General features: G+C 42.9%; 2 protein-coding genes across 5 annotated transcripts; one reads left to right on the top strand and one right to left on the bottom strand.

The window, feature by feature from the left end:
• Nucleotides 1-25,348: 25,348 nt before the first annotated feature.
• Nucleotides 25,349-94,306, top strand: TNPO3 (transportin 3). Of its 2 annotated transcripts, XM_060196538.1 has the most exons (24): nucleotides 25,349-25,833; nucleotides 35,240-35,398; nucleotides 42,011-42,211; nucleotides 43,486-43,559; nucleotides 47,835-47,991; nucleotides 49,625-49,768; nucleotides 51,707-51,882; nucleotides 52,140-52,278; nucleotides 53,943-54,089; nucleotides 55,503-55,610; nucleotides 57,165-57,256; nucleotides 61,303-61,442; nucleotides 62,389-62,580; nucleotides 64,582-64,673; nucleotides 69,218-69,294; nucleotides 70,372-70,432; nucleotides 71,231-71,371; nucleotides 73,176-73,292; nucleotides 74,453-74,547; nucleotides 76,563-76,719; nucleotides 80,682-80,849; nucleotides 82,786-82,898; nucleotides 91,401-91,500; nucleotides 93,115-94,306. In XM_060196538.1, exons 3-23 carry the CDS (start codon nucleotides 42,089-42,091, stop codon nucleotides 91,459-91,461), a joined length of 2,574 nt encoding a protein of 857 aa, XP_060052521.1. In that variant the 5' UTR covers nucleotides 25,349-25,833; nucleotides 35,240-35,398; nucleotides 42,011-42,088; the 3' UTR covers nucleotides 91,462-91,500; nucleotides 93,115-94,306. The 2 variants fall into 2 exon arrangements, with proteins under 2 accessions (XP_060052521.1, XP_007526376.1); XM_007526314.3 differs by lacking the exon at nucleotides 35,240-35,398.
• Nucleotides 94,307-99,647: 5,341 nt separating this feature from the next.
• Nucleotides 99,648-121,020, bottom strand: IRF5 (interferon regulatory factor 5). 3 transcript variants are annotated; one of them, XM_060196541.1, is made up of 9 exons: nucleotides 120,877-121,020; nucleotides 109,049-109,257; nucleotides 107,412-107,601; nucleotides 106,891-106,955; nucleotides 106,257-106,290; nucleotides 105,837-106,088; nucleotides 105,592-105,740; nucleotides 101,800-101,918; nucleotides 99,648-100,262 (listed from the first exon to the last, which is right to left on the bottom strand). In XM_060196541.1, the coding sequence occupies exons 2-9, from the start codon at nucleotides 109,244-109,246 to the stop codon at nucleotides 99,974-99,976; spliced, it is 1,296 nt and encodes a 431-aa protein (XP_060052524.1). In that variant the 5' UTR covers nucleotides 109,247-109,257; nucleotides 120,877-121,020; the 3' UTR covers nucleotides 99,648-99,973. The 3 variants fall into 3 exon arrangements, with proteins under 3 accessions (XP_060052524.1, XP_060052522.1, XP_060052523.1); XM_060196539.1 differs by having other exon boundaries at nucleotides 105,345-105,740; nucleotides 120,877-121,019; XM_060196540.1 differs by lacking the exon at nucleotides 120,877-121,020 and adding an exon at nucleotides 120,588-120,731 and having other exon boundaries at nucleotides 105,345-105,740.
• Between the last annotated feature and the right edge of the window lie 4,101 nt (nucleotides 121,021-125,121).

Below are 125,121 nucleotides of genomic sequence, written 5' to 3'. Positions count from 1 at the left end.
TGAGCTTGGCAGGGCTTGACTTGAGGGGACATCTATCCACTCATCTTATCAGACTTATTATTTACATAATCATTGTTTTGCCTGAAAGACCCCCACCCATTCCATTCCTTTGATCTATCTTCTTTCTATCCTCAAGATCCTCCCTTCCTGCAGGGTATCATTAATTCTACCAGTTAAAACCCTCACAACAGTTGCTAAGGAAGGTCCTACCTTTCCAGCCCCTTTTGCCTTTCTCCACCCCTTTCCAAATCATGTCAAGCCATTTCTGTTTCCGACTTGCCACTTCCAAGTCTGCCCTTTAAAAGTGTTGGCTCTCTGATCAATAAAGAACTGAATTGCCTCACCACCACAAGTCTGTTCATGAGTCATCTTCCTCGTGTTGCTGGGTGAGTAGCAGCCCAGGCTGGCTCCGGTCATGTTCTCTCCTATTCAGAGAGTATGTGCCCTGGAAGAGGCACTCCCACACTAGCCTGGCACAGGAGTAGATAGCATAATGGTTATTCAGAGACTGTCGTGCCTGAGGCTCCAAAGTCCCAGGTTCAGTTCCCTGCACCACCATAAGCCAGAGCTGATCAGTGCTCTGTTTAAAAAAAGAAGAGGTGGTCTGGGAGGTGGCGCAGTGGATAAAGCATTGGATTCTCAAGCATGAGGTCCTGAGTTCAATCCCCAGCAGCAGATGTACCAGAGTGATGCCTGATTCTTTCTCTCTTCTTCTATGTTTCTCATTAATAAATAAATAAAATCTTTAAAAAAAAAAAAAGAAGAAGAGTCGGACGGTAGTGTAGCGTGTTAAGTGCAGGTGGTGCAAAATGCAAAGACAGGTGTAAGGATCCCAGTTTGAACCCCAGCTCCTCACCTGCAGGGGAGACCCTTTACAGGTGGTGAAGCAGGTCTGCAGGTGTCAATCTTTCTCTCTCCCCCCACTCTGTCTTTCCCTACTCTCTCCATTTCTCTCTGTCCTCTCCAGCAATAATGACAACAATAGTAACTACAACAATAAAACAACAAGACCAACAAAAGGGAATAAATAAATAATTAGAAAAGAAGAAGATGCACATATAGCCAATGTCTACTCATCTGCTGTCTGGCAGGCAGGAAATTTCAGCCTTTGAACTAAACAAAAGTGTGCATGATATAACTGTGGACGAGGCAGGAAACCAGCTGCATTTCCGGTCCCGCTGATATCATGAGGTGACTGACAGAGGCTATCTTAGCCTGTTAGCATTGAAGAATGGCCTTTAATTAATGTCCTTTGTGGTTGTGCCTTTTGGCAGACAACCTTCTCAATTTCAGGGTAACTTGCTTTCCATAAGGAATGTGCTACAGAGAGACACTGACTGGGAGGGAAGAATTCTATTCCTGGCAGCTGAGGCCTCCTTTGGTCTCAAGCACCATTTTTCTTCTTTTTAAATTTTTATTTATTTATTTATTTATTTTTGCCTCCAGGGTTATTGATGGGGCTCAGTGCATGCCTTTCTCCACTCCCTTCCTAGCCATTTCCGTTTCCTACTTGCCACTTCTGGGTCTACCATTTAAAAGCGTTGGCTCTCTGATCAATAAAGACATTGCTTTGCCACTTCACATGAGTCATCTCTCCTGCCTCGCTGAGTGAGTAGCAGCCCAGGCTGGCTCCGGTTGAGTTCTATCCAACCCAGAGAGTATGCACCCAGGAAGAGGCAACCCCCACACTAGCCTGGCAAATAATTAAAAAACACTCCAGTTTTCTATGCAATTTAAAAAAAGATTAATATATTAATAAGAAAGAAAGCAGGAGGAAGAACCAGAATACCACTCTGGCACATGTGATGCCAGGGATTGAACTCAGGACCTCAAAGTTGAGAGTCCAGTGCTTTATCTACTTCTCCACCACCCAGGTCGCTACCCTTCTTCTGTGAGTCTGTCTTCAGAGCTGGGTCTCCTCAGTGAGACCAAAGGGGACTCTTGGCCTGATCCTGGAAAGTGATAAAATCTTTCCCAGTTATAGAAAGGTTCCCTCAGATGAACCTCCATCAGCATTCAGCTGGTTTCTACAAAACATTTATTTATTTATTTGCCTCCAGGTTTATCGCTGGTACTTGGTGCCTGCGCTACGAATCCACTGCTCCTGGCAGCCATTTTTTCCCATTGTTATTGTTGCTGCTACTGACGTTGTTGTTGGCTAGGGCAGAGAGAAATTGAGAGAGGAGGAGAAGACAGAGAGGGGGCAAGAAAGATAAATACTTGCAGACCTGCTTCACCGCTTGCGAAGTGACTCCCCTGTATGTGGGGAGCTCAAACCGGGATGTCTTTTTGCTTCGCACTACGTGCTCTTAATCCAGTGCGCTACCACCTGAGCCCCTTCTACAAAACTTCTAATGAAACATTTATTTGTAAAAATGAAAATGGCAGGTGGTGAAATAACTCACTTGGATAGTTACTGCTTCCATGTGCTCCACCCACGTTCGAGACTGGCCTCCACTACATTGAAGGAAGCTTTGGTACTATGGTCTGTTTTTCTCGCTCTCAATTTCTCTCTCTCTCTGTCTCTTTCTCTCTCTGTCTCTCTCTCTGTTTCTCTCTCTGTTTCTCTCTCTCTCTCTTTTAAAAAAGTGAAAATGGGGGGCCAAGAAGTAGCACACCTGGTTAAGCACTCACATTACAATGTGCAAGGACCCAGGTTCAAGTCCCTGTTCCCCACCTGCAGTGGGAGAGTTTCATGAGTGGTGAAGCAGGGCTGCAGGTGTCTCTCTTCCTATCTATCTCCCCATCCTCTCTCAATTTCTCTCTGTCTCTATCCAATAATAAATAATAAATAAATAAATTTAAAAAATAAAAAAGTGAAAATGGCAACATTACAAACCAAACTTTTGAGAATCATGAAGAGACACCTGTTCTAGATTTGGCATCAAGAGATACAGAGTTTATTTCTGTGATGGCCTCCAGCCTTATCTCTCCAAGCCTCAGTTTCCTCATTTGTAAAGTGAAAATGCTAGTAATAACTGTCTTGCTTGTCTCAAAGTTTTGATGTAAGTAGCAGAATTCTTTTTATTTTTTATTTTTTATTTAAGAAAGGATAAATTAACAAAACCATAGGGTAGGAGAGGTACAACTCCATACAATTCCCACCACCCAATCTCCATATCCCACCCCCTCCCCTGATAGCTTTCCCACTCTCTATCCCTCTGGGAGCAGGGACCCAGGGTCATTGTGGATTGTAGAAGGTGGAAGGTCTGGCTTCTGTAATTGCTTCCCCGCTGAACATGGGCATTGACTGGTCGGTCCATACTCCCAGTATGCCTCTCTCTTTCCCTAGTTGGGTGGATCTCTGGGGAAGCGGAGCTCCAGGCCACATTGGTGGGGTCTTCAGTCCAGGGAAGCCTGGCCAGCATCCTGATGACATCTGGAACCTGGTGACTGAAAAGAGAGTTAACATACAAAGCCAAACAAATTGTTGAGCAATCATGGACCCAAAGCTTGGAATAGTGGAGAGGAAGTGTTAGGGAGGTACTCACTGCAAACTCTAGCGTACTTCTGCTTTCAGGTATATATTTTGCAGTAGTTTATGGATACGTGTGAACATATGCTCTCTCTCACAGAAACTGGTGTATATCTAGGTTTTGGGACTTTGTTAGAAAGTGAACCACCTGAGATGGAATTAGAGTATACTATGAAAGGAAAGGTCTCACCCGAGTAATGAAGCTGAAGGGTTGTCATTCCACACGTGAAGTCTCTGGACACAGTCTGAAGTGAAGCACGTTGAGGTGGCCACCGTTGCGTAGTAGCAGAATTCTTTTCTCAGTCAGGCCCTAGTTCTCATGAATACATGTATGTATTCACAGTCGAGTACAATAAAGTGAGATGGCTTCCCATTTTAGTTATAATTCTCGACTAAAATGTTTTATGCAGTAGAGCATCCGTATCTGTTCCATGTTGGGTATTCAGTACGTAAAGGCATACAAAACATGGTTTTCATCCTCTATGAACTTGTGATTCCCCCCCCCAATATATTTTCTCTACAGTAACCTCTTTTCTTAGAGCACTATTCAACTCTGGATTATGTTGGCACTGGGGATTCATCCTGGAACTTAGAGCCTCAGGCAGGGAAGGCTATCTGTTTAACCATGATGCTGTCTCCTCTGCACAAAATAATCCTTAAAAATTATAGCTGTGGGAGCCGGGCAGTGGCGCAGCACATTAAGCACACATGGCAGAAAGCGCACGGATGGTTGGGTATCAGAATCCTGGTTAGAGCCCCCGGCTCCCCACCTGCAGGGGGTTCACATCACAGGCGGTGAAGCAGGTCTACAGGTGTCTGTATTTCTCTCCCCCTCTCTGTATTCCCCTCCTCTCTCCATTTCTCTGTCCTATCCAACACAATGACAGCAATAACAACAACAACAATAATAACAATAAACAAGGGCAACAAAAGGGAAAAAAGTTTAAATAATAATAAAATAAAAAATAAAAATAAAATATTATAGCTGAGTGGTGGCTTGCCTGGTAGATGGTACACTTCACCATGTCTGAGGACCCGTGTTCAAGTCTCCGTCCCCCTCCTGCACAGGGAAGTTTCTCTCTCTCCATCTCTCTCTCTCTGTGTGTCTCATATTCTACGAAAATAAAATAAATAAAAATTTTAAAAATGCAACAGTAATACCTGCTTTCGTAGAAAATACACAGGCCACAGAAAAGTAGAAAAAATAAAGCAACATTTCCCTAGATTCCAATGCTCAGAGGCACTCATTGCGAACACTTTCTTTCTCTTCCTCTAGAGGGCGCGCTGAGCACGTATATGAACTTTATCAGGTGGACCGGGCGAGGATGACGTGGTGAGTCCGGGCAGATAAAGGAGGCAAACACAGGTTCTTCTGTGTGTATGGTTAAATATAGTTTTTATTTTTTAAAGAGTAAAAGGCAATATATATATTAAAATTGTATCTATTTATTATACACAGAGAAATTTCTGGCGGGGGCAGATATAGAGGGAAAGAGACACTCGTGACGCTTTTCCCTTGCAGATAGGGACGAGGGGCTTGGACCTGGGTCCTTGTGCAATGTAATGTGTGTGCTTAACCAGGTGCGCTACCGCCTGACCCTGGGAAAATGTAATGTGAGTGCTTGGCAAGTAAGTCAAAGAATAAGATGTGTAGAATATTATGGATCTGGTAGGTAGCATAATGGTTATGCAAAGAGACTGTCATGCCTGAGGCTCCAAAGTCCCCCCAAAAAATCACAAAACACACACACACACACACACACACACACACACACACTGACTGGCTCTCATTCTTGTTATATCGCACATTTTTTCCCTTGGAGGAAACCACATATTAGCAGCTTGTGTATCTTTCTCAAAACTTACTTTTTTAGTTTAGCACTACATTCATTTGATCAACCTGCATTTTAGAATTTAACATAAAGCAAAGTTGATGTCCCCTTTTTTCAGTTTATTGCTTTAATACACGTCTAGATTCCTGTAACGAACTCCACAGTGAGATAAAACAGTCCTGATTATCCCATATAGCTCTGGCCATGGCTTTCCAGACAAACCTCCACCTCAGATTACTGCAGTTCACTGAGCTGACTGTCAGCTCTCTCTATATATATATTTTTAGAGTGTCACAGATAAAAGAAATCAAGCAATCCATTATATATCCTTGACACTTGCTTCTCACATTCATCACCATGCCTTTGAGAGTCAAATACATCAGTAGAAATAGTTATTGTAGAAAGAGGCAGGGAGGGTTGGGGAGACAGCATAATGTTTATGCAAAAAGACGTGCCTGGGGCTCCAGAGTAGTCAATTCCTAGCACCACCATGAGCCAGAGCCGAGCAGTGCTCTGTCATTCTTCGTATCTTTCATTCTGTATCTCATGAAAATGAATAAATAAAGAAGAAAGAGACAGAGAGACAGAGAGAAAGGGAAAGAAACCACAACACGGAAACATCCTTCAATGCAGTGGGGACCAGGCTTGGACCCCAGTTAAGCACGGGGCAAAGCAGTGCACTCTTGAACTGAAACACCAACTTCCTCCTTCTGAGTCCCTGGGTCTGCTGTGATACACTACAGTCCATTGAAGATTCACCCTGGATTGTTCTTTGCTTTGTTTCTTAAAGCTCATCTATGAGATCATAGGGTGTTTGTCCTTCTCCTTGCGGCTTACTTAGCACCATCCCCTCTAGTCTCAGTCATGTTGTAGCAGAAGAGGAGATTTTACTGTTCCTTCCATAGTGTACATATCCTGCTACCTTAACATTCATCTGTTGTTGGATATAGGTTGTTTCCTAATGTAGGCTATTCACAAATAGCACTGCCAAGAACATAGGCATGCACAGATCTCTTCAGGTAAGCGTTTGTTTGTTTGTTTTTGTTTTTGCTACTAGGGTTATCTCTGGGTCTTCATGCCTGCATGATTACATCTTTCCTGGTGGGAGCTTTTATTTGGGGGTGGGTAGGCAATTTTATTTTAAGATAGAAGGTGAAAGACATGTGGTTGAGCACACATGTTCCAGTGCTCAAGGACCCGAGTTCACTTTGGTCAAAGTGAAAACCCAAAACACATCAAACATTTCCAATTGCCTCGACCTACCTCCTTCTCCCTTTGTGCACCTTCTGCACAGTGAGAGCCTTCTCTCACTCACCCTTCAGCTGCAAGGCTACCAACTGTTCCAAGATTCAAGGGATTTCTGAGACATGGCAATTTCAGTACTAAGAGTGGGAAAGCTCCAGGCAAACTACAATCCTTAATCAATCTAGATTTTTCTACCACCTGCCACCAGGCACACTCGTGTGTGTGTGTGTGTGTGTGTGTGTGTGTGTGTGTGTGTGTGTGAGAGAGAGAGAGAGAGAGAGTGTGTGTGTGTGTGTGTGTGTTTTCTACCTCCTCCTTCCTGGGAACTGGCCCTTCCCAACCCCAGCCATCTTCTGTTCAAGAGTTATGGGGGGTGAGGGGGAGAGAAGGCAGTGGAGAACCTGGTTAAGTGCACACATTACATACAGTACACAAGGACCCAGGTTCAAGTCTCTGGTCCCCACCTGCAGGGGGAAAGCTTCACGAGTGGTGAGGCAGGGCTGAAGGTGTCTCTCTGTCTCCTTTCTTCTATATCTCCCCCCACTCCTTTCAATTTCTGTCTCTGTCCAATGATAAATAAATAAATAAATATTTGAAAAAATTTATTATCTTTATTTATTGATTGGATAGAGGCCATCAGAAATCGAGAGGGAAGGGAGGGACAGAGAGGGTGAAAGACAGAGAGACACCTGCAGCACTGCTTCACAACTTGTGAAGCTTTCCCCCTGCAGGTGGGGACTGGGGGCTTGAACCCAGGTCTTTACGCATTGTAACATGTGCACTCAACCAGGTGCGCCACCACCTGGTGCCTAAAAATATTTTTTAAAAAGTTAAAAAGAGGGGCTGTGTGGTGGCACACCTGGTTGAGCGCACATGCTACAATGCACAAGGATCCAGGTTCAAGTCCCTGGTCTCTGCCTTCAGGGGGAAATCTTTACAAGTGGTGAAACAGGGCTGCAGGTGTCTCTCTGTCTCCCTCTCAATTTCCCTTTCCCTCTCAATTTCTTTTTTTTTTTTTACTTGTACAGCCTCTCAATTTCTAATAAATAAAGATGACGAAAAATTTTTAAAAGTTAAAAAGAATTTTAAAAATTAAAAAGGTAGTGTATATAGCATAATGATTATGCAAAGAGACTCTCAGGCTTGAGGATACAAAGTCCCAGGTTCAATCCCCCACACCACCATAAACCAAAACCAAAGCAGATCTTTGCTTTGTTTAAAGTAAAAAAAAGTTATGCTGGGAACTACCTTGGGATGGCTGCAGATACCAGCAAAGCCACCTGAATTCCATGGAATTTCCTGTTACACTTGGATGATTTGGGTAGGTCAGTGACACACCTGCTGGGTGCATACATTACCATGTTCAAGGACCCAGGTTCAAACCCTCACTCCCCACCTGCTAGGGGGAAGCTGCATGAGTGGTGAAGTAAGATTGCAGGTGTCTCTCCTTTTCTACCCCCCCCCAAATTTTGCTGCCCTATCAAATACAAGGGGGGATAAAAGGCCACAAACAGTGGTGGCTTTGTTGTGCAGGCAATGTGCCCTATTAATAATAATTAAAAAATAGAGAGGATGGGGCCTGGAGGTGGTGTACTGGGTTAAGCACACATAGTACGAAGCACAAAGACCCACACAAGGATTCTTTTTTTTTTTAAATATATTTTTTTATTGGGAATTAATGTTTTACATTCAACAGTAAATACAATAGTTTGTACATGCATAACATTCCCCAGTTTCCCATTTAACAATACAACCCCCACTATGTCATCTATCATCCTTCATGGACCTGTATTCTCCCCACCCACCCACCTCAGAGTCTTTTACTTGGGTGCAATATGCCAATTCCATTTCAGGTTCTACTTGTGTTTTCTTTTCTGATCTTGTTTTTCAAATTCTACCTGAGAGTGAGATCATCCCATTTTCATCCTTTTGTTTCTGACTTATTTCACTCAACATGATTTTTTCAAGGTCCATCCAAGATCGGCTGAAAACAGTGAAGTCACCATTTTTTACAGCTGAGTAGTATTCCATTGTGTATATATACCACAACTTGCTCAGCCACTCATCTGTTGTTGGACACCTGGGTTGCTTCCAGGTTTTGGCTATTACAAATTGTGCTGCTAAGAACGTATGTGTACACAGATCTTTTTGGATGGGTGTGTTGGGTTCCTTAGGATATATCCCTAGGAGAGAAATTGCAGGGTCATAGGGTAGGTCCATTTCTAGCCTTCTGAGAGTTCTCCAGACTGTTCTCCACAGAGGTTGGACCAATTGACATTTCCACCAGCAGTGCAGGAGGGTTCCCACACAAGGATTCTGATTCTAGCTCCCAACTCCTCACCTGCAAGGGGGTTGCTTCACAAGTAGTGAAGTAGGTCCACAGGTGTCTTTCTCTCTCCCTCTATGACACCCCCTATGTTTTCAATTTATTTCTGTCCTATCTAATAATAATAACAATAGCAAAACAATAATAATAATAACAATAACAAAACAAAAAGGCCTCCAGGATCAGTGGATTTGTAGTGCCAGTACCAAGCCCTAGCGATAACCCTGGAGACAAAAATAAAATAAAATAAAATAAAATAAAATAAAATAAAATAAAATAAATGGAGAGGAAGAAAAGAAACTGGATGTTTGATGAAGTCTGGGAAGTGATAAAGCATTGGAATCTCAAGCATAAGGTCCTGAGTTCAAGTTCTAGTGTCTCATGTGCTAGAGAGATGCTCTGGTTCTCTCATTATTAAATAAATAAAGCTTTTTCAAGAAGAAAAAAAGAAATCGATGGTTTTGTTCAAATTTTCCAAAGGATTTAAATTTTAGACTTGTTGGTCATTTTTTTCTTTCCCTTTCTCCCCACTCCTCCTTATTTTATTTTATTTTTTCATCACTGAGGCTTCATTGCTCCATGCCAACTTTTTTAGATAGAAAGATAGAGAACCAAAAACTAAGAAAGGCATGGGCCCTTTGGAATATACCTAAAATAGACCTACTAGCTGTTTCCAAAATGGAGACCCCAAATCTTCATCTGCACTATTCCAGCCTTTAGGTTCATGATTAGTCAACAGTTTGTTTGGCTTTATATGTTAACTCTTTTTTCAGCCACCAGGTTCCAGATGCTACTGTGATGCCAACTGGACTTTCCTGGGCAGATGACCCCACCAGTGTGTCCTGGAGTCCTGCTTCCCCACAGCCCTGCCCCACTAGGGAAAGAGAGAGACAGGCTGAGAGTATGGATCAACCTGCTAATGCCCACGTTCAGCGGGGAAGCAGTTACAGAAGCCAGACCTTCCACCTTCTGCATCCCACAAGGACCCTGGGTTCATACTCCCAGAGGGATAAATAGGAAAGCTATCAGGGGAGGGGATGGGATATGGAGATCTGGTGGTGGGAATTGTACCCATCTTATGGTTTTGTCAGCGTTTCCATTTTATAAGTAAAAAAAAAAAAGAAAGACATGAAAGACAGAGAGTCAGAGAGAAAGACACCATAGCATAAGATCTTCCTTCAGTGTGGCAGGGGCAGGGCTCAAGCCTTGGCTGTGCTCATGACAAAGCAAGCACACTATCCAATGAGCTATCCTGCAGGCCCTGTGGGTCTTTTATCTTCAAAAGGAGCTTAAAAATATCTTATGGTGAGGGGCCAGGCGGTGGTGCACTTGGTTAAGCACTCACATTACACTGCGCAAGGATCCAGTTTCAAGCCCCTGGCCCCCACCTTCAGGGGGAAAGATTCAAGAGTGGTGAAGCAGGGCTGAAGGTGTCTCTCTGTCTCTCTCCTTATCTATCTTCCTCTCGCAATTCTCTCTATCTCTATACAATAGCAAATAAATAAAACATTAAAATTAAAAAAGAAAACATTTAAAAATACCTTAAGGTGATCTACACACACCTTTGTTCATGGCAGTGCAATTTGCAGCATTTGGAAACAACCCAAATGTTCAACAACAAATGAAAGACTAATAAGGTTGTGGCATATATACAGAGCTCTAAGAAACTATTCTACTGTATATTCTCCTTTGCTACGACATGGAAGGAATTAGAGGGAATCTTGGTGAGTAAGATAAGCCAGAATGAGAAGGATGAATACCAGATGATCTCACTCACACATGGGCTCTAAGAAACAAAGCAAAAGGCAATAGAGGCTGAATCCTCAATGGAAGATAGTTATCATAACAGATTTGAGGACTCAGAAAGGAAAGGGAGATTACTGACGGCATATTGGGGACCGAGGTCTCTATGGTGGAATAAAGCACTGGTTCAACTGAAGGTGAACTTTCCAGTGGAAATGCACCCTGTGATAACAAACATCTTACAAATCGACATCTCCTTAATAAAGTGACACTGGAATTGGAAAAAAAAAAATGAGTGTGTGTGTGCCCATGAGCATGTGTAATCTTATGGGGGCTAGGCAGATAGCATTATGGTTATGCAAACAGACTTTCACGCCTGAAGCTCCAAGGTCCTAGGTTTAATATCTGGTAAGACCATAAGCCAGATCAAGGTAGTGCTATCACAGGAAATAGAGAGAGAGGAGAGGAGAGGAGAGAAGAGGAGAGGAGAGGGGAGGGGAGGGGAGGGGAGGGGAGGCGGGAAGGGGAGGGGAGGAGGGAAGGGGAGAGGACAGGAAAGGAGAGGAGGGGAGGAGACTTAGGGATCCTATAATGTATTACAGTACCAGCTATACGATGTATATATATTATATAATGTATTACAGTACCAGCTATACGATGCATATATATTATATAATGTATTACAGTACCAGCTATTCGATGCATACATATTATATAATGTATTACAGTACCAGCTATACGATGCATACATATTATATAATGTATTACAGTACCAGCTATACGATGCATACATATTATATAATGTATTACAGTACCAGCTATACGATGCATACATATTATATAATGTATTACAGTACCAGCTATACGATGCATACATATTATATAATGTATTACAGTACCAGCTATACGATGCATACATATTATATAATATAGTAACAGCTAGACAGTGTGTCTCCTGGATTGGTATTTTCTATGCATTAAGGAAATATATGGGGTCCTTTATTTTTGTTCTGTTTTTCTAGGAACTGGGGGGGTTGAAGACATGAACTAGCTGCTCTTTCTCATGTCTTGATGTTTGATAAATATCATATCTCAGGCCAGCAGATTTACGGTTCAGTTTTATCACAAGCCAGCTATGTTCCTCGCTTGCACATCTCCAATGAGGATGGTGACTTTTAATTCATTTGTTGGTGCATGTCTTGTCTTTTTTTTTTCCATTTGTATTAATATTTGTGATTAATAGTAGGCTACAAGATTGTAAAATTACAGTGTATAGTTTCACAACACACCCACCACCTATGTTCCGTGTTCCTATCCTTCCACCTCCCAAAGATAACCACCAGAGTCCTCACAAGTCTTTGAGACAGTTTGTTTGCTTCTATTTCTCTCTCTCTTGTTCATGTGTATTAGTTCTCTAGGTTCTGCATATGAATGAAGCCATCCTGTAGTTATCCTTAATGTCTTTACTTATTTTGCCAAGTATAATCACTTCCAGTTCCATCCATTTCATCCCAAAGAGCACAATATCACTTTTTTGATTGCAGAGTAGTATTCCACCCTAAGCATAGCACCTCCTGCCAGGATACTGGATTCTTTTTTACATGGGTATAGCTCTAGCATTATAATCATGGCATCTCGAAGCTTGACAATGGCTTCTTCTTAATGGCTCATAAAATTATAATGTACCTTGCAAATTGACCATCACTAAGCCATCACTAAGGCCAGGAAATGACTCAACTGGCAGATCACACACTTTGTTGTGTGTGAGGACCAGGGTTTGGGCTTTCCAGCCACCACAAAGGAGCACTGGCACAGTAAGACTTCACAAGGAAGGAGTGGGAAGTGCTAGGGTGCCTCTCTTTCTCGCTCTTTGGGTCCCTCTCCCTCTCCTTTGTCTCTCACCATCTATCTGTTGGCAACAATGCAATTATGGGATTATGCAGGCACAGAGCCTTAGCTATAACCCTAGTTATAAAAAAAAAAAGACAAATTTTATGATTTATTAAGCATATACATGTTGACATATTTTGGAGTCAGCAGAGCAGGCTCATAATATTGAATGATCTCAATTATACATCAATTATAAGATGCATTTATATTTCAGTGAGCACACACAGGCTAGAAGTTACCAGGGTCACTCCCTTGTTCATTAGTGTTCTAGGTGGCTTGTCCCTAGATTCTCTGCCTACTCCACAAATGAGTTGAAATCTGAAACCAATCCTGTAGATTTCCCTTGGTTTCCAGCCCACCCTTTCTTGGTGTTCTCCAGTTCCCCAGGCTCCTCTGGGCAGGGCCATCAGGCATCCCAGGAGGAGCCATCACCAAACAGAGCAGCCTGGGAAAGCCAGACTGTGGGAAATGTTGGCGAGTGTCGGGGAGGTCACAGGGAAAAGTCATGTGGGTAGGGGAGGTTCACCCCCCACCACCACCACCTCCCATGGTGTCCTGTTTCCTTCAGACTTGTAGAGTCTGACTTGCAGAAAGTTCTGGATGGAAGCCTGGCCTCAGGACAATTCCCTCACTTTTGCTTTATCCCCCCCCCCCCCAAATATCAGCTTTTCCAAAGGTTTTAAGACACCAAGAGGACATGGCGGCTGTGCTCATCTTCTGGTAGAGTGCACACTTTACCATGCACATGACCAAGTCACCAGCTACCACATGGAAGCACCATGCAAAAGGGAAGCTTTCAACTGGGAGACAGCACAATTGTTCTGCAAATGACTTTTCATGCCTGATGCTTTGAGGTCTCAGGTTCAATCCCCAGTGCCATCATAAGCTTGAGTTGAGCAGTGCCCTGGTTAAAAATAAACAAGTAAATTAATTAATTTCTTTAATTAATTAAAAGGGGAAGTTTCAGGAACAGTGAAATTGTACTTTGATGCTGCTCATTTTTTCTATCTATAGAAAAGGGAAAAAAAAAAGTCTATCAAGTGTGTGTTGGAATCTCGATGTGTGAAACTGTGGTGCAAAAGGAAACAACAAGGGGCCAGGTGGTATCATGCCTGGTAGAGCACACATGCTATAATCTGCAAGGACCCAGGTTTAAGCCCCCAGTCCTATGGGGAGCAATGGGGAGAAGCTTCACAAGTGGTGAAGCAGAGCTGCAGGTGTCTATCTCCCTCTCCCCTCTTAATTTCCCTGTTTTTATCCAATCAACTAATCAAATATTTAAAAAAGGAACAAACACACACACAAAAAAGGATATTTGTGGGCTAAGAAAGTAGCTCACGGGGCCAGGTGGTGGTGCACCTGGTTGAGTGCACATGTTACAGTGCACAAGGACCAGGGTTCAAGCCCCCAGTCCCTACCTTCTGGGGGAAAGCTTTGTAAGTGGTAAAGCAGGTCTGCAGGTATCTCTCTGTCTCTCTCCCTCTCTATCAGGACATAAAGAGAGAAAAAATGGTTAATGAACAGGAACCAAAAAGCAGGAAAAGAGCAGATGAGATTAGGGAATCTTAGGGTGGAAGAAAGTTAGGAGGTCCATTTTAGGCATGTTTCTGAGAGCCCACGACTATGGTAGTTTTTGCTTGAGTTTGATAGCTAGGATAACGTTAGACAAAGCTATTTTCTAGGGGGTTGGCCGGTAGTGCAGTGGGTTAAGCGCATGTGATGCAGAGCACAAGGACCGGTGTAAGGATACCGGTTCGAGTCCCAAGCTCCCCACCTGCAGGGGGGTTGCTTCACAAGTGGTGAAGTAGGTCTGCGGGTGTCTTTTTCTCCCCTCTCTGTCTCCCTTCCTCTGTCGATTTCTCGTTGTCCTATCCAACAACAACATTAATAACAATAATGACAACAACAAGGGCAACAAAATGGGGGAAAAAATAGCCTCCAGGAGCAGTGGATTCGTGGTGCAGGCACTGAGTCCCAGCAATAATCCTGAAACAATATATATATATACACACATATATATATTGTTTGAGAAAATGGTGTCAGAGTAGAGAAAAGGGCTAGAAAGTTGGATTAGGGCAGAGAGTAGCTCCCATTCTTGAAAAAATTCTGTGGATGGGGGAGATAGCATAATGGTTATGCAAACAGACTCTCATGCCTGAGGCTCCAAAGTCCCAGGTTCAATCCCCCACACTACCATAAACCAGAGCTGAGCAGTGCTCTGGTGTTTCTTTCTCTCTGTGTCTGTCTCTGTCTGCATCTAAATAAAATAAATAAAATATTAAAGAAAAAAAGAAATTAACTATTGACCTTCACCCACCTGACCCAGGGCCCATATATATCCTCTAGGGTTATTGTTTGGTGCTTGCACTATGAATCCACTGCTCCTATGGCCATTTTTTTCTTTTTTCTTTTTTCTTTTTCTTTCTTCTTCTTCTCCTTTTTTTTTTTTTTTTGGTCTAGGACAGAGATATTGAGAGGGGAGGGGAAGATAGAAAGGGGGAGAGAAAGACCTGCAGACCTCCTTCACTACTTGTGATGTGACCCCCCTGTAGGTGGGTGTCAGTGGTTTGAACAGAGATTCTTGTGCCAGTCCTTGTGCTTCATACTATATGAGTTTAACCCTGTACACCACCACCCAGCACTCTGCTATATATTTATAAATATTTATAAATTTATTTATATTTATATTTTGTTTCAGAGCCTGTGTAACCTCTGAGGCCTTATTGGTCTGAGCTTATAGCTCATGGTCACAGCTGGAAACATCGCAGGCTGGGCTTCATGCCGGATTCTCGTATCACCAAGCTGCACATTAAGCTCACGTGAGGCCGAGGCATGGTGTAGATGGAAAACAGATGATACCGTTTTTGCAGTGCTAGGGATTAGTCGCCATTTTTTACAGTAATCAGATATCAGAGACATAATTAGCTAGCCCCACTCAAAGGAGCTTTGTGAAAAGATGCTCTGATCTCCGGGGGTGGGAAGCACTGAATGGGTTTGAGTTTTCCTGCACAGGAACAAAGTGAGATTCATTTCAGAAAAGGAAATGCAGCACAGAGAACCCAGGGCCTGTGGAGGGAAATCAACAAGAACTCTTCAGTATAGGCCTTTCTCCAAGCCTTCTGCTGGGCTCTTGGGACGCTAACCATAGATTTTTTTTTTTTTCGTGTGTGTATGTGTTTTAAAGGTATTTATTTTTACCTCCAAGGTTATTGCTGGGGCTGAGTGCTGGCACTGCAGATCCAGTGCTCCTTCCCATTTTGTTGCCCTTGTTGTTATTGTTATTGTTGCCATTGCTATTGTTTTTGTTGGCTAGGACAGAGAGAAATGGAGAGAGGAGGGGAAGACAGAGAGGAGGAGAGAAAGATACGACACCTGCAGACCTGTTTCACTGCCCGTGAAGCGATATCCCCTGCATGTGGGGAGCCCAGCCTCAAACCAGATCCTTACACAGGTCCTTATGCTTTGCACCATGTGCACTTAACCTGCTGTACTAATGCCCAGCCCCTTTATTATTATTATTTTTAACAGAGCACTGTTCAATTCTGGTTTATGGTACTGTGGGGGATTGAATCTGGGACATTAGAGAATGAGACATTAGAGTCTCTTTGCATAACCATTTTGCTATCTACCCTGCCCTATTTATTTATTTTAATGAGGAAGATATAGCAAGAAAAAGACAAACTTCCATTAGGAACATCATCACAAGCCCTCTTGTGGGGTTTCCCAGGCGTTACTCATGATCGCACTCTGTCATTTCACGAACATCTCATAAAAACTGCAGCAAAGGTGGGCGCGAGGAATCACATCATTGCAAGACGGGCCAGCTCCTCATGGGGCGCGAGCGCTTCCACACTACGATCATCATCTCTGGCATTATGCTATTCCACTGCAGAATACTGTGCCCCAGGATGGTTCCGTAGCCCCCATGTCCACTTGGTCGATTCCAAATTATATTCCTCCATGAGGATAATTTCTGGAACCATCCGTTCCACCCCGGTTCCATGGCTGCCAGTTCTTAGCAACATCGCCCCACCAGATATTCGTCGGGATGCGGCATCATCTAAGTTCATTTCCCACATCTACGATTGACCGGACCTGCCAATATACGCGGATATCTTCGCCCACCCTGTCCAACGCTTAACGTCTCGTCACCCAATCTGGTCCCCTACGCCTACACTGAACTTCTCTGTTCCAGTCTCTTGGAAACAGAGTTGGCAGTCAGCTGAGGTAAAGAACAAACACCTCATCACAGACCCCTGCAAGCGTCAACCCGGCTTTGACCCAGCACGTTATGATTGGGCCCTCCTCAATCGCTATCGAACAGGCCATGGCCGGTGTGCCGCTATGTTCCATCGCTGGGGAGCCAGAGACGACCCGAACTGCCCCTGCGGCTCCAGACAGACTATGACCCACATAGTCAATGACTGCCACCTCTCCAGATTCAAAGGAGGTCTCGAAACTTTACATCAGGCTCAACCTGATGCTGTTGACTGGCTACTGAGGAAGGGCAAATGCTAGAAGAAGAAGAATTGGGGCTCTTATTAATCCATAGTAATTCAAGACCTCCACAAACTGTTGAAGATGTTGTGAGCCAGACACAATACTCATGGTAACCACAAAACAAAATAAAACAGGTGAATGGGAAGCAGACATGCAGTAGGAGAGACTAGCATAGAAAAGTCTCTAGCCCACCTCACCCACCAGTCTGGAGTTGCTTTGCGAGCGAAATCCGGTGAGCAGCTGGCCCTGGCTGAGGGCCGCTCTGAGCTGCAGGGCGGGACAAACATGTGTGTCCCAAATGTGGGTGTAATTGTGGGAAGAGGGATTTGTTGTGTACGGAGTTCAGGTTGTCTCTGGTCGTGCAGCTCTAAGAACCTGGTCAGGAATTTGTGAGGCACTGAGCAGCCTGGAGATGGCGCATCAGGAGGCACCAGCGCTGGGCAGCCTTTTCTCAAGGAACAGTCCCTATATTGTTTTGCTCTGCCACCCGCCCTCCCCCCCAATACTTCCAAGTTTGTAGTGTCACTGTGGGGGAAAGATAGTTGTGCTGTTTTTTATTTTATTTATTTGACAGAAACAGAGAAATTGGGGGGATGGGAGAAAGAAAGCAGCCCTGTTTTACCACTTATGAAGCTTCTCTCTGGTGGGCTTGAATCTGAGTCCTTGTGCACAATCAGGTGTGCCCACCACACCACCCCTTGTGCTGGGCGTTTTTTTTTTTTTTTCCAATTTGTTGTGTTGTGTTTCCTCCTCCTCCTCCTCCTTCTTCTCCCCTTTCTTCCTTCCTTCCTTCCTTCCTTCCTTCCTTCCTTCCTTCCTTCCTTCCTTCCTTCCTTCCTTTACCAGAGCGCTGCTCAGTTCTGGTTCATGGTGGTGCCCTAGGGACTGAATTTGGGAGCTTTGGTGTTTCAGGCATGAAAATTTGTTTTGCATAGTCATTATGCTATCTTGCCAGCCCAGCTGTGTGTGTGTATGTGTTTTATAAAATATCATCGTAAAATATGGATTTGATGTATTGCACCGAAGTAAAAGACTCTGGGGTGGGTTGGGGGGAGGGTTCAGGTCTGAGAACATGATGGCAGAGTACCTGGTGGGTGTTGTATTGTTATGTGGAAAACTGGGAAATGTTATGTATGTACAAACTACTGTATTTACTGTCCATTGTAAAACATTTATCCCCAATAAAGAAATAAAAATATATATAACTTTGTAAAATGATTATTATAATGAAAAAAATCAAACCAGGGTGGATATGATAGTATAATGGCAATGTAAAAAGTCTTTCCATGTCTGAGGCACCAAAGCTCCCCAGTTCAATTCCCAGCACCACCATAAGCCAGAGCTAAATAGTCCTCTAGGGAAAAGGAAAAAAAAAAAAAAAGCCCCTATCTGCATAAAGCCTATACATTAGTGAGGGAGTGCCCAAAAGATGAAACAAGAAAAGTGTGGTTTATGTCAGGTGCTGGTAAGTGTCCTGAAGAAACACACAGAAAAGAAAGTCTGAGCCACCGAACCCAGGAACGAGCTTTATCAGACTTTTATCAGCATTTTGCTGAAGCTTTTGACCTTCCTATGAGCACAGCTTCATATTAACGGATATCTTCACATGCTGAACCAATCCTCGTCCCCAATAGGTTCAGACTTCTTTTCATGACAATAGATGAAAACTGACTTGATTTCCCCCCAGTTTGATCTTACATTAAAAACAAAACAACAACAACAACAACAACAAAACTCCTGAAAAAACGGGTGGGGTGGGGGAGATAGCATAGTGGCTATGCAAAAAGACTTTCATGCCTGAGGCTGTAAAGTCCTAGGCTCAATCCCCTGCACCACTGTAAACTAGAGCAGTGCTCTGTCCTCTCTCATTAAAAAAAAAACAAAAACAATGGGGGAGGGAGCCTTGGGAGACAGCATAATGGTTTTGCAAAAGACTTTCATGTCTGAAGTTCTACATTCAGTCTCCACCATAAACCACCATAAATCAGAGCTGAACAGTGTCCTGGAGAAACAATAACTGTGACTGGGGAAATAGTTCAACAGATAAAGCATCAGATGTCTCTCACATCTGAGGTTCCTTGTTTGGTCCTCTGTACTGCTTGTACCAGAGTGGTGCTCAGGCTCCTTTCTCTTCTCTTTGCCTCTCTGCCTCTTGTGAAACCCCCTTCCTCATCTACAATAAATACTGATAAATGAATATAGGATGGGAGAGCTAGTGTAATGATTATGCGGAAAGATTTTTTAATGCCAGAGGCTCCAGAGTCCTAGGTTCAATCCGCTCTACCTCCATAAGCCATGCTGAACAGTGCTCTGGTAAGAAAGTATGTATTTTTTCCCTCTTTTTAGAATTCTTTTCCGCCTGATAATACAGAGAGCACAGGGAGAGGTAGAGAGAGACAGCTGTGGCATTGCCTTACGGCTTGTGAAGCTTCCTTCTTGCAGGTGAGCACTGGAGGCTAGAAACTGGGTCCTTACAGATGGTTACATGTGCACTTAACTGGGTATGCCACTGCCCAGCCTCCTTACAGTAAAAAAAAAATCTAAAAATTAAAATGGGTTGTCTGGGGGGAGTCGGGTGGTAGTGCAGCAGGTTAAGTGCACGTGGCGTGCAGCGCAAGCACCGACCTAAGGATTCGGGTTCGAGCCCCGGCTCCCCACCTGCAGGGGAGTCGCTTCACAGGCGGAGAAGCAGGTCTGCAGGTGTCTATCTTTCTCTCCCCCCTGTCTTCTCCTCTCGCCATTTCTCTCTGTCCTATCTAACAACGACGACATTGATAACAACAATAACTACAACAACAATAAAAACAAGCACAACAAAAGGAAAAATAAATAAATTCAAAAATTGGTTGTCTGGGAGGTGGAGCAGTAGATAAAGCATAGACTCTCAAGTATGAGGTCCCCGGCAGCACATGTACCAGAGTGATGTCTGGTTCTTTATCTCTTCCTATCTTTCTCATTAATAAATAAAATCTTTTTTTAAAAAAAGAATTTATTTATTTATGAGAAAGGTAGGAGGAGAGAGAGAAAGAACCAGACATCACTCTGGTACATGTGCTGCTGGGGATTGAACTCAGGACCTCATGCTTGAGAGTCCCATACCTTCTCCACTGTGCCCCCTCCCGGACCACAGTAAATAAAATCATAAAAAGAAATTAAAATTAAAATCCAAAGTTGATAGAATGACATGGAAAGTACATTTATTTATCCCTTATATTGAATAACAGTTAACATTTAGCTTTATTTATGGATGGGGTTTCTGTTAAACTAAATAACAGATTTCATGAGCATCTCACCTGTTGTTTCTACTCTGACTCAGACATAACTATCTGGAGTTGATAGCAGATTCCACAGCTTTAAGGGATGAGCCCTCCATGAGACTACTTTTCTCTGAAAGTCAGAATCCCTTCAAGGGCCCTGCACTCTTGACCAACTGACTACTGTTGCGTCCAGAGGTTCGGGTCCCGATCACACACAAGGAAGTCCAGAGTCACATGCAAGTACAAGAACCTTTATTAGCAAGCTTAAACTTGGGTCCCAAGAGCCTCCATGCAGGGGGAGTCTTGCGATGATGAACATTTTTCATCTCAGCTTCTTATAGTTAGCCCAGGGTGGGTACAGGTGGGGATGTTTAGGTGGAACAAGGAACAGTTGGTTTCAGGTCAACAACTGTTCTCCTTTCTCAATATTTGGGGACTTTCCTGCTTGTCTCTGATTGGTTGGATTCAGGGTGGTCCAGTAACTCAGGGTGGGACTGAGGTCATACCTAACATGGCGGAGGGTGTTCAAAATGGAGTCACTTTTGGTACCCTAGATCTTTTCTCTGACCTCATACAAATTCAGGAGTTCTCACAACCTCCACAGGCTTGCTTGATAGCTTGCTCAAACAACTCAGGAAATCACTTATGATTTACTTAATTTGGTTTTATTTTATTTATTTATTTACCAGAGCACTACTCAGCTCTGGCTTATGGTGGTGCGGGGGATTGAACCTGGAATTTGATGAAGCCTCAGGCATGAGAGTCTGTTTGCATAACCATTATGCTATCTACCCCTGCCCGATTTACTTAATTTGTAATCTGTTGTTTTTTTTTTTTAAGATTTTTAAAAATTTATTTATGAGAAAGATAGGAAAGAGAAAGAGAACTGCTCAGCTCTGGCTTACGGTGGTTCTAGAGTTTGAACCTAGGACCTCAGAGCCTCAGGCTTGAGTCTCTTTGCATAACCAATATGCAGTCTCCTCTGCCCTTTATGATTGGCTCTCTTATACAGGATATATGTTGGAGAGGTGTGGGAGGAAGGCAGAACTCCTGGGCTTCCTCACAATGGATTTCTAGGATTGAGGTCAGAGCACTGCTTAGTTCTTGGGGATCAGATCCAGGACTTCTGGCATATGGGTCCTGAGCTCTACTGCTGAGTAGTGGGGAAAGAGAGGGAGAGGGAGAGAAAGAGAAAGGGGGTAGGGGTAGATAGCATAATAATTATGCAAAGAGACTCACATGCTTGAGGTTCCAAAGCCCCCAGTTCAGTCCCTCATACCACAACAAACCAGAGCTGAGCAGTGCTCTGGTAAATAATACATAAATGAGAGAGAAAGAGACCACAGCATGGAAGCTGCTTTCAATTCAGTGGTTGACAGGCTTGAACCTAGGTTGCTCACATGGCAAAGCAGCACACTAGGCAAGTTTCTTCTTCTAGCGTTTGCCCTTCTTCCGTAGCCAGTCAACAGCGTCAGGTTGAGCCTGATGTAAAGTTTCAAGACCTCCTTTGAATCTGGAGAGGTGGCAGTCATTGACTATGTGGGTCATAGTCTGTCTGGAGCCGCAGGGGCAGTTCGGGTCACCTCTGGCTCCCCAGCGATGGAACATAGCGGCGCACCGGCCATGGCCTGATCGATAGCGATTGAGGAGGGCCCAATCATAACGTGCTAGGTCAAAGCCGGGTTGACGCTTGCAGGGGTCTGTGATGAGGTGTTTGTTCTTGACCTCAGCTGACTGCCAGCTCTGTTTCCGAGAGACTGGAACAGAGAAGTTCAGTGTAGGCGTAGGGGACCAGATTGGGTGACGAGACGTCAAGCGTTGGACAGGGTGGGCGAAGATATCTGCGTATATTGGCAGGTCCGTGATTGATAGTGATTGATAGTTCACTAGGTAAGTGAACTATCTCATCAGCTTTTAAATCCCAGAGATCTTATCAAAGTTGCACTAGTAGGTGTGGTTGAGTGAATCTCCAGTATCTCCCTAGAGGGGAATCTGGTCCAAAGCTGCTGCTTTCTTAGCAAGTTATTGGCATTTCCGGTAACCAACTCCAATCCTGCCTCTCCCATCCTCCCCAACCTTAGTCTCTTCATTATATAAACAAAAACATTCCAGCATTTAGGAAATCCCAAAATCTCAAAAGGGTTTTTGAAGTACCAGACCAGGAATTGGGGAAACAAGTCCAGATACATTCAATGTTATATTTCTCCTAAAGATTTTTTTTATTGTTGTAGTTATTATTGCTGTCGTCGTCATTGTTGTTGGAGAGGACAGAGAGAAATGGAGAGAGGAGGGGAAGACAGAAACGGGGAGAGACAGACACCTGCAGACCTGCTTCACCGCTTGTGAAGCGACTCCCCTGCAGGTGTGGAGCCAGGGGCTTGAACCGGGATCCTTAACGCTGGTCCCTGCACTTTGCTTAACCTGCTGTGCTACCACCTGACCCCCTCTCCTAAAGATTTATTAAAATTGCATCTCCCAATAAAGATTCTTTCTCAACTCTGGCTTCTGCTGGTACTGGGGACTGAACCTGAGACTCTGGTATGAAAGTCTTCTTCACAACCATTATGGTATCTCCATGGCTCATTCTACTTCCAGATGTGTCAGGAACAGGAAAATTTATACAGCCAGGTGCCCCCCCCCCATATAACATTCAATTGCAGTCAAGCTAGAATGACTGAATATTGAAAATGATTAAAATACTTAGCTAAGTAACAAATAATAAAAAGTGTATATGTAAAATAATATTGATATATAAGAAGTGTGAACTTAGGATAATATTTGTATGCCTAGGAGTGAAAAGTGTTTGTAATTAAATATGTGTGGAAAAATATTTAAATATTTGTGAGAAGTTAGTGGTAAATATTTGTCAAAATATTTTCCTCACAAATAGCAACCTGAGATCACATAAGCTTAGTTTGACATGTTAGAGAAGTTAGTGGTAAATATTTGTGTCAAAATATTTTTGAGAAAGAGAAAAATATTTTCTTCACAAACAGCAACCAGAGGCTCAAACCTGAGATAACATATGCGCCTGTTTAGGTCGATAAGTTTAGTTTGACATGTTAGACAAGCCCTGGACATAATTGGCTGGGAGGTGGTGTAACCCCACAGCCCCAGCTGGGGAAGCATAGGATAAAGTCAGTGAAATGGACACTGAACGGATTGACTGAAATGAGTCCCTAACGTCACTCGTCACTCTCCTGTGCCCATCTTTGCACAACCACTTCAGCTCCACCCTTGGGTGGTCATGGTTTACTGATTCCTAAGCTGGACCCAAGGCAGACAGTTCTTCAGGCAGACCACATCGGGACCTGCTCTCCAGGCCAGGATGACCACATCCGGACCTGTTAAGAGACCAAACTGTCTGCTGACCACAGACTGCTGGACCTGTCCTAGGCTGACCATAGACTACTGGACCTGCTATAGGACGACCACCAGCTTCTGGACCTGCCAGAGAGACCAGACAGACCAGCCTGTCTAAGAGGCTATCACTGACAAGACCTTACCTGTGCTGTTATAGTTCATTGGAGAGGTACTGGGGGATTGGGATTGTATATGTATTGAATAAAGTGTTGTGACAGCATCATAAACAGCCCTGGTCTCATTTAAAGAGGGGGGAGGTCCTCTCCCCCTGTCCGCCGACCTAAGTTAACTCTTCTAACCTTTAATGCTCTCATCAAGATGTTTGAAAAACATTTTTTTCTTTAGATATTTAAATTTATTTTACATAAGGGGCAGAGATGGGAACTGTACCATTTGTCATGTTTTGGAAAAAAACAGACTTGGATTCAAATTCTCAACTTATATTTAGAACTGTGTTGCTAGATTAATGGATATACTCGATTCTCAAGTCTTAAACTTCGAAGTCCCAGGTCTTTTTTTTTTTTTTTTTTAAGTTTTATTTACTTCATTTTTGAGAGAGATGCAGAGAAAGAAAGGCCAGAATCACCAAGAGCACTGCACAGCTCTGGCTTACTGTGTACTGGGGATTGAACCTGGGATTTCAGAGCCTCAGGCATGAGAGTCTCTTTGCATAACAATTATGCTATCTACCCTGCTCCCCCCCCCTTTTTTTTTTTTTTTTACACCAAAGCACTGCTTAGCTCTGGTTGATTAAATCTGGGATTTTGGAATCTCAGGCTTGAGTCGCTTTGCATTATGTTATCTCCCCCACCCACCCTCTGAAGTCCCAGGTTTAATCCCTAAGGCTACCATAAACCGAAACTAAGCAGTGCCATATATATGTATGAAAATGTATTACTGTGGGAACGACTTTGGAATTCAGTGTCCTGAGGCACAGAATGAAGATGAATTTAGTTAAGGGCTGGGCAGACAGCCTAATGATTCCAAAAAAACCTCTCATGCCTGAGGCTCTGAAGTTCTAGGTTCAATCTCCAGCACCACCATAAACCAGAGCTGAGCAGTGCTCTGATCTCAAATAAATAATAGTCCGGGAGGTGGCGCAGAAAATAGATAAAGCGTTGTGCTCTCAAGCATGAGATTCCCCAGTTCGATCCCTGGCAGCACACATACCAGAGTGATGCGTGGCTCTTTCTCTCCTCCTACCGCTCTCTCTAATAATGATGATGATCATCATCATCTTTGTGAAAAAGGCGGATTGAAGAGGGATTCGAAGCATTTTGCATTTATCCCACCGTGATAACTCTTCCGGGATGTACACTAGTTATTTGAGTGTCTTGTTCCTCTGGAACAAAGCTTGCACGGAAGAGGCAAACCTTGGGGCTTCCAAGTAGAGTGGACAGTTCACGCATGATGAGACCCATGCGCCCCGCTCAGAGCAAGAAGCGGGGATTCTCCTCACAGACACCAAGTGAGATCGGGGAGGAAAGACCTCAGATCCTGGGCCAAGCAGAGGATGGCGGCTCAGGCGTGGGACCTTAGACTGTCCTACAGCTCCAGCCTAACGCCAAGAGAGAGAGAAAACCTCCTTAGACTCCGACTCCTTCCTGGCTCCTGGGTTGGCAGGGCGACTTCCGGGAGGGGGCGGGGACACAGGAGGAGGCGTGCCGGGAAGGAAGCCGTTTGCTGAGCTCCAGGCGGAAGTGTGCAAAGGTGTGGGTGCCGCCGCTTCCGGTCCGGGTCTACGCGGTTTCATTAGACTGCATGGCTTCTGCGGGTCCGGACAGTTTTGAGAGAGCTCGTCGTTGAGTCAAGACACCAGCGCGGGCATTGGGACTCTGCAGGCTGCGGTTTCGTGGCAGGATCGGAAGAAAGGCCAGGAACTTGAATTCAGGCCTAACCTCGGTTTCCGAGGGGGCCGATTTTTCTGCAGGAACCCATCAGCCCTGGTAACGGCCAAAGAGGAGATGGCGCCAGTCAGGGAGCGGCCGTGGCCGACACAGTGAGGAAGCGCGCGGGCCGAGCGGCCGGAGGATCCTCGGGAGGAGAGCCAGCGCCGTCGCTGCCGCCACCGCCGCCGCCAGCATGGAAGGGGCCAAGCCGACACTGCAGCTGGTGTACCAGGCGGTGCAGGCGCTCTACCACGACCCGGATCCCAGCGGCAAGGAGCGCGCCTCGTTTTGGCTGGGGGAGCTGCAGCGTTCGGTGAGGGGCCGGCAGAGGCTGTTCTGCGTCGCGGGACCGTGGCGGGGAGGGACCCGGGCTCGAGCTGGGGGGCCCGGACCGTGCGGTTGGCCTTGTGGGGTCCTCCCCGGGGAGGAGCTGCGGCCGCGGGGTGGGGCTGCAGGGCTGCGGAGCCTCCTCTCGGCCGCTTGTCGGAGACGAGTCGCCGCCGGCCGGTCGCCAACTGGCCCTCGACGCTTCCCGTAGCGTCAGATGGGAAGCTTCCCATCCTCTCCCCTCCTTCTTTTCCTTCTTCTCTTCTCTCTTCCCTCTCCTCTCCTCTCTCCCCTCTCCCCTCTCCCCTCCTCTCTCCTCCCTTCCCTCCCCTCTTCCTCTCGCCTTCGATCTGTTTCCTCGATGGAGTCAGCCCCCAGCCACTTGCTTCTGAAGGCTTGGCCTTTCCGTTTGGGCTTCTTGCTATCGGATCCGAACTTCTCAAGTCTTTCTCTAAATCTCAGCCCTTCTCCGCCACTTTAGGACGCTCCCGTCAGTTTTTCGCCCGCACTCATCCTGACGTTCACTTTAGTCTCGGTGTGTGGTTCCCGAGACTTCTCAGATTCTCACAGACGTGAGCTTTTTTTTTTCTTCTTTTTTTTCCCTCCTTCGCATTTCAGGGTGCGACACAGTATAGCGGGAAACAGAACAAAACAGTTTGTGTTTCAGGAAAAAGCTTTGCTCATATTTTGCTGCATAGAGGTTCTCTAAGCTAGTTTCTCAGACTTGAAGGCTCATGGTTAGAGTACGGCATCCTCATAGCTGTCTTTTTTTTTTTTTTTTTTTAATATTTTATTAATGAGAGGGATAGGAGGATAGAAAGAGCCAGACATCATTCTGGTATTTGTGCTGCCAGGGATTCAACTTGGGACCTTTCTGTGTCTTGTGATAGGGGGTGATGTTGCTGACTTTGCTTTTCCTATTTTGGCATTTTGCATCCTGTCTCCTTTAAAAAAAGGTTGAGGTATTTAGTGAGTAAGAGAGAAAACCAGAGCATCACTCTGCCATGTGCGGTGCCAGGAATCGAACTCAGGACCTCAGACTTGCAAGTTCAGCATTCTACTATTGCACTGACTCCTCTGTTGCCCCCCCCCTTTTTTTTTTAATTTCTGGAACAAATATATATATAATTTTTGCTTTATCTCTCTTTTTAAAAAGAATTTATTTATTTATTTATTCGTGAGAAAGAGAGAAAGAACCAGACATCACTCTGGTACATGTGCTGCCAGGGATTGAACTCAGGACCTCATGCTTGATAGTCCAATGGTTTATCCACTACGTCACCTCCCGGCCACAAGGCATGCTTTTTTTCCCCTTTTGTTGCCCTTGTTTCATTGTTGTTTTTATTGTTGTTATAGATGTCATTGTTAGGACAGAAATGGAGAGAGGAGGGGAAGACAGAAAGGGGGAGAGAAAGACACCTGCAGACCTGCTTCACTGCCAGTGAAGCATCTCTCCTGCAGGTGGGGAACCGGGATCTCGAACTGGGATCCTTACATGGGTCCTTGAGCTTCGAATCATGTGCTATACCACTGGACCCCCTAAAGTCTTTTTTGTTTGCCTCCTCCCTTTTCATTTCTTGTGTCTTAAACTTGTGCTTAAAGGTCCGCTGTCTTTTAAAGTCTACCAATAGGCTGCAGGCTCTTACCAAATATCAAAAAATTTTGCAGTTTTGGCTTTGAATGTTAACACAAAAAACCTGGGCATCTGGTTAATCCATTGAGAAGATCAGTGTTTAGTTATATGGGGATTTAAGTATCTGATCTTTGTATACTTTTTCAGAGTGTAAACATGCTACTCCAGTCAGTTTACTGCTATTGCTGTATTTTTTTTTAAAGAATTTATTTATTTATTCATGAGAAAGATAGGAGAGAAAGAACCAGCCATCACTCTGGTACATGTGCTTCCAGGGATCGAACTTAAGACCTCATGCTTGAGAGTCTAGTGCCTTAGCAACTGCGCCACCTCCTGGACCACATACTGCTGTATTTTAAAAAAATATTTAATAACATTTATTTTATTTTTCAGAGAGATGCAGAGAGAAACAGAGACATGCCAGAGCACTACTCAGCTCTGGCTTATGGTGGTGTGGGGGACTGAACCTGGAACTTTGGAGCCTCAGGCACTAGAGTCTCTTTGCATAACCACTGTGCTATCTACCCCCACCCTGCTGTGTGTATTTTAAGTCAGTGTTGGGTCTTTTTGCATGTCTATTATGCTTGCTTCCCCTGGGATTTGTCAGTGAGAGAAAGGGAGCCAGAGCATCATTCTAACACAGACCAGGGATTGAACTCAGCACCCAATGCCTAAGCTTTACCTACCTCACCACCTCGCAGACCTCTTTAAAGGATATTTGTGATTACTCAATGACTTCTTTTAAAAATGATAAATGGAGAGGGGCAGAGAAAGAGTGAAAGGGGCCAGGAGTGTGGTCCTCCCAAGTGTGCAAAGAATCTTTCCCCAGAGATGCCCAGATTCCACTGTCCCCAAGCAATGGATGTTGGCATTATCACCAGTACACATACATACAACTTAGCCCACAGAGAGCACAGACCCATGTTGGAATTTTTCTGGACTATTGAGTTGGGAGAACTTTCATTTTATGATATAAATCAGTGGTGCCACTTACATACAATCACTGACACCTTTACAGAAAGACTGATGCCCTATTTCCCTGCTAAACCTTCTTCCTTGCCATTTGTTATGAGAATCATTAAAGATGAATGCTGATGTTTTTGTTAAAAAAAAAAAAAAAAGAAAGGGGCCAGGCTTGGACCTAGGCTGGACACATGGCAGAGCTATCTGAGTGAGATATTTTATTGGCACAATTATATAAGAACTACAAAGAGTTTAGATGGAAGTCTTGGAACATAAATGATACAGAGAGGCACATGCAGACCTGCTTCACTTGTGAAGCTTTCCCCCTGTAGGTGGGGATGTTTTTTTCTTTAATGATTTTAGTCAATGATTTGATTTATCTGAAAATCTGTTACTGCTTATGTTCATCCTCCACTCAAGTAACCCTCACAGTGTAACATGCTTTGGAAAAGATAGTCTTGGGGCCAGGTGGTGGCGTACTGGGTTGAGTTTGCATGTTACAGTGCTCAAGGACCCTGGTTCAACACCCCCCCCCATCCCCACCTGCAGGGGGAAAGCTTTGCAAGTGGTGTAGCAGGGCTGCAGGTGTCTCTGTCTCCCTCTCTGTTACCCCCTTCCTTCTCATTTTCTGTCTATCTAATAAATAAAGATAATAAAAAATTCAAAAAAAAAGTTTAAAAAGAAAAGAAAGCCATCTCTTTTAATTGAATTTGCTAGTTGAGCCAACATAAGGATACTGCATGCTTTGCATTGCTGAGAACTGGGCTATGTAAGGAAATGATAAAAATCCAAGACCTTTGTTTGTATTCCAAGGTCTAACTGACTATTATTATATTATCTACTATATTATCTAACCTGATTGCTGGTGAGGCTTTTGAAATTAAGTCAGAGAAAAAAAATCAGTTCCTTATTTGCACTGCAGCATTCCAAGTCTTGGACAGTGTGGAGACTTTTCATGTTTGTTATTGCTGCATTGAAGTCACTTAGTGAGAATTGATGATGGTGTTTTATTTCTTCTGGCATTCATTTGTATTTGGATTTATTTCTCTCTTTTGGCTGAGACTTAACTGCTGTAGGCAGTATATTTGGAATTTTGTTTTCTTTTTCATTTATTTTTCTTGTCACCTGAATTCACCCACTACTCTGGGTTGATCCCCCCAAAAAAAATAAAAGAAAGTGAGGAAAGACACCAGAGCTTATTTTTTTAAAAAGTTTTTTAAATTTTTTTTTATTTTCCCTTTTGTTGCCCATGTTGTCTTTTTATTGTTGTAGTTATTGTTGTCGTCATTGTTAGTTAGAACAGAGAGAAATGGAGAAAGGAGGGGAAGACAGAGAGGGGGAGAGAAAGATAGACACCTGCAGACCTGCTTCACCGCCTGTGAAGCGACACCCCTGCAGGTGGGGAGCCAGGGGCTCCAACCGGTCCTCGAACATGCGCCTAACCTGCTGCGCTATTGCCGGACTCCCACACAGAAACTTCTTTAAGCTGGGTGAGTACGTAACAAAGTAGGCACCCACCAGGCAATCTATCATACTAACTTTTTTTTTCTTTTAAAGATTATTATTATTATTTAAAAAACTATTTTAAAAATATTTTTCCCATTTGTTGCCCTTGCTATAGTTATTATTACGTTGTTATTGATGTCATTGTTGGATATGACAGAGAAATGGAGAGAGGAGGGAAAAACGGAGAGTGGGAGAGAAAGATACTTGCAGACCTGCTTCACTGCCTGTGAAGCGACTCCCCTGCAGGTGGGGAGCTGAGGGCTGGAACCGGGATCCTCACGCCAGTCCTTGCACTTTGTGCCACGTGCGCTTTAACCCGCTGCGCTACCGCCTGACTCACCTATTATTATTATTTTTTTTACCAGAGCACTGCTCAGGTCTGCTTTGTGGTGCTGGGAAATGAACTTGGGACTTTTTGGTGCCTCAGGCATGAAAGGATTTACTTATTTATTAATGTGAAAGTGAGAGGAGGAAGGGAGAAAGAGAAGATGGACAAGAGAATCACTCTAGCATATGTGATGCTGAGGTTTAAATTTGACTACTCTGGGAGTTTGGCGTAGAGCAGCGGGTTAAGCGTAAGGACTGGCGTAAGGATCCCAGTTCAAGCCCCAGCTCCTCACCTGCAGGGGAGTCGCTTCACAGGCAGTGAAGCAGGTGTCATATCTTTCTCTCCCCTCTCTGTCTTCCCCTCCTCTCTCCATTTCTCTCTGTCCTATCCAACAAGGACGATATCAATAACTACAACAATAAAACAACAAGGGCAACAAAAGGGGATAAATAAGTTTAAAAAAAAAATGACCACTCTAGGAAGCCCTCAGTATTTATCCTTTTGTGATCAACTGATCATTCCTTTTTAGTGCTAAATTATAGATAATAATAATAAATAAAGTTTACAATCTTGTTGTTGAAAAAGTCATGACTTTTTTAAAGGTGGCTAGGAACAAATTATTTCTTTCTCTTTAAGAGTTTATTCATAAGAAAGATAAAGTGGAGAGAGAGAGAACCAGACATCACTCTGGTATATGTGTGGACAGGGTTGAAATTCATAGTTGAGAATCTACTTCTTTATCCACTGTGGCACCTCCCGGACCACTCATGACACCCCTTTCTTCCTTCCTTCCTTCCTTCCTTCCTTCCTTCCTTCCTTCCTTCCTTCCTTCCTTCCTTCCTTCCTTCCTCCAGGGTTATTGCTGGGCCTCAGTGCCTGCACCATGAATCCACTGCTCCTGGAGGCTGTTTTTTCTCCCTTTTGTTGCCCTTGTTGTTGTAGCCTTGTGGTTATTATTGTTATTGATGTTGTTTGTTGTTGGATAGAACAGAGAGAAATGGAGAGAGGAGAGGAAGACAGGGGGAGAGAAAGCTAGGCGCCTGCAGACCTGCTTCACCACCTGTGAAACAACTGCAGGTAGGGAACAGGGTGCTCGAACCGAGGTCCTTAAGCTGGTCCTTGGCGCTTTGGGCCACATGGGCATAACCCGCAGCACTACCGCCTGACCCCCTCATGGCATGTCATTTCTATGCAGAAATGCAACATGGCTTTTCCTACAACCCAATATTTTGTTTATCCATTCATCTGTTGTAATGCTGTCATGACCATGGGTCATAGTAAATGTCTCTTGACAGGGGTCCGAGGTTCCTGTTTTCAATTCTTTTGAGTGTATCTACAGAAGAGGATTTGCTGAGCCATATGGTGATTCTGTCTTTGTTTTTTGAAGAACTTCCAATTTTTTCTCCAGATTTTGTAAAATTTCAAACTCTATTGAAGTGGGGGTGGGGGAAAGCAAATGAAAGAAATGGTCCTAAATTTAATTCGTACAAAGTTGAACTTACTCAGATGACCATTTCTGGGTTTCCTTGGCTTGTCACATGTTTCTGAAATTTCAGACTGTTTTACTGCTCTAGGTGAAACCTCAGAAGCTTCCCCCCCTTCCTTATTGGAAGTTCACAGACCTGCTAAAGAGAATAATTTTATACTGTGCAGCATGCAGAATCCCTTAACAGTACTGACATATTTTTCTGGTGGAGTTCTCAAAATGAAAATATTATGAAACAAGTTTTCCCCTCTTTGCTAAGAAGTTATGTTAATAGAGTTTATATTATAGTTTCTACTTTCCCCCTCCTCAAGCTCATAGCACTTATTTTTTTTTTCCATTCTGTTTTTTTCTATTTGTTTCCTTGTTGTGTCTCGTGTCTCACCTATAATGTTATACTAACAGGCCCAAAGCATGGCTGATTCATATTTACTCCCAGGAAGTCCTCACTAAGTTCTCCATTTGCTTCAAATGAAGTGTCTTCAAGCTTGATGTTTTTTGCTTTAAAAGCAAGACTGGCTGGTATGACTGAAAGTAAAACTCAGAGAAAGGATTATTAAAAGGTATATGTTTCAGTGATTCCCAAGCCAAGCTGATATTTTTGACTTAACTATTCAGTACCATTCTCCAGGTTAATATTGCTATACACAGATGACAGCTTTAAACTTGGAGATAGAGGTGCTATTTATTTTTTTACTAACTTTCTTTAATTTTAATTTAATTTTATATTTATTTTCCCTTTTGTTGCCCTTGTTTTTTATTGTAGTTATTTGTGATGTCATCATTGTTAGATAGGACAGGGAAATGGAGAGAGGAGGGGAAGATGGGGGGTGGGGGGGGCGGGGAAAAGATAGCAGACCTGCTTCACTGCCTGTGAAGTGATTCCCCTGCAGGTGGGGAGCTGGGGGCTCAAAGTGGGATCCTTCTTCGGGTCCTTGTGCTTTCCACCCTGTGTTCTTAACCCACTGTGCTACCACCCAACTCTCTAGGAGGTGCTATTTTTTTCCCCTACCATCTGGGTTATCACAGAGGCTTGGTGCCTGTACTACTTTGCCACTTCTGTTAATTTTTTTTTTTTTTTTTTTTTGATAGTGGGTGAAAGACAGTGAGATAAAAAGAGAGGAGATAGGGGGTTGGGTGGTAGCTAGTGGGTCAACCACACACGGTGCAAAATGCAAGGACCAGAGTAAGGATCCTGGTTCAAGCCCCCTGCTCCCCACCTGCAGGGTGGTTGCTTCACAAGAGGTGATTGAAGCAGGTCTGCAGGTGTGTTTCTCTCCCTTTCTTTGTCTTCCCCTCCTCTCTGTCATATCAAACAACAACAGCAATGACAACAATAACAAGGGTACAAAGTGGGGAAAATAGCCTTAAGTAGCAGTGGATTTGTAGTGCAGGCACCCAGTCCTAGCCATAACCCTGGAGGCAAAAAAAAAAAAGGGGGGATGGATAGATCCATAGCACTACTGCACCCTCATGAGAGCTCCCATCTTGCAGGTGTGGACTGGGGGCTTGTACTGGTGTCCTCACATGAGTGAGCACTCTGCCAGTGAACCACCACCTGGCCCATGAGTTTTTATACTTTTAATATAAAAAAAAAGTTGACACGGTTTCTTAGTACCATACTATTCATGATTGACAACTGCATATTAAGCCAGAAATCATTTGATATAAGTCATTTTGACCAGAGGATTGTTTGAAAATGCTTGTTCCAGAAACAATAGGATTTCGTCAGAAGCTGTCGTTTGGTCCAATGCCTTTCATTGAGATCAAAATAGAACATAACGTAAGGGCACTACAGTCTTCCAAATTTTGACGTCAAGAATGCTTATTTCTGCTGAGATTTGACTACCTCATGATGTTTCAAAGAGTTATGTGTAGTGGCCAGGTGTACGAATCAACAGGTAGAATATATACCTTCTTGGGTTTGGTCCCCTGTATTGCATATGCCAGAGTGGTGCTCTGGTCTTGATCTGTCTGTCTCTGCTATGAAGTAAATAATTTCCTTTTCTTTTTAAAGAGTTACTTTTAACCAGGAATCTCTTCTCTCTCATTAGGCATATCAGGCTTTTCTGTGGGTCTTGGTGCTTGCTTAGAGTTTTATTTATTTGTTTAAAGATTCATTCATCTATTTTGTTGTAGGGCTTTACTGTTCCAAGATGATTTTTCCCCCCTTCCTAGTTAGAGGGACTCACAGAAAAAGATGCCACGGTACTGAGGCTTCCTGTAGTTATGGTGGGGCTAGACTCGGCCCTGACCTGTGCTGTGTGCATGACAAAGCAAGCTCACTATCCAAGTGAGCTATCTTGCCAGCCCTTTGAAGATTTGTTTACTAATGTAGGGCTGGAGTGGGGCAGAGAGAACATGAACCAGAACATCTCTCTGGCACATGTGATGCCAGGGAGAGAATCCTGCACTTAATGCTTTTAAGTCCCAAGACTTAAAAGTTGTGCCACCTCCCAGATTGCTGCTCAGGGTCTTTATGATTATTTTTCTTTTATACTCTGCCTTTGGGAGCTGTTTGCTGTGAAGGTATTAGCGAAGGTGCATTTCATCATGATTTTTGTGTTTCAGGCCCTCTTGCAAAACAAGTTATTTTGAAAAATATTTTAGGTAGTGATGGCTATGAGTCCCATAGGTTATATATTTCTCAATATCCTCTAAACAATTTTCTCCCTGCTGGCGAAGATAACTATCAAAAAAGCAGCTTACTGTGACAGATCTAGCAATTTGTCTCAGATTTGTAAAGTTCTCAGAAAGGATTAAATAATAAAAAAAAGATAGTTGACTAACAAATAATTTTCTCTTTTCAGGTTTTTGTGGGGTGGGGTTTAGAATTTTTCTTTTCTCTAAATGTTGAGTTGTTTGACTAATAGGATTTATTTTAGGAGTTCTATTTATTCTGCTGTCACCTAATTTCCTCCCCAATATTCTCTAGATCTTTGAAAGAAAGTCTTTATTCAACTATATTTGTTACTAGTTGAAATGCTTCCACTTTTATGCTGCTTTTCAAATCCAGAACTTTTTCTAATTGTCTTTTAACTTCAATGAAGTATTTTTAGTAAGAGAGAGAGAGAGAGAATGAGAATGTGGGGTAGGATTAACTAGTAGCCCTAATCTGATTTTAGTTCTAGGCAGTGATTGAATCCATAGACTCATGTCTGGGTGTGCGCTTGCATTTTTGAGGGCCTACTCAGTAATTTCAGTTGATTGACAATTTTAGAATTGTTAGTGTAGAAGTGAGTCTTGGAGCAACTGTGTACTTTTAAGAGGGGAGGTACTTTTGGATCTGCTGTAAAGTATAATGAAAAGACTTAGCATGTTGGTGAAAGGATTGCTGGGTCATAGCCTGCTTCATATTCACCACATAGTCATGGAAATATCTTTTGAAAAGACTTGCTATAAAGGCCTGTTCTGCTACTGCTTTGTGAAATGGACGATTGGAATTAGATGCTGAAATGGAAAATGTTCTCTTGTTGCAGCCTCTTTGAAATGTGCTGCTAGTGGGAGCTGCAGCTTCCTCCTGCTGACTGAGCCCCAGGCTTCGGTTGAGATGGTCCTTTCAGAAATGTGGAGCTTAGTCCAAGCCTGGATTTCAGTGGGTAGCACCTGGCATCTGTGGCTAGGAAGTCCTATCAAGTGTAAGTGCTTTATTCTATCCTTGTAAAGAATTCCCTTTCCTTCTTTTTCATCTTTTCTGCAGCTTAGCAGAGGGGAATAAGAGTGAGCAAGCAATCTATTATAGCCTCCAGGGTACCATCATTTGTTTGCATTTTCCATATGATTTAGTGACTAAAAGAAGATTGTTTTTGAATTTCAATTCTTCTGCCTGCCTGAAAATCAAAATCTAGTGATGTAAATTTTGAATCCTCATCATAGAGTACTGGTAGTATTATCCTGGATAAGTTCTCACTGGCAGTTTACCTAGTTAAGATAATCAAGTCTACCAGGTTTGTTTAGCAGTCACTCTTACCAGGGAGATATGCAGTAGCAGTGCATGGTACTTGAATGGCAGAGGACCCAGGTTCAATCTCCAAAAACACTCTCTGGAGCTTAGTGGTACTCTAGTATAAACATAAAATAAATATCAGCTAGGGAAATGGTTCAACTGGTAGAACTTGGAATTTGCGTGTCTGAGACTCCCTGCACTACAGTGTGGTAGTGCTGTTTTGGTGTCGTCTCTGTCCCATGTAAACCTCTTAATCCCCAGGGGGCAAGATTAAAAACTTTTTTTTTTTTTTGCTTCCAAGGTTATTGCTGGGGCTCGGTGCTGGTAGGAATCCACTGCTCCTGGAGGCCCTTTTTTCCATTTTATTGGACAAGACAGAAATTGAGAGGAAGAAGAGAGACACCTGCAGTTCTGCTTCACCACTTGTGAAGTATTCCCCCTGCAGGTGGGGAGCTGGGGCCTTGAACCCAGATCCTTGTGTAGATCCTTGCGCTTAGAACTATGTGCGCTTAACTAGGTGTGCCACCACCTGGGGCAGCCCTCCCCCCCAAAAAAAAAATTTTTTTTTAAGTTTGATTGAGACAAATTGAGAGGGATAGGGGAGTGGTCTGGGAGGTGGCACAATGCATAAAGCATTGGACCCTTAAACATGAGGTCCTGAGTTCAATCCCTGGCAGCACATGTAACAGACTGATGTCTGGTTCTTTCTCTCTTCCTTTTTCATTAATAAATACAATTTTTTAAAGAGGGGATATATATCAATAATAAAAATAGTTTTAAAAAGTACTTCTCATCACCAAAGGATTTTGACAGATATAGAGATAATTAAGAACCTTTACTTTAGAAGAGCTCACACTCTACTAGAAAAGAGTAACAGAGGCTCCGCTCAAGTAATTATACAGAGTTCTACAGATGAGCTATTAAAAGATTCAAGGATACTGTACTAGTAAGGTAAAAAGGCTGATTTATTCCTTCAGTATTTCCTATCTGAGTTTGAGTATAAAGTGTTTGCTGGGGGGGGAGGCATCTTTTTTTTCTTTCCCATTTTATTCAATAGACTAGAGAAACTGAGACTGCCTGGCTCCTCTAGGCATGCTCTTACCCTGATCTTCCATACTTGTTGGCAGTTTTCCTGTCCAGTGTCATGTTCTTATAGGTGAAGGTTGCTCTGTGATCCTGTCTACTGACATGCTGTTCTTACATCTGGTGAGCCCCGTGGAGGATAAGTTATTTTGCCACTTCCTTGGTGTAATGATACCTCCACTGGTATTGGTTTGGTATCATGGACTCAAGACTTTTATTCTTGTTTCTCTAGGGATCGAGGTTTTTCTTACTGCAACCTCAGTGGGTCTTAACCTGTGTCTTGCGGGTAATGAGATTTGTTGCTATTCCCACATAGCTTAAGGTTTTTGCTCCCTAGGAAAGGTCCCCATGTAGGTTTCTGTCCCCTGTCTGCAGTTGAGACTGTGACTCTCCTTTTAGGACTTCATGACTAAAAAAGGCTTTCAGTGTTTGCTTCCTGTCTCCAACCTGTAAGTATCTGGTGGAGGTCTTTGGAAAAATCTGTAGGCAGTTGTGTACTCTGCTTATAGCTCAGCTCCAAGGGTGATAGATGCTTTTACACTTCCTTTTTGTACTTTCTTATATACACACTCTAATTCTCTCTCACTCTCACTCTCTCACTCACTGCTCAGCTCTGGTTTGTGGTGGTGGTGAACCCAGGAGCTTGTAGCCTCAGGCATAAGAGTCTGTTTGCATAACCATTATGCTATCTACCCCCTTCCCCCCAACTCTCACTCTATCTAACTGTATCTAGATTGACATTTAGATGGCACCAGCTCTTGGCTGTTGTGAATAATGTTGCAGCTAACATAGGTGTGCACATACTGTCAAGATTGTTTTTAAGTATTGTGGGTGTATACTTGATCAGTGAACAAAAGCAGGTATTAAGAGCGCTGATCCTTGTGTAGTCAAAGATTCGTATGTGACTGTATGTACAGTCTGCTCTCCACCCATGTGGGTTCCACAACCACAGAAGTAGCTAACAGACCTCTTCAGTTAGTTTGGCCTGTGGATTTGGAACCCACATAGTTTGAACACATGTTGTTCATGGGTCAGTCTGCATGCCCAGAAGTGGAACTGATTAATACAATGGTGGCTGCATTTTTGATTTTTTGAGGAACCTATACTGTTTCTTAGCAACTATATCACTTTACATTCCTACCCAGTGATTTTTATTTTATTTTATTTTTATTTTTCTCTTTTTTTACCAGAGCACTGCTCAGCTCTGGCTAATGGTGATTCAGGGCTTAAACTTGGGCTTTGGAGCTTCAGGCATGAGAGTGTCTTTTCATAACCTTTATGCCATCTACCCACTACTCTTGTTAATTTAAAAATATTTTTAAATTATCTTTATTTGTTGGAGACAGCCAGAATTTGAAAGGGAAGGGGGTGATTGAGAGACACCTGCAACACTGCTTCACCACTTGCAGAACTTTCCCCCTGCAGGTTAGGGACCTGGGGCTCAAACCCAGGACCTTGTACGTTGTAACATGTGCACTTAGTCAGGTGTACCACTATCCTCCTCCCCCCTCTTTTTTTAATGTCCATGGTGATTCCATATGATGCCAGGGATCCAACCCAGAATATAGCAAAAATGTGTGTTCTATTGACTGCCATTTCCTGCCATCCTTATTTGTTTATTTTGTGTTTTGTGTCCTCTTAGCACCCCCCCCCCCCACGGGGGTTCTGAAAAGGAGCAAAGGGAAAAATAACCCTGATGCACAGTCGCTCCCCCCCGCCCCCGAACTGTTTGCCCACCCCCCCAAATTTGTCCTTGGGGTGTTGAGAGCTGCCCCAGGGATGAACTTACCATGTCCTGTGATGTGTCTGGTGCAGAAGACATCACACGCTATTTGTTGGAGGATAATGGTGTCTTTTCTGTTTCACGAGCCAGGCTCGTAGCATCCCAGAGCAGCTGGGTTGCAGATCTGCTAGCTTACAGCTCTCTCAGCAGAACAATTGGGAGCTTTCCTGTTAGGGCAGCTGCAGCACTTGACTGATGTTTACTTCTGCTGTCGGGAGGTTCCAGTCCATTTCTCAGTATGGAGCTCCAGTGGCAGCAGATTAACCACTTTCCTGTGCAGCTGAATCCGAGGCTCGGAGACTCTCTAATCTAGCTTACATGATATTGTCTTCTGGCCAATGTTTTTTTCCAATAAGGCATCAGACTGAAGTTATAGCCAACACTCCCCTCCACACTCTTTATTTTATAACCAGTATGCTATCTTCTTGATCATATAGCCAACTTTTGACATCACATTTTGAATGTTTCTGGTGATGATCCAGACGTAGGTTCTTCTCTCCAGTTAGAATTTGGAAGGTAGTGATTTTTCAGTTTCATTGAATCCAGGCATGCCAAACACTCCCCCTTTTGGATTGCAAGGAGGATCTTTTCATGGCCTGAGTGACAGGATAATTAAATACCATCAGGAGTTGATGAGTTGTGGCCCAAGTAGAATCCTATCTCTTCTGTCCTTGCAATCCTTTTAATCTGTTAATTTGGTTGCTAGTATTTTGTTGGCTTGATTTTTTTTTTTTAAACCAGTGTTCATAAGAAATAGTGGTCTGTAGTTTTCTTGTAATAGTATCTTTGACTTTAATGTCAAGGTGATGCTGACTTCTTAGAGTGAATGAGGAAATACCTCCCCCTGACTCCCAGAAAATTTTGGAAGAATTTTTGTTTACTCTTGAAATATTTGGTGGATTAAATCCACCTGGCCCTGGACTTCCCTCTTTCTTTCTTTCTTTCTTTCTTTCTTTCTTCCTTCCTTCCTTCCTTCCTTCCTTCCTTCCTTCCTTCCTTCCTTCCTTCCTTCCTTTCTTTCTTTTTTTCCCCCCTCTCTTCTTCCAGAGCATCACTCTGTGGATCAGACACAGGTTTTCAGGTTTGCTAGTCCCACACTTGATCTGTTGCACCACCTGGGTATTCCTTTGTTGGAAGGTTTTTTTTTTTCCTTTTATTTTTAAAAAATATCTATGTGTTTATTCTCTTTTGTTGCCCTTGTTTTATTGTTGTTATTGATGTCGTTGTTGGATAGGACAGAGAGAAATGGAGAGAGGAGGGGAAGACAGAGGGGGGAGAGAAAGATAGACACATTCAGACCTGCTTTACAACCCTTGTGAAGCGACTTCCCTGAAGGTGGGGAGCTTGAACTACGATCCTTATGCCGGTCCTTGCGCTTAGGGCCACCTGCGCTTAACCTGCTGCGCTACCCGACACCCCTCTTTTTTTTTTTTTAAACCAGACCACTGCTCAGCTCTGATTTGGGGTGGTGCAGGGGGATTGAACTGGGACTTTGGAGCCTCAGGCATGAGAGTCTCTTTGTATAACCATTATGCCATCTTCCCTGTCCCCCAGTACCATTTACTTGGTTTGATACTTTTGAGTTATTCATATATGTTCAGATCTATTTCTAAACTAAGTATCTGTTCTGTTAGTCTTATTTCAGAAATATTTTGTATGAAGAAAGTTTTTTAGGAATTTGTCCACTTCATCCAAATTATGCAGTTTAGTCAGTATGCAGTTATTCATCATACTTATAGTCATTTTTATTTCCTAAAGTATAAAGTTAGATGTGTTGGCTGCAACTTATAAATTTAGGTATGTTGCCTATTTTGACCCAGGTGTTTTTTAAAGAGTCCGTTCAATTTTCTAGCTTTTCTTCTGCTAATTTTTAGTTTCATTTTATTCTGATAGGAAAAGATGCTTTCTGGGATTTCTGATATATGAAGACATATTTTATTCAACCATAGCACTGCTCAGCTCTGGCTGGTGGTGGTACAGAAGGTTGAATTTGGGACTTTGGAGCCTCAGGCACGAGAGACTCTTTGCATAACCACTATGCTATTTATCCCCGCTCAAGACATTTTATAGGCTAAAGTCTTGTCTAGCCATAATAGTTTTAGTCTTCACTGGGTCCCAGCTAACAGAAAAGCTGGGTCTTTCTTGCTTGCTGAGCTGAACTTAGTCCTTCCATTCCTGCTCTCTGGAATCGGACCACCACTGATAGCTATCTTGCTATTTTTGATATCTTCAGACATGTTCTCTTTGGTATTTAATTCAGCCTCTTTTTATATTGTAGTTGCTGAAGTTTCACTACTCTGCTGACTTTTTAAGATACAGTCAGAGAGGGAAAGGACACTGCAGCACCTCAGTCATCACTGTGATCATTTCATAGCTGAATTTATTACTGAATTGAGGTTGAAATTATTTTTAGTCTACTTTATTCTCTCATGAAGAGGCATGGAGTTTAGTTTAGAATTAGTGGTTTGTTAGTTACTTGCTATGGATGGCACAGTTTTGTTCCCAAAATTCTCTTTTGAAAATAATGTTCATATCTATAGCTGGCTAGAGGACACATTCTATGCGTTTGTTCTGTTTATTACTTCCATGGGAATATTTATTTGCTACTTTGAAATTTATTTTAGTGGCATGTGTAGTACTTTACAAAATATAAATTTTGATACCGTGGAAAATAATTGAAGTATTCATTTATTGAAATCACTTTTCTATTGTCTTACTCAGGAACTAAAAATTGAAATGTAGGTCTGTTGAGACCAATTTAAAGTATAATCTATTTACAGATGTAGTAAAACAGCTTCTAGAGTCAACAGAACCTACTTTATAAGTGGGAAAGATATGAAACATCTGGTTAAATGGTGACAACTTTAATAGAATATTTTAGGGCATTTTCTTTCATATTCTTCTCCATACAGCTAATTCCTTTTTTCTTTATTTATTTGGGATTAATGACTTACAGTCAACAGTAAAAATACAGTAGTTTGTTCGTGTGTAATATTTCTCAGTTTTCCACATAATAGTTCAGCCCCCCCCCTTTATTGGGGGATTAATGGTTTACAGTCTACAGTAAAATATAATAGTTTGTACATATGTAATGTTTCCCAGTTTTCCACATAACAATTCAACCCCCACTAGGTCCTCCTCTGCCATCATGTTCCAGGACCTGAACCCTCCCCAGAGTCTTTTACTTTGGTGCAATATCCACACAGTTAATTCTAAACAGTAAAATTAGCTCTGCTTAATTGATTGATAAGCTCCATTTTTTTGATAAACAGAGCCTCACAGACACATAATTCAAGGTGTTGACTAAATTTGTCTATAACTTAGCATATCAGATTGTTCTTACATCTGAATATATTTAGTAAGTACTGAGTTTTTGTGACATTAAAATGATTTCAAAATGTAGCCTAGTTTTAAGAAATTTTTCTCATCTGCTTTCAGGTTCATGCATGGGAGATTTCAGATCAGTTGTTACAGATTCGGCAGGATGTGGAGTCCTGCTATTTTGCTGCCCAGACCATGAAAATGAAGATTCAGACCTCATTTTATGAGCTCCCTACAGACTCCCATGCCTCATTACGGGACTCATTACTAACTCACATCCAGAACTTGAAAGACTTGTCACCTGTCATTGTAACGCAGGTAAATTTTGTGCTGTTCAGCATGGAAATGTTAAGACTAGTTCTTGAATTTATCAAGTTTAATTTTGATTGACATTGCTAGGCCACTTGAGATATTGTTACCCTTCTGCAGACTCATTCCATTATTCTGTGTATTACAGACTCATTCCTATGTGGCTAGAAAGTGAAATTTTATATCATTTGCATTGATCATTGTTGATCATGAACTATCAGTAACTTAAATACAGAAGTAGAGATGGTGAGTGTAGGTTATCACAGGTAGACAGATGTGTGCCCCCTTCTGTTAAAATTGTAGTTGACATTGCGTTATTTTGGCTCAAGAGGTCTACTTAATTAGCTGTTTTTTTCTTTTTCTTTTTTATTTATTATTGGATAGAGATAGATTGAGAGAGGAGGGGGAGAGAGAGAATGAGAGAAGCAGAGAGACACCTGCAGCCCTGCTTCACCACTTGTGAAGCTTTCCCCCTGCAGGTGGGGACCAGGGACTTGAACCCAGGTCCTTGCACACTGTAATGTGTGCGCTTAACCAGGTGCACCACTGTGTGGCCCCACTAGATGCCATTTTATAGACTAAATGGTTAGTAAAAGCCTTCACAATGAAACAGTGAACTAGAGCATCTGGCCTTTCCCTCTTAGAGAAATACAATAGGAAGGAAAACTGGAAGCGTCAGTGAATACATTCTCACATGTGTTCTCTGCTTGGCATAGAAGTGCCATTGAAGAGGAAGGAGGCTTTTGCATAAGGCTTCAAGATGAGAAATGGAAAGAGAAGGGAAATGGCAATCCATTTCTTAAGGAGTGAGTCCAAGGTCTGACTTTGTTAGTAGCTTTAATGTTTGGCAAAGTATAATGTTTTTGTCTGTAAAGTTCTATCATACTGCCAAATGAAAGTAACTGATAAATTCTCTCTGACTTATGTTGCTTTTGTTTTGTTTTTCATTTTTCGAGGTTAACTTAACTCTTAAAAATGTTTTTAACTTAGCTCGGGGTTACTGTGGGGCAGGTGATTTTAATTCTTATGGGACTTTAATCCTCGGGCTATATCCCTGCCCTAGCGTTTTAACTTTTAAATCTCAGTAACTTGTAGCTAGCTCAGACTAATTATATGATACATTTACTTATATATGTCTAATGTTGTGGGGGTGAAAAGAATAGATAAGGTCAGTTATGCTATTTGGAAGACATTTAATTTCTGTGCTTTCCTGTTAATGTTGATTGTAAGCCTGTTTCTTTTCATCAATTCTATTCACTTATTTAACCTCCCTTCTTATTCAGCTGGCTTTAGCAATAGCAGACCTTGCTCTACAGATGCCTTCATGGAAGGGTTGTGTACAAACATTGGTGGAAAAGTAAGTAACCCCTGTTGATTGCATATTAGCATTTGGAATTGCCATTAAGTCTATTTTCCTACAGTATTTGGTAAATAGTAGCTAAATTTTTGAACTGTTGGGTTGTTTGAAGTCATAATGCATTTTTGCATAGAAAAGCATGGGGAAAAATACTTAATGACTTTTCCGACAACCTGGTGTTTTAAAATGAAATACTATAGAGAAAGAGGTATATAAAGACTTTTTAAAAAAATTATCTTTATTTATTGGATAGAGACAGTCAGAAATATAGAGGGAAGGGGGAGGAAGAGAGAGAAGGAGACACCTGCAGCCCTGCTTCACCACTACTAAAGCTTTCCATCTGCAGATGGGGACCAGTGGCTTGAACTTGGGTCCTTGTGCATTGTAACATGTGCACTCAATCAGGTGCACTACCACCCGGCCCCTTCAAAAGAACTTCTTAATCAGGAGCCAGGCAGTAGCACAGCGGGTTAAGCACAGGTGGCACAAAGCTCAAGAACCGGGGTAAGGATCCTAGTTTGAGCCCCCGGCTACCCACACCCACCTGCAAGGGAGTTGCTTCACAAGCGGTGAAGCAGGTCTGCAAGTGTCTTTCTCTCGCCCTCTCTGTCTTCCCCTCCTCTCTCCATTTCTCTCTGTCCTATCCAACAATGACGATATCAATAACAACAATAGTAGCAACAATAAAAAAAACAAGGGTAGCAAAAGGAAATAAATAAATATTTAAAAAATAAAAAAAGAAAAACTCTTAATCTACATATGCACATGACTTGAATTAACTGCAGCAAAATCACACTGGTGATTCTGTAAAAACATTGTCAGAATGTCGAAGTTATATTAAATGGAAATTTGTTATTTTCTTACTATTTGGTTTGCTTGGTTTCTACCAAAGAACACTATTTTTAGATACACGAACCCTGCTATCTTGATTATTTCCTCAGGCATCTTGGCAAGATGATCTTGATATTTGCTTGCATTTTGCCTTTAGGTGTGAAAGCTATAACAACTGGCATGTTCATTTTGCCACAAATGTTACTAAGTTTTATTTTAGAAAGAACTTTGTCAGAATTAACCCACAGTTGAAGAAATTTTTTGTTTGTTTGTTTTTATTGCCACCAGGGTTATTGCTGGGATCTGTTGATGGCAAAATGTATCCACCACTCCTGGTGGCTGTACCCTCCCCTCCCTGCCTCCTCCTCCCCTCACCTTCCTTTCCTTCCTTTTATATTTTCATTTGACAGAATAGCAAGAAATTGAGAGGGAAGAGGGAGATAGAAAGATACGACAAATGGTCCGGGAGGTGGTGCAGTGACAAAACTTTGAACTCTCAAGCATAATGTCCTAAGTTCAATCCCTGGCAGCACATGTGCCAGAGTGATGTCTGGTTCTTTCTCTCTCCTCCTGTCTTTCTCGTAAATAAATAAAATCTTAAAATAAAAAGAAAGAGAGGTAAGACACCTGCAGGCCTGCTTCACTGCTCATGAAGCATCCTCCATGCAGGTGGGGAGCAGGGTCTTGGGTCCTCATCCTTGTGCGTGGTGATATGTATGCTTAACTGAGTTCTCCACTGCTTGACACCCCACACAGTTGAAGAACTTAAAGTGTGGAAGTAAAAAGTGACTTCTTTTCTCCCTGTTCCTGTTTCAGAAGTGACCAGTATTCATAATTGATGTTTCCTCTAGTATACATTAAGATAACAATGCATATATATTTGAATGAGTACACATCTGTTTATCCCCCCCACCCCACACACAGTTTAGTGGGGGTTAGTGGTGTATAGTACAGTTGTTGGCACATAGGGGTAACCTCGCAACTCCTTATATTAGCTATCTGCAAGACACACTCCCTCAACCTGTGTCCCCATCTGCCATCATACACCAGGACCCCAGTGACCCTCTATTCCATCTCTTTCCCTCACCACAGAGTCCTTTGCTTGGTGCAATACACTATGCCAGTCCAAGTTTCACTATATATGTTCCTTTACTGTCTTTGATTCTTAAGTTCTCTCTATGAGTGAGATAATTTGGTATTCATTCTTCTCTTTCTGGCTTTTCTCAGTCAATTATATATTTCTTTATTCATGTAGTTTGCTTCAAAGACTTTTTTCTGCTTTACCACTCTGGACTTTTTCAGACAGAAGAAGTGAGACCAAGAGCAAGTAAATAAGCATATGCTTATTTCACTGTAGTAGGAAGTCAGATTCAAACCTAGATCACATATAGCTAGCTGTACATTGTCCAAATGAGCTGTTTGCCAGAGCTGCTTAATATACTCATACATATATTTGATAGAGAGAGAGAGAGAGAAAAACTGAGATAGAAGGGAGAGGGAGAGATCAACACTTCCATTACCATTTGTGAAGCTTTTCTTCTTCAGGTGGGGATTCAGAGCTTGAACCCACATACTTGCTTATGGTAATGTGTGTACTGAAGTGGATGTGCTACTCAATATATTGTGGACATCTTCCAAATTATTTCATAGACAATTCCATGTGGTACACTGTGTCACGGTTTGTAACTTTTAAAATCTTGATTATAAAAGAACCCATATATTATTTTCCCAACATTTTGCTATTAGAAACAAGTACTAAAGTCTGCATTTCCTTTGCATGCCAGTGTGAAAATTTTCTGAGCAATAAATACTTGAAAATGAAATGACTATTAAAAATTATCCAGGTTAAAACTGATTCCCAAACTTTTATCTGGAAAAGTGTGTGTGTGTGTGTATGTGTGTGTGTGTGTGTGTGTGTAGCAGTAATGGGGATTCTGCTTTTATTGTCATGGGTAATTTTGCTAGCTGTTGTTAACACATTTTATTGTTTTCTAACTTTTTAAGAAATATTTATTCTATTTACTCCTTTTTTTGCCCTTGTTTTATTGTTGTTGTAGTTATTAATGTCATTGTTGCTGGATAGGACAGAGAGAAATGGAGAGAGGAGGGGAAGACAGAGAGGGGGAGAGAAAGATAGACACCTGCTGACCTGCTTCACCGCTCTCGGGAAGCGACTTCCCTGCAGGTTGGGAGCCAGGGGCTCGAACTGGGGTCCTTATGCAAGTTCTTGTGCTTTGCACCACATTCATTTAGCCTGCTGTGCTACTGCCCAACTCTCTTTAATTTTTTTTTTTTAATAATTTATTTCTTTATTGGGGAATTAATGCTTTTAACTCTCTTTAATTTTTTTATAAAAAGGAAGCATTGACAAAACCATAGGATAAGAGGGGTACAACTTCACACAATTCCCACCACCAGATCTCCGTATCCCATCTCCCCCCCCCACCCCCCCTTGGCTTTCCTATTCTTTATCCCTCTGGGAGTATGGACCCAAGGTTCTTGTGGGATGCAGAAGGTGGAAGGTCTGGCTTCTGTAATTGCTTCCCTGCTGAACATGGGCGTTGACAGGTCGATCCATACTCCCAGCCTGTCTCTCTCTCTCCCTAGTGAAGAGGGGCTCTGGGGAAGTGGAGCTCTGAGGCACATTGGTGGGGTTGTCTGTACAGGGAAGTTTGGTCGGCATCATGCTGGCATCTGGAACCTGGTGGTTGAAAAGAGAGTTATCATACAAAGCCAAACAAATTGTTGACCAATCACGAACCTAAAGGCTGGAATAGTGCATGTGAAGAGTTGGGGGGGGGGTGTCTCTGTTTTGTAGATAGCTAGTAGGCATATTTTAGTTATATTCCAAAGGGCCTGTTGCTATAATAGTGGATTTATTATTATTAGTATTATTTTTCCTGAGCCTGAAATCTGATATGCAGGTGGATCCTAAATATTGTCTGGGGAGATGATGTCATGGCTGGGAAAAGGACCAGAAAGCTGGACCAGGGAAGAGAGCAGCACTCAAATATGGGAAAGGTGTATAAATATTACTGTAAACCCCATCGATTTGATGTGATCTGGTACCCAAATTCTGCTTAGGGGCCTGTGTGACCTCTACATCCCTGTAGATCTGAGCTCACATTCTGTGGTCATGAGTAGGAACATTCCATGCTGCCCCAGTATCGACCCATCTTCCTCAGGTGTAGCATAGAGTATGTTGTCCATCCTCCCTTGGAGGATGGAACATTCTCTCCCATTGTTGATCCAAGTTGAGGGCAAGGTCCTATAGGGGCCCACAAAGGGTTCTATTGTGTTGTTCCTGACAGAAATGACCAGTAACAATGGAGAGAGGGATTCTAGGCCCATCAAGTCTGTTTGGGAATCTCAGGACTCCCTAGGGCCCAGCTGGTGGCCTTTTTAGCTCTTAAGTACCTTATATCTCCCTCTTTTCTTTTCCAGATATAGCAATGATGTAACTTCTTTGCCTTTTCTACTGGAGATCCTCACAGTGTTACCTGAAGAAGTACATAGTCGCTCATTACGAATTGGAGCTAACCGACGTACAGAAATTATAGAAGATTTGGCCTTCTACTCTAGTACAGTGGTGTCTCTACTGGTAAGTAGATTTGAAATAGTAAATCACTGATGAGAAACAATAAGCTGTGGCTTTTTGGGTTTAAATTCACTTATAACTGCAGATTGAGTTTTTTTTTTTTTTTTTCAACTATCTGTTCTCAAGGAACACTTTTGCCCAGTAACAAAAGGTAATGAAACTTCAGAAGCACAGGCCGTGGGCATAGATTTGGACTGTAAATCAGTGTAGTAGGCATTAGTGTCAATGGAATCTGAGTCACTTTCTCATGTAGCTTTTTTGAGCCTTCCTGCCTGGCCTTTCTCAACTCAGACTCTCACTTCTTTCCATGTAGCTTGTTACAGAAGTCAGATGAAGAAATGAGCCCAAATTTGCTAAGAAAACTGAATATTTGACTATAAAACCAACTTACCAAAGACCTTTTAAAACCTTTTTTAAAAAATTTCTTTATTGGGGAATTAATAGTTTATAGTCGACAGTAAAATACAATAGTTTGTACATGCTTAGCAATTCCACGTAAAAATACAACCCCCACTAGGTCCTCCTCTGTTATCATGTTCCAGGACCTGAACACTCCCCCTGACCCCAGAGTCTTTTACTTCGGTTCAGTACACCAATTAAAACCTTTTCCGTTCATAATCTTTGTAATTCTGCTTCATTCTATTTTCTTGCTAATGTTACATTTTTGTGTACTGACTCCTCTAAACATGGTTTTTAAGTTTTTGAATTTTATACTTTTTTTTTTTTAAAGATTTTATTTATTCATGAGAAAGATAGGAGGAGAGAAAGAACCCAGACATCACTCTGGTGCATGTGCTGCTGGGGATTGAACTCTGGACATCATGGTGGAGAATCCAGTGTTTTATCCACTGCACCACCTCCCGGACAACTATACTTGTTCTTAATAGCTGAATTGAGTACAATCTCTAGTCTTTTTCTCCTTTCATTTGCTCTCCATTTTGTTGTTCTAAGATCAACTTTAGTTATGTCTACTGGTGAGCTTTTCTATCTTCTGGCAATTATCCTGTCGCCTTGAAGACTTGCGTTAAGCAATAGGTAAGGGTGTGTGTGTGTGTGTGTGTGTGTGTGTGTGTGTGTGTGGTGCGTGTGTGTGAGGAGGAGGAGGAGATAACACAGCATCGAGCTTCTCCAGTGTCATAGTATTATCATGGGATAATGGAGCTTGACTGGGACTTCATGCACAGTAGTTCACTTGCCCTTCTTAGTGAGCTATCACTCTGGTCCCAGTAGGATTGCTTTTACAATAAAGCACCCCCATCACCACCAACACTGCTAAGAAGCTTTTGCTGTGAGGAATACGTTAAAATACTCCGTTAGCCTTTTTGTGTCATACACATGAAATAAAGCTTTAGAAAGTACAAAGAGAACAGTGTTTATTACAAAGCACTCATAATTGCTAGCTTTTATTATTGTCATTCTTATACAATATGTTGATAGAAATTGCTCGTAATAATGGCTTTCTTGTATATATATATTTTTTAACCAGAGTACTGCTTAGCTCTGGCTTATGGTGGTGTGGGGGATTGAACCTCAGACCTAGGAGCTTCAGGCATGAGAGTCTCTTTGCATACCCATTATGCTATCTATCCCAGTGATGGTATTTTCTTGTAACATGTTTTTATCCCTGTCTTTTCAGATGACTTGTGTAGAAAAAGCAGGAACAGATGAGAAAATGCTTATGAAGGTCTTCCGATGTTTGGGAAGTTGGTTTAACTTAGGAGTTTTGGATAGTAACTTTATGGCTAATAATAAGTTACTAGCACTCCTTTTTGAAGTTTTGGTAAGTAACTTGGTAGTTTATCAAAGTAATTCTATTGCATAATCTCAGAGTTATTAGCCCGGGACTAAAGAGTGTCACTACATTTCGCATTGTAACTAGATAGTAGATAGCAACAAAGCAGCAGTCTCCTTCCTTTTGCCAAATAGCCAGTTCAGGTCCGAGTTTTAATACTCATAATACGATGTAGTTGGTTAGATGAGCCTTAGACCCGAAAATGCAAGTAGCAAAATAATATCGGTCTCCTTTTCCTTGTTTTAACATTAAACATTTGGGTTTCTAATAACATCACTGGATCCATCAGATAATTACAAACTAGAGCATCATATTTGTAGTTGAAATAGCATGTTTAAATATCAGTGTATGTTCAAAATAGATTTGGGGCATTTGAAAATTTTTTGAGGTGTTAATGACTTATAAGACTGGGGCTCGGTGCCTGCACTGTAAATCCACTGCTCCTGGAAGCTATTCCCCCCCCTTTGTTGCCCTTGTTGTTGTTGTTATTATTACTATTGCATGTGGTGCAAAGCGTAAGGACCAGAGTAAGGATCCCAGTTCGAGCCCCTGGCTCCCCACCTGCAGGGGAGTCACTTCACAGGCGGTGAAGCAGGTCTGCTGGTGTCTGTCTTTCTCTCCCCCTCTGTCTTCCCCATCTTTCCATTTCTCTCTGTCCTATCTAACAACGACGACATCAACAACAACTACAACAACAATGAAAAATAATAAGGGCGACAAAAAGGGAAAGTAAATAAATAAGAATTCTGTCCCCTTGTTTCTATTTCTGGTATTATGATGTGAATGTTGTTCTTGGTGTTGAGTGATTCTTAGAGAAAAAAAAAAAAGCTTACTGGTTCAACATTTTACCTGCTTTTCTTTTCTTTTTATTTTATTTTATTTTATTTTTTTTTTGTGGAAAGAAGAGAACTTTATTCTTTATAATGGCAATTTATTTAGCAGTTGTGCCAATATTACAAATATGAAAACACCAGCATAAATACAATTGGAAATTATATCTGAAAGAATTCAAAAATTTAATTCTTTTTTTTTTATTTAAGAAAGGATTAATTAACAAAACCATAGGGTAGGAGGGGTACAACTCCACACAATTCCCACCGCCCAATCTCCATATCCCACCCCCTCCCTCGATAGCTTTCCCATTCTCTATCCCTCTGGGAGCATGGACCCAGGGTCATTGAGGGTTGCAGAAGGTAGAAGGTCTGGCTTCTGTAATTGCTTCCTCGCTGAACATGGGCATGTTTACCTGCTTTTCTGCTGGTGAGCCCTCTACTATATATTTAGTTCAGGAACTATGTACTTTGGTTATATGAATTCTGGTTGGTTGTATGAGAACTTTTCTTTCTCTGTCTTTGAGTTCTCCTCTTCCCTCCCCTCTCCTCTTCATGTCTTAGTGTCACTGAAAAGATTTCTGTAGATTAGAATACATCACAGTCTATCTGGAGGAATTAGTATAAAGAAATATGAAGTTTAGAAGTCATAACCATGATCGAGGTGCAGAAACACTGACTTTCTTGGTGTCAGTAGAAATAGCTGGCACAGTAGAGCACCTGGGAGAGTGCCTGCTTTATCAGGTGTTGGACCCAGGTGGGAGTTTGGCCCTGATAGTGCAGCGGAAGCTGTTATCTTTTCTTTTCCTTTCTCCCTCTGTCTTTTGTTTCTCTGTCTGAAAAAGTTGGCATAGAGTTTTGAAACAAACATGAAGCTCCCCCAACACGCTCACACTCAGAAAAACGGTGATTTGATGAATGGTGTCTTGTTGAAGCAATGACTAGAAGACTTACTTTTCCGTTAGATTCAATAGCAAGCTGTAACTCTTAGAATTATTCAACATGTTATATATAACATTCCATAAATAGAAGTGTTACAGTTTTTAATCATTGTTAATGATCAATCTTTTTCTTCCCTTATTCTGCTCTCTCCTAGCAACAGGATAAGACCTCTTCCAACCTACACGAGGCTGCTTCAGATTGTGTGTGCTCTGCTCTCTATGCCATAGAGAATGTGGAGACAAACTTGCCACTAGCCATGCAACTTTTTCAGGGAGTCCTGACATTAGAGACTGCCTATCACATGGCTGTGGCCCGTGAAGATTTAGACAAGTAGGTATTTAAGGTAGTAACCCTCAATCTAGTGTTCTTTCAAATCACTTTCATTAATTTATCCTTTTGTCACTCTGTGAATCTATACTGTATGCTAAAAAATGTCTTGGATTTGTATCTGAATCTAGAGAGGCAGCTCATATACAGGAGGGAGGCTGTGTGGGTCTGGTTATAGAAGAAATGGTTTTTAATTTATTTGGTTACCTTTGTTGTATATGCATATAACATCCATATTTCTTTTATTTTTTTTCCCTCAGAGTTTTAAATTACTGCCGAATTTTCACTGAACTATGTGAAACTTTCCTTGAGAAAATAGTTTGTACTCCAGGCCAAGGTCTTGGGGACCTAAGAACTCTAGAACTGCTTCTGATCTGTGCAGGACATCCTCAGTATGAGGTAGAGTTAACACCAGCTAAAGCCATTATTCTCCACATGATGTGTTGTATGTTATATAAAAGTTACTGCTTTTGATTTGTGGGAAAGTACAGTCTTTAATATAGTGTAGGGTTTTTTTTCTGTACTAGGGTATTACACACACACCCTAGGGAAAATGGTAAAATTCTGGAATGCTATCCAAACTTTTCTCGTTTTTTTCTTTCTCAGATGAAACTTGGTAAGTAATTAGCCTCTTAAGAAAAACCTTAATTTTTTTTTCCTTTCAAATTAGACATCAAAATGAGAAAGAGACTGATTAGATTTGCAGTCTCTTTTCCTCCAAAATCCTCTAGCAGATGTTGTCACTTGGGCTGCTAGATATTCTTTTTCTTTCTTTTTTAAACAATACTTAAGGTCTGCAGGTGTCTTTCTATCTTCTCCTCCCCTCTCAATTTCAGTCATCCTATTCAGTAAAATAGGGAAAAAGCAAAACAAAAAACCCTCATTTAAAAAATTTGAGAAAGAACCCTCAAGTTGGGGGATTGATTTAAATAGCTCTGCTCTGGATCTTGGTACCATGGGAAAAGGACAGTAGAAAACACAGTTGGTCTCTCACAGGGCAAAGTAGTTCTGAGTTAGTTTTCTGGAGCGCTGTTTCATCCTAAAGGGCTTGAATACTGCTCCTCCTGTGTTGCTGAGCTGCTTATATAGCCTCATTTTTGTGATAATTAGGTCAGTGTTTGTCTTCATAATTTCATGAGGTTATTTAGTTTTAGATCACACTTCCAAGTATTTTGTGGAGGAAGTAGGACATTATCAATCACTTCTTTAGACAGTACCATAGGTAGATCCTCATTTAACAATACAGTTGAATAAAAGTAGCACACCCCCAGAACAGAACATCCTTGTGTTGTTTTGTCTGTCTGGTGAAAAGTATTCTAGACTGAAACAAAATTTAGCGATTTTAGAGCCTGGGAAAATACTTTTTTTTGTTTTTGTTTTGTTTTTACCAGAGCACTGTTCAGCTCTGGCTTATGTTGTGGCGAGGATTGAACCTGGGACTTTGGAGCCTCAGGCATGAGAGTCTCTTTGCATAACCATTATGCTATCTACCCTCCGCCCTGGGAAAATACTTTTAAAAAGAGATTCACATGTCTGTTTCTTTACTTCATAACCCTGTATACTATTGGAGAAATGATTCCTGGTTTAATCAGGGAATGTAAAGCCAATCACCCCAAAAAGTTTTTAACCTTATGTTAGAAGATAATTCAGAGTGGGGGTAGTATTAAATATTTTAAAGTGGGGAGTCGGGTGGTAGCGCAGCAGGTTAAGCACCACGTTGTGCAAAGCGCAAGGACCGGCGCAAGGATCCAGGTTCGAGCCCCCGGCTCCCCACCTGCAGGGGAGCCACTTCACAGGCAGTGAAGCAGGTCTGCAGGTGTCTGTCTTTTGCTCTTCTCTCTCTGTCTTCCCCTCCTCTCTCCATTTCTCTTTGTCCTATCCAACAACGATGACAACAATAATAACTGCAACAATAAAACAACAAGGGCAACAAAAGGGAATAAAGAAATATTCAAAAAATATATTTTAAAGTTTTTATTCTTTGCTTTATGATGTCAGTGCTTATAAATCTATATACTTGTTTTCTTACTCAAATTTTTTTTTTTCTTTTCATTCATTAACAGGTAGTAGAAATTTCCTTTAACTTTTGGTACCGACTAGGAGAGCATTTGTATAAAACTAATGATGAGGTCATTCATGGCATCTTCAAAGCTTATATTCAGAGGTTGCTTCATGCCTTAGCACGACACTGCCAGCTGGAACCAGACCATGTAAGACCCCTTCTCTACTTCCTCAGACCTTAATTTCCACCCCTTTTCAGTGCTTGTTTGAAAAGTGATTTAAAAGACAAGAATAAAGTTAATGGAATCTGCAGTTTTCTTTCACCTTAAGCATTCCATTGAAATGTCAGTACCAGTATAGTGAAGGATATTAGGCCTGTGTAAGACAAAAATCACTTGTGCTAAATTAGTCATCTAGGAATTTACCCTGTGTAATTATGCATGGAAAGAAGTAGCTATTTTACATGCAAAGCATCATTTATCAAAGAACTGGGGACCAGATATATAAAAATGTAAAAGGTCTGACATAGACCAGCAAATCGGTGGACCACTGTACAGCAATTGAAAGTAACTATTGAAGTAGCTCTCATTAGTGTGTGAGAAGAGAAAATTGGATTTAAATATTCAGACTCTGGGCTGGCAGATGTGCTGCTTTGCCATGTGTGCTATCCAGGTTTGAGCCCAGCCCTCACGGCATTGCAGGACATTTCAGTGCTGTGGTTTATTTTTTTTTCTTTCTTTTTTGTCTCATTCTTTTCAACTGAAAAAGTCTTCCAAGGGCATTGAAATTCTAGAGATGACCATAAACTATCCTTTTGCTTTAGAAGGGGAGGCACACACACCTCAGCACATGACAAAGCAGCACATTATCCAAGTGAGCCGTTTTGTCAGCCTGCCTCTGCATTTTTAATAATGTACGAAAATGGTTGGATTAAATGCAAGTGAAATATTTGTGTGAAAATGTTGAAAATTAGATACATTTATCCTATTTTTATAATTTGAGAGAAAATTCAGATGACTACTTGCATAAAAGAAAATATAATAGAAATATGTAAGTCTACTTATTAGATAGGGACAAGAGAGAAATTGAGGAAAGGGAGAGAGAGACAGAAAGATACCTTTTGTACTGCTTTACCACCTGTGAAGCTTTCACCCTGCAGATAGGGACTGGGGTCTTAAACTGAGGTCCTTGTGCATTATGTTACATGTGTGCTCAACCAAGTGTGCTACCACCCACCCCCTGAATTTGTTAGATACTAAACTTTGAAACTGCAGAGATTTTTGTACTAAAAAGTTGAACCTCATCAAGATAGATATATAAGCTCTTAAATTGCTACCTCTTCCAGGTCACTTCTCATCCATCTAGATTTTTCCAGTTACAGAACAAATTATAGCTTCAAAATGAAACACAGAAATAAAAAAGACAAAATGACCTTTTCGTAGTAAAGGTTGAAGGTTGTATTGGCTTGATGTTATTTAAAAGTTTTGGAGATCTTCTTTTGTAATTTGGGGGACTTTTTATTCATTAGGACTGGGCTGTTTAATAATATATTCTTTTTCATTGAGTAGATGTCAGTTAAAGTGTCTCTGAGGCTTAAACAATTATTTGATTTGAAATTTTAGGAGGGTGTTCCTGAAGAGACTGATGACTTTGGGGAGTTTCGAATGAGGGTATCTGACCTGGTGAAAGATTTGATATTCTTGATCGGGTCTATGGAGTGTTTTGCTCAGGTAAGCCCTTTGGAGACTCTCACCATTTTTAATGATCCCTTTAGTTGTGTTCACTTCTGTGTCTTCTGTGAATATCCCATCTTTTTCTTAAATCTCAATGGCGATTTAATGAAGGAGACATTTTCATATGCAGATGCCTGGCATATAATAGCTATGCATATTTAGACTCATACAAGCCAGTTACAGTCTGTAAATGGGCTGGGTCAGTAATACTCTTACCTAAGTTGTTCCACTTGTCCAGTAGGAATGGAAAGTAATAGATATGCCTTAAAGGGTACTTAACAGGGAATTTGGAACCTAGCCAAGAAACATAGGCTTGCTTTTCTTCTTCACTAATTATGTCCCAACTCCTAGCAGCTCTCTTAGCTGGTTTTTCCTTTGGCCATGCTTACAATGAAGTTCCTGTGTAATTTTATCACAGATGGGACTATGCTAGAGTAGAAGATGCACAGTCCCGTAATTTTCCTATCGGGTGATGCTTACCTTTGCAACCACCACCTTTCCACATCAGTTAATATTAGCATAGTTTCAGGTAGTTTTTTTTGGTGATACTAGATTATGTTCTGAGGGCTGAAGAACTGAGATTTTTCTGGAAAGCTCTGCTGGTAATTTGTCAGCAATACTGAAATTACCTTTTTGTTGTTGTTGTTGTTGCTATAACCTAATCCTTTTGTGTATTTTGAGGTGGGGGCACAAACTTTAATCAAGAAAGCATTAATAAAATTAATGCATCTCTTTTTTTCTTTATAGTAACCAAGTTTATTGGGTTGGGCATTTTTAGAAAGCAGATTCCTTGAGATCCCCAGCTCACAGATGACCAGAACTCTTCATTCACTGACTATGACTTTGTCACTCATTTTTCTTCAGACCTCAGTTGACAAATCTTCGTAGATTACGTAGATTAGTCAGTGTTGTCTAGAATGTATATTGAAATAATTTTCAGTAATGAAAGAAAAGTAATATTATCAATTAAAATTGTGAATGACTTAAATAGTATGTTAAAATTCTGTGAAGTCCCACGTCAAATTTGTCTGAATAGTGTGCTTTTTGATTGCAGAATTTTAATTTCTTATTTCTAGTCGTAATACATAAATGAATATACCAATGAAAATTTCTAGACTAGAATATCTCTTGACTATTCTGCTTGTTCTCTCCCCCACCCCCCTAACACCCTCTTTTTGACGTGGTATTTTGATAGATGCTTCAGCGGAGCTACCTTTTAGGAATTTAATCTGTACTATAGATTTTATACTATAAAAACAGAGAGATAATGCACAGAAAGATCCACCTTCAGTTATGTGGTATTTATCTGTTTGATCCATTAATAGTAGGATCAGGAAAAGACACTCATGTAGAATGCTTTGTTTTTTTTCATAGTACTCATTTTCTAGGGGCAGATTACAATCTTGAATAATTTAGACCTCAGTAGGTATTTCATTTCAAACATTAAATAGTCCCCTCCCTTTCTCTCTTTCTCTCTCTCTCTCTTTTTGTATTGCTTGTTTAGAATTCGATTCTATTTTCCTTTTAATGGATTCATCTCTTCTTCTCTAGTTATATTCCACTCTGAAAGAAGGCAACCCCCCCTGGGAGGTGACAGAAGCGGTACTCTTTATCATGGCTGCTATAGCAAAGAGTGTTGATCCGTGAGTATCTGTGTCTTGCTGGGGACAAAATATCAAAGGAAGAAAAGTTAACAATTTCTCTTGGATGGTATATGTTTGAAAGCTTTTAGAGAGTAGCATGTATTGCTGATATTCATGTTTTAATCATATTTCTTTGAGTTAAAATTATTTTGTTGTTGATATTAGGGAAAAGAATGTTGATTTATTTTTCAATTCTGGCTCCTTGTAAAAGTTTGTATAATCAAGGCTTTGTTAGGTTGTTTAATTTTGCAGCTGCTTAAAAACAATTGCTTGTCATAGCAGTTTTATTTGTGATCTTTGATAACTGTAAACAAATTTTACTTTGTGCTGTTAGTTTTAAAGCTGACATTAATATCTGTCAGATTTTTCCTACTTAGTGATCAGATACCTGCATTTGAGCCTTCGTTGGAGAGATAGTTAAGGCATAGTTATAAAAAGTATTGTGCGCCCTGCCCCTGCCCCCGCCCCTGCCCCTGCCCCTCTGCTGAGGTGGGCCTGCCAACATGTGAGTAAATGACTCTCCTATGACTCACTTGCTCCTTCTCTTTCCTCTCTCTCTCTCTTTCCCTCTCTCTGTCTCTCCACCCAAGTGTACTCCAGTGTGTCAGTGGTCTTAGTTTACCTGAATAAAGTTTAAAATTCCTGAAAAAAAAAAAAGTACTGTGCTTCTCTCTTAGCTGCCTTCCGGGGCCTAGTCAATGAATCTTATAATATTTTGAGTCCATTAAATACTTACAGATAGAATAGGTTTATCTCTACTACTAAGAAGTTATCCTGAATTACTATTTATTCCTAAACCTGTTTTGGTGGCTTTTTGAACCTAGTAATGACAATCTGAAGACTGTTCAAATTACTATTTTGAATTGATATGTATTTTAAAAAGATTGAATAGGACCGCAGTAATAGCTTATTGGCCCAAGTATATGCAAGACAAATGATAGATACTGTATGTCTACATTTTTTAAAAAATTTCTTTACTGGGGAATTAATGTTTTACATTCAATGTATGTCTACATTTGAAGCCAGTTATAGGATTATGATTCTTTAGGACATAGAAAGAATTTATTAGATCTAGTTAATAGGAACTGCTCTTGATCTAATCCTGGATGTTATTTATATCTTTCATTTCTGAATTAAAATCTTGCACAGTGGAGCATCCTTCATTTTATCTAATACATTAAAGGAATGAGGAAAGGGGGAAGAGAGGGGAGGGGAGGGAGAGAGAGAAAGAGAAAATAAATTCATGGCACTGTGGAAAGCACTTAGCCAGCTTTATATTTCCCTCATGTTCTAAGCCAGGGCTCCTTTTCTTACTCCTGCAGCTTATGTTAGTGCGATTTCTAGTCTCTAACTGTAAGAAGCACATTGAAAAATAGCAACTAGTAGAAAGTGGTCTCCTGGAATCATTCATTCCTTTAGCCTTTCAGCAATTTTTATTGAGTTCTCATTATGTAAGGATTATTCTAGGTATTATAAGTAATGGGAATAGATTCTTTAAGACATCCATAGTAAATACCTACCTCTCCAATTTGAAGAGCCTTATTTAATATTTTCTTTTCTTTTTTAAGTTTTTATGAGAAAGAACCGGATATCACTCTGGTACATGTGCTGCTGGGGATTGAACTCAGGGCTTCATGTTTGAGAGTCCAGTGCCACTGTGCCACTTCCCAGGCCACTTTAGTATTATTTTCCTAATCCCTCCATAATGACTTATAAGTTGTTGTCACATTTATGTCTTTTATTTTCTTCTTTGAGAATTTAAATTACTTTAATACCAAGTATTAAACACCTTTATTTGAATGGTTATTTAGAAAGAAATCCATTATTATTATTATTATTATTATTATTATCATCTTTACCTATTAGATAGAGACAGCCAGAAATTGAGCGGGAAGGGGGAGTTAGAGAGGAAGAGAGACAGAGACACCTGCAACACTGCTTCACCACTTGTAAAGCTTTCCCCCTGCAGGTGGGGACTAGGGGACTTGAACCCAGGTCCTTGCATGTTGTAACATGCGCCACTACCCGGCCCCAAATCTTTTTTTGGGGGATTATTGCTGGGGCTTGCTGCCTGCACTATGAGTCCACTGCTCCTAGAGGCCATTTTTTCCCTTTGTTGCCCTATTTGTCCATTGGTGGTGGTGTTACTATTATTGCTGTTGTTGTTGGATATAACAGAAATCAGGAGAGGAGGGGAAGACAGAAAGGGGGGAGAGAAAGAGACACCTTGAGACCTGCTTCACCACCTGTGAAGCAACTTCCCTGCAGGTGGGGAGCTGGGGCTTCAAACCAGGATCCTTCCGCTGGTCCTTGGCAGTTTACACCACATGCTCAACCTGCTGCACTACTGCCTGGGCCCCCAAAAGAAATCTTCTAGTATTGATCTCTGTCATTAAAACTTGTTAATTGGACAGAACTGAGTAATTTTTTATTATTACTTTATTCATAAAATAAAAAAATATCTACAAGACCATAGGAAAAGTGGGGGACATACAATTCCACACAATTTCCACCGCCAGAGTTCTGTATCCCATTCCCTTCTTCGAAAGCATTCTTATTCTTTATCCCTCTGGGAGCATGGACCTAGAGTCATTATGCGGTGCAGAAGGTGAAAGGTCTGACTTTTATAATTGCTTCTCTGCTAAACATGGATGTTGGCAGGTTGATCCATACTCCCAGCCTGTCCCTATCTTCCCCTAGTGGGGTGGGGCTCTGGAGAGGTGTAGGAATCCAGGGTATATTGGTGAGATCCTCTGTCCTGGGGAGTCAGGTTGGCATCATGGTATCACCTGCAAATTGGTGGCTGAAAAAGCATTAAGATATAAAGCAGAACAAATTGTTTAATAGTCAGGAACCTAAAGGCAAGTCTATAGCAGAATAGTTTTGGGATCTCCATTTTGGAAAAAGCTAGTAGGTTTATTTTAGGTATACTACAAGGGCTCATGACTTAACTAATTCTCCAAACTCAGCATCAAAAAAGCAAATGATCCAATCCAAAATGGGGAGAGGATATGAACAGAATAATCACTACAGAAGAGATTCAAAAGGCCACCGGACGGATGAAGGATTGTTCCAGGTCACTGATTGTCACAGAAATGCAAATAAAGACAACAGTGAGATACCACCTCGCCCCTCTGAGAATGTCATATATCAGAAACAACAGTAGCAACATGCTGGAGAGGCTGTGGGGACAAAGGAACCCCTCCTGCACTGCTGGTGGGAATGTAAATTGGTCCAATCCCTCTGAAGGGCAGTCTAGAGAATTCTCACAAGGCTTGGAATGGACCTTCCATACGACCCAGTAATTCCTCTCCTAGGGATCTATCTTAAGGACATAATCATACCTATTGAAAAAGCTGTATGTATGTTCATAACAGCACAGTTCATATTAAGCCAAAACCTGGAAGCAACCTAGGTGCCCAACAACATATGAATGGCTGAGAAAGTTGTGCTATATATACTCATATATATATATGGAATACTACTCAGCTATTAAGAATAATGAACTCTCCTTCTCTGATCCATCTTGAGTGGAGCTTGAAGGAATCATGTTATGTGAGGTAAATCAGAAAGAGAAAGATGAGTCTGGAATGATCCCACTCATAAACAGAAATTGAGAAAGAAGGACAGGACAAAACAGTAGAATTTGACTGAGTTTGGAGTATTTCAGCAAAGTAAAAAACTCGGTTGGGGGAGAGGGTAGATTTTTAGCTTCACTATTAGGGCTGGGGGTGGGGACACAGACCTTTGGTGGTGGGAACAGTGTTAATTCTCACTCCTATTAACTTATAGTCTTAATAAATCTCTTCTTTAATCAATATGTGAGGGGGAAACCAGATTGAAACCCTCAAGCTTTTTGATGCATAGACCCCAGTTCTGAGTATATATTCCTTTAGTCTTAACACTTAAGGTTTCAAAATCGGTAAACTGACTGAGTTTTAACAGTGGGCTCAAATTTTTAATACATTTCTAATGATGACTGTTTAATTGAAATATTAGAACATAAGCTTTGAAGTCAGTATAACAGTGTCTATATATTTTATCAGGGAGAACAACCCTACTCTTGTGGAGGTTCTAGAAGGTGTTGTCCGTCTTCCAGAGACTGTACATACAGCTGTGCGATACACCAGCATCGAATTGGTCGGAGAGATGAGTGAAGTGGTTGACCGGAATCCTCAATTCCTTGGCATGTGTGAATTTTCTCTCCTGCAGTTGCTGCTTAAGAGTTTTCTAATTTTTTTCCCCCTTGCTTTCTTGTATATTGCTAGAAACTTAGAGTAAATCTTGCAAGTTAATGCTTGTGTGATACATTTTGTAATCTGATCAGATATTTAGAGAAAGAATTTTTAAGATTTTTTTCTCTCTAGGTAGGGAAATTGTTTGCTTCTAGAAATCTGATTCAGCATGAATATTTCTATCATTGTTAGTCTGGCTTGTGCTAATCAGATCATTAGTGTTGAAATATGCTCCATTGAAACTAAATAAGTACAAATTAAAACCATGAATGTTGAATTAATATATATTACCTGACCTTACAGACTAGGACTAGGTATATGGTGCTATTGGTAGCAGCTACTTTTTAAAATATTTTATATATTAAGATTTGATCATATCTGACTTGCTTTAAAACACATTGTATTTCCTTTCATTGAGATACAAAAGGAATGAGAGAGAGACCCCAACCAGAGCACTGCTCAGCTCTAGTTTATGGTGGTGCTGGGATTGAACCTGGAACCTCAGAGTTTCTGGCATGAAAGTATTTTTGAAAACCATTATGCTCTGTTCCCACATTTCACTTTTTAAAAGCCTTCTTTTGCTTACCATATTAAAAAAAAAAGTGGACCTCTATTCTAATGACCTAGAAGTTTTATCTGAATTTTTAAAACATTTTTTTTTTATTGGATCGAGACAGCCAAAAATCTAGAGGAAATGGGTAAGATAGGGATAAAGGGAGAGAGACACCTGCAGTACTGCTTCATCACTTGCAAAGCTTCCCCCTGTAGGTGGGACTGGGGGCTTGAACCAGGGTTTCTTGCACATTATAACACTTATGCTCAATCAGGTTAGCCACTACCTGGCCCCTGTATTTGAATTTCGAATATTTAACCTCTACTTTATGTTTTGTTCTTTAGACCCTGTACTGGGCTATTTGATGAAAGGCCTGTGTGAAAAGCCTCTGGCTTCTGCTGCAGCTAAAGCCATTCATAACATTTGCGCTGTCTGCCGAGATCACATGGCTCAGCACTTTAATGGACTCTTGGAGATTGCACGTTCCCTTGACTCCTTCATGTTGTCTCCAGAAGCTGCTGTGGGCTTGCTAAAAGGTATTTGCTTAAGATACTAACAGGGTACAGTCTCCTTTTAAGTGCTCCTTGGGATTATTTTATAGCAGTTAAATCCCAGTTGTCCAGCACAATTACTAAGTCGTGACAAAGGTGACTTTCTCACCAAGGTAAGGGTGTTGACTTTGCATTCTTCTGCTAGAGTATTTATAGCTGTGCAGCCGATTCAAACTCCTCAAGTATGTGTGACCTGTGTGCAGATTTGGGACTGAGATGACACATTCTAACAAAAAAGGTTCCTTTTGAATTTTAGAACAATAAAAGAAAAAAAAGGGGAGTAGATAAGCATTGTGATTCCAAAAAGGTCAGTGGAAATTAAGATAATGTGCATGGATCAGTCCTAAAAGTAGAAATCAGTGTGTCCTAGAGCTTTGCTTCTCCAGAGCCCTACCCTACTAGGGAAAGAGAGAGGCAGGCTTGGGAGTATGGATCAGCCTGTCAACACCCATGTTCAGTGGGGAAGTAATTACAGAAGCCTGACCTTCCATCTTCTGCAACCCACAGTGACCTATGGTGGGAACTGTGTGGAGTTGTACCCCTCCTATCCTACGGTTTTGTTAATGTCTCCTTTTTAAAATAAATAAATTTAAAAAAACGAGAAATGCAAAAAAAAAAAAAAAGAAATCAGGGGTCTTAGTCTTTTGATCTTTAACTGTTGCTTTCCAGCTATACTGAGCATATATAGAAACATAATGCCAAAGTGCTGATGAAATTTACAGTAGAGAGTAACTAGAAATATGAAGGCTTGCAAAGATTTAGAGATTTTAAGTATGACTGTTTGAGTGTCTGATAACAGGAAGAACAGATTGATTTAATGAATAATCAGTTGACAACTGACTGACTCTTTTAGAAATAAAATGCCCCACCCCCTTTTTTTATTGGTTGTCATTTCTGGCTTCACTGCTCCAGGACAACCTTTTTTGCATGGAAAAATATGTCATGACATCTTTGATAATGCAGGCCACCTTTTCAGATTGTTGTGTGTGTGTGTAAAATATGTCATGACTTCTTTGATAACGCAGGCCAGCCTTTTCAGATTGGTGTGTGTGTGTGTGTGTGTGTGTGTGTGTGTGTGTGTGTGTGTGTGTGTGTGCGTGCGTGTGCGTGTGTGTGTAAAATATGTCATGACTTCTTTGACAACCCAGTATTTCATTAGAATGTCACATTAAGAAAACTAAAGGCAGCCTTTACTTGCTTTTGTACTCACTGCGTAGACAAACTTGAGACCCCATGAAAATAGTCTTACCTACATTCAGAGATTCTGTAATGGTGCAACTAGAGTCAGATGTCTGATTTTGAACCAGTTCCTCCTAACAACATTTGGTCCATATTCCTCAAACTTTTCTTATGACAATGACAATAATGATGCAGGAGACTCAGGGTTCAGCAGAATATCTTTAGTGGAGAATGTGCCCACTTTGCCATGAATGTGACCTAGGTTTGAGATTGGTCCTCACTGCATTGGTAGAAGCTATGATGCTGTGGTATCTCTTTTCTCTCTCACCCTGGAGCTGTGAAACCCTGGTGATGGACCACAAGTGAATGGAAGTAAAGGCTTCCCTTGACCCATTGGATCTGGGAAGTTTGAGAGTCACTATAGTATAACATAAGAAAGTAGCATTGATGCTGCCCTTGTAAAGGAGGGCTGCTTATTATTTTATATTTTTGAGGAATAAAAGGGGACATGCGCTTTTTTGTTATTGATTTAACATTGGCTTGTACAACTATAAGGTATTAGTATGATTTCTCTTGTGTACAGTTCAATATTATCATTTTTAGATAGTGGGTATGGTGGTAGTGTATACTGAAATATGAAGCCAAAAAAATAAAAAAAAGGAAAGAGACAAATATCTTGAAGCCATCAGGCTGTTGAGAAATAATTAACTTATATTTCAGTTATAAATATTTTTAAAGAGCAGTGTTTTGTAGACCAGTTGACTACCTCAGTTCAGTTTTTAAACTCACCATTGCCTTGTCTTTCAGGAACAGCACTTGTACTAGCCAGACTACCTTTGGATAAGATTACTGAATGTCTTAGTGAACTGTGTTCTGTTCAAGTTATGGCATTGAAAAAGGTAAGCACAATTTTAGAAAGGACAAGTGGAAGTTGTTTCCAGATTGAAAAGAAAAAATTATTTTCTTTCCCTTTTTTCCCAGAGCACTGCTCAGATCTGATGTATGGTGTTGCCTCCACCCTATTTTATTTAAGCCAGAAGAATGAACCTGAAGCTATTAAAATTAATAAACTATTAAAATTATTAAAAAGTGGAGGGTAGATCCATAATAGTTAAGCAAATAGACTCACATGTCTGAGGCTCCAAGTCCCATGCTCAGTTCCCCACACCACCATAAACCAGAGCTGAGCAGCGCTCTGGTAAGATAATATCAAGAATAACAACAACATTAACAACAACTCTAATAGACCAGCTGCATGTGCAGAGTAATAATAATTCCAAGACTGATAAGAAGAATGACACTGTAGTAGAGTACATTTGCAAATGTGAACTCTTGATTTCAATAGATGTTTTACTCTATTAGTAACACCAATTATTACATCAGTACGTTTAAAAGATACAATGAAAAGATATTTTTCAAGCTAGCAACCTTGTTTCCTTGAATTATATTATAAAGATACCAGCACTACCCAAACTACTTTTATGGCCAGGGAAATAACACCCTGATTATACAACAGACTTTAAGCCTGAGACCCCAGTTGTACTAGGTTTGATCCCAGTGTGGTCGTAAGCCATAAGTGAGCAGTGCTCTGGTTAGAAAAAAATAAAAGTAGGAAGTCAGGCAGTAGCACAGTGGGTTAAGCGCACATGACATGAAGCACAAGGATCCATGTAGGGATCCCAGTTCGATCCCCCAGTTCCCTACCTGTAGATGGGTTGCCTCACAAGAGGTGAAGCAGGTCCACAGGTGTCTTTCTCTATCCCTCTCTGTCTTCTCTATCCCTCTCCATTTCTCTCTGTCCTATCCAACAATGACAGCAATAAGAACAATAATAATAACAATAACGACAAACAACAAAGGTAACAAAAGGGAAAAAATAGCCTCCACTGGGAGTCGGGCAGTAGCGCACAGCAGGTTAAGCACACATGGTGCAAAGTGCAAGGACCCGGTTCAAGCCCTTGGCTTCCCACCTGAAGAGGGTTGCTTCACAAGTGGTGAAGCAGCACTGTAGGTGTCTGTCTTTCCTCCTCTCTGTCCTCCCCTCCTCTCGCCATTTCTCTCTATCTTATCCAACAACTACGATATCAATAACAACAACAATAATAACTAGCACAATAAAACAACGTGGGCAACAAAAGGCAATAAACAAACAAATATATATGAAAGCCTCCAGGAGCAGTGGATTTGTGATGCAGGCACTGAGCCCCAGCAGTAACCCTGGAGGAAAAAAAAAAGTAATTTTAAAGAAATGCTTCTCGGATCACATTTTATAGTTTAATAGTGAAAATATCAGTGAGATTTTTAAAAATATCTTTATTTATTCCCTTTTGTTGTCCTTGTTTTGCTGTAGTAGTTATTATTGTTATTGATGTCATCATTGTTGGATTGGAGAGAGGAGGGGGAGACAGAGAGAGGGAGATAAAGTTAGAAACCTGCAGACCTGCTTCACCACCTGTGAAGTGACTCCCTTGCAGGCGGGGACCCGGGGGCTCGAACCGAGATCCTTAAACCGGTCCTTGCGCTTTACGCCATATACGCTCAACCTGCTGCACTACTGCCTGACTCTCCAATGAGATTTTTAAGAACTTCACATAATAGTCTCAAGGTTTATATCAAACAACATAGTAGTGGAAATGTCTAGTAAGTTTTGGGGGGAGTTGGGCGGTAGCGCAGCAGGTTAGGCGCACGTGACGCAAAGCATAAGAACAGGCAAGATGGTCGTGGTTCAAGCCCCTGGCCCCCCACCTGCAGGGGGATCGCTTCACAAGCAGTGAAGCAGGTCTGCAGGTGCCTGTCTTTCTCTCCCCCTCTTTGTTTTCCCCGCCTCTCTCCATTTTCTCTGTCCTATCCAACAACGATGACATCAATAACTACAACAATAAAACAAGGGCAACAAAGGGGAATAAATATATATATTTTTTTCCACTTTTTTTCTTTATTGGGGAATTAATGTTTTACATTCAACTGTAAATACAATGGATTGTACATGCATAACATTCCCCAGTTTCCCATTTAACAATACAACCCCCACTAGGTCCTCTGAATCCTTCTTGGACCTGTATTTTCCCCACCCAGCCACCCACCCCAGAGTCTTTTACTTTGGTGCGATACGCCAATTCCATTTCAGGTTCTACTTGTGTTTTCTTTTCTGATCTTGTTTTTCAACTTCTGCCTGAGAGTGAGATCATCCCATATTCATCCTTCTGTTTCTGACTTATTTCACTTAATATGATTTTTTCTTTTTTTTTTTTTTTAAATTTATTTCTTATTGGGGAATTAATGTTTTACATTCAACAGTAAATACAATAGTTTGTACATGCATAACATTCCCCAGATTCCCATTTAACAATACAACCCCCACTATGTCATTCATCATCTTTCATGGACCTGTATTCTCCCCATCCACCCACCCACCCCAGAGTCTTTTACTTTGGTGCAATACTCCAATTCCATTTCAGGTTCAACTTGTGTTTTCTTTTCTAATCTTGTTTTTCAACTTCTGCCTGAGAGTAAGATCATCCCGTATTCATCCTTCAGTTTCTGACTTATTTCACTCAACATGATTTTTTCAAGGTCTCGGGAATAAATATTTTTAAAGAATTTTGGGGATAAATACTAGCAATTACCTTAACTTCTAAAATATATTCTAAGCTTTGATAGTTTTTGACTTTATAAGAAAATAATATACAGTGCATATATCTAATTTACAACCCAAGATCCTCTAGTTCTTATTTACGCAGCTGTTATTTTCCTGCATATTAAACACAAAGCCCTGTGTTAACTACTATGGGGGTTGAAGACAAGATTTAATAGCTGATGGGAGGTAAGGGGTGTGGGAGAGGTGGAAATCTGGTTTATTACCAGGGGTGGGGATCTAGTGCCTTTAAGCCCTGAAGAGTTGGGAAACATTTTTTTCTGCCAAGCACATGTAGATCTATCAACTTAAAATTTTAGCCCTTGGGTGGGAAGATAACTTAGTGGTTATGCAAAAGGGATTTCAGTCCTGAGGCTTCAGGGTTTATGTTTAGTCCTTGTCACCACCATAAATCAGAGATAAGCAGTGCTCTAAGTTAAAAAAAGTTTGGCTTTTTTTTTTAAAGCACTTAATGTTGCTATGAAAAGAGCTCCAGTTGTTTTCTGAAAGACCAAATAATTTTTTTTTTATTATCTTTATTTATTGGATAGAGACAGCCAGAAATCAAGAGGAAGGGAGCGATAGAGAGGGAGAGACACAGAGAGACACTTGCAGCCCTGCTTTACCACTCGTGAAGCTTTTTCTCTGCAGGTGGGGACTAGGGGCTCGAACCCGGATCCTTGCGCATTGTAATACGTGTGCCCAACCAGGTAATACAGTAATGAGAAAATAAGCCAAAATTTCTGGACTCAAAAAAAAAAAAAGTCCTATTTACAGATTCATGGCATCTTAAGAGTTGGAAGGGAAGGGATCTTCTCAATTCCAGTTCAGTCTTTTTAGAATTAGAAAAGAAACAGGCATATTTGGAAAGTTATTGTACCTACTTTTGGGAAAATGTCAGTGAAGCCACTGTGTATAAAAGTGGGGATTTGGGCAGTAGTGCAGCAGGTAAGCGCGTGTGGCGCAAAGCCCAAGGATAGGTGTAAGGATCCCCGTTCAAGCCCCTGGCTCCCCACCTGCAGGGGAGTCGCCTCACAAGCAGTGAAGCAGTGAAGCAGGTCTGCAGGTGTCTGTCCTTCCTCCTCTCTGTCTTCCCCTCCTCTCTCCATTTCTGTCTGTCCTACCCAACAACAACATCAATGGCAACAATAATAATAACTACAACGATAAAAAGGACAACAAAAGGGAATAAATAAATAAATATTTAAAAAAATTATAAAAAAGGTGACCTATCGTTTTTGATGAAAGGTAATATCTAAAATTTGAATTTCTACCAAAATATGCTCTGAAAATAAGATTTGAAATCATACAAATATTGTAAGCATATCTTATGTAAATGTTGGCATATCCTTTGATTAGTACATTTTTATTGTTATTCATAACACTTCAGTGTTAGGAGTATGATTTTGTGCATCCTTTTTTGGTTTTTATCCCCCTCACTTTCCCGTGGTTCAGCTGTTTTATGGTGGTGGAGGATTGAACTTGGGACCTTAAAACCTCAGGCATGATACTTCTTTGCAAAACCATTATGCTGCCTACTATCTTAATTATAATAAAGTAAATGGTATACAAGTTTCAGGTGTACTGTTTTGTATAATGTCTTAACCATAAAGTAAATGGGAAAAGCTACAATGTCATTTTTCTATTCTCCAGTGGTCAAGCAGTAAAATATAATAATGAGACCTGGTCAGGATGCGGAAAGATTAAGGAAAGAAATTTGACAGCACGAATTTAAAAGTCTGTTCCATTTGATTGTTTGAAGTAGGTTTGTGTGTGTACTAAGTAATGTCAATAACCCTCTCTCTTCAGCTGTTGTCTCAGGAGCCTAGCAATGGTATTTCCTCAGATCCCACTGTCTTCTTAGATCGCCTTGCAGTGATATTTAGGTAAGAAAGGAGATTCTGGATGACTATTTGGGTTAAAAACTCAAATGAGACCATTATATGTTGAAGTAAAGACCCTCACCCCCCCAAAACAAAAAACAAAAAACCAAAATCTACTGTAAGCACTTATGCTTAGAAATTAATTAAGCCTCTTACCCAAAGTTGTAAGGCATATTCTAAGGAATTGTTCTGTGTCAAAAGACACTTTAAAATGCAGTTGATTATTTTGATCAGTTCTTCTCAAACCTTTACCATGCATCACAGTCACTTGGATGTCTTACTAGTCACAATTCTAGGTCACCTCCTCAGAGTTTGTAGTTAGATCTCTTTTCTTCTTTTCTGTTGAAACCAGTGCTTCATCACTCCAGGCTAACATTTTCAGATAGAGACAGATCATGGGCGGGTGGTGGAGCACCTGGTTGAGTGCACATAGCACAGTGCACAAAGACCCAGGTTCAAGCCCCCCAGTCCCACCTGCAGGAGGAAAGCTTGGCAAGTGGAAAAGACACTGTGGGTGTCTCTTTGTCTCTTTCCCTCTCTATTACCCCTTTTCCTTCTTGATTTTTGGCTGTCTCTATCTAATAAGTAAAGATAAAGAAAGAGGTAAGACACAGATCTTGGCTTCCACCATTGTGGTGGGGCCCAGTGCACATTTCAGAATTAATAGGTTGCTTTCCTAAAAAGAGGATTGATAGATGTGGGGTTTTATATTTCCATGCTTCCCTTCAAATCAGGGAATTATAGAACCATACAAATAGTTGGACTAAGAGTCATATTGTGTTTATTGATTTCAGATTACAACCATAAGAAACATCTTTGGCTTAGAGTTTCTAAAACATTTTTAGTGCTGGGAATGGAACTGTATTTGGTTTCTTATAATGACATCACACAACCTGAACATCTTTTTAAATAAACTTGAAGAAACTGCATAGTCATGTTTATAAGAGAAAAAAAGGTTGCAGAAGCTGTAGTGTTCCAAAAAGTAGAATTGAGTTTGTATGTTGTATTAGAAGTAATCAGAATTTGGTGTTCTTGATAAAACTCTTCTTTGACCTGTTTTGGGCCATTGTTTTTCCCCAGACACACCAACCCCATTGTGGAAAATGGGCAGACACATCCGTGCCAAAAAGTCATACAGGAAGTAAGTACTGCTGACAGTTTGTGAAACAAGACTTTCTTCTATTTTCCTTACAAGGTTATGTGTAACTAAAATGAGAAAGAACTACCTTCTAGGCTCATACAAATACTCAATTTGATGCGGTTTACATTTCAAGAGGAATAGAATTACCCTTATATTTTTCGTTTTAGATTTGATAGGAAAACAAATGGAGAAATTCACTAAGGCCAGTGAAGTAGAGAGAGATTAGCTGTGTGGCTCTTAGAGTTGCCTGGAGGCCTGGCCAGTACTAGCAACATAGTTTTTATAAAACCAAGTGATCTTTATGGCTTTTGTTTTGCCACTAATATCCATACTTCCTGCTTCCCCCCCCCCGAGAGTGGTAATTTGAATGTTAAAAGTTGTGATATGACAAGAGTTATACCAAATAACCTTAAGTGTCCAACATCAACTCTAGACCTTTTGTTCAAGGTCTGCCAAATTGCTGGAACATTCTTTAGACATAATAGATACTCTTTAATAGATACTAGTTCTTTTCATCCTGAAGATGTCCAAAGTTTAGGAAATGTACAAATATCTATCTTGGTATTTTAGTAAGGTAACATGCTCTTTCTATTCTGAAGAACCTTTGTGCTTTCCTTTAGAAGGGTTGCTTCAATGATGGATAGTGTATTGAAACTTTGTCTCTCTATAGAATTAGCTCTATTTGTATCTTAAGGTGTATTTCAAGTTATTTAGCAGTCAGATTTGTTAGCAGCATGGGAGAATTGTTCAGCTTAATTGCCCTTTCTAACTTTCTTTCCTTTTTTACTTTTGACTCAGATATGGCCAGTTTTATCAGAGACGCTCAACAAGCACCGAGCTGACAATCGGATTGTAGAGCGGTGTTGCAGGTGCCTCCGCTTTGCTGTTCGATGTGTAGGCAAAGGATCTGCGGCCCTTTTGCAGCCACTGGTCACACAGGTAGGTTCTCTTTTAGAGGTGAAAATGCACAGAGCACAGTTTGGTATTGACTTGGGATTTTGATGCTTTTTTATTCCTGCTGATTAAGTGTGGGACCAGTGTAACAGGAGTAGCATAGTGCCTTATATGAAACTGAAGTCAGTATGTGTGGAAAAAATGGAGAATTACTCTTTAAAATCTTGTAAGTCAGGAGCCGGGTGGTAGTGCAGCAGGTTAAGTGCAGGTGGTGCAAAGTGCAAGGACGGGGCGTAAGGATCCCGGTTCGAGCCCCTGGCTCCCCACCTGCAGGGGGGTTGCCTCACAGGCGGTGAAGCAGGTCTGCAGGTGTCTTATTCTTTCTCCCCCACCCCCATCGTCTTCCCCTCCTCTCTCCATTTCTCTCTGTCCTGTCCAACAGTGACATCAATAACAACAAGGGCAACAAAAGGGAATAAATAAATAAATATATAAAACCTCGTAAGTCAGCTGGGGAGTTAACTCATACATCACAGGATTTGCATGCCTGAGGCCCCAGGCTTGGTTCCTGGCCCTGCATATGCTGAGTAGTGCTATGATATCTCCGTCTCCCTACCCCTCTCCTTCTCTCTCCCCCATACCTCTCCCCCTCTCCCAACAAACTTAAAATCCCGTAAATTAGAGATCAGTAAACTATAGTCAATTGGTCTATCACCTTCCTTCCCCTCCCCCCCACTTTCCCTCCCTCCCTCCTTCTCTCTGTCTCCCTTCCTTCCTTCCTTCCTTCCTTCCTTCCTTCCTTCCTTTCTCCTTCCCTCCCTCCCTCTCTTCTTTCTTTCTTTCTCCTTCCCTCCCTCCCTTCCTTTCTTTCTTTCTCCCATCTCTAGGGTTATTGCCGGGGCTCAGTGCCTGCACTACCCACTGCTCCTGGAGGCCATTTTTCCCTGGTGCGCAGGGTATGGAAGTTGTGCAAAGAGACAGCCATTTTTGTAGCGGAGTGATTCTGAATTGACAGAAAATCATAGTATGGGGCAGATAAGGTAGATAGCATAATGGTTATGTGAGAGAATGTTATGTCTGAGGCTCCTAAGTCCCAGGTTCAACCCTCCCATCCCCAACCCTAGCCCCTACACCACCATAAGCCAGAGCTGAGCAGTGCTTTGGTAAAAGAAAAGAAGATCATAGTTAGACAAATCTAAAATTTGTACTGTTTTGACTATTTAAGGTAAAGTTTCCTAGCCCCTCATTCACCTGGTAGAACACAAGTAACACATGCTGATCAGAGTCAGTTACCTTATTCTCTAGTCCCCAACAAGCTCAGAGTCAAGTTTATATAAAATCAGTATGTGTGTGTTATGATGTTAAGTAGCTATATGCATAGATGTTTTAATTTACAGGTGGTAGTCTAAAAATCCTAAATCTGAATATCTGTTAAACTTTTATTTGATGAGATTCAGATATCTTTTGATTTTAAAAGAGTAGTTTAGGAATAACTGAAAAACAAACAGTACTTTCATATTCTTCTCTAAGATGAGTGCACTATATATGTATGTATCCGTATGGCTAAGTATATACTATTTGGAAAAAGAAATCTATATTCAGTGAAATTAGGGCAATATTTAGATAGTGAAATTCACATACACTATGACAAAGATTTGGAAATATAAGAACATTGGGTAATTGTTCCCTAGCGGCCTCTAGCTTTAAGTGTTAGGCAAATCTTATAAAATGCCCTTTGCTTAAGATTATTAAGGAGCCCAGCCCTTTGTTCAAGAAAGTGTTACCACAAAGGAAAGAGACCAATCTGTAAAGGATAAGGAGTTGAACTCACTGGCTTTCTCCTTTCCAGATGGTGAGTGTGTACCACGTACATCAGCATTCCTGTTTCCTGTACCTTGGCAGCATCCTTGTGGATGAGTATGGCATGGAAGAGGGCTGTCGACAGGGACTTCTCGACATGCTCCAGGTTTGTTCTTTTGGGGGACATATAGAAATGTGAAGCTTTCCCCTGCAGGTGGAGACCATGGATTAAAAAAAAAAAAGTTTTAGAAAAGAAACATCCTGCCAATTTTCAAGACAGGTTCTACTTGGAACTATGAGAAGCCGGCCACGTGAACGCAGCGGTCTCTTAGTCTGCCCAGTGTCTCTTCTTTGGATACAAGTAGGGGAGGAGAAGTGGGTGGCCAGCTGATTTTGGGGCCCCAGAGATAGCTTCCCCTCTAGCAGAGCACACACTTTACTGTGCTTTAGGACTCGGGTCTGAGCTCCCAGCTACCACCTTTTGGGAATGATGAGATGGTGCTGTGGTGTCTTTCTAGGTTTATCTCTCTTGGCCTCTCTGAATAAATAAATGCCAAGTGATAGCTCGCTCAGAAGAGTTCACACTTCACTTGTATATGGGGTTCTGTGGTTCAAGCCCTAGCTCTGTGTAAAATGAAAAGGTGCTCTGGCCAGTCTCCATTTCCTCCTTTCCCTCTCAAGTAAAAAAAAAAAAAAAAGTCCTATCTAGTTAAAGTCCCATTACTTTAACTAGTTAACTAGATTGTATCTAGTGGATAAGCAAAGTCTTAACTTTTAGAAACTTCTCATACTTTGGTGTAATACATACCCACTTTCATCAACTAACATATATCCTCACCTTTTCTGAAATTTAGGCTTCGTATGTAAAAATCAACTAAGATTTCTTACTGAGAGAAATTTAGTATTTCTATGTAGAAATGAAAATCGGTCTCAGTATTTGGTGTAGCTAAATTCCAGCAAATACATTTACTACTTGTCAGTGCTTTGTGATATAAATGTAATTTTTCAGTTGTAGGCTGTCACTTTTAAACTGCTCATTTTGTGGTTTATAATAAATGGTGTGAGCAAAATAAATACTTTTAACCAGACCACACTGCTCAGTTCTGATTTAAGGTGGTGCTAAGACTGCATTGGACTATTCATGCCTCAGGCACAAAGACCTTTTTTCCTAACCTTTATGCTGTCTGCCTAGCCATCTTTTCTTGATCTAGTTCTCATACTTTTCCTATACTTCATTTCTTAGTTGTATATATTTGATACTTAGCATATGAATGCCATGGCTTTTGTGCACAAACATTTACCTTAAAAACGACTGTTCCATTTTAGGCACTGTGCATCCCCACCTTTCAGCTCCTGGAGCAGCAGAATGGACTACAGAATCACCCGGACACAGTGGATGACCTGTTCAGGCTGGCCACCAGGTCAGTCCTTCTGAAGAGTGTCTCCTTCCTCTATTGTTTGTCCCATCACTGCTTAGTCGTATCATCTAACACTTGACTCTTTCCTTCTGTAAAATGAGGTAATTGGAGTGGATAGTTTAGTGATTCACAACTCAGTCTTAAATCGTGAACTAAGATGTTCTAAGAGAGGTGAGTGGGAGCTGGGGAAAAGTAACTGAGTTCTTGTCACTAAGGGGAGAGAGAGAACACGGATAAGACCATAAAAGCCAGCTTAGTGAACCAGTTGATTAAATCAGTCTCTTGTCCCTGCCCCTAATTAATCTTTGTAAGTCTCTGTAGTTTTTAACCTTTTTGTACTCCTATGCTGTTACGCTTTCTCCAGCCTTTTCTTTGAGAAACTTTTTTTTCACTGTCTTCTCATATATTCTCTGAGAAACTCAATGTTCTCTAGATAAAATCATATCTCAGAATAAAAAATTCTTAAGGTTGTAATGTGCTTTAGAAATTACCCGGTATACACTTCCCAGATACTACAGTTCCCAGCTCTACCCCTGACACGCTACTTAATGCTTAAATTTATTTTCCCAATAACACAAGCAGTATTATTGCCCATTAAAAGGTTTTTTTTTTTTTTTTTGCCTCCAGGGTTATTGCTGGGGCTCAGTGACTGCACTATGAATCCACTGCTCCTGGAGACTTTTTTCCCCTTTTTGTTGCCTTTGTTGTTTTATTGTTTTTGTGGTTATTGTTGTTGTTGATTAATCATTATTGTTGGCTAGGACAGAGAGAAATGGAGAGAGATGGGGAAGACCGAGGGGGAGAGAGAGATAGTCACCTGCAGACCTGCTTTACTGCTTGTGAAGCAACCCCTTTACAGGTGGGGAGCTGGGGGCTCGAACCAAGATCCTCGTGCCGGTCCTTGCGCTTCATGCCATGTGCGCTACCACCCGACCCTCCCCATTTCAGTTCTTTTTCAGAACTTCTATCAGCTAAGGAAATTAGAACCAAGTCAGTGAACAACAACAACAACAAAAATAATAATTTTTAATGTATTTATTATTCGAATGAGACAGATAGGAATTGACAGGAGAGGGGAAGACAGAGGGAGAGAGACAGGGACACTTGCAGCCCTGTGCCACTGCTTGTGAAGCTTTCCCCCTGCAGGTGGGGACCAGGGGCTTGAACCTGCAACCCTGAGCACTGCAATGTGTGCACTTCACCAAGTATGCCATCGCCTAGCTCCTTGAACAAAGTTCTTTTAAAGCAACAAACATCATAAACTATGTAATAAATAAACATCTGATGATTTTAGTCATTTCATGAAAACTGAATTATTTGTTAGGTTATTACTATTTTTGAAAGCTAAAAAAGTACCCTCCCCATATGACTTTTTTCTTGAGGAATTCCTATTAGCATCCTAGAAACTAGTATTTTACAGACTATAGTTTGGGAAATGCCATTCTTGGATTTTTAGAATTTAGCTTTCTAACCAAATGGAGTTTCTCTATAAACTCTTTGGGTGCTCTTCTTTGACTCTACCTGGTTTGATTTATGAAATTTTTGTTGGACATTTTCTTGTCCTTTTCCTTAAACATGTATTCTTCTGTCCCCTATTTTTTGGTTCCTCATGTTTTCTTTCAAAGAATTTCCTTTTAAATAAGTGAAAGAACAGTTTTATGTTCAAAGTAAAATTGAATCAGAAGCAGTGTGTTCCATCCTACAGTTTCTCCCATTACCAGTATTTTCTACCAGAGTACGGACACATTAGCCTCTTACCACCAAAAGTGCATAGGTTACATCAGCGTTCACTTTTGGTGTTGGACAAGTGTATAATGGATGTGTCTGTCCATCCTTATAGTATCATAGTATAGCATCATATATAGTTTGCCTTAGATAGTCGATGCTTTGCCTATCCACTCCTCTGTCCCTGCTAACTCCTAGCCACCACTCATCTTTGGGCTGTATCAGCTTTTGCTCTTTTACTTTGCTTTTATAATCTAATCCTGCCATTTATGCTGCCTGCTTCTCCATGCCAGGTTTATTCAGCGCAGCCCTGTCACCTTGCTGAGGAGCCAAGTGGTCATTCCTATCTTACAGTGGGCTATTGCTTCCACCACCCTGGATCACCGGGATGCCAACTGTAGTGTTATGAGATTCCTGCGGGACTTGATCCACACAGGAGTAGCCAACGATGTAAGTAAACATCATACCACTTCTATGTTGCAGTTCATCATTTTCCTGTATCTCTTCCTTGTATTTGTTTGCTTTGTTTCTCTTTGCTTATAAATTTATTCATTTAGGAGGGAAAGAAGAGAGAAGGAGAGAGTATCACTCTGGGACTTGTGATGCTAGGAATCAAACTCGAGAATCTCCTGCTTGAGAGTCCAACAACACTGGCTACTGTTGTCCTCCAAGGCCACCAGCCACCTCTTCCTCACTCCTTAGGAAGAAGAAACCAGTATCTCCTTATTTGATCTGTTTTGGAAGGCATCTATACAGGAAACTATTTGCTTGCCAAATAGTACTTACTAGATTTAAGATAATCTGTGCCAAATGCTGTAATATGTATAGAACAGTTTTTTATCTATTTATTTATTCTTTAATTTTTTTTTTATTTATAGAAAGGAAACATTGACTAAACAATAGGATAAGAGGGGTACAACTTCACACAATTCCTACACCAGAACTCTGTATCCCCTCTCCTCCCCTGATAGCTTTCCTATTCTTTATCCCTCTGGGAGTATGGATCCAAGGTCCTTGTGGGATGCAGAAGGTGGAAGGTCTGGCTTCTGTAATTGCTTCCCTGCTGAACATGGGCATTGACAGGTTGATCTATACTCCCAGCCTGTCTCTCTCTCTCCCTAGTGGAGAGGGGCTCTAGGGAAGTGGAGCTCTGAGGCACATTGGTGGGGTTGTCTGTCCAGGGAAGTCTGGTGGTTGAAAAGAGAGTTAACATACAAAGCCAAACAAATTGTTGACCAGTGATCGACCTAAAGGCTGGAATAGTGCAGGTGAAGAGTTGGGGGGTGGAGTTCTGTTTTGTAGATAGCTAGTAGGCATAGTTTAGTTATATTCCAAAGGGCCTGTGACTATAATAGTGGATTTATTATTATTAGTATTATTTTTTTCCTGAGCCTGAAATCTGATATGCAGGTGGATCCTAATTATTGTCTGGGGAGATGATGTCATGGCTGGAAAAGGAACAGAAAGCTGGATCAGGAAAGAGAGTAGCTCCCAAATATGGGAAAGGTGTATAGATATGGTTGACTGTAAACCCCATTGATTTGATTTGATCTGGGACCCATATTCTGCTTAGGGGCCTATGTGACCTCTGCATCCCTGTAGATCTGAGCTCACATTCTGTGGTCATGAGTAGGAACGTTCCAAGCTGCCCCAATATCAGGACCCATCTTCCTCAGGTGTAGCATAGAGTATGTTGTCCAGCCTCCTTTCGGAGGATGGAACATTCTCTCCCATTGTTGATTCAAGTTGAGGGCAAGGTCCTATGGGGGCCCACAAAGGGGTCTATTGTGTTGTTGCTGATAGAGATGACCGGTAACAATGAAGAGGGACTTATTCGAGGTCGAGACCCATCATGTCTGTTTGGGAATCTCAGGACTCCCCGATTAGGGCCCCAGCTGATGGTGTGGCTTGATAGTGACTAAAGAGTCATCATGAAAGTATGCCAGTCTCTTGCCCTTATTCAGCTTTTGCAGTCTTTGCAGTCTTTGCTTTGATGAGGATAGCTTTGGAGTGAGTGAGAGAACTGTAATAGAAAGTAGGTGAGGAGGGTATCTAAGTCTTAAGTAGACACTTTTATTAAAACTTGATACTGACTCACTAGAGACTATTGTGTACTATTGCTTTCAGGTATATATTTTGCCCTAATTTATGGATACATGTGAACATATGCTCTATCTTATGGGACCTGGTCTATATTTAGGTTTTGGGAGTTTGTTAGGATATGAACCTCCTGGAATGGAAGTAGAGAATACTCTGAAAGGCAAGGTCTCACCCGAGTAATGAGGGTGAAGGGTTGACATTCCATGCATGACGTATCTGGACAGTCTGAAGTGAAGCTTGCTGAGCTGGTACTCATTGCGTTGATTAGGTTGGATTGGCAGATACAATATAATTTGGTATGAATTGAGAGATACACGCAGGAAAGTGAGCCCCACCCTAGAGGTTCCAGGACTGGGGGAAATAATAGACTCTATAGAGGAAGCGGGAGGTTCCTGTTGTCTTAGGGTTTAAGAAGACAATAGATAGTTATTGCTATAATCACATTATTTGGCAGTTGGGTTAACTTTGAAATATCCCTTTGTTAGGATTTGCTGTATCATGCACAACATCACCATAATTTATGTCCTTTGACATTATTTGTATATAGCTGTGCCACCAGTTGCTTCTGTTCTCCCTGGTCTAAGCTTTTAAGAGAGTCAACATATCAAAGACTCAGCTTGTGTATTAAAGGACTCAGTCTATGATTTTAAAAGTTTGAGACAGCATAACGATCCTGGTTCGAGCCCCTGCCTCCCCACCTGCAGGAGGGTCGCTTCACAGTCGGTGAAGCAGGTCTGCAGGTGTCTATCTTTCTCAACCCCCCTCTGTCTTCCCCTCCTCTCTCCATTTCTCTGTGTCCTATCAAACAGCAACGACATCAATAACAACAATAAAAAGCAACAAGGGCAACAAAAGGGAAATAAATATAGGGAAAAAAAGTTTGAGACATTCAATCAATTTTTCCCCATTCATATTAATTGAATAGTAATTTATCTGACTACAAATTGATAGGAGTATACATAAACACCATTCCCACCACCAGAAGACTATGTCCCATCCCACTCCCCGCCCCGGGAAACTGAACATCTTCCGTCATCCTCAACCCGGGTTTTTATTTTGGTGCCCTACTCCAAAAAACAGGTTTTTAAAAAAGTTTATTTATTTATGAGAAAGGTTGGTGAGGAGAGAGAGAGGATACATGTGCTGTGCTGTTGTGGATCCAATTTGGGACCTCATTCTTTTGAGACTGCCTTATTTACTCCACAACCTCCTGGAGTATGTGAAAATCCTTCCTTCCTGTAGATAGAGAAGTCAAGAGAGGAGTGGGGAGATAGAGACAGAGAGACACCTGCAGCACTGCTTCACCACTTGTGAAGCTTTCCCCCTGCAAGAGAGGACTGGGGTCTCGTACCCAGCTCCTTATACACTGCAACATGTGCACTCAACCAGGTGTGCCATTACCCAGCCTCGAAAATGTTTTCTGCTTGTTTGTGTTTTAAGAGTTATTTTTGGGGGCTTGGAAGGCAGTATAATGGTTCTGTAGAAGACTTTCATGCCTGAGGCTCTGAGGTACCAGGTTCAGTTCCCTACACCACCGTAAACCAGTGATGAGCTGTGCTCTGATTTAAGAAAAAGGAAAGGGAGAGTCAGGCGGTAGCGCAGTGGGTTTAAGCGCAAGGACGGGTGAAAGGATCCAGGTTCAAGCCCCCGCCTCCCCACCTGTAGGAGAGTTGCTTCACAAGTGTCTATCTCTCCCCCTCTCTGTCTTCCCCTCCTCTCTCCATTTCTCTCTGTCCTATCCAACACAATGACATCAATAACAATAACTAAAACAATGAAACACCATGGGTAACAAAAGGGAATAAATAAATATTTAAAAAATTAAAAGAAAAAGGAAAGAAAAGATTTCTGTCCTTGGTGTTTCTCTGCTGAGATCCTTATCTATTTTATTTATTTATTTTCACTTTTGTTGCTCTTGTAGTTATTATTGTTGTTGTTATTGATGAGAAATGGACAGAGGAGGGGAAGACAGAGGGGGAGAGAAAGATAGACACCTGCAGACCTGCTTGACCACCTGTGAAGCGACTTCCCAGCAGGTGTTGAGCTGGGGGCTCGAACCGAGTTCCTTATGCCAGTTCTTGCATTTTGCGCCACCTGTGCTTAACCTGCTGCACTACTGCCTGGCTCCCCATATCTATTTCCTTGATACCAGAATTAATATATTCTTCATAACTAGGAAGCACTTATAATTCTACCTGTCATATAAAATGTTTTCTTCCCCAGAAAAGAGAAGTTAACTATGGTAAAGGGGGAGTACTTGACTTTTCAAAAGCTGAAGTTAAACCTAACCTGTATCTCCTGCCTCCTTGCAGCATGAGGAAGACTTTGAATTACGGAAAGAACTGATTGGACAGGTGATGAACCAGCTTGGACAGCAACTTGTAAGCCAGCTGCTGCACACATGCTGCTTTTGCCTACCCCCCTACACTCTTCCAGATGTAGCTGAAGTGCTCTGGGAGATCATGCAGGTTGACAGACCGGTAAGATTGCTTTTCACGGGCGATTCCCTCTCATAGTCCTTACACTAGGAGTCCAAATGTGACTTTGAAGCCAGCCTGTATTCTACCCATAAGACCTAATTTAAGCACATATTAACTACAACTGTTCGTTAAATGAAAGGGCCAATAGAAGAGGTCTAGTAATAACGCATTATCAAATTGTTGAAATCATGTTGTCTAACTGTGATAAGAGACTTGTATATGCGTTGAATTGAGCTGTGTGGGTGGCCAGTGAAATCTGTTCTCTATGAAAGATGTCTGATATTGGTCATATAGTGTTACAGATATTCAACAAGTGTTAATTTAGTTCTTCGCACTGTGTGGTTCCTTGGTAATAGATCTAGCCATAGGGCGGGCGTAGATAGCATAATGGTTATGCAAAGAGACTCTTAAACCTAAGGCTCTGGTTCAGTCTCCCACACCGTCAAAAGCCAGAGCTGAGCAGTGCACTGGCAAAAAACAAAAACAAACAAAACTCAGCCTGAATCTAGCCAGAACAAATAGATATGTAGAAATAAAATTAGCCCGTTGTAAACACTTGAATTTTCTCCCTCCACAGTTCAGGAAGCTTTGGGACTGTGGCCTCTATTAAAAAAAAAAAAAGTAATAAGTGAAACAAACAAACAAAAAAATTAAGTAACCTATCAGAGTTCAAGGGCAAGGTGAGGAAGCCCCTTAAGGCTTGAGTGTCCCCAGTCCCTCCAAAGCTCAAAGCCTTATAGGTCATTGCCTAGGCCATAGTTGGGTGATCACGGCTGTTAGATAAATGTTCAACTTAGGTCTGTTCTTCTTCCTCAGAGGCTGTCCCAGTGTGGACTCAAATTCTGATAAAGCCCTGCCTTTATTTAATACTTATTACATACAGTTAAGTGCCAGGAACATGGCTTTGGTGCCATCTAAAATTCTTGTTTACCAGGGTTATCACTAGAGCTCTATCTGCATGACGAATCTACTTTTTCTAGTGGCCATTTTTTCTTTTTCTTTTTTTTTTGGGGGGTGGGGGGACTGCTGCACTATTCCACTGTGGCTTGTGAATTGTTGCCCTGCAGGTGGGGGACCTGGGTCTTGAACCAGGTCCTTGAGCAAGGCAATGTGTTGTTAAAATTCGGAGGCTCCAGCTGGCCGGGCTAGCTTCGCGGGCGGGTAACAGAGACAACCAGAGACATACGGCTGGGCAGGGAAGCTGTATTTCTTTATTCAGGAACAATGATTCATAAACTAAACAAACTAATCACCAAACAGAACTCTGCTGCCTCTTTCCCCCGCGGCGGCGCCAAGCACTCTCCAACTTGGAACTCTGGAACTCTCTCGGGATTCCTTGGGGTGGGGACAAGCGAGCCCGCGAAACTAGCAGGACTGAACCAATTTTCTTGGCAGGGGAGAGCTAGAACAACCCAGTGTAAAGCATACAACAATTCCCCCTTTTCTTTTTAACTAAATGACCACAGTATCAGGGCATACAACAGCAATGTATGTGCTTTACTGGATTTACCACCCCCCACCCCCAAAAGAGACTTCTCTACCAAGTAGAAGGACTTGTATCTGAAATGCTGTCTCTCTCTGGGAGGGGGAAATCTAGACATGTGTATGTGGTTTTTTATTTGTCTAGTGTTTGTTTTTGGTTCAGGTATGTTTTTTGTAATTTCAACTTTCATATCTGGAAGAGTCAGTTTTGGTGAGACAGACATGCAGGGACTTACTATTACCTATAGGGCTCAGTTAAAGTAGGCCCTGCTGTCCCCGTGCGCGCCCCCCCAACCCCCCAACAGTGCTCAGCTCTGGCCACCAGTGGTGCTGGGGATTAAACCTGGAACCTCCTTGGAGCCTTAGGCATGAGAATCTGTTTATGTAGCCACTATGTTATCTTTATATACCTACCTGGCACCTTTTAAAACTTGTGACTTTCTACTTTATGCAGACTTTTTGTCGATGGTTAGAGAATTCCTTGAAAGGTTTGCCAAAGGAAACAACTGTGGGAGCCGTCACAGTAACACACAAACAACTTACAGACTTCCACAAGCAAGTTACAAGGTGAGTAACCCTGAAGGTTTTTTAATAGTGGAGTATGTAGAAAATAAAAAATGTCTCCTGCGCTTTTTGTGTGCCCTTGTATAGTCACAGTTTTTAAAGTCCATTTGGCCTTGAATTATATAAGCTTGACTTCGGAAGCCAATCTTGGCGGGGAGAGGAACACCACTGGGTATGTTAGTTTCATTGCATGTCTGTATTGACTGACTTAAGTCCGTGAATGCAGAAGCGTTGTTTCCTCTAGAAGACCAGTGTACTGAGCTGCATGTTACCCTCTAGGAGCTGTGTTTTTTGAAGTTCTTCTCACTCATGTACTAAGGTGCCTGAATAGATTGGACACTGGCTATGAAAGCATTAGAGAAGAGATGAATCTGCAGTAAATTGGAAATTTCCCACCATCCTTAAAAAAACTCAAATTCTAATTTTAAAGAAAAAATTTCAGGCCAAAACAATCTGTAGGATGCATCATGCTTATGATCTACTTGCTCGCAGCTTGATTTTTTTCATTTACTATCAACATAGAGCTTCATAGTCTTCCTCATCACTGTTTTATAGCTTAAAGGTATTGATTTCTTTACAGTGCTATTGTTTATAGACATTTAGATTATTTTCATTATTATAGATAATATTGAGAAGTCTAGACTTTGCTTTTTGAAAATTTTCCTGAAAAATTTCATCATTGAATCAATCCATTTATGACCCTTGATGCCATTAAATTTTATTTTTTAATTGTAATACTTGCCCTGATAGCCTGTCTCTTGAATTTTTATATGATTATTTTTTAATCATATGTATTATTTATTGTATAGAGGCAGAGAGAAATCTAGAGGGAAGAAAAAAGAGAGGAAGAGAAAGAGACAGACACCTGAAGCACTGTTCCACCACTCATGAAGCTTTACCCCTGCAGGTGGGGACTGGGGATTTGAACCTGGGTCCTTTTGCATAATAACATGAGTGCTCAACCAGATGCACTTCCACCCAGCCCCTAGGTAATAACTGTATCCAGTATCTATACAGTTGTGGACAGATTAATAGGTCCAAGAATGAATACTGTAGCCAGGGAGGTGACTCGGGCAGATAATTTACATGTTTGAGCTCTTAGTTAAGTTTCTGCCATAGTGATTCTCTGGTTCTCTTTCTCCCCGTCCCTCCCCGTCCCTCCCCACATACCTGGGGAAGGGAGGGGGGAAGAGCAGTGTATTGGTAAAGTCATTATGCATTTTAACATTGGGAAAAAAAAAGTCATGACTTGTCCAAAAACAAGTAATGTGTTGGTAATAGTGGGGATAGAAATATTCTAATTGTCCATTAGTGGAGAATAGTTAAATAATAGTAGTATGTATATACTAACAGGTAGACACTATGAGAGAAAGAGGAAATGCATGTGATGGTACAGAAAAATATATAAGGCATTATAAAGGGAGGAAATGCTGCTATCATAGGGTCCAGCTTGCTCTTAAATGTTTAAAAATTCTTATTGTACTAAGATAAATGCAAAAATTAGCATCTTCACCATTCTGAGTATAACTGTTCAATAGTGTTAATTATTCACATTGTCACATAATGGTCTCCAGAACTTAACGACTTTGCAAAACTGAAACTGCTCCCATTAAACAGTTGCCCAGCCACCATGCTGCTTTACATGTATTGGGGGATTACTGTTTTACATTTGATACTAAACACCATAGTTTGTACATGCATAACATTTCTCATTTTCCCACATAACAATACAACCCTCACTAGGTCCTCTGTCATCCTTTTTGGACCTGTACTCTTCCCCCTCACCAACTCCAGAGTCTTTTACTTTGGTGCAATACACCAACTCCACTGAACACTAGGATTCCTTCCCCTCCCCTCCCCGGCCCTGCCTGTCCCTGCCCTTCCCTCCCCTCCCTGCTCCTTTCCCTTTCCTTTTTCCCCTTTCTTTCTCAGATTGCACAATAGCACTCTATTGAATATTTAGCCCGTAACTTCTCCGTCCAGCAGTCTGCTGATGGGCATTTAGGTGCTTGGGGCTATTGTGGATAGTGTAATTATGAACCCGAGTGTGTATATCTTTTTCAGTTGGTGTTTTCATGTGCTTTGGTGGTGGTCTTGCTGGATCATGAAGTGTTTTCATTCTTACTTGCTTAAGAACTCTGCTATCTCTCTCCATAGGGCTTGTATCAGTCTTTATCCCCACCAACAGTGTAAGCATTTCTTTTTCTCCACACTCTCACCAACACTTACCATTTTTTGTTTTGTTGATGACATTCTCAGCAGGTGTGAGGTGGTATCTCATAGTGGCTTTATTTTCATTTCCTTAATAAGTGACATGGAGCATTTTCTATTTCTGTGATCCATCTGTGTATCTTCCTTAGAGGATTGGCTAGTTAGAACTTTAGCCCACTTTTATTATTGGGTTGCTTGTTACTTTGTTGGTGAGCTGTATGATTTCCTTTATTTCTTTATTTTTTATAACAACCCTTTCTCAGATGTGTGGTGGGCAAATAGCTCTCTTAATTACTAGGTTACTAAGTTTCATCCTTGTGAAAGCCTCCTTTCGTGTGCAGAGCTTTTTAATCCAGTGTTATCCTTTTTGTTTACTCTCTTTAGCTTCCTTTACCATCAGGGTTATGTCTCCAAATATATCTTCGATATGAAAGTCCTGAAGGTTTCTTTCACCCATGTTTTCTTTTGTGCATTTTTATAGTTTCAGGTCTAATATCCCTTTATAGTGAGTTTTGAGCTAATTTGTGTTAAATGATGCTCTAATTTTCATTTCTTCCTGCTCCCAGCATACTTTTTTTTTTAAATAGAAGTTGAGAGGCACCCACAGCATGATTCTACCAATTGTGAAGCTGTAGGTGGGCACAGAGTTGAACCCAGGTCCTCAAGCATGGTAACGTGCTCTACTGAATTAAGTTACTGTCCTATCCCTGGTTTCACTTTTCTTTTTTCTTTCTTTTTTTGCAGCTATACTTTTTTTTTTAAATATTTATTTATTCCCTTTTGTTGCCTTGTTTTATTGTTGTAGTTATTATTGTTGTTGTCTTTGTTGGATAGGACAGAGAGAAATGGAGAGAGGAGGGGAAGACAGAGAGGAGGAGAGAAAGATAGACACTTGCAGACCTGCTTCACCGCCTGTGAAGCGACTCCCCTGCAGGTGGGGAGCTGGGGTTCGAACCGGGATCCTTATGCCGGTTCTTGTGCTTTGCGCCACCTGCGCTTAACCCGCTGAACTACAGCCCGACTCCCAAAGAAGCTTTATTTTCTATCATTGGATTGTTTTGGCTTTTCTGCTATACATGCCCACATATGTATAGATTTATGTCTCTGTTCTTTTCTGTTGGTCTCAGTGCTGGTCTTTTTTTTTTTTTTTTTTTTTTTTGTTAAATACCACAGTGTTTGTTTTTTGAGATTTATTTAAGAGAGAGAGAGAAAGAAAACACCAGCGCATCATTCTGGTACATGTGATTCTGGAGATTAAACTCAGAGACTCATGCTTGAGAGTTCATTACTTATCCACTGTGTCCACTCGTGGGCCTCATCACAACCATTTTCCACTCTGTATATATATATATATATATATATATATATATATATATATATATATATATATATATATATATATATATTTTTTTTTTTTTTTTTTTAACTTATATTACCAGTGCACTGCTCAGCCCTGCACTTTGAAGCCTCGGGCATGAAAGTCTTTTTGTATAATCATTAGGCCATCTCCCCTGCTAATAGCAGGATTTTTTTTTTTTAATATTTATTTATTCTCTTTTGTTGCCCTTGTTGTTTTATTGTTGTAGTTACTGATGTCATCATTGTTGGATAGGACAGAGAGAAATGGAGAGAGGAGGGGAAGACAGAGGGGGGAGAGAAAGATAGACACCTGCAGACCTGCTTCACCACTTGTGAAGTGACTCCCCTGCCACCACTTGTGAAGCGACTCTCCTGCAGGTGGGGAGCCGGGGGCTTGAACCGGGATACCTGCGCCAGTCTTTGCACTTTGCGCCACCTGCGCTTAACCCGCTGTGCTACCGCCCGGCTTCTGCTTTTTTTTTTTTTTTTTTTTTGTGTGTGTGTGTGTGTGATGTGGGGAGGATTAATAATTTACAGTTGATATCAAATACAGTAATTGGTACATGTGTAAAATTTCTGTTTTCTACACAACACACACACACACACCCCTCTCCCTCCCCCTCACCTAGCTGAAAACTACACATATGGTTCTTTTCCTTCCTTGTTTAAATTTTTTCCCAAGTATTTTATTGTTTTTGAAGGTGTTTTAGGTGAGCAACTTTTTAACAGCTGTTTAATTTTGTTAATGTTAAAATTTCAGGTCTTTCTCCCCATTGTAGATTTAAAAACATTTTTTTAATTATCTTTATTTATTGGATAGAGGCAGAAATCAAGAGGGAAGGGGGAGAGAGACAGACACCTGCAGCCCTGCTTCACCACTCCCAAAGCTTTCTAGACTAGAGGCTCGAACCTGTATCCTTGCACATTGTAACATGTGCACTCAACCAGGTGCGCCACCACCTGCCCCCCCCCCCCATTGTATTTTTTAAATAAATTTTATTTATTAATGAGAGCAATAGGAGAGAGAAAGAACCAGACATCAGTCTAGTACATATGCTGCTGGGGATTGAACTCAGCACCTCATGCTTGAAAGTCCAACACTTCATCCACTATGCCACCTTCCAGACCACCACATTGTATTTTTGGTCTTATTACATAAGTTAACTTCATGACCCCAAATAGCTAACTTTTGGCCACTGATAAGTGGCAGGCACATGACAGCTGCCGTCAGGACACATTGCCAGAAAGGGGGATTTCCCTCCACTAAGAAGTCTTACTGTGGTTTTTCCCATTAGAAGTGGTATAGTGTATACCTATATTCATCTTGGAAAGATGTGGCTTCTCTCTACTTTTTCTGTCCTCAGTTTGTTCCTAGTTGGTATAAGGGCAGTTGTATTGACCCTTAATTTCCTTAGAGTGTGGTGTAAGCCCTGATAGGCGACTAGGCTTAAGGGTCAGAAGTGTTGGTTCAAATCTTGCTTCCTTTAGCTACTTCGTTTGTAAAACTGTACTAGTTCTACCTCTCTCCTGGAGTTGATAGGAGGTAGTGGTAGAAATCTACAAAAGATTGGGCGTGTGGTAGGTGATCAATGAACGTTAACTTCTTCCTTTGAAAAGAAACAGCCAGGGCCTAGTGTTGGCGCACCTGGTTGAGCCGCACATGTTACAATGCACAAGGATCTAAATTGGAACCCCCAGTTTCCACCTGTAGGGGGAAAAGCTTCACAAGTGGTGAAGAAGGATTGCAGATGTCTCTCTCCCTCTCTATCTCCCACTACCCTCTTGATTTCCTTCTGTCTATCCAATAAATAAAGATAATAAAAAATTAAACAAAAAGAAAAGAAATGGCCAAAAAGTCATCATTTACTTAACTAGCTGGAGCATGCTCTTGCAAACTCTTAAGGCAACCACCCACACATTCTGGAGTGATTCTCCACCAAGCCCACATTCTCAAAAGGGGCAGTGCATAACAGGTAGAACAGTTGAGTAAACCTGAAATACAGATCATGGGGATTCCCTAATCTGAGGAAAATCTTAGAGCAAGGAAAGCGGATCCAAATAATGCAGTGTTGTGAACAGAAATGTGTAGGAGCCCTGCCTTGAGACATGGGGAATAAGGTCCACTGCCAGCCTGGCCAACTGGCTCTCACTGCTGAGCAGGTTCAGCAGCTCCCCCTAGAGACCACCTCTGACGCATGGAAAATGACCAGAAGGAAGAGGTAGTGCTGAGGTACTAGAGGAAGGGATGGCCATTGCTCACCGCCTCTTGATAATTCTCTTTCTCAGACTTCATATTGACCCTTGAACTTTCTGTTCCACGCATGACTCAGTCTACCTTTGGGTTTTAAGGTCCTGCATCTCCTGCCTCAACATGCCACTTTGTTTGCCATCCTAGCAGGGAGGGTAAACTGGTTCAGTTTCATTTTAGCAAGCCCAAGCCTGCTTTTCATAAGGTACAGGTGCTTAATTCACTCCCTGGAAGATTGAGATGGTCAGCTGGAAGAAAGCTAGCATTTCTACTTCTTTAAAAACAAAACAGCGTGAAAAAAAAAAAAAACCTCATTCTTTTATTACTGTCTTTTACTAGAGCACTGGCAAACTCTAGAAGAAGAACTAGAGCACTGCTTTGCCCTGGCTTATGCTGGTGTCAGGGAATTAAACCTGGGAACTCTTCTATATAACCACTATCTCTTTGGCCCTAAAAATCTTGCTTTCCAAATGCCATTAATAATTGTGACTCAGAAAAATCCATCTTTTCTGTCTTGATGTGACTTTATCTCTGTAAGCAGATGTTCAAGTTCAGAAGATGTATGTGGGAGTCAGAAGATGGCTCGCCGGTAGGCCACGTGCTTTGCCATGCATTCTGACTAGGTTTGAGTCCTGCCACTCCAGGAAGTGTCATAACATTGATATGGGGTGGGGTGGGGGACACTCAAGTGCTGTGGCATTTCACTCTGCATCTAAAATCTTAGAAAGAACAGACAGTTTGGGTTGGGAGTGCTGAAATTAGAGTTGTGTGTAACCCTGGATTATGGAGCTTAAGGAATAGTGTCTGCTGAAATGATGGAAGGATTGCGATTGTGGGACTAGAAAGTAGAACCTAGGAAACTAATGGTGACAGTTTTAATTTTAAGTAAATGAAGTGTGTGTGTGTGTGTGTGTGTGTGTGTGTGTGTGTGTGTGTGTGTGTGTTTGGGGGAGGGGTTATTGAATACCACAACTGCAACAGAAAATAGGAAGTTCTCACAGTTTTAAGGAACTCTTATTTAAAGTTTTGACTTGGCACCAAGGCCATTTAAGTTAGGTCTTCAACTGAAGCTCTCTACACCAGAGCAGCTGTTTGCTGACAGAGGCTCAGGGCCTGCCTCACCTTTCACCCGGCCTCACCACAGTTCTTCCCTACTGTCATTTTGGTGTTAGTGCTTCTCCTATGTCACAAAAGAGGCTAGTGTTGGGCTCTTCTGTGCTCTGTGTTGAACCAAGGCCTCTGGTTAAAGATGGATTGGCTTTAATGCATGTGAGGCAAAGCAATCTTTTGACTTCAGTGCTGGGGTTGGAGTTCCCTGTTGTCTTACCCTCCTATAGATGATGACACCACACTGCAGCTCCTCTAGGACCATGTATCAGCCTTCTTTGTGACACCAGGAGCACGAAAGATAGGGACTTGCTCACCGTGGCTGCCTCCTTACTAGTGCTGACACGGAAGTAAGTACACTGGGAGGTGTAAGATTTACTGAGGCGTGCTGAGTTCACGAAGCATAGGACAGAGCTCCAATAAAGCCAAAAGACTTCCTGTGCTTCATTACATTTTAGCAAGCTGGGAGAGACTAATTGAAAGTTTCCTTGGGAGTCAGGTGGTAGCACAGTGGGTTAAGCGCACAGGGCACGAAGCACAAGGACCAGCACAAGTATCCCGGTTCAAGCCCCTGGCTCCCCACCTGCAGGGGGTCGTCCTTTCACAGGTGGTGACAGTGGGTGAACACACACTTGCAGGCATGGGGTCTAGGTTCAGTCCCCAACATTTCATCTGAGTCTCATCTCATGAGTCTGGTTAGTCCTCTCAAGTATGTAAGTAAATTATATATTAATAAAGCTTCCATTAACTGGTTTCCTTATGACACTTTTGGACAATAGATATCTTTTTTTGGGGGGTGGGGGCTGAGGACAGGATCTGGTGAATATTAAGCTAGTCACACCACCTAATCATTTTAGCATTTGCCCGAGGACCAAGTCCTGCTTACCCCTCCTCCCTTCCACAAGAGGAAATCCTCAGCAGCCTGTTCAACTAGAAGGTGGTGGCTGAGGAAACTTAATTTCTGGACTGGGCTTTGTAAACAATACCCACCGTTGGAAGAGAATGAGGAAACTAGGGTCCTTAGATTAGCTCCTAGGGTTACAGTGACCCGCCTTAGCTGACTGTGCTTGTGTCTTTACTCTGGGGGCTCTGGCTTTACTGTGTTTATGTCAAGAACATCAGCACAATGGCATTGTAGCAGCAGGAGCCTACCTTTATTTTAGTACCACTCTGTGTGCTGTTCTGTTATCCTGAGCACTTTATATGTATGAACTGACTTAATCCTTCAAATATTGTGAGATAGATAATAGATAAGGAAGCTTTGTAATATGCTCAGGGACATAGTGGGGTCAAAGCCACTTAATCTCCAAAGCCTGCTTTTAAAACCACACAGTGTAGAATTATTGTCATCTGCTGTCACTGGTGCTTACTGTTGAGTTACACAAAGACGTCAAGTGGGGTAAGCAGACAGTGCAGTGGTCAGGGATGTAGTACAGTGGTTAAACACATGTCTGAGGTCCCTGGGTCCCCAAAATAGACAATGGACCGAGCCCCGGCAGAAGGGGATTCAACGCCCTGGTTGTCTTAGTGTCTGGTAGCTTTCTCATCCATCAGAAACCAACCTTGCCTTTCTTTTGCAGTGCCGAGGAATGTAAACAAGTTTGCTGGGCCTTGCGAGACTTCACCAGGTTGTTTCGATAGCTCACACTCCTGCACTGTGCCTGTCACCCAGTCACCCAGGTGAGTGGATTATAGCTCCAGCTCTTCCTTGGTTGGTGGGGTGTGAGGCATGGGGACAGGTTTGAACCCAGCTGTAACTCTTCAGCAGAGCAGGGGAAATGTGGGCCTTGGGCTTGGGGCGGGGGGTGTTGGTAAAGACAGTTAGGTAATTGCCAGAATATTCCTCCTTGCTTTCCCTGATAGTTTATGATAGCAGTTGCATTGAGTAACGAGAGAGAGAGAGAGTGTGTGTGTGTGTTTTAAATCTGGCTCCCTTGGAATTGACCTTTTTTTGTTTGTTTTTTTTTCTTACCAGAACACTATTCAGCTCTGGCTATGGTGGTGCAGGGGGGTTGAACCTGGGACTTTGGAGCCTTAGGCTTGAGAGTTCATTTACATAACAATTATGCTATCTACCCTTCAACTTTTTTTTTTTAAATATACATTTATTGGTTAACGAGAAAGGAAGAGGAAGAGAGCCAGAGTACCCCCTTCCATCCCCTCTCTCCCCAGCACTGCTCAGCTCTGGTTGATGATGGTTCTAAAGATTGAACCAGAGAGCTCAGGTCTGAAAATCATTTGCATAACCATTATGCTTTCTCCCCAGTTCCAACCCCACCCTTTAACACCTTAATCGGAATCTTTTCTGACAGTGTAGTTTTTATGAATACCTATGTGTCACTCTCCACTGGTGGTTTCTGTATCTATAAAGGCTCTGGTAGGAGAAGGTGCAGTTAATCCGTACCTTACCACACTAGAGAGTCTTTCTCCATTTTTGTTCTTTATTGGTTAGTGATATCAGTTGGCATCTTGAGCTTTGCTATCTCTGCTATTATATCAGAAGCTTTTGCTGTGTGTTGGGTTCTGTTTTTACATGTTGTCTTAAGTTAACTAGAGTAATCAGCATGCAGGACGCTGAGTTAGTGACCATCGCTCCCATTTTACAACAGAGGTTCCAAGATGTTAGATAATGTGCTAGCTGTCACATTCAGTAACTGGTAGAGCTACAATCCAAACATGCATGGTTTAGTACCAGAACCCTCGCTTATGGCACTCTGTTAATTACTTAAAGTCTAGATTAGGGGGCTTTAAACTCTTGATTAGTAGCAAAGCTTTCTTTCGAAGTATATTGTTAGTGAAACTGTAATACTTAAGCAGACCAAAGTGGTGATTTCTTGGGAGTGGGAAGCGCGCGCGCACGCACACACAGACACACACAACACCTGTTTTCACATCACACAAAATGCTAGAGACAATATTCCATTAAAGTAGTAGCTAGCTCTTTAAAATCACAAGTTTTTTAAAAAAAACCCAACTGCTTTTTTAAAAAATTAATTTATAGAGATAGAATTGAGAGAGATTCCTACAGTCCTGTTTTACTGTTCATGAATCTTACCCCCTGTAGGTAGGGAGTGAGGCTTGAACCTGGGTCCCCATGCTCAGTAATGAGTGTACCACTACCTGGCCCCTCAGCTGTTTTATTTTATTATCTGCTTGTTCATGTTTAATGAGTCCTTACAACAGAGGCCATGATGAGGTACCTTAGCAAGTACGGAAACTTGTGTCTTGGTTGGCTTTGTAAAATGCTTGCTGCCTTTGGTTCCACAGTTACTGACCTTCTTTTCTTTTTGTCAGGAATGTCTTTTTAACTTAGAAGACACGAAGAAAACAAAAACCAGACTGTGTCCCACAATCAGAAACCTCCATTGTGGCCGAGGGGCCTTCCACCACCACGCGCCCCGCCAGCCAGGGAGAGATCGTAGCCTCCTGAGGCCACCGGAGGAGTTCCTGTGTGGGGGCGGGAGAGGAAATCAGCACGGTTCACAAAAAAAAAAAAAAAAAAAAAAAAAGAAAGAAAGAAAAGAAAAGAAAAGATGGCTGCAGCCTTGTCCGGCATGGTGGGAGGGGAGCTGGTTTCCTGTTGAACTTGTTTCTAAAAGGAAAATTAATTTTAAGGAAATAAAAAAAAAAAGAAAAAAAGAGAAAGAAAAAATTATACTGAAGCCAGAACTGAAACATTCGCCTGGTAGCAGACAACACACATCCGTCCGTACACACATCTGCTGCACTGCACATGCTAACGAGCGTGTACCCGCACCGGGAAAACGAGAGAGCAGATCGCTCTGTGATGAACGAATCAGCTAAGGTTGAGAGACGAGGGTCAGGGTCATCTCCTGAGGGCTTCTGTGTCTCCCGCTTTTCCTCCCACCTTCCCGTTTCCCCTCCTCTTTTAAGGAAGTGAATAGTTTCTCCCTCTCTGCCCCAGCCATTTCTTTTCACTGTTAAGAGTTGTCCAGACAAGGATAAGTCAAGAGCCTGTCTTGCTTTGTACGCAGCTGCCTCAGTGGTACCAGGACCTGCTGGGGCCACAGTCCCATGTGTTTGCCAGCCTGACCCTGTGCTGTCTCTAGAGCCATTCCCCACCCACAAGGGGCGTCGTCAGCCTGAGGCCATAGGAGTCAAGACTAGGGCGAATGAGATACAAGTGTGTATGTCCTAAATTTTAGATTTTTCTACAAGAGCTCTTAGTTAACATTTCACCCACAGACATGAGGGAAAGGAATGGTGGCTGTGTGGGGAAAGTATTATAGGGCTAACTGTATTTCACTAAAAAAAGTGGGATCACTTGACTTCACTGGGGGTGCGGGGGAGGCAGGGATAAGCCACCGCAGATATGAATGCTTTGGAGGAGTTGCAGCCCCGCAATGGCGTTAGATCCAAGGGTGCTGCTCTGTTTGCTGGTGTAGCCATCTCAAGAACAAGTCAACAACCCCCCCCCAAAAAAAAAAAAATGGAAAGAAAAAAATAATAAATTTTTAAAATTTAATGTGTGTGTTTCCACTTCCTTTCATAGCTCAGAAAATGGCAGCACCAGACCCCCAGCTTCAGTATGGCTTGATTAAGGACGTATTGTTGAGAGACTGTTGTCACCTGGGTGCATTTCCACATTTCTCCAAGCTGTCAGCACATCCTCACACTCCACCGGTATGAGTTGGGTTTGCAGACAGTAAGCTTTGACATTGAATGCACCCTGAGACATAAGGTGGTGAGCAGGCCCAAGTCCCTCTGGCGGCCCCACCTTCTCCCATGCCCAGGTAGCCTCTCCTCTGGTTTGCTTTCATGTCCTTACTGTTTGCGTTGTCTTGGCTTTTACATTAGTGGGGCCATACAGTAGGTTACAGTGATCGGATTCTGAGCTAATCTCAACTGTCGAAGCTGCATCTAGTACTTGATTACTATTATTATCTTTACCAGAGCACTGTCAGCTCTGGCTTATGGTGGTGCAAAGGATTGAACCCGGGACTTTGGAGCCTCGGGCATGAGAGAGTCTTTGCATACCCACTACACTATCTACCCTCTGCCCTGCATCTAGTACTTGAAATCACTGAAATGAACGTTTCTGCTTAACATCCGTAGTGCCCAGAGTTGACCCTATTAATTGTAAGGGGACAAAAGAAAAAGGAAAGCCTGAATGTGGAGCTGCTTGCTGAGTATAAATTAATGAAGCCTGGGGATCAGCACATTACCCAGTCATCCCTCTCATTTTCTGAATAAACAGTAAGACTTTGAAGCCTTGCCCAACCCTACAGATGTCCTGGCAACAAGCAGTGGATTAAGGAATTTGATTTTTATCACAGGAATGTCGGGGCTGAAAAAAACACGTGGAAGACTTAACAGCTCTCCCTAGCCAGTGTCATGAATATTCTCTCCACAGCTGTAGCTTAGGGCAGCAGAACTCCATCTCATTAATGGACTCGCGGCATCTCTATTATATAAGTCTTAAGAGATGATCTGAAAGAGCGTGTTTAATGCAGTCTTGTTACTTTTTGGCCTAGCAAGGATACCTAAAGTGACATTGTCTATTACTGTCTTGCATCTGAAATTACCCGAATCATGAAGTCCCTACAGAACTGTCCCCTCGCTTCCAGGATTAGTTTAGCCAGAATGTTAGGAGTATGTAAAACATTACTTTGCAAAGATGGAAGCCCAAATCCAGAGAAGAGAACATTTCAAGGTCATACAACAAGTGCTTGTTTGGTTTTAGACAGTGCTAGCAAATGAGAAGTTTGCCTCCCAACACCAATCTCTTACACCCCCCACCCCCCACAAATCAATGTCCTCTCCTGCTCTAAGAAGGTTCTGGTAGCTTCTTTTATGTCAATGAAAAGCTAAGAGTTTAAAAAAAAAAAAAAAAAAAAGCAATGGCCAGGAAAGTGGTTCAGTGGTGGAAAGCAGGACTAGTGTGTCTAAGTGCAGATGACCCTTTTAAGCTTCTGTGATAAATTTACCTCTTGTAGCAAAGGCCTCCAGGAACAAAGCAAAGAAAGGCACGAAGCAGGTGGGAGAAGGCTTGCCTTGGGAGGACATTGCCACCTGCAGTCCACCTTTGATTGTTGTCTTGAGTGTGAGGTCATGCTTTTCTATTTGCCAGAGAAGCTAGAAATCAGTAAGTAACATCTAATCTTGGTGTGTTGACACCTCATGTCAACATACAGAGGGAACCCGAGCCAGTGGGGAGAAAAGGTGCTTCCCTTTGCCAGTGACTGAAAACTAAAGTCAAAAACAAAAGGAACCGTGCAGTGCTGGACTCTAGGTGGTTGTTTGTTTTTCCCTGGATATTATTTTTAAATTTTTATTTTGGATAGAGGCAGAAATTGCAAGGGGAGAGAGAAAATAATGATACATGCAGCACTGCTTTATTGCTCATGAAGCTATCCCCCCCCCACACACACACACACACCAGACACACAGGTAGGGACAGGGTGTTGGAACTCTGGTCCTTCCACAATGTAATTTGTGTTCATCTGGGTCCACCACTGCCTGGCCCCACTGGGTAAGCCTAAGGGCGTGCGTGTCAGCAGTTCTGTGGCAAGCCGCTGTGTTACGCATTTCTGTGTGAGAGGAGGCTCTTCGTGGTGGAGAGACCTGACAGACTGCCCAGCCAAGGTCAGCATCAGCAACAATAGCTCTCAGTGATGACTACTCAGTATGAGGGCGTAAGTGGCCCTTTTTACAGAAACCTTGAGATACCAGGTAAAAATAAGGAGGATTCTAAAACTCTACCCTCAGAATCAGGGTCTCCAAAAACAAGGGAAGTCTGGGAAATGGCCAGACAAGAGGAGGCACTGTGGACCCAGTGTAACATGACTGCTTAGAGGGAAGCCTGGTGCAGAAGGAGGCTTTGAAGTGAAAGCCGATGAGATCTGAATAAAGAATGGAGGCTTATTACTGATGTCTTCGTGTGGTTTCATTCCTTGGGGCAAGTACTGTAGCAATGTAAGATAGCAGCTGGGTAAACGAGGTGGGTGTGGGGTCTATACAGAAACTCTACTGTCTTAGCAACTTCTATGTAAATCCAAATCTAAAATGACCTATGTACTAAAAATCTGCAGGCAGGAAGAAAACGCTCCGTCTTTTCTCCTAGTGAGAAATTTAACTGAGATACAAATGTTTAATCTGTCAGATTGGCAAAAAACCCAAAACTCTAGTACTCAGGTTTGATAGTGAGACTAGGAAAAACAAAACATATGCACAAGCCTGTCCACCAAAGTGTGTGTCTTTAAATAAGTATGGGTAGAAACAACTCAAGTACCTGCAGATGAGTAATTTAAAGAAAGAAATCCTGAATCCAGTTAAGTCTCTAGAATTCAGCCTAGATCAAAACGCCAGTTTACAGAAAACATAGAAGAGGAAAAATGTCAAAGAATGCAACTAGCAACTTCTAGGGGGGAAGAAAACAGCAAAGCAACATGGCTTCTATAGCTAAACTATAGAGAAATATAAAGGGACTGGGTGGTGGTGCTCCTGGTTGAGCACACATGTTACAGTGAGCAAGGACCCAGGTTCAAGCCCTCGGTTTCCACTTGCAGGAAGAAAGCTTCACAAGTGGCGAAGCAGTGTTGCAGGTGTCTCTCACCCTCTCTATCACCCTTCCTCTTGATTTCTGGCTGTCTCTTATAAAATAAAGACATTTTAGAAGTGTTAAAAGGAAAATATCTTAAAATTTTTGTTTTGATTACATTTGAGAAAGTGACAAGCCAGGACATCACTCTGGTACGGGGGGGGGGGGGGGACTAGGGATTGAACCAGAAACTTCAGGCATGCAAATCTGGTGTTCTACCAGTTGAGCTATTTCCTTAGGGCAAACGCTAGAAGAAGAAGAAGAAGAAGCTATTTCCTTGGCCCAGATTTCATTTAAAAAAAAAAATTAACACTAGATATTTGACAACTCTTCATATTAGGTCATATGACATTGGTTTATTTTATTTTATTTTATTTTTAAGAATGTCTTCTTTGATTAGAGTTGTAGAGAATGTTACACCCATGACTTGTCTCAAAATAGTTCAGTGAATATGTCAATTCCCATCAAGTTAGGTGAGAAACACTGACTAGAAACTAACTTCTGTTATGTGATAATTTCATACTGTGATAATTTCATACTTCCACAAATATATGCACACACTTTCTTTTTTCACCAGAGCGATGCTCAGCTCTGGCTTATGGTGGTATCAGGGATCGAACCTGGAACCTCAGAGCCTCAAGCATGAAAGTCATTTGCAAAATCACTATCCTGTCTCCCCAGCCAAATATTTTAAATCATTCATAAGAAAAAGATAACAGGACTGGCAAAACAGCTAACCTAGATAGGGCACTACTTGCTTTACCAGCTTTTTTTTAAAAAAAAATTTATTCCCTTTTGTTGCCCTTGTTTTATTGTTGTATTTATTATTGTTATTGATGTCGCTGTTGGATAGGACAGAGAGAAATGGAGAGAGGTGGGGAAGACAGAGGGAGAGAAAGATAGATACCTGCAGACCTGCTTCACAGTTTGTGAAGCGACCCCCCTGCAGTTGGGGAGTTGGGGGCTTCAACTGGGATCCTTACTCCGGCCCTTGGGCTTTGTGCCACCTGCGCTTACGTTGCTGCGCTACCGCCCAACTCCCTGCTTTACCAGCTTTTAAACCCAAGTTTGAGCCTGGCATCCACTGAATTTGAGGAAGCTGGGGAATTGTGGGGTTTCTCTCTGTGTGTTTCTATCACAAAGTCGACCATAAAATTACATCAAATGAGCCAGATTCTAGCGGGCTACAATTTGCATGCTTTGTCCCAATATGTTTATTCACTGGCATATGTTAAACATGACAATGAGGGGAGTCGGGCGGTAGCGCAGGGGGTTAAGCGCAGGTGGCGCTAAGCACAAGGACCCGCATAAGGATCCTGGTTCAAGCCCTGGCTCCCCACCTGCAGGGGTGTCGCTTCACAAGCGGTGAAACAGGTCTGCAGGTGTCTATCTTTCTCTCCCTCTCTCTGTCTTCCCCCTCCCCTCTCCATTTCTCTCTGTCCTATCCAACAACAATGACAACAATAATAACTACAACAATAAAACAACAAGGGCAACAAAAGGGAATAAATAAAAATAAAAATAAAAATAAAAACATGACAATGAGAGGTCCCAAATTAGTTGAAACACATCAGCCCTTCATAGTTTGCCTTTTTTTTTTTTTTTTTTTTTTAACCAGAGCACTGCTTAGTTCTGGCTTATGGTGGTGTGGGGGATTGAACCTGGGACTTTGGAGCCTCAGGCATGAGAGTCTCTTTGCATAACCATTATGCTGTCTTCCCCTTTCCCCCTTCATAGCTTCTGACTTGGGAAGGATTTTAAACTACACATTTCAAAATCCACACCCTTGCTTGAGCCAGCTTCCTCCTGAAAAGCCAAGTTAGGCTGGTGAGTGCTGACACAGGGCCCTGTGACTCATCAGCCTGGAAGGAAGGCCTTCTCTTCGCCCCGGTCCCAGATAGCAGAGCTGAAGGCAGGTGTCAGGGGAACAGGGTACAACTGGCTTGAGAAGTAAGGCCTGGGAACAACCACTGCTGGAAAGACCAGAGAAAGGGGACTGGGCCGTGACACACCCGGTTAAGCTCACATAGTACAAAGTGTAAGGATCCTGGCTTGAGCCCCCAGTTCCCCACCTGCAAAGGGGTTGCTTCACAAGTGGTGAAGCAGGTCTGCAGGTTCTATCTTTCTCTCTCCGTATCTTCCCCTCCCTTCTCAATTTCTCTCTGTCCTATTGAAATAAATGGCCCCAGGAACAGTGGATTCATATTAAGCCCCAGTGATAATCCTGGAGGCAAAAACAAAAAAGAGACAGAGAGAAACAGCTGAGTCTATTTTTTGTTTTACATTTATTAGTCAAAAAAATACATCCACTCCCATGTTCTACCCCAGCTTCTCAAACTCAAGAACAGAGGGAGCTGCCAGCCTTAAACACCTGCTGTGGAGCCTCAGCTCTCACTAGTCTAGTTCAGGAGGAGAAAGGTGAGAAAGCCAAACCTGAATTGGTCCTAGGAGGTGGGACTAAGTTCCTCCAGAGCCTGGCTTCCTGCTTCCTGAAAGTTCCACAGAGAGAACCTGGACCTCAGTGGCTCTCCTACATGGCCCAAATTCATGCAGACTGAACCTTCCAGTCGGGCATTTGCACAGAAGTCCAGCTCAGCACCGGGGATGTGCGGGCCAGTCGCGGCCTGAAGCGTGGCTACTGCATGCCGACGGGGTGCATGGGCCAGGGCGCAGGGCCACCAGTAAGGCCAGCCACGGGAGGCGCCTGGGGCACAGGCTGCAGCCGCTGCTGGGCCTGCCAGATATTGTGCAGCTCCTTGAACTGCTCCACCATGCGGTCCTTGAGGTCTGGATTGGAGATCTGTAGCCTGATGCTGTCAGCTGACCAGGAGAGCTCCCCAGAGAACATCTCCAGTAGCAAGCGAGCTGCCACAGGCACCACCTGCGGGGGCCAAGAGGGGAGAGGACCAGGAGCACCTCGGCAGGGCGGACAGATCCAGCCTGTTCTTTCAAGCATCCACCAGGGGGCGTGCCGGGAACCGCATCCACCAGGAAGGGGACATCGATTGCACCAAGACTTCATTCCATTTTTTTAAATATTTATTTTTTCCCTTGTTTTAAAATATTTATTTATTTATTTATTACCTATTGTTGCCTTTGTTGTTTTATTGTTATAGTTATTTTTGATGTCGTTGTTGGATAGGACAGAGAGAAATGGAGAGAGGAGGGGAAGATAGAGGGGGAGAGAAAGATAAGACACCTGCAGACCTGCTTCACCGCTTATGAAGCGACTCTTCCTGTAGGTGGGGAGCCGGTGGCTCGAACCAGCATCCTTACGCAGGTCCTTATGGTTTGCACCACATGTGCTTAACCTGCTGCGCTACCGCCCCACTCCCTATTCCATTTCTTGATGATAATAATTTCAACCGAGCACTGTTCAGATATGGTTTATGGTGGAGCAGGGTACTGAGTCTGGGACTTAAGAGCTTCAGGCATGAGAATCTCTTTCCATAACCATTATGCTATCTATCCTTGCCCTATTACATTTTTTTAAGACTCAGTTTTTGCGACAGGCAGTGGCATTCCAGGGTGAGCTCATATTTCCACACACAAGGACCCAGGTTCAAGCTCCCAGTCCCCACCTGCAGGGGGGGAGCTTGAGTGCTGTCAGTATCTCTCTTCATCTCTCTCCCCTTCCTCTCTCAATGTTTAAATTTAACCTTAACAAATGAAAAAATAAAGATATTAAAATATTTAGTTTTTTACTATTTTAATATTTATTTAATTAATTTTGAATAGAGACAGACAGGAATTAAGAGGGAAGGGGTAGATCAAGAGGGAGAGAGAGACACCTGCAGCCCTGCTTCACCATTTGTGCAGCTTCCCCACTGCAGGTGAGGGCTGGGGGCTTGAGCTCAGGTCCTTTCACATGCTAATGTGCACTACCAGATGTATCACTACCCAGCCCCTGATTTCCTTTGCTTTCTTTAAAATATTTTTATTGGTGAGAGAGATACTGAGAGATAGGTAGATAAAAGAGAGCACTGTAAAGCTATGGCTTTTGGTGGTGCTGGGGATTGAACCTGGAACTTCAGAGCCTCAGACATGGAAGTCTTTTGTGGAGCCATCATGCTATCTCCTCTGTCCCCAGCCCTTCCTTACTGTTTTTGTTTGTTTTCCAAGAGCACTGCTCAGCTCTGGCTTACAGGTGTTGGGGATTGAACCTGGGACCTCGGGAGCCTTAGGCATGAAGGTCTTTCTGCATCACCATTATGTTGTTTCCCCAACTACTTATGTGTGGGCTGTCCTGGGGCCTCCATGTTTCTCTGGCCACTACATTAAATTCCCAGCAGGCCTTGCACCTCAGCCAGAGTCAAGGGCTAACCTTTCAGGATTTCCCCTAAGTCAAGCCCAGGCAGAGCTGGGTGTGTGTGTGTGGGGGGGGGGGGGGTGTGGGGGGGGGGGGGAGGCATGGGTACCTGAACGGTGATGAGCTTCTTCTCTCGAGGTTTGCGGTCAGGCCACTCCTCCCCAAAGCAGAAGAAGATCTCGAATGGTGGCGGGGTGTCTGTGTGGCCCTTCTGGAACAGGATGAGCTCTGCGGGTGATATCAAGAGCCCCTCCTCAGGGAAAGGGGTGAAGGGAGGGGGCTTTCACCTACCATGGTGAGCTGGGAAGCTGTACACATGTGACAGCAACTGTCCTGTAAACCATTAACCTCCCAATAAAAGAAAAAAGGATAAAAGGTGGGGCTGGGTGGTTGTACACACATTACCATACACAAGGACCTGGGTTCAAGCTTCCAGCCCCCACCTGCAGGGGGAAGCAGTGCTGCAGGTGTCTTTCTTTCTCTCTCAATTTCTCCTTCTATCCAAAATAAAGAAAATAAAAATACAAAAAAAGAAATGTTTACCCACACCTATGGACATCTAATCTTTGATGAAAGTGCCCAGACTGTTAAGTGGAGGGGGAAAGCAGAGTCTCTTCAACAAATGGTGTTGGAAAACGTGGGTTGAAACATGCAGAAGAATGAAACCGAACCACTGTATTTCACCAAACACAAAAGTTATTCCAAATGGATCAAAGACTTGGATGTTAGACCAGAAACTATCAAATACTTAGAGGAAAATATTGGCAGAGCTCTTTTCCATCTAAGTTTTTTTTTTTTTAAGGTTTTTTTTAAAGACGTATTTATTTATTTCCTTTTTGTTGCCCTTGTTGTTTCCATTGTTGTTGTAGTTATTGTTGTTGATGAGGTTGTTGTTCTTGTTGGATAGGACAGAGAGAAACGGAGAGAGGAGGGGAAGACAGAGAGGGGGAGAGAAAGACAGACACCTGCAGACCTGCTTCACCACCTGTGAAGCGACTCCCCTGCAGGTGGGGATCCGGGGGCTGGAACCAGGATCCTTATGCTGGTCCTTGCACTTTGCGCCACGTGCACTTAACCCGCTGCGCTACCGCCCGGCTCCCTCCATCTAAGTTTTAAAGCCATCTTCAATGATAAGAGTCTAATTACGAAGAAGACTAAAACAAAAATAAACCAATGAGACTACATCAAATTTGCACAGCAAAAGGAGCCACCACCCAAACAAAAAGACCTCTTACAGAATGGGAGATTTTTTATATTTTTCTTCATGAGAGAAGAAGCAAATAACCAAAATATATAAAGAGCTTATCAAACTCAGCAACAAAAAGAACAAGTGACCCCATCCAAAAACAGGGAGAAGATACTAACAGAATGTTCACCACAGAAGAGATCCAAAAGGTCAACAAACATATGAAAAAATGTTCCGAGTCTCTGATTGTCAGAGAAATGCAAATAAAGACAGCAATGAGATTCTACTTCACTTCTGTGAGAATGTCATACATCAGAAAAGTGAGCAACAACAAGTGCTGGAGAGGGTGTGGGGACAAAGGAACCCTCCTTCACTGCTGGTGGGAATGTCAGTTGGTATAACCTCTGTGGAGAACAGTCTGGGGAACTCTCAGAAGGCTAGAAATGGACCTACCCTATGACCCTGCAATTCCTCTCCTGGGGATATATCTTAAAGAAACAAACACACCCATCCAAAAAGATTGACAAATCTGATTTGTGTATTCACAGCAGCACAATCTGTAATAGCCAAAACCTGGAAGCAACCCAGGTGTCCAACAACAGATGAGTGGCTGAGCAAGTTGTGGTCTATATACACAATGGAATACTACTCAGCTATTAAAAATGGTGAATTCGCCGGGAGTCAGGCGGTAGCACAGCGGGTTAAGCGCAGGTGGCGCAAAGTTCAAGGACCAGTATAAGGATCCTGGTTTGGGCCCCCAGCTCCCCATATTCATTCAGGGAAGTTGCTTCACAAGCAGTGAAGCAGGTCTGCAGGTGTGGATCTTTCTCTCCCCCTCTCTGTCTTCCCCTCCCCTCTCCATTTCTCTCTGTTCTATCCAACAATGAAAAGAGAAAACACTAAGCAGAACTTGGTCTTTTACTTTGGTGTATTGCACTAAAGTAAAAGATTCTGGATGGGGAGGGTTCAGGTCCTAGGATGGCAAAGGAGGACCTAGTGGGGGTTGAATTTTTATATGGAAAACTGAGAAATCACGCATATACAAACTACTGTAGTTTGCTGTTGACTGTAAAACATTAATCCCCCAATAAAGAAGTTAACAAAAAAGTTTAAATCAACAAATGAAGCTAATAGCCTGATAAATCAAATGCATTCTATCCTCCTATTGTGACCTATGTACATTTATTAGAACAGAAAGGAAGATACGTGTACAACTTCTATATTATTGAATGTTAGCAAACTATGAAATTAGTGAGCTTAACTACTTTTGCACACATCTGAGTGTTCTGCTGATGTGACAGCAATGTTTGTATGTGTACTAAAGATATACCTAGCTGGGGCCAGGGGGTGGCATCCTGGCTGAGCGTACATTTTATAGTGTACAAGGACCTGGGTTCAAGCCCCCAATCCCTACTTGTGCTGTTTTTTTTGTTTTTTTTTTGGGGGGGGAGATTCCTATGTGGTGAAGTAGTGCAGATATTTATTTGTTTATTTATTTTTATTGCCACTATGATTGTCACTAGGGCTTGATGATAGCATTATGAATCTACCACTACCAGTGGCTACCCCCCTCCCTTTTAATTGTATTTGATAGGGGAGAAACTAAGAGGGAAGGGGGAAATAGAAAGGAAAAGAGGAGCCAGGCAGACCTGGTTAACCATACAGATTACAGTGCATAGGGACCCGGGTTCAAGCCCCTGGTCTCCACCTATAGGGGGAAAGCTTCACAAGTGATGAAGCAAGGCTGCAGGTGTCTCTCTGTCTCTCTATCTCCTCCTCCTCAATTTCTCTCTGTCTCTACTCAATAATAATAATAAATAAAAATATTAAGAGGAAGAGAGAAAGAGAAACAACTGCAGACCTATGCACCCAGTTGAGCACATGTTACCTACCATGCGCAAGGTCCTGAGCAAGGTCCTGAGTTCAAGCCCCCTGGTCTTTACCTGCAGGGGGGAAGCTTCACAAGTCATGAAGCGGTGCTGCAGGTGTCTTTCTTTGTCTCTCCAAGTCTACCTCCCCTTCCCTTCTTATTTTTCTCTGTATCTTTCCCATAAATGAATGGATAAATAAATAAAATATTTTTTAAAATACATATACCTCGGGAGTTGGGCTGTAGCGCAGAGGGTTAAGTGCACGTGGCGCAAAGTGCAAGGACCCCGGTTGAGTCCCGGACTCCCCACCTGCAGGGGAGTCGCTTCACATGCGGTGAAGCAGGTCTGAGGTATCTATCTTTCCTCCCCCCCCTTTTCTTCCCCTCCTCTCTCCATTTCTCTCTGTCCTATGCAACAATGATGACATCAATAATAACTACAACAATAAAACAAAAAGGGCAAGAAAAGGGAATTAATAAATAAATAAAACTTAAAAAAATAGATATACCTAGCTCAAAGAAAAAATAAAAAGCCCCGTCCAGTCACAACTTGGAATCTGGGCCAAGATAGACAGCTCAGGGTGGGTGGGGTGCTCACCGTTGAGAAAATGTTCGAGGCTGAAGAGTTTGGTCTTGACCTCCCGCTGGATGGGGTTGGGGCCGCAGCCCTGGGCCGTGCTGGCACAGGGTCCACTCCAGAAGACCTTGCACTGGCACAGGCGCACAGCGTACAGGTCCTGGCCCTGCAGCTGCAGCAGGAGCCCCCGGTCCAGGACGTCGAGCAGCCGGCCGGTGTAGAAGCGCTGCTTTTCGCTGGGGATGTCCTCGGGGCTGGGGAAACGCACCTGCTCCAGGCTCACCGGCCCAAAGAGAGCCACCTGCTCCTGCGTGGCCTCGAGCTGGCTGTAGAAGAGCCGGCAGCCGTGGGGGTTGCTGATGGTTAGGGTCCGAGGTGGCCGTCCCCGGTACTGAAACTTGATCTCCAGGTCGGTCACTACGGGCAGAGGGTCCCTGAGTGGCTGCTTTCCCTCCACCCTCCTTGCACCCCGGCAGCCCTGCCCAGTTCTGCACTGCCTCCCACCATCCTTACGGGGCAGCATGTGGGGGTTGATGAGAAGGTCGGGCATGGGTTGGTCACCCGTGGAGAGCAGGCTGGCGCCCATGGGGTCAGGCTGCAGGTTCGGCAGGTCCTCAGGGAGAAGGTTCCCGAAGCCTCCGGGGTGGCCGGAGTCAGGGACCAGGAGCCTGGGGTCTGGAGCAGGGGGGACCAGGACAGGTGGCCACTTGACCTCCTCTTTGGGTAAAGTGTAAGGAGCCAGAGGAGGTCCGGGCTGTGCTGCATCTGCAGGGGAAGGAGATTTGGGGGGGCAGTGGAGTTAATGTTCTGTGTGTGGGTACTGCTCCCCCCTGGCCGCCTAACCCCAGCCCCCACCCTGCACCCCCCCAGATACCAATGATACCCCAGCTTCTCCTCATACCAGGTCCCCACCACACCCCCTCCCCACCCCACCTGTGAGTTTCAGGCTTGGCAACATCCTCTGGAGCTGAAGGGAGGCCAGAGAGACAGAGACAGAGACAGAGACAAAGAGAGATATTATTAGGTTGCTCTGATGGTAAAGACATAACAGGTGAGGGGCCAGGTGGTGGCACACCTGGTTGAGTGCACGTGTTACAGTGCGCGAGGACCCAGGTTCAGGCCCCAGGTCCTCACCTGCAGGGGGGAAGCAGGGCTGTAGGTGTCTCTGTCTCTCTCTCCCTTTCTATCTCCCTCTGCCCTCTTGACTTCTGTTTCTGTCCAATAAATAAGGATAATTTTAAAAAAGACATAACAGGTGAGAGTCACAGGCATGTGCCCCCCACCCCCTCGCTCCCCCAGCCTCAGGGGGTGCAGGCCCAGCCCTGCTCCACTTCCCCAGCTGGTGCCTCAGTAGCCATATCTGTGCTCTGCAGGTAGTACACCCACTAAGGCCCAGCGGCCCTGAGGGCCAGATGTTGGGAGTAGGTGGGGGGAGGGGGCCAGTGCCTTTCTCTGAGTCCCCAAAAGAGAGCAGCGGGCTCCAGAGGACAGGGCAGAGTCATTCTGATAACATTCATTCATTCATTCATTCATGCATTCGTTTGTTCCAACAACAGAAGCTGCTCACCTCTTCCTCGTCCTCCTCGTCCTCTTCTTCAGCACCAAATGTGTACTCCTCACTGGGCTGGGACTCTGCAGAGAGAGAGAGAGAGGAGAGGAAAACGGGAATGTATCAATGAGAGGGGAGGAAGGGAGAGGGAGAGGGAGAGGGAGAGGGAGAGGGAGAGGGAGAGAGAGAGTGCCAGTTGCTAAAAGAGCATGGGCTCATGGTCTGGGAGGTGGCGCAGTGGTAAAGCTTTGGACTCTCAAGCATGAGGTCCTGAGTTTGATCCCCGGCAGCACATGTGCCAGAGTGATGTCTGGTTCTTTCTCTCTCCTCCTATCTTTCTCATAAATAGATAAAGTCCTAAAAAAAACAAAAAGAGCATGGGCTCAGAGGACAGGGCCGGTTCACTTTGACAATATTCATTCATTCATTCATTCATTCATTCATTCATTCATTCATTCATTCATTCATTCCAATAACAGTGCTGTCGCCTGGCCCATTGTCCGGGACCATTGTGCTGGCAGCTCAGGCCCAGGAGATACCTGCGGGTGCGGGGACGCTGGAGCAGACCTCATATATCTTGTAGGGCTGCGGCGGCATGCCCCGGGGCCCGTCGTAGAAGAGGCGGAAGTCGCGGCTCTTGTTCAGGGCGCAGCGCAGGTTGGCCTTCCACTTGGCGGGGTCGGCCTCGTCCACCCCCTCCGTGTACTTGCCGGTCTCCACGGCCCAGGCCTGGGGCAGGGAGAGAAGACAGGCGGTCATCCCCAGGAGCCTTCGCCGGCAGGGGGCGCTGCTGTGCAGGGACACCAGGAGCCTGGGTGCCTATGAGCTTGGGGGTTGGAGCCAGGCTGGACCTATATGAAAACTGCGGCTCCCCAGCAGTTCCTCTCCCTTTATTTTGGGGGGGAGGGGGAGGAATTGATGGTTTACAGTCGACAGTAAAATACAGTTTGTACATATGTAACATTTCTTAGTTTTCCACGTAACACTCTAAGCCCCCACATTTTGCCTTTTTATTCTTTGGTTGAGTTTTTGTTTACTTATTGGATATGTATAGAGAAATCTATATGGAAGGGGAAAACAGAGGGAGAGAGGAAGAGAGACACCTGCAGCATTGTTTCACCACTCAAAAAGCCCCCCTCCCCTTGCAGTAGAGACCAGGGGCTTGGGCTTGGGTCCTTGTGCATGGTAACATGTTTGCTCTACTCAGTGGGCCACTGCCTGGGCCTCCCCTTTGCTTTGACCTCACAGAGGCCACCTGACAGCAAGGTAAAATGGGACTGGTGGCCTTACATGGGATATCATGAAAACTGATACAGAAAATGTTGCACGTGCAAGGCTCGTCACTGGGACAGTGCTGTTTATAAAGGCAAAGGACATAAACAACTCAAATATCCATCAATGGGGCCAGAGGAAGTATGGCCAGCCCATGGAATGAAATACTACACACCATGAAGAGAAAGAAGAAGGCTTCTTACTTATTAACAGGTCCTCATGTTTGAGAGTCCAACACTTCACCCACTGTGCCACCTTCTAGGCAACTCTCCTCTGTGTGAAACTATTTACCAAGTACAATAGGGGGCCGGGCAGTGGTACACCCAGTTAAGCACAAGCATTTGCACAAGGATCCTGGTTAAAGCCCCCGGCTCCCCATCTGCAAGGGGTCCACTTCATAAGCAGTGAATCAGGTCTTCAGGTGTCTGTCTTATCTCTTCCTCTCTCCCTTCCCCTCCTCTCTCAATTTCTCTCTGTCCTATCCAATAAAGTGAAAAAAATGACCATCAGGAGCAGTGGATTTGTAGTGCTAGTGCCAAGCCATAGTGATGACCCTGGCGGCAATAAACAGATAAGATAAAGTAAAATAAAAAACAATCTTTCGGGGCTGCATGGTAGTTGATCACATAGGATATACATGTTAACATGTGTGAAGGCTCCGCCTGCAGGAGGGAAGCTTCATGCATGGTGAAATGGTGCTGCAGGTGTCTCTCCTCTCCATCTCTATCTCTATTACTCTCAAAAAAAGAGAGATAAAGAGATAGACAGACAGACAGACTGCTGGAATGGTGGAGTTGTGTAGTCTTATGCCTGTGTTCCCTGCACTTAGGCCTGGGGTCCCCTGCAGCAAGGCATCTGGGACAAGGCCAGTGTGAGCTGAGTGGGGGGTGTCTGGTGGGCTTACCTTGAAGATGGTGTTATCTCCTTCCTGGCTGGGCCCGTGCCGCGTGGCATGGCGCCAGGGGATGTAGAAGAATTTCTTTTCTCCATTGACCCACTGGAGCCCAGGGAACTGGCAGCTGTTCACCTGGGCCACCAGCCAAGGCTTCAGCCGCACACGGCGGGGGGGCGGCGGCGGGGCCCTAGGGGCTGGATGGTTCATGGCAGAGCAACCTGAGGGGGAAGAGAGAGGCAGGGGTATCAGTAAGTTGATGGCGAGATACTTCCTGTGGCAGGTGGGGTGAGTGCTAGTGATTAATGGAGGGGAGGGGCCAACTGCTCTGTTATATGCAATGCTGGACATTCAAATTGGGAATTCATGCTAATTAATTAATTAATTAATGTGAGAATGGTCCAGGAGGTGGCACAGTGAAAAAAGCATTGGATCACAACTATGAGGTTCTGAGTTTGATCCCCAGCAACCCATGTACCAAAGTGATGTCTGGTTCTTTCTCTCTCTTTCTCTTTCTCGCTCTTTCTCCCCTCCTGTCCCTCTAATAAATAAATAAACAATATTAAAAATTAATATGTGAGAGAGAGAGACCTGGAGTATCAATGTTGGAGTTAAAACTTAGGATTTCATGTCTTTTTTAAATCAATCAATCAATTGAGCAATCATCCAGTCAATCAATTTGAGAGAGAGAAAGAGAGGGAGAGAATCAGAGTATCACTCTGGTATATGCAGTGCTGGGAACTGAATTCAGAACTTCATAATTTTTAAAATTTTATTTATATAGTTTATTTGATAGAACAGAAAACTTGAGAGGGAAGGGAGATAGAGAGGGACAGAGAGACACCTGCAGCCCTGCTTCACTACTCATGAAGCTTTTCCCCTGCAGACAGGGACTGGGGCTTGAACTTGGGCCCTTGTGCATGGTAACACATGTACTTAACCAGATGTGCCACTGCCTGGACCAATTTTTAAAAATTAACTAATTTATTTATTTATGAGAGTGAGAGAACCACAGCATCATGCTGGCATAGTGGATGCTAAGGATTGAACTCAGGACCTCATGCTTTAAAAAATATATCTATTTAAAATATATATTTATTTATTTATTCCTTTTTGTTGCCCTTGTTGCTTTATTGTTGTAGTTATTATTGTTGTTGTAATTGACTTCATTGTTGTTGGATAGGACAGAGAGAACTGGAGAGAGGAGGGGAAGACAGAGGGGGAGAGAAAGATAGACACCTGCAGACCTGCTTCACGGTTTGTGAAGCGACTCCCCTACAGGTGGAGAGGGGGCTCAAACCAGGATCCTTACACTGGTCCTTGTGCTTTGCATCACATGTGCTTAATCCTCTGACTCCCTTTTTTTTGTTTTTAAATTATTTATTTATTTTCCCTTTTGTTGCCCTTGTTTTTTTTTTTTTTTTTTTTTGCTTCTAGGGTTATTGCTGGGGCTTGGTGCCTGCATCATGAATCCACTGCTCCTGGAGGCCATTTTTTCCCTTTTGTTACCCTAGTTGCTTTATCATTGTTGTAGTTATTATTATCATTGTTATTGATGTCATTGTTGTTGGATAGGACAGAGAGAAATGGAGAGAGGAGGGGAAGACAGAGAGGGGGAGAGAAAGATAGACACCTGAAGGCCTGCTTCACCGCCTGTGAAGTGAACCCCCTGCAGGTGGGGAGCCGGGGGCTCGAACTGGGATCCTTACACTGGTCCTTGCGCTTGGCGCCACATGCGCTTAACCTGCTGTGCTACCGCCCGACTCCCACAAATGTATCTATTTTATTTGTTTTTCTTTTAATGAGGGACACAGAGAAAAAGATACTGAGAGAGCAACCAGAACACTTCTTAGCTCTGGCTACTGGTGGTGCTGGGAAATGAACCTGGGACTTCAGGACTCAAGCAGGGAAGACTTTCTGCATAACTATTATGCTCTCCCCCCCCAACCTCATACTTAAAAGTTTTAATTAAACAATTAATTTATGAGAAAAAGAGAGAGGGAGAGAATCAAAGCATCACTCTGGCATCTGCTATGCTGGGAATCAAACTTAGCACCTTATGCTTAAAGTTAATTTATTTATGTGGAAGAGAGGGGAAGAGAACCAGATCATTACTCTAGATTATGGGAACTCAGAACTCAGAACCTCATGATGTTTTTTTTTAAAGCTTTTATTTATTTATTCATGAGAAAGATAGGAGAAGAGAGAGAGAAAGAACTAGACATCAACCTGAAATGGAATTGGCGTATTGCACCAAAGTAAAAGACTCTGGGGTGGGTGGGTGGGGAGAATACAGGTCCATGAAGGATGATAAATGACATAGTGGGGGTTGTATTGTTAAATGGGAAACTGGGGAATGTTATGCATGTACAAACTATTGTATTTACTGTTGAATGTAAAACATTAATTCTCCAATACAGAAATAAATTAAAAAAAAAAAAAGAACTAGACATCACTCTGGTACATGTGCTGCCAGGGATAGAACTCAGTACCTCATGCTTGAGAGTCCAATGCTTTAGTCACTGCGCCACCTCCTGGACCACAGAACCTCATGCTTTGAAGTTCAGTTCTTACCCACTCCACCACCTTCTGGGCAGTAGATAGTATGCCTCTTCTTCTTTTGTTAAATATACTTTATTTATTTATTGGATACAGAGAAACCAAGAGGAAAAGGGAAAATAGAGACACTTGTAGCACTGCTTCACCACTCACAAAGCTTCCTCCTGTAGGTGGGGACTGGGGACTTGAACCCAGGTCCTTGCCCATGATAGCATGTGTATGCAACCAGGTGCTCTACCAGGTGCTTCTAAATCATGGGATCTTAGATCAATTTCTTCTCCCTGCTGAGATCAGTTCCCCAAGCTGGCTCTCCTGTCGACCATACCCTCACTTAACAAGCTCCTATGGTTCCCACTGCTCAGAACTGTAGATGAGCAAGGGTCAGAGGTCTCATCGAGAGCCACCACACTCCACTCCCCCATCAAGAAAGGGGCAGAGGACCAATCCAAGGTGAGAGGAAAACTGCCTTGTCCAGGCACTGGCTTTTGAGCATGTGAGTGGGGGGGGGGGGGTGAGTGCAAGAATGAACACAACTGCCCCAGAACACGCTTCTCTCCCACTTCTCTGCAACTTTTGATCCCTGAGAAGCTCCTCTGCAAGGAAGGGAATGCAAAGGCTCAGGGCAGGCCTCAGGGAGTGACAGCCTTTCTGGGGCCAAGGGATAGCTCACATGCTAGAGTGTGATCTAGGTTTGAGCCCCGGTGCTACATGGGAACACCATGACACCAGGGGATGCTTTACTGTGAAATTCTATAGAGTGTTAAATACAAATTTTCCTGTCTTGCTTCACACAATTTCTAAAATGATTTTGAATTGTGTTTGTTATAGAGTCTTCACACTTCAATATCTGGTGGTTCCTATGGCTTATATAAAACTTTGTGAAAACAATTTTTTTCTGGTGCTTTGAATATAGTTTTAAAGGTTTTACCTTTTCCCCTCCTCTCAGCATAAGAGCACACTATTTCACTATATAAATTTTTGTCATTTAAATGATCATATTCTTTATTACTAACTTTAACAATCAAGTTGATCTGTTAATATAAATCCCAAGTTAATTAAAATAAGCTTTTCAAAAATGCATTATATTTATAACAAATATACTTATATATTTATATATAATATACTTATATATTATAAGTATTATATATTATATATTATAAGTATATTATATGTTATAATATACTTATATATTATACTTATATACTTATAAATATACTTATATATTTATAACAAATATATGTAAATAGAATAAAGACATGCTATTCACTGTAAAAAAAAATGCTGTGGTATCTCTATTTTTCCACTTCTTCTGAAGTTAGAAAGAATAATAAAGCAGCCCAGGAGGTGGCACAGTGATTAGAGCGCTGGATTGACGACTATGAGGTTCCCAGTTTGATACCTGGCACCCTATGTGCCAGAGTGAGACATAAACAAATCTTTTTTTTTTTTTAAAGGTAGAGAGGGAGAGAGAGAAAGAGTCCACAGCACTAAAGTTTCCTTTAGTATGGTGGGGGCTGAGCTTGAACCCTGATCATACACACGGTGAAGCTGTACTGTTCAAATGAGCTGCATTGCTGGCCCTAAGAAAATCTATTTCTAAAAGAATGCAAAAAACCATCCCAGGAGCAGTGAAATAATGTCTGTTTGAGGTCATGGTGAAAGAAAGGAAGAATGAGAGACAGAGAGAGAGAGAGAGAGAGAGAACAATGAAAGAAAAAAAACAATCTTGTATGTGTGAGGGCCCCAGTTTGATTCCTGGCACCACATAAAACGACAGATCAGTATTCTGGTCTCTCTCTCTCTCCTGCTCCTCATACACCCTCACACACAATGTTAAAGAAGAGTGGCAGGGAAGTGCTCAGCAGCTAGAGTGCTGAATGTGTGGTCACGGGGTCCCAAGTTTGATCCCCAGCATCACATGTGCTGGAATGATGCTCTGAATGACTCTCTCTCTCTCTCTAATATTTATCACCTTTATCATAAATAAATAATATTTAAATATATCTATATTCTCATAATTACCCTAAATAAATCTATAAAAAAAGAAACATAGCCAGTTGATAGACCTCAGACACTGGAAGCGCCCTGTCCCAGCTACCCCCATCTCCCCTGCCCTCACTGTCTCTGGGGACCCTTCTGACTCAAAGGGGTGAAACCAGATGCCAGAGAATAGCTGTGGGTCATGACACAGGTGAGGGTTCTGGGCTAGCAGGCCTATCAGGAAAGGAATGACTGTAGAAATACAGTGTCTGAGTGGAGCCTCTCGTGGGGTGAGGGTGGGGGCTTTCACTTAAATTTATTTATTTATGTCACCAGGGTTAAGGGTAGGGCTAGGTCCTGGCACTACACTTCTTTGCCCCCGTTTCTATTTTATTAGATAGGTCAGAGAGAAATTGAGAGGGGAAGATAGAGAAGGAAAGACAAAGAGAGACACCTCTAGATCTGGTTCACCTCAGTCACTAGAAGCAAACACCTCCCCAACACAGGTGGGGGCAGGGGCTCAAACCCGGGTCCCTGCACATGTAAATGTGTGTGTTTAACTGGGTTCACCACTTCTTATTTATCTATTTTTGAGAGAGAGAGAGAGAGAGAGAGAGAGAGAAAGAGAGAGAGCGAGCAGAGAACTGCTCTATCATATGCTATATCAGGGATCAAACCCAGGATTCTATGCATGCAAGTTCTGTGCTCTATCCACTGAGCCATCCCTTGAACACTGGGTGAGAGTTATTTATTTATTTTTATCAGAGCACTGCTCAGCTCTGGCTGATGGTGATGTTGGAGATTGAATTTGGGACCTTGGAGCCTCAGGCATGAAAGTCTCTTTGCATCACCATTATGCTATCTCCTGCCTGAGTGCTGTTTTGTTTGTTTGTTTGGCTGCTGGGACCTCTCACCTGTGTGATTTCATTACTCTGGTAGACTACCCCCCCTCTTTTTTTTCATTGAGAGAGAGACACGCAGAGACATACAGAGAGAATGAAGCAGAGGGAGGAGAGACACTATAGCACAGCTTTACTGTTCAGTCACTCACGTGGCGCTGGGAGCTTGAACCCAGGCACTCATGTGTTACAAACTGTGAGCTCTTCCTATCTGACAAAGCTATCTTCTAGACCTGAGAATTAGTTTTTTTCTCTCTTTTCAAGTAATTTTTTTTTTTTTTGTTTCCAGGGTTATTGCTGGGGCTTGGTGCCTGCACTACATACGAATCTACTGCTCCTGGAGGCCATTTTTTCCTATTTTTGTTGCCTTGTTGTTTATTGTTGTTGTTATTATTGTTGTTGTCAATCCTGTCGTTGTTAGATAGGACAGAGAGAAATGGAGAGAGGAGGGGAAGACAGAGATGGGGAGAGAAAGACAGACACCTGCAGACCTGCTTCACCACCTGTGAAGCGACTCCCCTGCAGGTGGGGAGCTGGAGGCTCCAACCAGAATCCTTACACCGGTCCCTGCACCATGTGTGCCTAATCCGCTGCACTGCCATGCCACCCCAAGAATTAGTTTTTAAAAATGTTTAATTGTGGGGTTGGGGATACAGCATAGTGGTTCTGCAGAAGACTGTTATGCCTACAGCTCTGAGGTCCCAGGCTCAATTCCCAGCACCACCATAACCCAAAACTGAGTGGTGCATGGAAGAATCTTCACAAATGGTGAAGCAGTACTACAATTCTCTCTCTCTCCCACTCTCTCTCTCCCTCGCCCTCTCCTTCTCTCTCTCTCTTATTAAAGTAAATAAATAAAATATTAAGAACATTTTAAAAAATATTTATTTGTGGGACTGAATGGTGGTAGACTCAGTAGAACACATATGTTCCAGTACACAAGGACCCAGGTTCAAGCCCCCAGTCTCCACCTGTATAGGGGAAGCTTCACAAATGGGGAAGCAAGATTGTAGTTCCCTCTCCTGTCCCCTCTCCCATAGCTCTCCCTTTTCCCTTTCTGTTTCCCCTTTCCTTATCAGTTTCTGTCTTTATTAAAAAGTAAATAAAGTAAAATATTAAAAAAGAAAAAAAAGAGGGGGAGGCTGGGTGGTGGCACAGCCAGTTGAGTGTGCATTACCATGTGCAAGGACCCAAGTTCAAGGCCATAGTCCCCACTTGCTTTCGGGAAGCTTCAGGAGTGGTGAAGCAGTGCTACAAGTGTCACTCTGTCTCTCTCCTTCTCTATCTCCCCACCCCTATCAATTTATCTCTGTCCTATCAAATGTGTAGGGGGAAACTGCCACCAGGAACAGTGGATTTGTAGTGATGTCACCGAGCTCCAGTGATGACTGGTGGCATTAAAAATAATAAGGTAGGGCCAGGTAATGCACCTGGTTGAGTGCACAGGTTATAATGTGCAAGGACCCAGGTTCAAGCCCCCAGTCCCCCACCTGCAGGGTGAAAGCTTTGCAAGTGGTGAAGCAGTGCTGTAGGTGTCTCTCTGTCTCTCTCCCTCTCTATCACTGTCTTCCCTCTTGATTTCTGTCTGTCTCTATCCAATAAATAAAGATTATACAAAAACCTTTTAAATAATAAGTTTAAATAATTTTTAAAATATTTTTTGTATTTTTAAAAAAATTTTAAAATTTTAGATTTTACTTCTGAATGAGAAAAATCATCACTCTGGTATATGTGATTCCAGGGATTGAACTCATGCTTGAGAATTCAATATATTGTCTGGGCTAGGGAGACAGCATAATGATTCTGCAAAAGATTTTCCTGCCTGAGGCTCTGAGGTCCTGGGTTCAATCTCTAACACCACCATAAGCCAAGGCTGGGCAGTGCTCTGGTATCTAGTTCATTAAAATAAATAAAATATTTAAGATTTTATTAAAATACACTATGCACTGCACCATGTCATTTATGAGAGACAGAGAGGGGGATAGAGAAAGAGGGAGGAGAGGGCTTGAGGCAGACCCTCACTCTGGCACATGTGATGCTGGATATTGAACTCAGGACCTCATGCCACAAGTGCAGTACCTCACTGCACCACCTCCTGGGTCACGTGAAAACTTAGGAAAAAAAAAAAGGGTTTTAGGACCATAATTCTTCAGACACCATCATCATTATTTCACTGCTCAATGCTGGCTTGTGGTAGAGTCAGGGATTGAATTTGGGACCTCAGAGTCTCAGGCATGACAATCTTTTTGCATAACCATCAAGCTGTCTCCCTAGCCTAAGAACTGTTCTTAACACTTGTAGTGCCTCTGTCTGATAAAGGCACTAGAATTTGAGTTCACACAGGGATAGCCTCCACTGAGGCAGAACAGATCCGAGTTGATCAAGTTAAAGATCTTCTAACAGTCATGATTACCCAACCATGGACTAGGCCGTGGCCTGTAGGGCTGTGAACTCTGGGGAAAAGGGGAGAGCTTAAACTGGGCGGGGGTGGGGGTGGGGAAGGGAGGGTTCTTGCCTTGCCCTTGATTTTTCAGACCATTTCTTTCTTTTCTTTTTTAAGATTTACTTATTGGATATAGAGAGAAAGTGAGAGGGGAGGGGGAGATAGAGAAGGAAAGAGAGAGAGACGCTTGCAGCACTGCTTCATTGCTTGTGAAGCTTGCCCCTTGCTGGTGGGGACCAGGGACTTGAACCTGGGTTCTTGCAGATTGTAGCATGTCTGCTTTACCAGGTGTGCTACTGCCCAACCACCTTTCCTTTCCTGTCATTTCCTTCCCTCCCCTCCCCTCCCCTCCCCTTCCTTTCTCTTTTCTCTCTCTCTCTTCCTTTCTTTTTATAGAGAGGCAGAGAGAGTGAATGAGGCCACAGCACTGAAGTTTCCTTCAATGTAGTGAGGGCTCAAACCTGGACAGCACTCATGGCAAGACAACACACTATCCAAGTGAGCTATTTGCCAGCCCTCAGATTGGTTATTTCAGATCTGCTTTGGCCTTGGAGCACTGAGCCTTAGTTTCCCTTAAACCCTTCTACCCAGTACCTTTTGGGGCTAAATGTGAAGGAACCCTTCACACTGAATCTCTTCTGCCTGTCTGCAGAGCTGTGTCCCCTACCCGTTAGGGCTGGGACACCGAAGAGGGGAGCCCCTCCCGGGCTTTCCCCCCTCCCACTCTCACCTCCAGAAACTGAGGCTAATTCCCCCTTTCTGCATCAGCCTTCACAAGACCCAGGGGGAAATGAAAGTGGTAGCAGGGGACAGCTCAGAGACTGACTCACAATGTGTGTGTGTGTGTGTGTGGGGGGTGACAGAACACACATTTGGGTTCCTCAAATAGAATTCTCATGACTTGCCACCAACTCCTGGCTATGAGGGTACAGTGAATGTGACCTGAAGCACTGGAGGCTTCATCCTCCATGGGCTATGCTTTAAAATTTACTATTCTTTTTTCTTCATTTTCTTTCTTTTGGATAGAGACAGAAATTGAGAAGGGAGAGACCTACAGAACTGCTTCACCACTCATGAAGCTTCTCTCCTGCAGATAGGGACTGAGGGCTTGAACTTGGGTCCTTGCACAGGGTAATGTGTGTGTTCAACCAGGTGCACCACCATGGGCCCTCAAGATTGATTGATTGATTGATTGCCTCCAGGATTATTACTGGGGCTTGGTGCCTGCATCATGAACCCACTGCTCCTGGAGACTATTTTTTCCCCTTTTTGTTGCCCTTGTTGTTTTATCATTGTTGTGGTTATTATTATTGTTGTTGTTGTTATTGATATTGTTGCTGTTGGATAGGACAGAGAGAAATTGAAAGAGGAAGAGAAGACAGAGAGGGGAGAGAAAGATAGACATCTGCAGACCTGCTTTACTACTTGTGAAGCAAACCCCCCCTACAGGTGGGGAGCTGGGGGCTTTGCGTTTTGTGCCATGTGCACTACTGCCTGACCCCCTATTTATTTATTTATTTTTTACAAGAGCACTGCTCAGCTCTGGCTTATAGTGGTGAGGGAGACTGAACTGGGACTTTGAAGCCTCAGACATGAGAGTCTCTTTGCATAACCATTATGCTCTCTACCCCTGCCCAAGATTTATTATAAATATGAGAGTAGGGGGGATTTTCTCTGGAGAAAGAAAGAGACAACCCACAGCCCCACTACAGTACATCTGGTGCCTGGGATTCAAACTTGGAGCCTCAGCCATGCAAGTCTGATGCTCTACCGGTTGAGATCCCTCCCTACACTGGTACTGATGATCTCCCAGCAAATGGGTTGGTGGAGGGTGGGGGGAGGCAAATCAGATGTGCCAGCAGGGAGATGGGAAAGGTCCCCTTCTCTGCCCAAGGCCTAGAGGAAGTTGAGGAATCCTACATCCTGACCTAGCAATGTGTTTGGTTCAATACAAAACCTTGGAAACCACTCCTTCTGGATCTGGTGGCATAGCTCACTTGGATAGTGCGTTGCTTTGCCATGTGTGTCCCAGGTTCGAGCCTGGCTCCCACTGCATTGGAGGAAGCTTTAGGGCTGTGGTCTATCCATCTATTTTAAAAGAAGTAAGTGAATGTGAATGAATGAATGAATGAATGAATGAATAAAGACCTGGGCTTGAGCCCCATTCTCCACCTGTGGTGTGGGATGGGTGTGAAGCTTCACAAATGGTGAAGCAAGTCTGCAGGTGTCTCTTTGTCTCTCTCCCTCTCTAGCTCCCCCCCTAAAAATCAAAATTAAATCACTAAAAAAGAAACAAAGAAAGAAAGGAAGGAAGGAAGGAAGGGAGGAAGAAAGGAAGAAATTACTACTTCTTGCCCAAAGAGGGTATTAAAAAGGAGGTGCAACAGCTAGCCACTCAGGGTTATAGGGTGGAGGGGCACCCACTGAGCGTCTTCAGCCTCGGGGGTCTGAATACCTCCAGCTTAGCACTAGCCTGCAACCCTTTCCACAGGAACCGCAGAGGAGATGCTGGCTCTGAAGTCCCAGGATGAAGGTAGCAGGTGGCTCAGTGGGCAGGGTGTCCAACTTGCAAGCGTGAGCGTCCAACTTGTGACCGTGAGTTTCCACAGTTCGATCCCTGATTTTGCATGTGCCAGAGTGACATTTTGGTTCAGTCTCCCCCCCCCCCCCGCCCTCTGTGTGTGTGTATGTGTGTGAATTCTACAAAAGTGAAGCCTGGGGTTGGGGGCGAACCCGACAAACGCCCCAGGGCCCAGTTGAGTGGCAGGATCCCTGGGTGGAGGGGAGCTCTGCGAAGCAGCTCTACTCCTCGGTCCTTCTGGCTCACACACGACCCCCACCCTCCCAACTCCAAATAAAATTTAGGGAGAAAGCAGAGGTTCCCCGCCTCCCCCCAACCACCGCTCTACCCTGGCCCGGTCTCTCCAGGTGAGCGGCCGCGCCTGGACACCCGCTGAGGCTCCAGGCGGCAGAAGAAGCTGAAAGACGCCTCTCTTCGTTTCCTCCCAACTGCCAGACTAGGAAGCGGGGGCGCAGAGGAAAAACCCCAAAGTCTGGCCTTCGACTATAGAAAGAGGGTGGTTTCCCAGCGCTTTGGCCAAGAGACTGGCCACCAAGCAAGACCCACCCCCCGCCCCCGCCAATCCCCCAGGATAGTTCAGGGGAGCTTGCGGCCTCTGCCTCCTCAAAGGTCCCGGGTCCTTTAGCTTAGCGGGGCGCAGTCCTCCGGGTCGCCCCCTCCTACCCCCATCCCCGAGGCAGACAGACCGCGCTTCCTGGGGCGCTGGTATGGGGTCTGCCCTCCACATACCCCCTCCAGCCGGTAGCGCCCCGGGCCTCTGTCCAGCCGGGCTGTGCCTACTCCTGCGCACTCTGGGGGTGCATGCCCCTGGGGTGGGGGCGATCCCCGCACATCTATTAACCCTGTCAGCCCCCTATCCCCTTCATTTTCAGACCCTTCACTGCCTCCAGTTCTAGAGCAGGACGTAAAGCAATGAGCCCTCCATGCCCCTCACTCCGAGCGTTGCGCCCCGCAATTCTCCGCCAGGAGGGTCATCACCCCCTTTTCTGGATTACTGGTTCCCCCATCCCTTTTCCACTCACTCTGCGCCTCAATTCTTGCCACTGATCTCAAAGATCCTGGAACGAACTTTAAATCGCTTCCTCTTACCCGAACTCAGCTGAGGGTGCCCGAGAAGGGAAGATCCGGGCTCACCACCCCACCTCCAACCCCTTGGCCGGTGCTCCTGGCAGCCGCTTCCCGGGCCTCTAGTCTTCTGGAGGTGGCTGCAGGGCACCCCAGACACGAGAGATAACGAGAGTAGGGAGCCTGATCGGGCCCCCTCACCCGACTCTCCCACCTCGGAGTTTGGCACCTCCAGAGCGCACAGCCGCCCCAGGGCCCAGCCTCCGCGGGGGGCGCCCGGGGCCGCGCCCCGGGCCGCGGCCGCGGGACCTACCTGCGTGCAGGGCGCCGCGGGCCGCCCGGTGGTGGCGGGGCAGAGCGGCGTCTCCTGGAGCTGAGCCTCCAGCCCGCCCCGCCGAGCCGCACACTTCCGCGTCGGCGCCCCCGCCCGGCTCCCAGCGCCCGGCCTCCCCGCCGCCCGCGCCCCGCCCTGCCCGCCGCAGCCACCCGGGGCCCCCGGGGCTGGCACCCACACTGCACCTCCACCCGCCCCTGCCCCCGCTCCCGCCGTCAGCCTCGGCCGGTCGCCTCCGCCTTGGACCCCGGCCCACTGGCTCCTCAAGCTGGAGCTGCAGAAGAGACTGTGGACCCCCCTACCCCAGCCCACCAGCCCCAGGCCCCAGGACGACCCCTGTGGGAGGTCAAGGTCAGAGCAGACTCAGTCACGGGCTGTGCACCTGAGAGCAACACACACACACACACACACACACACACACACACACACACACACACACACACGAGCACACACACACTCAGGGTGTGTCAACACATTCTGAGACACACACACACATACACACACACACACCCTGGGTGTCACACACACACACACACACACATTCTGGGACACACACCCATGCATATCCTGTGTAACACACACAGCCCTAGATATCTCTCTCTCTCTGTCTCTCTCTCTCTCTCACACACACACACACACACGCACACGCACACGCACACGCACATGCACACCCAGGGTGTGTGTCACACACACACACACACACACACACACACATTCTGGGACACACACATGCACACCCTGGGACACACACACAGACACACACACACACACAGCCTCCTGCAAAGGGACACTTCCTCATGTGTCTGTAGGTGGGGACCTTCAAGGCTACTCTGGCCCTTTCTAATTCTCATCCCTGGACTGCAGAGACTGCTTAATGGTTCTGCAAAAGACTGTATGCCTAAGGCTCGGAGGCTCTGTCTGAGTCCCCAGGTTCAATCACCAGCACCACCATAAACCAGAGCTCTGGTGTCTTGTCTGTCTGTTTCTATCTAGCTCTCATTAAAACAAATAACTATAAATTTTTAATTAAATAAATGACTTTTTAAATATATGGGGGAGACAGCATAATGGTTCTGCAAAAGACTTGCCTAAGGCTCTGAGGCCGCAGATTCAATCCCCACCACCACCATGAGCCAGAGTTGAGCAGTGCTCTGGTCTCTCCATACATCTCTCCCTTTGTAGCCCCTTCCCATTAAAAATAAAATAAGTGGCATATTAAAAAGAAAGAAAGGAAGAAAGAAAGAAAGAAATCTAATTTTGAACTCTGAATGCCTCACCCCCATCCCCCACCGCCATGCCCCTGTGTGCCCAGGTCCCCTCACTGGGTGCAGTTAGAAATCTCAGAGTTAGCGCTGTACTCACTGTCTCACTCCTTCCTTCCTAGACCATTGCCACCCCTCTTTCTTTCCTGAAAAATGTTCCCCAGTCCATAAATCAGGCTTCATTTGCCCTTCCACAGGTCCTGTCACTCCCAGGGGGAACATTCTTCACTTGGTGGTACTGTTCTTCAGGTTTTGTTGTTTCCACATCACCTCCCCCAGGGAAGCCTACCTTGATTTCCCCCCTCCTGCTTGGGGGTCCTGGGCTCCAAAGTTCAGCCTTCTCCAAGGGTTTTCACCATAATGCTAATGTGATTCCAGCTCAGATCATCTTAATGTAGGGACCGTGCTTGTCTTCTCATTTATTTGGTTATTTTTACTTGGAAGTTTTCAGTGAAGAATGTTTCCAAGTTAATTGGTCAAATATTATATAGATGGCACCTAAAGTGTTTACATTCAAAATAGTACTGTTTACCCTTTAACATTCAGAGTTCTGGGGTGTGTGTGTGTGTGTGTGTGTAAACAATTCGGTATAGTTGATGAATCAGAATTTTGACCTTTGCCCTCTCCTGGTCTGGCCCTCTGGGACAATTCATTGTGTCATTCATGAAATATTGTCTTTTTTTCCTTCTCATCTGTATCTCTCTTCCTTTTCTCTCTCCTGGGCCTGATACAAAATGGAATTCTAATCTGCCGGCCTAATTCTAATCTGAGTGGGAACTTTTAAAGTATGGGTGAGAGAAATGGGCAGGGAGAGCCATTTCCTATTTATTTCTTTAGTGACAGAGCTGTTGGGGCTGGTGTTGAATTAGTGGTTGAGCACCTGGTGTGTATACAGGAGTCCCTGGGTTCCATTCCTGGCCTCAGATAGAAGCAGCTAGAACTTCATGGATGGTGGAGTGGTTCTTGGTTCTATCTTTCCCTGTCCCTCTCCCATAAAAAATAAATGAATACATTAATTAATTAATTAAGCAGCCTGGCAGGTGGTATAGTGGATAAAACATTGGACTCTCAGGCCTAGACCTCAAATAAATCCTTCTCGCCTTGTTACTGGTCATCTCTATCAGGAACAACAAAATAGACCCTTTGTGGGCCCCCCATAGGACCTTGCCCTCAACGTGGATCAACAACGGTAGAGAATGTTCCATCCTCCGAAGGGGGGATGGACAACATACTCTAGGCTCCACCTGAGGAAGATGGGTCCTGATATTGAGGCAGTTTGGAATGTTCCTACTCATGACCACAGAATGTGAGCTCAGATCTACAGGGATGCAGAGGTCACTTAGGCTCCTAAACTGAATATGGGCCCCAGACCAAATCAAATAGATGGAGTTTACAGTCAAGAATATTTATACCTTTCCTATATTAAGGAGCTACTCTCTTCCCTGATCCAGCTTTCTGTTCCTTTTTCCAGCCATGACATCATCTCCCCAGACAATAACTTGGATCCACCTGCATATCAGATTTCAGGCTCAGGGAAAAAAAACTAGTATAGCCACAGGCCCTTTGGAATATAACTGAAATATGCCTACTAGCTGTCTACAAAATGGAGGACCCCCCCCCAACTCTTCATCTGTACTATTCTAGCCTTTAAGTTCATGATTGGTCAATAGTTTGTTTGGCTTTATATGTTAACTCTCTTTTCAGCCACCAGGTTCCAGATGCTACCATGATGCCAACCAGACTTCCCTGGACAGACAACCCCACCATTGTGTCCTGGAGCCCTGCATCCCCAGAGCCCTGTCCCACTAGGGAAAGAGAGAGGCAGGCTGGGAGTATGGATCGATCTGTCAACGCCCATGTTCAGTGGGGAAGCAATTACAGAAGCCAGACCTTCCACCTTCTGCATTCCACAAGGACCTTGGGTTCATACTCCCAGAGGGTTAAAGAATAGCAAAGCTATCAGGAGAGGGGGTGGGATATGGAGTTCTGGTGGTGGGAATTGTGTGGAGTTGTACCACTCTTATCCTACAGTTTTGCCAATGTTTCCTTTTTATAACTAAAAAAATAAATAAAAGAAATTTAAAAAATTGAGAAAAAAATGTTGGACTCTCAAGTATAGAGTCCTGAGTTTGATCCCTGGCATTGCATGTGCCAGAGTGATGCTATGGGCCCTCCCCACATTAGTTGATAGGTACATCTTTTAAAAAATCAAGTGTAATTTAAAATAAATGCAATGAAGTTGCTATGGAATTGAAAGTGGTTCTCAACAAAACAGGAAGTGTTTTCATTGAAGACTAGTTATGGTTGATAGAAAAAAAAGACTTTCTGGGTAGTGGTACACCTGGTAGAGCACATGTTACCATGCACAAGGACCCAGGTTCAAGTTGCTGGTCCCCACCTGCAGGGGGGTTGTGAAGCTGTGGTGCAGGTCTCTCTCTCTCTTTCCCTTTCCCTTTCCTTCTCCCTCTCTCTTTCCCACTTCCCTCTCAATTTCTTTCTGTCTGTCTCTATCTAATAAATAAAATATTGAAAAAAGAGAGAAGAGAAGAGAAAGAAAGAAAGAAAGGAAGAAAGAAAGAAAAAATACTTTCTGTTGGTCTGGAAAATAGACCTGGAATAATAGCCAAAAATGTCTCCTTTTAATTTTTTTTTTTTTTTTTTTTTTTTTTTAGTGCTAGGGAGACAGCATAATGGTTATGCAAAGAGAATTTTATACCTGAGGCTCCCAGCACCACTGTAAGACAGTGCTGAGTAGTGTTCTGGTGAAAATAAAATAATATTTTTTATTGCCACCAGAGTTATCACTGGGGCTCAGGTCCTGCATGATGAATCCACCACTCCCAGTGTCCGTTTTCCCCTTTTATTTACTTATTTACTTTGTTTTAATTTGATAGGACAAAAATTGAGAGGGGAGAGGGGAGAAAGAGAGACAGAGACGCACCTGTAGAACTATTTCCCTGAG

Source organism: Erinaceus europaeus, chromosome 8 (assembly GCF_950295315.1).
Source record: "Erinaceus europaeus chromosome 8, mEriEur2.1, whole genome shotgun sequence".
Lineage (NCBI taxonomy): Eukaryota > Metazoa > Chordata > Mammalia > Eulipotyphla > Erinaceidae > Erinaceus > Erinaceus europaeus.
This window is presented reverse-complemented; position numbering and strand designations above follow the sequence as displayed.

What these genes read in the sequence shown, in the direction of transcription:
- IRF5 (XM_060196539.1), bottom strand. Translation starts at nt 109,246, where the DNA reads ATGAACCATCCAGCCCCTAGGGCCCCGCCGCCGCCCCCCCGCCGTGTG. An exon ending in GAGATAACACCATCTTCAAG is followed by an intron (nt 107,602 to 109,048) that starts GTAAGCCCACCA and finishes TCCCTGCCCCAG; the next exon opens with GCCTGGGCCGTGGAGACCGG. An exon ending in CAACCCCCACATGCTGCCCC is followed by an intron (nt 105,741 to 105,836) that starts GTAAGGATGGTG and finishes CTCTGCCCGTAG; the next exon opens with TGACCGACCTGGAGATCAAG.
- TNPO3 (XM_007526314.3), top strand. Translation starts at nt 25,714, where the DNA reads ATGGAAGGGGCCAAGCCGACACTGCAGCTGGTGTACCAGGCGGTGCAG. An exon ending in GCCAAAAAGTCATACAGGAA is followed by an intron (nt 70,433 to 71,230) that starts GTAAGTACTGCT and finishes CTTTTGACTCAG; the next exon opens with ATATGGCCAGTTTTATCAGA. An exon ending in TCATGCAGGTTGACAGACCG is followed by an intron (nt 80,850 to 82,785) that starts GTAAGATTGCTT and finishes TACTTTATGCAG; the next exon opens with ACTTTTTGTCGATGGTTAGA.